Raw genomic sequence first — 129,431 nt, forward strand, 5'->3', positions numbered from 1 at the left:
CCTTGATTTAAATGATCGCGGCTTCATTTACATTTACATGGCTGCCGCGCTGAGCCGACAAACAGCTGATCAGCTGTTTGTCCGCTCAGTGCGCTAGTCTGGACGCTCCCCTGCCGACATCAAAGCCCTTTGTCGGCAGCCCCGGTAAACCTCATCCCACGAGGAATAACGGGGCTGCCGACAAAGGGCTTTGATGTCGGCAGGGGAGCGTCCAGACTAGCGCGCTGAGCGGACAAACAGCTGATCAGCTGTTTGTCGGCTCAGCGCGGCAGCCATGTAAATGTAAATGAAGCCGCGATCATTTAAATTGCGGCTTCATTTACCTTTGCCTATGTGTCTAATCTACATGCCTCTGACGACAGAGGCATGTAGTCTAGACACAGCCCCAGTGGTTTCTGTGACATAAAGGAGGCCTTTTCTACTGGAAACTGTCCAAGTCATGCTTGGCCAGCTGGGCATCTTTCAGGTGCTGCTGGGTGGCCAGGAATACCAGCTGGAACTGGTGGTTCCTTTCATTCTGTACTTGCAACTGATCCTTATTCAGATTATGGTATCTCCTCCCTGGCTTTGCTTGATACAAGAGTTCAAACTATATCCCTGTTCAGGCACCATCTGTGAAGAATGCAGACCTATCTGATAGTGCCCTTCTCTTATAGCTGAATCAACTTACTCCCAGAGGTAATTCTGCTTGAAGCTCTCTCACAGAGCCCAGAGGAGTAGATTCCAACAGGGATAGTTCTGTTTTTCAAACCTTCTTAACAAAAGAAAAAAAGATCTCACAGACTCCTCTCTCAAAGTCTGTGTAAAATACATAGTCCTTTTTGCCAAGTTCATACCTCATACCAGTAAGTTCAGCAACCCCAAAGTGTCCTCGCTCCTCCTCTAGAGCCTCAGTAATAAGGGGAATTCACCCTTATTCCCTGTGTTCCCCTGCAGTCCATTTAGTTTCTGGAACAAGTCTCCTTAGCTGTCACTCTAGTAACAATCCAATGGACTCACACACCTCTGACCCCCTCCTCATTCCAGAGAACATTAGTATTTACCCCCCTTTTTTTTCCCTGTTGCCCGCTTTTATGAGACTGAGCCAATTAATTTCCTGCTCATCTCTCTGGTGCAACAGGTGGGAGTAATCAGCCAGCTGCAGGCCTCTGACTCCAGAGGAATGGTATCATTTATACCTTCACAGTTGGCCAGGAAGAATCAATACATGTAAACCCTAAAGAGAGAGACTAGTGACTGTCCTGAGTTGCTTTCTTTCTGCACCTTCTCAGTAGGGTATATGACCCATTGAGTTAAAAAAGCTCTTAGTCCCTGATCATAATTTACATAAGCAGTTTACATATGTATTAATTGGTCCCTGCTCTTAGTAGCTGAGCTCTCAAACTTAGTTTTCAGAGGGGTAACACAGTTACTCTGTAATTTTAAAAACAGTGAGCAATCCTGTGATACCTTAGCGACTAACAAATATGTTTATCATGAAACTCATGATATATACTTGTTGGTCTCTGAGGTGATACAGGATTGCTCATTGTTAGTTAATTTATGTTCTTACCTCAGCCACTCAGCAAAAGGTTTAGTGGCTGAGGAAGTATAAAACATTTCTCTTGCATCCATATGAAAACAGTGTCTGTATCACTAACTAGAAGGGTATAGCTTCTGAGATAGAAAAAAGTTGCTGCCCTGATTCTAAACCAGATGAATAAAGAGTAAAGTTCTTATTCTACATTATATACATAAACAATAGCCTCTGAAATATAACAGGATGTTGTCCCCTAGGGGTCAGTGTAAACTAAAGAAAGGCAACATCTTCAAGAGCCAGCTATGTGGTGACAGCATTTAAATTGCAATTTTTTACCTTAGGTATTGCTTTTTTGTTTACATTCCAAAGTGTCAGTTCCAGCAATACACGAGGTTCGAAGGGATGCCGGAAAGAAAGAGACCACGACTGGGAGTTTAAAAAATAAAAACTGATTTTATTTTGATGATGACTCTGGCGCCTAATCACATGTGTGGTCGCCAGATAATCATCAGAATGAAAAACAAACAAATCACTAAACAATATAAAACAATTCCCTGAGGCTTTTCTAAATCATAATAATTCCCAATAACTACCCAGGGGTTAGAAACAGTCGAATTCACACTGGTGTTGTTCATAACTCTAACTATTTACACTATATTACACAAAGAACAGTTAAAAACCTTAACAACCACTATTAAAAGAACTAACACAATAACTCTTGAACTACTGTTACTTGATAGGCAATGGGGGTAACTCAAAAATTAATTGGGATAGGGATAATCGCGGGGGAGAGGGGTTATACCGATTCTGAAGACAGCAGGAACATGAGTACCAGCCACATGCTCACAAACTGTCTCCACTCAGATCGACCAACTCGAAGTACGCTCAAACAGACTCGAGAGCGGGGAGTGCAAGGCGACTGGGTGATCAGGCCAGGCGTTGACACGATGCGATCCTCAGTCAGGGGGAGTTTGCCTGCCTGTTTTATTGCCTGTGGACTTATCACCCCATAGGTTGGTTTTTGCCGCAGTGGGTGGAGTGAGCAGGCCTGACCACAAGTCAGCCCATTGGCTGATCTTTCACTGCAGTGGGTGGAGCGAGCAGGGGAAGATCAGTAATTTACATGCCCTTATATGGGAAGCGCTCCGCCTCACAGACAGAGCCCCCTATACCAGCCCTAGATGTATGACAGGCTATGGCTCTCCTGCGACGGGCAACCATTGTTGTAGTTCTGACTCGGACACTAAGTACATATTCCCTAGGATAAATGTGTGTTTCCAATATTTGTGCTTATTTCACTTATTTATTAAACTACTTTACGTGAACCTTGCTTGTCTGAAATTCATTTCCTTCTGCTTGCTCCTTTATTGAAGACTTAACCCAACATTTGTAGTGTTTCGGTAATGTCCATGACAAAACTATGATATGCAGGATTAAGCCTTCATAGTGGGAGGAGGAATGGATTATAAGAGACTAAAGCTCTCATTTCAGATAGAAATGTGCATCATGATTTCTTGTGTGCTCTAAAGTTAAAATAAGTTCAAATGTTGTGTTGCATGGGGAGTGCAGACCCCAAATGGCCACTTGCTCCACCATGTGGCAGCCTGGCTGAGCGGTGCAGAAGTCAGTCGAGAACCACGGTGGGAGGCAACAGCACCGCCCAGAGGGAACAGCCAGCGTTTCAGCGTTACAGAGTCACAGACATTGGGCTACTATATATATGATATGCCTGTTAGAAAAAATGGGGAAGAGAGGTAATGAACTAAATAAATTTCTCTGACTAAACATCTTTTGTTTTAAAAAATGTTCTTTTGAATATTTTCTAGATTTTATTGAAAGTACAGCAGAAATTTAAAGTTACAAACACTGGAGTTGCAAATTTACACTCCTCATTTGCCACCCGAAGTACACAATCAGGAAGCAGCAGAGACAAGATTAAAAAGTACAGGATTATACTGTGTTAAACTTAAGTTTTAAAAGAAAAAATTTGACAAGATAAGGAAACATTGTGTGCTTGTTTCATTTAAATTAAGACGGTTAAAAGCAGCATTTTTCATTTGCACAGTAAAGTATTAAAACAATGTTCAGTTACAAAACCTTTAAAGAACAACAATAACATTTTGATGAGAGTTACAAACAGCTACCATTCCCAAGCTGTTTGTAACTCTGAGGTTTTACTGCATATACAGTTCCTTGATGAACTGTTATTAAAGGCTGAATATTTAATAGTCATGACTTCCATGACAAACTATAACTTCATGGGCCCCAGTTACTTGATTGTGATTCATTCCATGTAGAAAACTCTGTTATTAAAAGCAATGTTAATTCATACCAGCAATTTTAGCTGAACCAAACCACTGGTTTTAGTTAGGGATGAAATATCAGTTAAAAAAATTAACTGTATAAATTATTAAAGTTATCATTCAACTGGTTAACCATATGTGAGGTTGTAGCTGGGTTCCCACTGTCCTGATGCAGTTGGGACCATTCTGTCATGGCCGCAGCTGGGGTTCAATCAGCCCAGATGTGCCAAAGGTCCTGCCAACCAGACATAGCTGATGTCTCTCTGGCTTGTTGGCTGGGGCTGGAGTCCCTCTTGGTGGCCAACATGGAGCACCCATGCACTTGGGTTTACAAGTAACGCGTACTGGTTAACCATTTAACTGTTTACATTTCTAGTTTTAATAATATTTTGCATTTATGCAGCAAAAATAAGGATGGTCTAGTGGATAGGGACATCATTTGTGACAGTTCCCATTTTGCTTTGCTATGGTTTAGTAATCCGAACCTGGGTATTTATACTAGTCATCCTTGGTGTAAATCCACTGACACCAGTGAAATTATAAACTTGACTTGTTATTTAATGTAACAGGAATGAACTTGACTTTTTATTTAATGTAACAGGAGTGATTTTTCAAGGGCATAGCTCCAGTTCTTGCTTTGAAAAGCCAATAAATAATAATCAGTACAATATCTACAACTGATAGAAACTGGTTTTGCAGTTTCTTATATTGGGCTTCCATATCACAAAAATGCCATTTTGTGGTAAGATAGATATTGCCCTCAAGAGGTTCTGAAAACATTTTAATAAAACATCATTTGAAATATATTTCCCAGTTTAACAATAGCATGAAGTGCTTCTCAACAGGCAAAATATCAGACTATTCTGCCATGATAAATCAAAACTGTGTAGCTTTTTCTTAGCATTGAAACCATTATGTTTTCATCTTGATGCTGTGAGATATTTGTTTCCTAACTTCTCCCTTTCTCCATGAAGGAGAATGAAGTTTAAGTAAAGGCAAAAATCTATCCCTTAGTATAAAAACTATAACTTCCTCATTCTCACTTTTGTGGGGGTTTGTGAGACACACACTACTCATGTGACACCCTGTACCTCAGGATCACCACTTTTATATGGTGATGGATGTATTTTGTACAAAGCGTAGCCAATGTACACTTTGTACAGTGTGCCCTTGTAGCCAAGAAGTCTAACGGCATATTAGGGTGCATTAGGAGGAGCACTGCTAGCAGATCTAGAGAAATGATCATTCCCCTTTATTCAGAACTGGTGAGGCCACATGTGGAATATTGCGTCCAATTCTGACACCCCTCCCCTCATTCCAGAAAGCATGTGGACCCACTGGAGAAAGTCCAGCAGAGGGCAACAAAAATGACTAGGGAGCTGGAGCACATGACTTATAAAGAAAGGCTGAGGGATTTGGGCTTGTTTAGTCTGCAGAAGAGAAGAGTGAGGGGGGTTGATGGCAGTCATTAACTATCTGAAGGGGGGTTCCAAAGAGGATGGAGAGAGGTTGATCTCAGTAGTGAGGGATGGCAGAACAAGGAGCAATGGTCTCAAGTTGCAGTGGAGAAGATCTAGGACTGGATATTAGGAAAAACTATTTCACTAGGATGGTGGTGAAGTACTGAAATGGGTTAGATAGGGAGGTGGTAGCATCTCCATCCCTAGAAGTTTTTAAGTCCTGGCTTATCAAAGCCCTAGCTGGGATGATTTAGCTGGGGTTGGTCTTGTTCTGGGTGGGTACTGCAGTCAGTACTGCAGAATATTTGTATAGAGAGAATTTCAAATTTAGACTTATATTTGCTCTGGCAATCTGATTTGATAAGTTACTCCCATCCAATCAGGTAACTGAAATGCATCAAAGATATTAAGTATCCAACTGTGCTTGCAGAGTATACTTTACAAGCAATCTGTACACGCTGATGAATGTTTGCATGATACATTCAGTTTTTAACAGAGAGCAAATTTGTGTAAATCAGAATGGAAAAAAGTGTTAAATAGGTCATTTCAAATTGTATCTCAGCACTGATGTTAAAAGGCTGCATGTGTGTGTGTGTGTGTTAGTGCAAATTGGCATAGCTTTATCGAAATCAGTGGAGCTATATGTGCCAGTTTATACCATCTTAGAATTGGGGAATTTGTATGCACTAGGCAAAATGTACTGTGAGATCAGTTATACCTTGTATAGAAATTAGCTCTTTATTTGACAAAAATACGCAGTTAAATGTCTCCTCTAAAAATAGACCAGGAAATTGGGTTATTTTTAGCTATGGATTAATAGGGCAGTTGCAAAGGAGACAGTTTAATACTAAATGGCCTTGCAGTTTTGTATCTAGCAATTAAGACCTAGGTTATATGCAAGCTACAGGGCCAGATGGTGCTTGAGTTAATCTGTTTTTGGGATAGGGGAAAACAGATCATTAAAACTAGGTTTTTACAGAAGACCTTGGAAATGCATTTATAAACACAAAACTGTTACACAGAGTCCAATATTTATAAATGGGTCATATCACGAGCTGGTGTAAGTCAGCGTAGATCTGTCTCAGTCAGTGGAGCTAAGCCAATTTACACCAACTGAGGTCTGGCCCCTGTTCATATACTTCATTTCATTTTTCAGAGGTCTTGAAAAAATATTTTGTAATCAACTGCTGTAGTTATGTTGAGTGAAGTGACATGGCACCATGGGTTAGTGTCCATTCTATTGTAATAGTGAAAGACGAAGTTCTCAATGGGTGAATTAGATTAAAGACTGGATAGTGAATATTTACATTCTTGGCACATTAACACTAAAAATTACATTTTACTTCGTTTTTCAATTCTAAAAGGGAACATATTTAAGTGATTTAACTTTATGTTTAACAATACTATCCAATATTCTCTTACATAGAATAATTAATTGGAGGATACCAAAGATTTTCATCGGCATTAAGGGGTCTAATTGTTACATTAAAACAGAACTAGTCATAGGGGGCAATGTGGAATTGAATTTCCTGTATCTTTAGGAAGGCAGAAGACGATAGGAACCAGGGATTTAAAATCCCGTTTAAAATGTTAACCAGTTAAACTATATGTTTAACAGGTTAACCAGCTCGCCACGTTGTGCCACAGGTGGCATGACACAGTGGGCCCAGGCAAGCTGTAGTAGCAATCTATCACAGTGTACTGCAGGTGGGAGGCTGTTTTCGCCGGGCAGGGACTGTCACACTGTGGGCAGGAGGCTTCTTCGACCCAGCCAAACTGGAGGGGACCCCCTTTTCCCTCTGTCCACAGCATGGTGGGTCTTGCCCGGCCTGGCCAGAGCAGTCCCTGTGGCATGCCACAGGCAAGGGGTTAGTCCAGCCAGGCTGGGCACTGGTTAACCAGTTACACCAGCAAACATGCCAGTAAGGCAATGCTTACTGGGTAAACAGTTACTCTTTTACATAGTGAATGGAAAGATGCCTTTTGTGCCACTTTTAAACTGCAGTTTGGTTCTTTGCAGGGCCTACTTTGCACAGCTTTAACAAGGCTAGCAGTAGCAATGGCATGAGCAGTCCTCAAGTAAAAGGGCTGTTGTTGTGCCAGGAAAGAGGCACTACTTCCTTGCAACCTCTCCCTACTGCAGATCAGTGCTGGGAACAATTGAGCCTTAGTTAAACTTTATAACTTGAGAAAACAAAACATTAACTCCCGACAGAACTTGGCTAACGTGTGAATGCAACTTCGATCTTTGTACCAAACACTCCTATGAAAGAAGAAAGTATTCCAGTTTTTCTAAAAAAGAGGAAAATACGCAAAACAAACCCAAATTTTCCCCAAAAAATCATGAGCTGTAGAGTGAAGTATAGAACTAGACTACTGCCTCAGACAAAATTGCCAAGAGAAATGTTTTAAAACTGTGTACTCAAGGGAAAAAAGCATGTCAAACCATTCAGCTTGCCGCATTTTCTCTCTTTGAGCCAAACATAATGGTTCATTGTCCTCGCTTGTAGTGGAACAAATTGTTCTTGTGAAATCTAATAATAATAGCGTCCTCCGGCAAACGGATCAATATATTCAAGGAAGAAACTTGGTGTTTATTTTCAGAATCTGTTATTTCCTTAAGGAATGATTGTACTTTGTATGTTGGAGATTTTGGGTCCAACATATTCAAGCATGGTTGCTTAAAATGAGGCACGTAAAAAGGTGGCCTGATTTTCAGGGTTGATGATAGACTCGTTGTTTCAATTGACTTCAGTAGAATTTGTTGATTATTTGGTACTCCAATAATTAGGTGACCTGTTTCTGTATATGCTATTAGCAGGGCTCGCCAAGCAGTGGCGAGCCCTGCTCACCAGCTGTGAGGTTCTGCACCAGCTGCGCATGTGCAGATTGCGCGGCGCCGGCTGTGCCAGCTTGTAATCTACTTGCAATGAGCAAGTAGATTACATGATTTGTCGAGCCCTGGTTATTAGATTCCCAATAGTTATTAATGGTTCACAATCATGCTGGCAGGGCATAACGAGTGGGGTTTTGCAGGAGTCTGTTTTGGGACCGGTTCTGTTCAGTATCTTCATCAACAATTTAGATATTGGCATAGAGAGGACGCTTATTAAGTTTGCAGATGATACGAAACTGGGAGGAGTTGCAAGTGCTTTGGAGGATAGGGTCATAATTCAAAATGATCTGGACAAACTGGAGAAAAGGTCTGAGGTAAATAGGATGAACTTTAATAAGAACAAATGCAAAGTACTCCACTTAGGAAGGAACAATCAGTTTCATACATACAGAATGGGAAGTAATGGTCTAGGAAGAAGTATTGCAGAAAGGGATCTAGGGGTCATAGTGGACCACAAGCTAAATGAGCCAATAGTGTGACACTGTTGCAAAAAAAAAAAAGCAAATATTATCCTAGGGTGCATTAACAGGAGTGTTGTGAGCAAAACATGACAAGTAATTCTTTCACTCTACTCTGCACTGATTAGGCCTCAGTTGGAAAACTGTGTCCAAGAAAGATGTGTAGAAATTGGAGAAGGTCTAGAGGAGAGCAACAAAAATGATTAAAGGTCTAGAAAACATGACGTACGAGTGAAAACTGAATGAATTGAGCTTGTTTAATTTAGAAAAGAAAAAACCGAGAGGGGACATAATAGCAGTTTTCAGGTATCTAAAAGGGTGTTACAAGGAGGAGGGAGAAAAATAGTTCTCCTTGGCCTCTGAGGATAGGACAAGAAGTAATGGGTTTAAATTGCAGCAAATAAGGTTTAGCTTGGACATTAGGAAAAACGTCCTAATTGTCAGGGTGGTTAAACACTGGAATAATTTGCCTAGGGAGGTTGTGGAATCTCCATCACTGGAGATATTTAAGAGCAGGTTGGATAGACATCTATCATAGCTGATCCAGATTGTGCTTGGTCCTGCCATGAGAGCAGGGGACTGGAGTTGATCTCTCGAAGTCCCTTCCAGTTCTAGTATTCTATGATTCTATATTTTGAAACTTTAGCCTACAGATACAGTTCTGACTTGATTTATGAAACTTGACTGGAATCAGTGGAGTTGTGTAAGCCAGAATTTTGCCCTTAAAGTTAGCTATCACGTAAGAGAGGAGCTTACCTAGCAGATTTCAAAGTTATACTGATTTGATACTAAGGAAGGGGGAAAAGGGATACACAAACATTCACTCTTCCATATCCCTTTTCATATCAATGGCTTAACAAGCTGACTTGAATAATGTTTTAGCACTGTTAAATTATTCCTAGTACTCTGCCCTGGGGTGACATAATTTATCCATATATTTTAGAAATGTTCACCTGTCTGTCTGTCTACCTATCCATCTGTGGGTCTGTTTGTTCATGTACTCCTCCTAAACAAAAAGAGCTAGGACCACCAAATTTGGTATGCAGCTTTCTCTTATCTTAACTTATAGCAAGGTTAGGATTTGGTTGTGCCAAGAAAATGGGAAGTGCTGAGTAGAGGACTGTTCTCTATAACATGGAAATAGAGAGGCACACAGAGGAGGGATTCGATACTGAGAGTGGCCACTTGAGGCAGGGAACGCAGGGGAGAGCTGACCACTAGGGGCAGCCACACCACCAAGAGACAGTGGCCAGCAGGGTGGGGCTCTACAATCTTGCCTGCCACCATGCCAGGTAAGTAACCCGTACCCCAAACCCTTCTCCCCCAGCCCTTGGTGACAGCATTGGGGGGGGGCAGAGAGATGGCACTTGGCAGCCAGAGGGGCTGCAGGGGAGACAGAAGGCCCCTCGTGTCCAGAGAAGCTGGGGCCCTAGCAGCTGGAGGAAGCTGGGGGGGGGGGAGGGGGCAGGGGAGGGAGAGAAGACCCCTGGCAGCTGCAGGCATTGGGAGGAGAGAAAACTACGGGAAGTTTACTTTGCTGAATTCAGAGTATTCCTTCAGTGGATTTTGTAGGCCCATCAAGTCAGTTCTGGACAACCTACATTCCCATGGCCTGGTCTACACAAAAGGGGAAAGCTGACTTCACATACACAATAGGGATGTTATTTTATGTGTAATCAGCTAATCGAGTAGTCAGCGTAATTTCCATCGACTACTCTATTAGTCGATAAGGGGGGAAACTGCAGAGCCACAATGGTACGGATAGGGAGCAAGCTAGGACAGCTGATTCCCAGCTTGTGCTCAGTCCCCTCAGCTGCACCTCTCATTTTAAATGCCTACCCAGATGCTGCTGGGGGGAACCGGCTTTTGAGCCCGCTCCCCTCCCCACATCCTTTGCTGCCTCTCCCTGATAGAGGCAGCAGGGGTGGGGGAATCAACTTGTTGAATTATTACTCAACTACCCCGATAAGCATATGCTTATCAGGTAGTCGACTAATCGCTTATATCCCTAATACGCAATTCTAGCTATGTTAATTACATAAATGGAGTCAAAGTATCTTAAATTGTGTTTTGGTGCCATCCACACAGCGGGAAGTTGACAGGAGCACATGCTCCCATGGGACAGGAGCACATGCTCCCGTGGACGTCCCTTACTCCTCATAAGGAGCAGGACTACCAGCACCAACAGGAGTGCCCTCTCAATTCAAATTAGCATGTCTTCACAAGACCTGCTAATTCAAATCCTGGAAGATTTACTGTGGCATCTTCAGTCTTCTCTCTAGTGCAGACAAGCCCCATGAAGAAACAAGTTAACTTTCTTCAGTTTCAAAAAGTAATTGTTTGAAAGTAATCCTTTTTTTCTCCACCCCATTAGTTGTAAGCTTTAATTTTGGACTTCATTCTTCATCTACTTATGTTTTTGTAACTTTGCCAAATGATGGGATCTGTCCTTGCAGCATTAATTGTGAACAGGGTCATTAGTCAAATGTCATATGATGATAATGAACACAGGCAAAACTTAAATAGGATGTCCTGGATTCAACTTGTGCCCTGTAGGCTAGTCTGTTATTCTCAAATCTCTCTCTCCATTTGAAAGCAACTGACAGGGTTATATAAATAGGCATTGCTATACAATAGCAGCCCCAGGGAGCACCTCATTTAGTATCCAGTGAGCAATAATAATCTATATCGTGTTTCATAGAAAGGAGAGATTCTCAACAGCATATTTAGATAGTAGTCCAATATAATGCTACAGGGAGAAATTTCTTTATAGTCATAGGTGGAGATCAGTTGATGATGTGTAAAGCATGAGGCTGGATCACCTTTGCAATGTATAAAAGGAGCTGAAAAGCCAAAGTCAGTCAGTGCTGGCTGGGCACCCAGGGAGTGAGAATTGTGCTCCTCAGAGGCTGAGAGAATTGTAAATGCCTTGGAGTGGAGGAGCAGGAGGGAACTTCTGGTTGGCTGTTAGGATTAAGCAGTTTAGTGTCCTTTGGTAAGGGTGAAAGAGGCTGTGGGGGAAATAGCCCAAGAAATCACAGCAGCATTGAAGGAAGTTGAAGAAGCACAAAGGAGGCTGGCTATTTACAGCTTTTAGAAACTTAGCAGTAGCAGAGGCAGATGTGTCAAATCATGTTTGGAAAGTTATCTTTGAAAACAAAAGGGACAGACCCAGGGGCTTCTTTGGGCTGGGGAGTTATGAAAGATTAGATCCTGCAGAAAGTGATGGCAGAGGATCAATAATATATTCTACTCATACTGAGCAAATGGTTGTATGGATTTAGATAGGAAAGGAATGGTGATTGAAGGAAGGTGAAAAAAATAGAGCATTTAGAAAAGAACTGAAGAAAGAATTAAACTGAAATGTGCAGATACATGAATGAAAATATCATGGGGTGCACTCACTCCTGGCATCTCCTGCTGGCTATCCTGGGAATTAGCTCTGCCAGGTATTGAGCTCCCCCTATAGCACTGTCCTCCCCTATGTGGTTTCTTCTTGCAACCCCTCTCACTCCCGAGACTGCAGTACGTTCCTCCTGGCATGTCACTAAGGTCCTTCCTCTTTGCGGAATTCAGAGTCCTTACAGATCAGCTAGGTGACATCTCCAATACCCTGTGCCACTCCCAAGAAGCTGGTAGGGCAGGCTAATTAACATGTGGCCTGCAGCCCATTTGTTTGCGGCCTGTGGTGTGATTACGCAGGGCTCAACACGTGACCCATGGGTTGGAGTCAAAAGAAAAAAATAGTCAATATAATGGTCTTCTGTTGCTATGAGTTTTAGTAGTTAAATTCATGAACTGCCCTTGCTCATTAAAAGTGCTGTCATATTAATGGGAATCAGGTAAATATTGCATTTTATTAATATCAGTAGAACTGACTTAAATGGGGCCCGTGTGTTGGGTAGTCTTGCCTTAATCTTTGTACAATAATTCCTCATTTAACACTGTAGATATGTTTCAGAAAATGATCGTGTTAAGTGAAAACGTGTTATGCGGGGTCAATTTTCCCATTGAAAATAATGGAAAAGGTGGCGGTTGGTTTCAAGCGGTGGTGTCTGTTGGGACAGGGACATAAGGTTGGGGGAGAAAAGGGACTGGGTTACAGCAGGGAGGGGAGGTATTTGGCTCTGGGGAAGGGAAAGGGAGGAGGGGGATTGAGGTGGGAGTATGCCCCTGTGATGGGTCTGCTGGGACCCACACTACGTCCGGCGAGGGGGGGGGTCACTGGGGAATGGCGCGGCGAGCAGCGAACCCTCCGCCACTTTGCAGGGAGGCGGGGGAAGCCCCGTGCAGCCACCGGCAACAGGCCGGCTGGGGAAATCCAGCCACCGGCCTGCAAATGGGGGCGGAGGAGAGGGGGCAAGGCGTCCAGCGAGGGGGAGTCAGCGGGGAACGGCACAGTGAGTGGCGAACCCTCCACCACTTTGCAGGGAGGAGGGGGAAGCCCCGTGCAAATGCCGGCAACGGGCCGGCTGGGGAAATCGTGTTATTCCGGGGATGGTCGTGTAATTCAAAAAATGTTTCCTAAAATAAAAATTGTGCTATCGTGAAAACATGTTAAGCGGGTATGTGTTAAATGAGGAATTACTGTATTCATGTGAAAGAAGCTATTTGCATATATATTTGCATGTATATGCAACCACATTTAAGTTGCGGCTCTCGACATGTGCTGTATCATTGTGGGCCTAGGGCTTCCAAAGTTGAATAGCCCTGTGGCATGGGAACACTGGCCTGCCCTCTACACTGGGTTCCAACCCAGGAACCCTAATACAAGTAGCCAAGGCCTCTGTACAGTCTCAGTCCTTGTTGCTGTTTCCCTGGGCTTCTTTCTATGTAACATGCAAAAAAACCGAGGGGAACTTGTGACACCTTAAAGACTAACACATTTTATTTGGGCATAAGCTTTCATGGACTGGAGCCCACTTTGTCAGATGCATGAAGTGGAAACTTCAGTTTGGCAAGGATATAGCCACACATACACTCCCATCTTTGCAACATTACGATGAGGAGGACTAATGTTAACGAGGCCAATTCAATCAGGGTGGATGTGGCCCACTCCCAACTGTTGATGAGAGTATCAAAAGGGAGACAATTCCTTCTTATAGTGCGCTAGCCACTCTCTCTTTATTCAGACCCCATCTGACAGTCGAGTTTCAGCGTTGCAGTTTCATGCTACAGTTTTGCTCAAGTATGGCTACTTTCAGGTTTGTTACTCAATGTCCAGGGAGGCTTACTGGTTTTTCAATGTTACTGTTTGCCTGCACATCTACTAATGAGATATGACCTCATGTGCAGGCCCACCGACCAGGTGGGGGGGGGCAAAGGGGTAGTTGCCCCAGGGGCCAGGCAATTCAAAGGGGCCCAGGGCTCTGACTGCCACTGCTGCTTCTGTGGCCGTGACTGTAGGTCGTTTAAATTGCTGCTGAAGCATGCTCTGTATGTGGCATGTTCTGTACGGCTCTGAAAATGGGGGGAGAAAAAAGAAGAGCACTGCACTCCAGGTGTCACTGACAGCTGGCTGCCCAAAACCTGTCTCTTCTGCCTGAGGCACCATCTTTTCCGGGAACACAGAGCTCAACCCCAACACCTTGTCCAGGGGTCCATGCAGGCTGTTATCTCCACTGATCATGTGCCATCAATGCCCCTCTGCCAAGCACATTGACCAAACCGGACTGTCTCTAGGGCTGTGTCTACTTTGGCATGATCTTGCACAAATACTCTTTAACGCAAGAGTTCTTGTGCTTTTGCACAAGAGCATCCGTGCCAGTGTAGACACACTCTTGCGCAAGAAAGCTCTGATGGCCATTTTAACCATAGGGCTTTCTTGCGCAAGAAATTCATGTTGCCTGTCTACACTGGCCTTTTGCGCAAGAACAGTTGTGCAAGAGGGCTTATTCCTGAGCGGGAGCACCATAGTTCTTGCGCAAGAAGCACTGATTTCACATCATAGAACATCAGTGCAAGAATTCGTGGCCAGTGTAGACAGGCAGCAAGTTTTTGCACAAAAGCAGCCGCTTTTGTGCAAGATCACGCCAATGTAGATACAGCCTAGGTCTCTAAGGTGCCACAGGATTCCTTGTTGTTTTTGCTAAAGCAGACTAACCCCACTGTACCGCTCAAAGATTCTAAATATGTACCTGAAGACACTGTGGTAATCAAACACCCCAGTTTAGGAATGCAAACCTGCGTACTGCACTCCTACAAGGGAAAAGGAGTCTGGACCACTGCAGACTCTAGGCTAACACCAATAACCATTACTGAGGCTTGGATTGTATCCAAGACCGGCGAACTTTTTGTTTTATTACAGGAAACTGAGGCAATGGCCCTGAACAGTGCTCCAGTGGGATGTATCCCTCCCAGCGCTGGTGTGGATCCGAGAAACCATCATGAACTTTTTGTATATATACCGCTTGCTGTTGCAGCGCTTGCAATCACTGTTGTTATAGACTGAACTATAGAAAAAGAAACCTAAGCTGAAGCAAGACATGGTACTCCAACTCGCCATGGTCTTCTTCCTCATCCCAACTGCTACTGCTGTACCAGAACACCTTACTTAACTCCTCTACTGGACTGGGAATCGAGTTTGTCCCTCCTCAGCCCAAACAACTAGTGGAACAAGAGCAACATCTTCCAATGGAGACTGGTGTGGTTCGATGACAGCGACCACCGCAATCCTCAAAATAACTTTAGGGGGAGGCAAGGGAAGTGGCAACAGACTGTATGGGGTAAGACATGCTGTAACTAAGAATGTAAATATCTCATGGCTAAATTGGTTAGCCCAAGAGCTAGAATTTTCCCTAACTCCTTTTTTACACTCTGTTATAACCACTGCTCTAACCACTGTAATTTTTGTAATCATTTTCTGCATAGCTCTATGTATTGTGCAATGCCTAGTTAAAGCAGCTATCTTTTCTGTGCACATTAGATATACAGCACTAGGAAAGGACCCTCGCCAATTCCTAAATCCTGAACCTTCTATTCCGGCCATCGGGCACTTTTAGATTCCCCCAAGGTGGGCAAGAGGTGCTGGTATCACCGCCATCTTGTATCCTGGGATGTGGTGTGTCGTATCAGGGGGTGGAATGTAGCCAGACAGGAACCCCCTTGTAACATCCATTTTTGCTTGCCTGGAGCATACAGGGCACACAGAGCAGAAGGCCCAGGCTGCTGTGACCGTGAATGGCTGTAAACAGATACTCCAATTGTTGACCAAGAGGCTGCCAAGGAGTGCCCTTGACTCAAACCCATATTGATACGAACACACATCCATCCGCGGGGGGAGGAATCTCTCGCCCAGTAAAAAAATGTCTAGTGCTCACAATTTAGTTATCTCTCTTGCAAGTGTAAATTAACTTGAAATTTGCTTGTAAGAACTGGCGCCACAAAACGGACCAGTACAATTCAGCATCTTAGATAAGAAAGAGGATACGGGCCCCCAGGGGTATATAGATGGGTCCAGCAGCACATTTTCTCTGAGTGTCAATCTACCATCTATCTGCTGGTCGGGTTTGGTGTTTGATCTCCCGAGGTTCCAAGGGGACGCCCACCTCGTATTCGTCTTTCCTAGGAATTGAGAGACCGGCCCTGGCCTGACACGCTGGAGTCGAGAGGCACAGAAAGGGGTAAAAATTGTACCTGGATGTGGTCCTTTGTTTAAGTATATATATACATAGTGTTAGAGCTCTTTAAAGATTAAGCTGTCACTTGGTACCATTATTTCTATTTTCTATCTTTACCTTTTTCCTGTGATCATTTTTAAGACCTATATATATATATATATTTGCTAGCATTTAAGAAATAGAGCAATAGCCATTGTAACCATATGCTTTTATAAGTCTTTTAATAAACCTGTAACTGTTTAAGCTTTAACCTGACTCCTCCAGTTGCTGTAACAGAACCAAGCACAATTTAAAAGAACTTCAGCCGGTCATAAAGAGACAGACATAGGGAGAGCTTGGGCGTTTGGATCTGTGTCACTGCCAGGTGACAAGATCCGTTGGGGCACCTTTTCAGCCTTTCCTAGGCTGCCCGCTGCGAAGGAACTTTGTGTTCTAGCAGCTAAAATCTAAGGTGTAATAAGCTCTTCCTATATAACGGGGCGTCTGTTGGCCTGCTGGCCACCCTCTGCGATGGGACCCCGGTCTTAGCAGTAAAGACACGGACGTTAAACCTTTTCTCGGAAGCATACACACACACACACTGCCCTGACCGTCGGCTGACACATGGCTACCCCTCTGAAATGTTTCTACATAACTGGGCTTCTCTTGCAATATGTTTAACTCAGGAACTGACTAAAGCCTGCCTTCTTGCAGCTTCTTTGCTGCTCTCTGATTTTGGTCTTTATACTGCCCCGACCTGTGTCTGTGTAGCTGAGCCTATGTCTAATCAGTGACATGCTCCCATGTGCATCCTCCTTCTCCAGATTTACCCAGTGAAGTTAATTGGCTTGCTTGTCCCCATCCCCCCAAACCCATCATACCTGTGTGAGACAGATGCCCCATCACACTAAATTATAAAGCGGTGGGTACTTGTCAAGGCAAGAATTTAGGTACTGTGGGCTGCTGAGGTGAAAAATGAAGCGGTAAAAGAAATGAAAGAAAGGTAAAATTAAAAGTTTATGTACACAGCTTGTATTGATATTGTGGAACCACATTATTCACATTGAAAAAATTATGGTTGCACTTAAATATAAGATTTGGGGGTATTTGATAGCATTCTTCCAAAGACACATACCTTTCAGTCCTCTCCAAACTGTGTTCTTTAAAACAAAATATTATAGCAGATTTTATAATTGATTTATAACTGTGAGATGTACTTCTATATTTGTATTCTTATTTAGTTTGAGTATTTGCTTGCCTTACAGATTATGGTAGTCAGTTAATAGAAGTTATATTTTCAGATGACTCTGGATGACATACACTAGAGAAGTGAACATTTTGATTCTCATTATTACACTAATGGCAAAACAGATAAATTATACCTATCTCTAAAAGTACATGTGCTATGGCTCAACCTTAAGGGACTAGGAATTGCCTTAAAGATGTCAACAACTAACTGTGCTATACCACTACCTGCAAAGTTTCTAAAGCTGCACACAGAAAAACTAAAAAGGTCACACCTTGAAACTCTCATACCTGAAGTGATCAAAAGAACTCCTCCCAGGGAGTGAATTATAGATTCTTTGTACTACTAAGCTGGCACATCAATGACCGTATACTTAGTAGTAGTTGCAACTCTTTTATAGGTTACCGGTATGTTTGATGTGGAGGGAAAACTGAAGTGAAAGAGTATATATAATGAACAGAGGAAAACAAAATGCAAACAGAAATATGTGTCTGATCTGCTCTGACTAGTCTCATTTCACTTAGTTTGTATTGTGGGTAGTAACAACTGCTATTTGCCCATGTTCCCTTCATGAGGATTTTGCACTTTGGGTTCCATGTTAAATTAAATCTCTTTTCTTCTTTCAAACTTTTCTTCTCTTACATGTATTAGTTACAGACTGAATCAAAGGGTATTCATGCATATGTATTCAAGTTATGCAAATAAGATATACTGTAATTCAAATAGCTAAGATCAAAGTCCTGTTTCTTGGAGATATGAAAGATTGGGTGATTAACACTTCAAGTGGCAAAATAATAATTGGTCAGAACATTTAAAACTTCTTTCTTTATATATTTCAACAGGAACCTTTTCAAAATCATGTAAAAATATATCTCATTAGAATCTTTGGTAACACATCTTCTGTGTTCTGAAAGTAGTCAGGCCTCTGCTGTAGGTATTGGACTGCACTATAATATGCTCAGAAAGTACAGCTGTTCTGGAAATGATTTTTTCCCCCATGCGGAATTTCAACAAGCTAATTTGTTGTTATTTTTTTTTCAGGTTTTTATCCACAGACTGCAAAACTGAAGATTTTTGAAAGTTTTCACATTTTCAGTTCAACAAAATTGGATTATTTTGCAAACAAAAAAAAGTCTGTTCCATGAAAACAGCATTTTCCATTGAAAAATTCTTTAGTGGAAAATTTTCAATAAGGCCTAAGAACCTTGTTAAAATATTTAGTATGTACCATACCTAGTTACAATCATAGTTCCCAGTAAAAGGCATAGGGGTGTGGCCGCACAGGAAGCAATTAAGATCCGCCCACCTCATTTGTTGAGCTGCACAGTGTGTTTGCACTAATTAGCTATCTCCTCTTAGATCCTGATCTTGTAGATAAGAGAAAGTGGAAACAGTAAGCTGGTGGGCATGGTGGGGGAAATAGAGGTGGTGGGAGTCAACAGGGGGCAAGGCAGGAAGCGGAGGGAAAGGTGACTCTAGAGTCCAACTCACCCAGGCAGGTCCAGCTATTGTCACTGACTATGCCTATAGAAGCGGCACCTTCTCCTCAACGAGACCTCGCTGCTGGGCTACCATCACTGTGCCCGCAAATAGAAATGGCACCTCTCCTCCACTTCTCTCCCAGGCAGTCCCATGTGCTGGGCTGCTTCTGAATAAAAGTGGCCATCTCCCTGTCCTCACTGTCCCTTTCCCTGCCCAGGCAGCCCTATGTGCAGGACTGTTTTGAGTAAAAGTGGTGGCATCTCTCCTCTCTGCACCTTCCCCCTCCCAGGCAGCGGTATCATCTCCCTGTCCCCTTCTCCTTCTCCCCCCCCCCCAGGCAGCTTTTGAGTAAAAGCAGCACCTCCTTGTCTCCTCTCCCCTTTCCAGATAGTTCCCACTTGCTTGACTGCTGTTCAGAATAAAAGGCAAGAATAGTCAGCAGGAGGCTGGACAAGAAAATCCTAGACAGCCCCAGCAAGTTGTCTGAAAAATTTGAGATGTGTAAACAGAACTGAAATACAAAAAAAAAATCCTATTTCCTAGCTAATCAGGAGCAATACGTGTACAAAAAGTGTCCAGAAGTCCATTAAATAACACTTAGCCAATAATTGAAAACAATTTAAAATCTCTATCTCAACAACCCAACCCAATCTCTGCCAGCTCAGGCCCCAGTGCTTTCAACTCAAACTTTCTTGGCAAAAACTACAAGGCTATGTCTACACTGGCGCGATCTTGCCAGAAATATGCAAATGAGGCTAAGCCTGGAATATTGCGGAGCCTCATTTGCATATCTAATGAGCCGCCATTTTTGCAGAAGAGGCTCTTGCACAAGAAGGAGCGTCTACACTGCCCCTTCTTGTGCAAGAAAAACCCTCTTGCACAATGCCGTTACGCTGATTATTTTCAGGAATAACAGCATTGCACAAGACGGTTTTTCTTGCACAAGAAGGGGCAGTGTAGACACTCCTTCTTGCACAAGAATCTCTTCTGCAAAATGGCGGCTCATTAGATATGCAAATGATGCTTGGCGATATTCCACGCTTAGCCTCATTTGCATATTTCTGGCACAAGATCGCGCCAGTGTAGACAAAGCCCAAGAGTGGACACCTTTTAAATAAGATACTAAATGGCTACTGAAAATTTTGTAGTTCTAATTTTCTTTGTTTGATTTTATATTAAATAAACATTTAAAGTCATGCACCTTGTAAATTATCCATTGTTTCAGTATTCTTTCTTCCATAACACTTTAAATATATCTAGGATTTGTTGTTAGCAACTGGCGGGCACCACAGTGGCACACACCCACAAAAATGCACATGACCTCAATATTGGTGCACATGACAAAACTCACTCTATTCATGGATAGAAAAAGTTAGAGGAAATACTGGTTACACAGCGCAAAGCAAAAACAAACCAACGAACCAACCAACCCCAAAAAAACAACCAAATTTTATTCAGCCAGTCTAGATTTCTTTATGAGGTCTTTGAATCATAGAACAAATATTTTTATTTTTCCACTGAATAACTAGTGAAATGCACTTTGTGCAATCCAAGGCATTATTTTTCTGATGATGGTCACAGCATGCAATAATGTTAACAGTAGGGATGATCAAACAATGGAAAAATATTAATGAATAATTTGTCAAAAATCCTAATATTGGCAGAACTGTTTACAAATAGTAATTTGACCAGCTGTAATGGACAGTCCCAATAGTTGCATCATCATCCTTCATTACAGCTCATGGGTTGTTTGTTTCTCTACTAAATTACATTTACAATTATGCAAGTACAAGAGCATCTGTTTCTCCTGCCAGAGTCAACAAATCAATAAAGAGATGAAACTAACATTGTAATAGATCAAATAGCTGGGTCTACACTGAGAATTATCAGCAAGTCTAGTATCAGTTCAGTTTCATGAGTGATAACAGTGCAGGTGCTAGTATAAATCCTGTACACATTTCTAATGCTGTTTTCAACACAGAGTCACCCATCCACGTGTTGACTCTGACTACTGCTGTTTCTCTTTAGCTGACAAATAAAGAGCAAAAATGGGATATCTGGAGGCTCTTCTTTTGCATATTTCATTTTGTCCTATTCTGTTTCTGACATGATACTCTATTTTATGAAAATATGCCATAACTGACATATACTTTATGCAAGATGGCTCTGGTAATATATGAGTAGAAAGGTTATAATTTACTGAATATAATAATCCAATTTGTATACTCGTCACTTCTGTATCTGAAGTTAAGAATATGGACCATTATCTGTTATTTTGGTTGATGCCACTTGTTAACACATAGGGTACAACAATGAAAAAGTCAGATAGGACTGATGGCCCAGCAGTGAAGACAATGCACTATGAAAAGGCTTGGCCTTCTTGTGTACCTTCCATGCTGCTATACTGACTCATGGAAGATATGATGCTACATAGGTGACCTGGTCTCTTAATACCCTGTATCTTGGACTTTACCACCATGAACTGTATGTGTGTGGGGCGGGGGAAGAGAATCAAACAAATGATTCCTGCTTTATGGAAATCCTATATAAGGTGATGGAAGAAAACAATCAGTGCAATCATTTTGCTTCTCCTTTGCCTTCTTACCCAAGGAGATACTTGAAAACAATTAGAAATAAAAGTACTTGAACTGGGAGGAGGAGGAAGTTATATATACCTTCCTCCACATTGAGAGAAGATGCAATTTTTACATACTTTTGGCTTTGTACTCTAAGGGCCCACGAATAGGAGCAGCTAATTGAGAATTTTTCTGGAAGAGTCTTCCAGATAAAAGAGGAGCGATTATGTGATCCTTAGGATAAACTGTTGTCTGTACTGTATGTTTCTTTTGTTTGGAGGACCCTATGCAGCCATGGACAGATGCTTTTCACTTAGCTCCAAACTGCTGCAGCAAGGGAGGGCTGGGGTAGTCAGCCTGCATACTGAACCCCTTCATCCCCAGGCCCATTCCAGAGCAATGATTTAAATGAAGAAAAAAATTGAGTTATTCAAGGCTGGTTAAATCCTCTACTCTCCTTATATACTTATATCACAAAACTGTTTAACAGAATGGATTGGAACTTTCACTCACATTTTCTTGACATTTTATTTCTAACAAGCATTTCTTACTTTGTGGATGTTCATAGCTTTGTCAAGTTGTAGCAGTGAAAACTACCCAGAACTTTATTTTTCACAAGTGCCTACAGCAGGACTACTCAAATTTGGAAGCCCCAAGGGCCACAATGATACTCACAGCACATGCTGAGGGTCGCAACTTAAGTGTGGTTGCATATACATGCAAATATATATGCAAATATATGCAAATAGCTTCTTTCACACTGACAGACATGAATACAAAGCACTTCCCACAATGCCCTGGTGCTCCCAGTACCTCCTCCCTGGGGGCTGATTAATCCCCTATTGTCCATTCCCAGCTTTTGGGCAAACAGAATCTAGGGACACCATCCCTCCCCATTTTGGCTAGTAGGCATTGATGGACCTATCTCCTCCAACTTTTTTTGTTCTTATTGGAACCCTGTTATATAGTTTAGGCTGTTCCACTAGCCCCTGTAAAGAGTTCCACAGACTGATCATGAAAAAAGAATTTCTCTTTGTTTTAAATAGGCTGCCTATAAATTTCATTGGACGAGTTTCTTGTGGTATGTTAGTCAAGGAATAAATAATATTTCCTTATTCTATTTACCACACCATTCATGATTTTCTAGATCTCTAACATATCATCCCACCCCTTAGTAATTTCTTTTTCTAGCAGAAAAGTTCCAGTCTTATTAATCTCTCCTCATATGGAAACTGTTTCTTTCCTCCAAATAATTTCTGACACCCTTTCTGTACCTTTTTCAAATTCAATATATCTTTTTAGATATGGTGACCAGATCTGTATCTAGTAATCAAGATGTGGATATACCATGACTTTATATAGAGGTAGTATGATATTTTCTGTGTATTCCTTTCCTAATGAGTCCCAATATTATTAGCTTTTAAGAGAGCCAATGAAGGAACTATCCACAATGATTCCAAGATCTCTTTCTTGAGTGGTAACAGCTATGTTAGATGCCATCATTTTTGTATTTATAGTTGGGATTATATTTTCCCATGTACATTACTTTGCATTTATCAACACTGAATTCCATCTGTCCTTGTGTTGCCCAATAACCCAGTTTTGTCAGATCCCTTTGTAACTCTTTGCATTCAGCTTTGGACTTAACTATTCAAGTAATTGTGTATCATCTGTAACTTTTGTCACTGTTTATCCACTTTTCAAGAATATTTATGAGAAATTTAACACCACCAGTGGGCCAACTGTAGATTTCCCTCCCGTCCCCCCATCTTTTAAGTGGAGTACCTGGCAATGTTTTCATGATGGTCTAAGGGTCTTTCAATAGAGTTACTAGCTTTTGTTATCTTATCTTACTGAGTCCCTCTGTTTGTAAACAAACTCCCTGTTCCAAAGGCAAAGCTGGAAGCAGCACAAACTCTGTTGCAGTTAAGAACTAGCTGTGGAGCAAAGGCATGCACTTTAAGCAGACTTCCAGTATGAAATCCAGGGCTTCAAACTATAAGGGGGGGGGGGTTACTGACCCCTCAAGCTCCCCATAAATGGGGCCCTTGTTGGTAGTATATCCCTACTGCTATTTTCTTATTTTTAGAGCATAGAGTTACTATCCAGAGAGATTCTATGGTGCAGTTTGGTTTCTTAAAGATTTTTACTTCATTTGATTCTATGCCTTCTTTCACATAAATTGCCACTTCCCCTCCAGCATGTCCTGTTCTGACCTTTCGATGTATTTTATACCCTGGTGTTCCTGTGTCCCATTGATGATCCTCATTCCTCCTGTTTGTGAGGCCTATAATATCCTATAATATCAATTTAACAAGAAACACTCAAGTTCACCCATCTTATTATTTATATTTCTAGGATTGGTCTATAAGTACTTCAAAACTATTACTTTTCAGCTCTCTGCCATTACATCACGAGTGCGCCTACACTGCAAATTGTGTAGATTATTTTGAGTTAATTTTGAAATAGCTTATTTCGAAATTTGACACTGTCTACACAGCACTTATTTTGAAATAAATCGCTTCGTGGAATGAGGGATGTTGCAATAACAAGCCTATTATATTTTGAAATAACAGGCGCGCTCAAAAGACACAAAATAGTGCTGCAGTATAGATGTAGCCTTAGTAATTGAATAAGATTACTTTTCATTTGACGGTTTCTGATGAAATCCCACCTGTGTTATATCATTTTTCCATTCTATCCTTTTTACTAGGACATAGAGAAGCTCCATTAATAGAACTTTCCCTTAGGGATGTCTGTCTGAACCACATGCTCTTCCACATCTGTGGGCTTTTTCTCACCCTTAATTTAAAAACGCTCTAGGACCGCTTTAATTTTAAGTGCCAGAAATCTGATTCCACTTTGGTTTAGGTGAAGTCCATCCTTCCTGTATAGGCTCCCCCCAGGGTTATCCCTACATAGATGTAGGGCTGGGGGCAACTCCCCCCCTCCCAGTGCTTCAGGTGTAGGGGCCCATGGCAACCCCCTCCACTACAAGCCTCATCTCCTGCTCTGCCCTCTTATCCAAAGTCCCCTTCCCAAAGCAACATGAGTCCTGGCAGCAGGGTTCAGCCCCCCCCCCCCCCCACACACACACACCACAGCAGTAGTACTGCCAGAGCAGTCTGGTAGTCTGCTCCCCTCCACCCTTTCCCAGCCTGCTGCTCCCCACTTCTCCATGGTGGCAGGAAGTGGAGTGACCTGCGGGAGGCACTCTGCTTCCTGCAGCTGTGGTGAAGCAGTATGCAGAAGGCTAAGAGAGGACGGTGCTGCAGGATGAAGCAGTGCAGGCTGCTGAGCCACTGCAGCTTTTGCTGCCCTCAGTGAGTGTGTGTGGGGCACTGACCTCTGCTGCTGCCATCAGACCCCCAGCTAATTTCCCAGACCACCCTGGGACCTGCCCATAGGATGAAGCAGCTGGACGGACCCCCAAAGCACAGTGCCTGGGGCAACCTCCCCAAACTGTCCTGTGGATGGACGCAGCGCTGGCTCCCCCTTTCCCAAAACTTTCCCCAGTTCCTAATAAATCTAATGCACCAGAGTCCAACTTTTTTCACTAATGCCAGATGCAGGGGCACTCGTGTTTAAGCGGCAAAACATGGATCCGGGTCTTTACGGTGCTTTTTCGTTTACCCCAGGCTCGGGATTTTGTGGCGCGTGGGTGAGTGTGGTAGCCCTGGCCAAAGGTATTCTCTCTTCGTGCCATGGAATTGGGGAGGGGGGCGGCGGCCAGGCCGAGTCAAGCGATCCGGGTTTTGTGTGTGGCGCTTATGCTCCGGGATGGCCGCAGATCCAGCTTTTTACTTAACGTCTCTGGTTTGGGTTCCCATTGCCACCTCGAGGCACAGGCGTTCAAAAAGTCCCGCAATCGCCCCCGCAGTCAATCCCGCCCCTAATCAGCCTGGGACTCCCTGGCCCATTTGGCGCCTGCATGACTCTATCCGAGGGGAAGGGAAAGCCACGGCTCGAGGGGCGGCCGGCGCTTGTGCTCTCAGTCGGGTAACCGGGGAAGGGGCGGAGACCGAATTCATTCTCCGGGAGCTACTGCAGCGCTTTGCCGGGGTCTCCAAAGGGGAGACAGCGAGAGAGACCGCGCATCCCCCGACTCCCTCCCGCCTTGGCGCTCGTTTCTCCAGCGGGTACAGGGTGAGCTGCTCCCTCGCAAGCCTGAGGCTGTGCCGGGCAAAGCAGGGCACCCCCCGATCGCCGCGGTGCGCCTCTGCTCCCTGCCTCACTGGTGAGTACAGGCGGGGGCTCCTGGCCGGGACAAGCCGAAGTTCCCCATTTTTTTAAGGTCTGGGGCGCGGTGTGTGTGTGTCCGATTTGCATCGAGGGCGCCCGGGACCCCTCTGTAATCACCTGGTGCGCTGTCACGGAGCCCTCCCCGCGCCCGAGCTGTGGGAGTCTGGCATTGCAAAAATACTTGGCGTCTTCCTAACCCGGCAGGCAGAGCGTGGAAAGCCTGCTCCGCCCTGACCTGCTCCGCCAGCGGGGGCTTTCCAGGCAATTTGTAGCTTCTCTGTCTCGCCAGGGGGTGCCCTGGCGGCTCCCGACTCAGGAGCGCTCCCCCCCCCCCCCCCCCCGTGGGGTTGGTTGCCGGGCAGGTTTGCTAAGCCGCTGAAGAAGAGTCCCCCTCCCGGGCGGGGAGAGCGCTAAGATCCAGCGCAGCTGTGGCTCCCCGGGCAGGACTGTCGGGCGGAGCAACTGGAGCAGGGCCCAGGGGCAGAGCCTCCCCCCCAGCCTGGAAGGTAAGTGCTGGGAAGGACCCCAGGGCGGGGCTGTGGCCGGAGCGTGTTTATGCTACAGGCTAACTGACGTCGGGGGAAAGGGCGACCTAGTTCCCCTGCTCTCCCCCAGCGCTGAGCAGATGTTTTCAGCGGCTTGGGAACGGCTGAGCGCACAGAGCAGGGCGCCCTTCTGCTTACAGCCAGCCACGTGTGCGCGCTCCGATTCCTTTCATTCGCAGCTGCAAAGCCCCCACGCTCTGCCAGGATTATCCCGGAGGCTAAATGGCATTTGCAGGGATTAGTCTTTTGACTCTAAACCGCACCCGCGGGCGGCTCCCTTCCCACGTTTAAATAACCTCCGGATTGTCACGAGGCTTGTGAGCTGAGAGTCCAATGCAACTTCCAGTTCCTACCGACCTTAGAGCGGAAAAACTGCACAACTGGTTGTAGTGCGAATCGTCTCCCCCTCTCCCCAACGTCCTTAGTAGATACATTCTGTGACAGTCTAAGTGCTTTAAGGATGTATAGTACCTACCTTTTGGTTACTATTAAAAATATCTGCATGGGTGCGGCTCTTGGGGCCAGAGCATACCCAGGAAATAAATACGTATAAGGAAATTGAGAGTACAGGGAATAATGGTTTCAAAGAATGTGTTAGTTTGCTAGAGGGAGGGGAATTCTACTTGCCTGCTCATGTGGAGTTGCAAAGTATTTTATTCACTTAATGGCTCAGACTCTCTACTATCTTTTCACTAAAAGGGGATTTTTCAGACAACCGATTGTTGCCTAAATCCTTCATTTCTCACAGATCAATGAATCGCAAGATTACAACAGTTATCATCATTTTGGTGTCATGCATGTATACTGGGTTCATGTAATAATTCTTTTGAAAGGAAAGGAGGCATGAAAAAAGTCACGCTTGAGGAGGTGGGGCAGCCTCTGTTGGTCTTAGAGCAGGGTTGATGGTCTTTGTGTTTAGGAGGCTAACAGAGATGCTGCAGATCTGGATTCAAGGCACCCTAAATTTTCTGGGTGAGTTTGAACAAGTTATTACTCTGTTTGTACTTCAGTACCTTATCAGTAAAGTAGGGATAGTGGCCTTTCCTGTCTGTGGCAGGCATGCTGTGTAGCTAATTAAAAATGTTGAGGTGCTCTGATATATTAATAAGGCTTAAATTCTTTTTCAATCAGATACAATGCAAAATTTCCCCATGTGAAAATAAAAAAAATGCTCTAAAGCTTTTATGTTCTAATCCTATACCAAATTTGTTTTTAAAGTTTGTCATTTTCAGTTATTGTTTACTTTCCCATCTATGTAAATATTATTTTTCTTCTTTATTTCAATGTTATTGTATTATATTCAATCAAAATAAATCTCTGTAAATTTGATCCTGGAAGTTCATGCCCATGGTGTTATGAACCGGGATGCATATAGATTCAATCGATATGCATTTTCATGCACATAGTACTGGAAAATAGGTTAAATATATCTGAAAATGTAATCTATCTCTGACTGAAAGTAATTGCTTTATATCTTGGTCTACCGACTAGGTAGAAAATGTTCAAATGTTTACATCATTTTCCTCTCCTTTCTAGTGGTAAAGAAGTAATTGCAGTAAGAGAACTTTCAATGGCTCAGCTGACTTTTTCCCTTCTCCAAATGTTTAAAAAACCTAACACCTGGGCTTCAGAACAGAAAGCAAGAGTATTTAGAAAAAGAAGGAATAATGAAAAGTCCATTGATTCTTTTGGTCACCACCGTGAAACTGATGTTCAAATGATCTATAATACAATGCAGTATCTACAGACATATCCAATTCTTGTAGAGTAATTTTAAAAACTAATTACCAAAATTACCACAGACTGTTATTTTTATTAAGTTTTAACTCTCACAGATAGGAATTTTTCATGAAGTATTTTTTGTCTGAAATGCTGATTTGCAGATTGCAACTTTTTGTGAATACAGTAATTCCTCATTTAACATGTGCCCGCTTAACACGTTTTCGTGATAGCATGATTTTTTTTTTTAGGGAATGTTTTTTGAATTACACAACCGTCCCCGGAATAACACAATTTCCTCAGCCGGCCCGTCGCTGGCGGCTGCGCAGGGTTTCCCCCACCTCCCTGCAAAGCGGCGCAGGGTTTGCCACTCGTCGCGCTGGCAACCCCCCCTCGCCGGACGCAGTGCGGGTCCCGGCAGACCCGTCACAGGGGCATACTCCCAATCCAATCCTCCTCCCCTCCCCTTCCCTTCCCTTCCCTTCCCTTCCCTTCCCTTCCCTTCCCCAGAGCCAAACACCTCCCCTCCCTGCTGTAACCCAGTTCCCTTTCTCCCTCAGCCTTATGTCTCAGTCCAAACAGACACCACCGCTTGAAACACAACCCCCACCTTTTCCATTATTTTCAATGGGAAAATTGACCCCACATAACACGTTTTCACTTAACACGATCATTTTCTGAAACATATCTACAGTGCTAAATGAGGAATTACTGTACATACTGTTCTGATTAGAAGGTTTCTCGGGGTACATCGACACAGCAGTGTTATTTTGGAATAACTGATGTTATTCCAAAATAACATAGTGTGTGTCTACACTACAAACCTTTATTTCGAAAAAATGTCAAACTGGAGGACTTCTTATTCTGACTCATGACATCCCTCATTTCAGAAGGAGTAAGGGAAGTTGAAGGAAGAGTGTTCTTCCTTCGACTTCCTGCTGTGTAGACAGCGCCAAAAGCCAAATTAAGCTATTTTGATTTAAGCTACGCAATTGACGTAGCTCAAGTTGTGTAGCTTAATTCGATTTTTCCTCTGCTGTGTAGATGTACCCTCAGGTCTAGAATGGATGTTCTGATTAAAAGCAGAGAGAACTCAGGCTCATGCTCACTTGGGAGATGCACATATGAGTCCTGTTCCAGCTGACTCAGAGTATGGAGTTGAACCTGGTTTTCCAACATAAGTGAAGTAATCATTGAGCTATGAACTATGTTGCTTTTGTGTGAGTGGTTGTTTTTGTGAAAAAATGTTGAAAGGTCTAGGTTTCATTCCATTGCAGAATGAAAACAGATGTTGAACTTCAAACTTTTCATGAAACAGAATTTTTATTTTCTGGCCATCCCTGCATAATCTATTTTCAGTCTGTAGACTATGGTAATTGTTCCAACAGTCTCAGTGGAGAATAAAATATGTAGTTCCTACACTGAAACTACAAAACCCAAAAGAAACATGAAGATATATGTATTGACTAGTTTATGTCTTCAAAGTCTTTAGCTGCTAACAAATGAAAAAATCTTGATGAAGTATTTGAGCAGATCAGAAATCCCAAAAGCAGAGATAAAATAAAGATCATTTCTTGTTTACTTCTGTTCATTGCTGATGCCTTGGGGATCAAGCTGATCCAGTTTTTTTATTTGAATTGCTAATATTCTTTTTGAAATGGTGAAATGATTCAGTAGTCTGTCTATATTCTGACGTTTAGGAAATGCTGCATCAAAGCTGATGAAAGTGCCTTAAAAATGAATTAAAATATCCCTAGAAAGATGCAAGTAATTTCCAAAAACTAATCTTTTTGTGCACCATAAGAATGACATTTTAATGTTCTGCTTTATATTCCAGTATATATGGAATAAGCATAGCAATCCAGTTTAACTAAGTTTAATCATATCACAGCAATTACAAGTTCATGTGCAATATGTTGATTTATTATAATGTTCTATAAAAGCAGGAATTATCTTTAAGAAGTCCAGGCAAACTTATAAAATGATATTGATGTAAACTGTAGAATCCAGAGATGGAAAAATCTGTTAGGTCATCTAGTTACATGTCTCAGTGCAAAATTGTTCCGTATTGTCCATGTATTTAGAGAACGAATAGAACTATCCTTTTCAAATAATATCTGAATCCTGTGTTTGGTTAATGAATCATTTATGAGCAAGTCTGATTTCCATAAATGTTTGTACTCCGGGATGAGTTAGAAAAAGCAATTGAATATGTATTCTTCTCATCTCTGCCCACAAGAGATGCCTCTCACAGTGGATGGCAGAGATGTTCAAAATATTATGCATGTTTTCTGGGCTCCTTGGGCATGTCTTGCCCTCTGTGGGACCTGAATACACCTGGGCTACGTCTACACTGGCCCCTTTTCCGTAAGGGGCATGTAAATTTCACCTATCGTCGTAGGGAAATCCGCGGGGGATTTAAATATCCCCCGCGGCATTTAAATAAAAATGGCCGCCGCTTTTTTCCGGCTTTTAAAAAAGCCGGAAAAGAGCGTCTAGACTGGCCCCGATCCTCCGGAAAAAGTGCCCTTTTCCGGAGGGTCTTATTCTTACTTCAAAGTAAGTACCTCAAAGTAAGAATAAGACCCTCCGGAAAAGGGCACTTTTTCCGGAGGATCGGGGCCAGTCTAGAAGCTCTTTTCCGGCTTTTTTAAAAGCCGGAAAAAAGCGGCGGCCATTTTTATTTAAATGCCGCGGGGGATATTTAAATCCCCCGCGGATTTCCCTACGACGATAGGTGAAATTTACATGCCCCTTACGGAAAAGGGGCCAGTGTAGACGTAGCCCTGGACACTCTGTGGAGCTCTCTGGGGTTGGCTTCTTCTTGATGGGGCTCTGGGCTTTGTTTGGCTCCTTAGGTATTGATCCCTCACCTCCTGAGGTCTCTTCCAACCCTATGATTCTATGGCAAAGAAGTGACAGTAATCTCCAAACTCTCTCACTCGTGACAAAATGGGCCATCACAGAGTAGATTGTGAAGAAATTCATAACTTGAACTTTCTCTTCCTCTCTCCCATTTTTTTAAACATGACTTGAGGAACAGCAAAATGATTAACAACGTTGAATTTAAAGTATTATTTTTGGGCAACTGAGCTTACCCCCATTGAAATGAACATGGCAGGTCACATCTCTGAAACCTATTGTTTCAATTTTTGCAAATGCGGGCAGACATCCCAGTGTCAGTGAGCCTCAGGCCATGGTTCTTAGGCTCTCTCAGCTGGATGCTTTCTTTTAAAAAAAAATCTTAAATTCATGAGAACAAGAATGCAGCATGAAAGAAATGCGGGCATTCTTGAATACCCGATACAAGCCCACTTTGGGCCCGGTGTGTGTTATACAAGAATACATATTTGTCCTAAATGATTTTCATCCTACAGAGTATTTATGAATTGTTTGCTTCCACTGCTTGGTATTTAACACTGATGTACTGTGACTGGTTATCTAAATCACGTGGTGATATTCTATTCCCTGTATGATTAAAAACCTTGAAACGGGAGACCAACCCCAGACACACCCAAATTCCTTACAGTGCATATAGTTGGATAAATGACCATTTATGCTAAAATTTGGGAAAATACTTGATGTGATTCTTTTTTCATGAGTATGTGTGGTTGTCCAAATACTTAACTGCTGACATCAAATGACCTTCCAAGGATCCTAGCAAACCAAACATTGCAGGTTTTCTGTGAGACTTTCATAAATCAATTTGCTTACTAAATACAGCTGGTCAAACAACGTTTTGTACAATCTAGCTTTAAACAAATGAAATCACTTATCTTGAAGACTACTCAATGAACTAATAGCTTTCTTTTAAAAATATGTCCTACTGTTTAAGCTTTCCTTTTGCCAATTTCATCCCATTGCTCCTAGTTATGCCACCTTTTCTGTTATGACTAACAAGATGGTTTATTAGATGATGAGCTTTCGTGGGCCAGACCCACTTCCTCAGATCAAGTAGTGGAAGAAAATAGTCACAACCATATATGCCAAAGGATACAATTAAAAAAATGAACACATATGAAAAGGACAAATCACATTTCAGAACAGGAGGGAGATGCGGGGGGGGGGGGGGGAGGAAGGAAGGTAAGTGTGAATTAATTATATTAGAGGTGGGGAGAGTTAGATGTCTGTGAGCTAATGGTATTAGAGGTGATAATTGGGGAAGCTATCTTGGTAATGGGTAACATAGTTTGAGTCTTTGTTCATTCCTTCTCGGAGAGTGTCCAATTTTAACATGAATGACAGTTCAGAGGATTCCCTTTCAAGTGCAGATGTAAAAGGTCTTTGTAGCAGAATGCATGTGGTTAAGTCATTGAGAGAGTGTCCTTTCTGGTTGAAATGGCAAGAAACTGTTTTTTCTTTGTGATCTTGTCTGATATCTGTTTTGTGGGCATTAATCCTTTGGCGAAGTGTCTAAGATGTTTGTCCAATGTACATAGCAGACGGACACTTTCGGCACATGATAGCATAAATTATATTTCTGGATGCTCAGGAATATGTGTTCTTGATCTTATAACTCACTTGGTTAGGTCCACTAATGGTATCAGCAGAATGAATATGTGGACAAAGCTGGCAACGGGGTTTGTTGCAAGGGAAGGTACCAGGGTTGGTATTAGTGTGGTATGTCCTGTGGTTGTTGGTAAGAATCATCTTGAGGTTAGGTGGTTGTCTATAGGAGACTATGGGTCTGTCTCCCAGAGCCTCTTGGCCATTACCAAGATAGCTTCCCCAATTATCACCTCTAATACCATTAGCTCACAGACATCTAACTCTCCCCACCTCTAATATAATTAATTCACAGACTCTTACCTTCCTTCCTTCCCCCCCCCCCCCCCTGCATCCCCCTCCTGTTCTGAAATGTGATTTGTCCTTTTCATATGTGTTCATTTTTTTTAATTGTATCCTTTGGTATATATGGTTGTGACTATTTTCTTCCACTACTTGATCTGAGGAAGTGGGTCTGGCCCACGAAAGCTCATCATCTAATAAACCATCTTGTTAGTCTTTAAAGTGCTACATAGTCCTGTATTTTGCTTCAGCTACACCAGACTAACACGGCTACATTTCTGTTACTTTTCTGTTATGCTCATCCCTCCCTTCCTTCAAATTCAGATTTGTTGAGTTTGGCCATGCCTCCCCTCTCTAGTAGTCATCTTTAAGAACATAGTATGCCAGACCAAAGATCCATCTAGACCAGTATCCAGTCTTCTGACAGTGGCCATTGCCAGGTGCCCTAGAGGGAAGGAACAGAACAGGTAATTATCACCTATTCCCAGGCTCTGACAAACAGACTAGGGACGCCATTCCTAGCTAATAAGTATTGATGGGCCTATCCTCCATGAATTTATCTAGATTTGTTTTTTTTTAACCCTGTTAAAGTCCAAGTCTTCACAGCATCCTCTAGCAAGGAGTCCCACAGATTGACTGTGTGTTGCATGAAAGAAAAACATCCTTTTGTTTGTTTTAAACTTCACACTCCACTTTACTAGAATATTAGCCAGATGAGATTCCCAGAAATGAACCTCATGCTTTAGGTGAAATTGTGTCACAAACTCCCAGCGGGAGCGCATTACTTGATTTGATACCTCTATGTATGGAGGCCATATTTGAACTAACTCTTTTTTTAAATATGGTGTTAACTGTGATCCCAAAGTCAACTGCTCAGTGTTATTTATGGGACCATAGCATTTCCCTGCATTTTGAATAGGAAATAACTGTGGTATCTTGTATGCCACTATATCATAACTGTAGATAAATGTTGACTTTTAAAAGATAACCCCTTTTATCTGGTCTCTACTGTCGTTTCTTTTATCATATTTGCCTTCTATACGTCCTACTCCAAGTCAATACTTGTGTTTGGGATTATTTTTTCGTCAGATGTATTAGCTTGGATTTTTGAAAGCTGAATTGTGTTTTGCAACACAGTTCCTGTGTTTGCAACTTTGCACAGTTGAGCACCTGTGAACTTCATTATAAATCAGCTTTCAACCTCTTCTGCATTATTAGAAAACAAAATCTAACACAGATTCCTACAGTAGACCACTATACCCTTAGAACACCACTTTGCTACATTCCCTTTTTCTATAGTTTGTTCTTTAGGGTCCTTCAGCCTGTTTCCAGCCTATTGGTCAGTGTTCTTATCCAAGGTGATTGGACTTAGAATAAAATTTTCATAAGACAGTATCAAGAGTCAAATGTTACATCTACCTCTTTAGCTTCACTTAGTAACGTAATTATATAAGGGAGGAAGACATCAAATTTGTCTGGTAGGATCTGTTCATTATCAAGCCTTGTTCGTCAGCGCTTATGGGTCTTGTCTCTTCTAGATGGCTGATGATTGTTGTCTTACTCAATATTTGTTTCATTATTGTGAGGATGATGAGATGATATTTATCATTTTCTCCCCTTCATTTTTTTCATTGACACTATACTTATTTTTCTCCCTTGCTTTTAGAAGATAAATCAATGGTAAATACAGTGAAACGTGGACTGAGGCACCAGAGCTGCAAGTGGCTCTTTTAATGTGTCTCCAGAGACTCATTTAATTATTAACCAATCAAGATACTTTTACTATGTTATTAAACGTCATATTAAACTATGTCTGCAATGCCCAAGAATATATTCCAATTCTGTCTCTGGCACATAACTCAATTTGCACCACTTGTTTCAGATAAGGAGTGCTGTGTATCTTACTGACAGCCAGTCATGCAGGGAAGGATCATCCTCTGAAATTCGGATAACACTCAGTTCTGAATAAGCATCATTTAAATAATATTAAGATTTCTGTGACAACAATTTTAGTTGATAAAATAATACTTGGTCGGTCATTTTGCTGTGAAAATAATATGTAAATAAAAACAAAGCATTTCCCCTGTCATACTGTTTTAATATGAGTATATAGTACATGAACTGTACTAAAGTGTAGTACTGTACTAAACTGTTCAGGATAGTCAAGCAGACTGTGAAGAACTTCAAAAAGAACTCACCAAACTGAGTGATTGGACAACAAAATGGCAAATGAAATTTCATGTAGATAGGTGTAAAGTAATGCACGTTGGAAAAAATAACCCCAACTATACATACAATATGATGGGAGATAATTTAGCTACAGCTAATCAGGCAAGAGATCTTGGAATTATCGTGGATAGTTCTCTGAAAACATCCACGCAGTGTGCAGCGGCAGTCAAAAAAGCAAATAGGATGCAAGGAATTATTAAAAAAGGGATAGAAAATAAGACGGAGAATATCTTACTGCTCCTGTAATAAAACTATAGTATGCCCACATCTTAAATACTGTGTACAGATGTGGTCTCCTCACCTCAAAAAAGATACTTTGGCATTAGAAAAGGTTTAGAAAAGAGCAACTAAAATGATTAGGGTTTGGAACGGGTCCCATATGAGGAGAGGCTAAAGAGACTGGGACTTTTCAGTTTGGAAAATAGGAGACTAAGGGTATGTCTACACTACTCTCCTAATTCGAACTAGGAGGGTAATGTAGGCATACCGCACTTGCAAATGAAGCCCGGGATTTGAATTTCCCGGGCTTCATTTGCATAAAGCCGGCCGGCGCCATTTTTAAATGCCGGCAGTTCGAACCCCGTGCCGCGCGGCTACACGCGGCACGGAGTAGCTAGTTCGGATTAGGCTTCCTAATCCGAACTAGCTGTACTCCTCATTCCATGAGGAGCCTAATCCGAACTAGCTACTCTGTGCCGCGTGTAGCCGCGTGGCACGGGGTTCGAACTGCCGGCATTTAAAAATGGCGCCGGCCGGCTTTATGCAAATGAAGCCCGGGAAATTCAAATCCCGGGCTTCATTTGCAAGTGCGGTATGCCTTCATTACCCTCCTAGTTCGAATTAGGAGAGTAGTGTAGACATACCCTAAGGGGGGATATGATAGAGGTATATAAAATCATGAGTGGTGTGGAGAAAGTGAATAAGGAAAAGTTATTTACTTGTTCCCATAATATAAGAACTAGGGGCCACCAAATGAAACTAATGGGCAGCAGGTTTAAAACAAATAAAAGGAAGTTCTTCTTCACACTGCGCTTAGTCAATGGAACTCCTTGCCTGAGGAGATTGTGAAGGCTAGGACTATAACAGAGTTTAAAAGAGAACTATATTCATTCATGGAGGTTAAGTCCATTAATGGCTATTAGCCAGTATGGGTAAGAAATGGTGTCCCTAGCCTCTGTCAGAGGGTGGAGATGGATGGCAGGAGAGAGATCGCGTGATCACTACCTGTTCGATTCACTCCCTCTGGGACACCTGGCATTGGCTACTGTTGGCAGACAGGTTACTGGGATGGATGGACCTTTGGTCTGACCCAGTATGGCCATTCTTATGTTCTTATGAAACAATACATTCACATTATTGTGGCACTTTGGGGTAAGGGTGATAGCTAATTTTGACTTCTGAACCACTGAAGGATGATTAGCACTGGTATAGTAAGTTCATTTGCTAATTTCTTTAATTCAGAAGAATATATATCATCTGAACGCATATTCTCTGTGTGTATAGAGTAAGTTATTATTCATTATATATATATAATAGAGCAGAGGCTAATTTTTTTTAAAAAAATATGAAACTGTGCTGACCTTATGCTTTTCTTAACCTGCATAAAATGGTTTACATATTAGCGTCTGTGTAGTTCAATAAATACTCAAAGTACAATCTGTGCTTCCACAATAATTAACCCTGGCCGTTTCTCCTTTTACATTAGTATTACACTAACAAGAGGAGACTCAGGCCTACTTGTTAAAACTTTTTGGGCCATGAGAAAAATATTCATACACAAACATTTATTCTGTTTCATGGCCAACATTTTTTCCTCCTTTTTTAACGAGTTGGCTCTCCAGACAGTTGTCAGCTCCACTAGTATTGCACAGATACTCTGACGTCCCTACCTACCAAAAGGTATCAAAGAATCAAGTCAGTGTTTTACAGACTAAAGCAGATATGTCTTCCTTTTAAATCAAGCATGGACCAAACTAAAATGGAACTCTGGCAGACTGATGCTAGCAAAGACATTTGAGTTCACCATCAGTCAGGGTTGTTCCAACTAGCTTGTCAAATATGATGAATGTTGAGCATACACAATGGAAATGGCTTTGGATATGGGAGCATAATATATATAGTACAGATCTTTCCTTGATGATCTCATGGACACTTGTAATTCAGTACCAGATGACACTGCAAAGACACAGCCTGCAATAGTGGGTGGCATGTTGCTGCATTGCCTTAGAAGAATTGCAGGAAAGAAATCATGGCTCAGGGATTCACAATTCACCCTCTGTTTCTCCTTTAATCCAGTGGGACAGTATTTGCAGCTCACCTATGCCAATAGCAAATCACTGCCTCTTGTGTATCCCATCTCTGCTGGCCAGCGTATTAGGGATGCAAAGCCAAGGTACCACTTCTCCTCATCTCCCTCCTTGCCCATCAGCTCCAGGAGTGAGGGGAGAGGAATAATGGGTGCATAGCATCTGGTTTTACTTATGCATTTAGATCCAAAACTGTACAAGGGTATGTCTACACTACAAAGTTAGTTCGAACTAACGGACGTTAGTTCGAACTAACTTTAATAGGCGCTACACTAGCGCTCCGCTAGTTCGAATTTAAATCGAACTAGCGGAGCGCTTAGTTCGAACTAGGAAAACCTCATTTTACGAGGATTAAGCCTAGTTTGAACTAGCTAGTTCAAATTAAGGGGTGTGTAGCCCCTTAATTCGAACTAGTGGGAGGCTAGCCCTCCCCAGGTTTCCCTGGTGGCCACTCTGGCCAACACCAGGGAAACTCGTCTACCCCCCTCCCGGCCCTGGACCCCTTAAAGGGGCACGGGCTGGCTACGGTGCCCATGCCAGGTGCAAGCCTGCCAGCACCCAGCCAGCAGACCCTGCACCTGGCACGGATCGAGCCACCCACCGGATGCCCCCCAGCCCTCCCCCTCTTCCCGGGACCAGGCTGGCGGCTCCCGGGAGCTTGCCCGGGACCGCAAGAGGCGGGCACCCGCCTGGGCTAGTGCGGACATCGTGGACCTCGTCCATGACCTCCGCACTAGGCACAGGAAAGTGGCCGGCTAGGGCAGGAGAGCTGCCAGCCTGGCCACCCAGGAGCAGGTGTGCATGAAAATCAAGGTGGTCCACTGAGACCCCCGACCCTGAGCCCTGAGCTTACAATGGCCGTCCTGGGTCAGACCAAAGGTCCATCTAGCCCAGTAGCCTGTCTGCCGACAGCGGCCAACCCTAGGGACTCTGGAGGGGATGGACCGAAGACAGTGACCAAGCCATTTGTCTCGTGCCATCCCTCTCCAGCCTTCCACAAACCTTGGACAGGGACACCACTCCTACCCCCTGGCTAATAGCACTCCATGGACCCAACCTCCATGACTTGATCTCACTTCCCTTTAAACTCTGTTCTAGTTGTAGCCTTCACAGCCTCCTGCAGCAAGGAGTTCCACAGGTTGACTCTTTGCTTTGTGAAGAACAACTTTCTGTTACTAGTTTGAAGCCTGCTACCCATTCCTTTCCTTTGGTGTCCTCTAGTCCTTCTTTATGGAAACTAATGAAGAACTTTTCTGTATGCACCCTCTCCACCCAACTCCTGCTTTTAGAGACCTCTATCCTGTCCCCCCTCCGTCTCCTCTTTTCTAAGCTGAAAAGTCCCAGTCTCTTTAGCCTCTCTTCATCTGGGACCTGTTCCCAACCCCTGATCATTTTAGTTGCCCTCCCCTCTCCCAGCCTCTCTCTTCCCCTCTCCCACCTCCTTTTCCCAGTCTCCCCCAGTTTTGTTCAATAAAGACAGATTCCATTTTTGAACACAATTGTCCTTTATTTTGTACATCAAGAAGGGGGGCTAGGGAAAGGTAAGTGGAAGGAGGTGAGGGAGGAATGGGGTACGCGCCCCCGATGGGGAGGACTGGGCTGGCTCTGCGGGCTTCTGGGGGTGGAAGCTCTCCTGCAGCCCCCCAATTGCCTCCTCTCCCCAGATGGCAGCCTGCGGCAAGTGAAGCCGGTCTGATGGCCGAGTGCTGTGATGTGCCCAGTGTGGGTACTCCGGGCAATCCAAGCCAGGACTGCTTTGCAAGCGGGACACCCCTGAGAACTGTCTGTCCGGGGTGGGGGTTGGGACCCTTTAAGCACAGCCCTCGGCTAGCCTGAGACAGCATCTCCACGCTCTAAGTCCTCCTCTGATGTCCTGCCGGCACTGCTTTCGGCCATCCTTAAGCCTGGTTCTGGGTCCACTTAATTCGAACTAGCATGTCCACATTAGCAAAACGCTAATTCGAACTAGTTTTTTAGTCTGGATCCGTTAGTTCGAATTAGCTTAGTTCAAATTAACTAATTCGAACTAAGTTAGTTCGAATTAATGTTGTAGTGTAGACGTACCCCAAGAGACATAAAGGGGGTTAATCTATGCCATGCATGTGTGTGGGCCAAGACACAATCTAGGCCTTTATGATTAATCCTGGCCACCAGGTTGCAGCTGTCAGCAAAGAGAGCAGTAGTTTGGATGGCTAGTGCAAAAAAGTAGGGATAAAATTTAAAAAAGTGACTTAGGCTCCTAAATACCATTGAAAGTAACTGGAAGCCTAAGTGACTTAGGCATTTATAAACATTATATCCTATGTTGATTGAGATAGTCTTGGAAGATTTGCAGCATTCCATTCCATTTGCCATTATTGAAACAAAAATAGGCCACATCCTGTCACTTCACCTGCATGTCACGCAGCTGTTATCACAAGGGAAGTGGTTACATCCATAGAAACAAATGTGCATATGAACATGAAAAAATACCAAGTCAGAACCAAATGACTATTTTATTATTCTTAAATTAGCAGATTAGATGAAAAATCTGCAATTTTAATGAAAGGGGAATAATGCTCTGCTAGAGTGCTGTATCATTTTACATTATTTGTGAAATCAAATCATTTAGCATTATTGATGTGATGAAACTTTAAGAACTGTGTACAAAAATGAAAATGTATATAACTGAAATTTAAAGAGGAAGTAAATCTTAGTTTGCATGCTGAGAACATAGGTTGTGGTTGTGGTGGAACACATGGATGTGACTGAGTTTGAAACAGGGATGTAAATATTGGCTATGACATAATGAACATTCAGAAAAGGAAACCACTTATGTTTGTTAGAAAGGGTTTGATTTGTAATATATGTGTATGTGAGTATATTTGTATATATTTGAGAGAATACCTGATGTGCTACTGAATGAACTTGTGTTGATGACCATATTGCTTGGGATAAAGCCATCACTGAGTTATGAAGCTGATACTAAATGAGTGCTAATGAAACCTTCATACTAAAGCATCATGAAATTCACCTCTCTGCGTATAACCAATTCACCATTTAATTCATACTGAAAGCCCTCTTTGCCATGATTACTATTCATGCCCTATGGTAGGGAAATAGGGCCTATGGATATTTAAGATTTTTTTCACAAAATCTCATGTCTGCTCAGACAGAATTACAGCTTTTAGCAGCTGAGGGTATGTCTACACTACCCCGCTAGTTCGAACTAGCGGGGTAATGTATGCATACCGCACTTGCTAATGAAGCCCGGGATTTGAATTTCCCGGGCTTCATTAGCATAAGCGGGGAGCCGCCATTTTTAAATCCCCGCTGCTTCGAACCCCGTGTAGCGCGGCTACACGGGGCTCGAACTAGGTAGTTCGGACTAGGGTGCCTATTCCGAACTACCGGTACACCTCGTTTCACGAGGAGTACCGGTAGTTCGGAATAGGACCCTAGTCCGAACTACCTAGTTCGAGCCCCGTGTAGCCGCGCTACACGGGGTTCGAAGCAGCGGGGATTTAAAAATGGCGGCTCCCCGCTTATGCTAATGAAGCCCGGGAAATTCAAATCCCGGGCTTCATTAGCAAGTGCGGTATGCATACATTACCCCGCTAGTTCGAACTAGCGGGGTAGTGTAGACATACCCTGAGATATTTCATCCTAATAAGTGTGTGTGTGTGTGTGTGGGGGGGGGGGGGGGGCTATATTAGTATATGACCCAAGAAAGGTTGACATGAAAATGAGCCAGTACTTTCAATCTTCATTCTTTGCAACAATCTTGCTTTGGTTCTTTGGCAATATGTGCTATTCCGTGCACTTGCCATAAGTAAGTTCAGGTAACAGGTCTGAATCTTACAGTCCTTACTGAGGCGGAAGGGGCGGGGCTAGGGTAGCCAGCCCTCAGCACTGCCCAAACCACAGTGCATCTCCCTCCCCAGCTTCCAGAGCCACCTGGGTGCATTGCATGGTGCTCCGGCAACAATTTAAAGGGCCCAGGGTTCTGGCCGATGCTGCTGCCACAATAGCATTGAATTGCCAGGCCCTGGGGCCGTTGCAGTCTTTTCACCCTCCCCCTCTTCCACTCCTCATCCCTATTAGCAGGCCTGTTTAGTTCCATAAGTATTTGGAGAACTTAAAATGTATGTTTTAATGGAAATGATTCCTACGTTCAGTGACCACTGGTACTACATTAGAGCTGAACAGGAAAGGCAGCAGGTGAAAGGGGGAAGAATATGTCTAGACATTGGGCTTTTGATTGAGCATGCAGCTCTGACAGTAGTGTTTGGAACTCAGCTGGGATTTCCGTAATGGTACACAGTAATGGATATTGCCAGGCAATGTTCTCAGGAGGTATTTGTTCCCTAGAGCTTAGCCAGTTGTGAAATAGCTTTGCACTGAGCTGGACTTGCAGCTGCCATGCAGGGAGAAGTGCCTTTGTTATCCCACCGCAAATGCTGTTGTGAGGAGAGAGAGAGAGCTGGGGACAGTCCTCTCCCCTCACAGTAGTTCCAGAGCACCCTTCCTTACCCAAATACCTCAACCCAGTTCCACCTGATAGCCTGCACCCACTTCTGAGGTATGCCATGTCCTGGTGACCTGCCTTAACCCTAAGTCCTTAAGTCAGTAGTTTTTACCATACATAAATGACTCCTTAAATGTTATCTGTACATACTTTTTGCAATGATTATGATAACCAGTGGTCTACTGGCTCTCCATAAAGACCTCAAGTGCCAAATTTTGGTAAAGAATTATGCATATATCTGACCCAGGGATCCCTCTAAAACCCTTGTGCCCTCTGCCAATTGGCACAAAGGGGTCTCTGGGTTACATTCACTTAGAAATTATATGAAATATGGATTGTTTGTATGATACCAATTTTGCATTTACTGTTCCTGCTGTCTCCAGGCCTTCACAATCTTACTCTGTAAACTCTAGCTTTTCTAAGATTAAGAGTGTTCCTGAAGGCAAGATGCAGTGTTAGGAAAATGTGAAGTTTTCCACTGAAGTGTTAGCACAATCAGATATTTTATATATGATGGTCAGAAATGAAAAGCTAATCCTATCACTTCCCAAATCATCAGGCATAGGCTATAATCTATTATCTAAGATTTAAAGAAGGAACTCCTACACAAGATTAGTGTGTTTTTAATATTTGACAAGAATTTTTTTCTACCTTGGGAAGAGCACGTTTTAAAAATTCAGTAGCAGCTGCTTTGGTGTTCTTTATTCTTAACACAGTCTTTAAATGACTTCTCGGGGGGGCTTGAGTATAGTGAAAGCTCCTGCTAAATGAAGTCTCCACAGAAAATGTGCCCTTCACTAACCTGCTATTAGAACTTAAGGCTACCCTCATGAGAGCAATTACTTCTATTGTGGATATGGACACACACTTATGTAAATATCAGGCAAAAGCTCTTCTCTGTACTGTGAAATTGCAGGAGTGCCCAGGGGCTTATAGGTAAGTAATTGAACATGTGTTCTCCACATGGTTTCACAAAGCATTTGCATTAATAAACGGGTGCTGCTTTCATCCATCCCCTCTTTTTTTCTTCTCCCTCTCATCATTAGCTTGAAACCTTGCAGGGTAAGGCTACACTACAAAATTAAGTAAACATACAACCACCATACTAATTACATTGCTTTTGCATATCTACACTGCAATCTTTCTGTCAGTGGTGAACATCCTCACTATGAGTGCTTGCACTGGTTTAACTATCAGGATGGGGCATTGTGGGACAACTCCTGGAGGGCAACTAATGTAAGTAATGTAGTGTCTCTGCGGATGCTGTGTCAGCCTAATTACATTGACCTAAGTGCCACACCTCTTGAAGAGGTGGAGCTAAGTCAGTGTAGCAGGCAAATTACACTGGTGGAAGCGACATTTTAGTGTTGATGCTGTGACGTAGTGGGGGTACTTGCTGGGCTGTGGTGACCCCTGCTGTCTGGAGCAAGACCCAGCAGGGAAAACCTCGCTAGGCAGAGGTAATGCCAAACTTGTTGAACCAGTGGCCAGACACCCCCCATGGAGAGGAACAAAGGAAGGTGGAATGCTGCCCTGACTGGGGGGCAGGGCGGCAAGGGAATTGAGTTAGTTACTGTGGGAGAGCATGGAGGAGAGCCTAGGAGAAGGGGCTGGAGTTTAGGGGCCCAGTCTCCCCCATCTCAAGGGGGCCTGAGGCATCCTAGCCCAGCTCTGTGACCAGACTACATCTGTGCTGTGCTGTATCCTGGAGAGGCAATAAACTTCCTCTATTCCACCGGCTGGTGAAGTCTGTTTGTGCCATTTCGGGGTGCAGGAGACGGGGAACCCCCAACGCGCCGTCACAGATGCGTACAGAGTTAAGTTGATATAGGCTGGTGTAAGACAGCTTACAACTCTGTAGTGGAAACTAGCCCTCATTCATGGCTGTTTGCGTTAAATGAGGATAGACTTTTTTTAAAAAATTGAAGGTGCAGCTTTGTTCTTTGTATGTTACAGGAATATTCATTTCTTTACCTTAGACTCGTCACTTGTGTGCTGGAAAAGCCAGAATTCTGAAAGAAAGTGAGTTTAATAAACACAAGAGCAACAACAATAACAATCCTGTTAACTACAGGAATTATATTGTTCTTATATTAATGTGGGCTGCAGGCTATTCATCTGAATGATGAAGAATCCATAACATTGGTGTTATGATGTACCCTGATTTTTTTATGGAAATATGTTTTTGAATATAACTGAAATGTGCATTATGCAAATTGGGGCATGTAACCTATCCTTGGAGAGCCAATAGTCCTCTGAAGGTGTATATTCTAGTTGTGTGCATGTATCATTCTTATATATATAGTTAGAATTATGACATAATAGCAGATGTACCTGACGTTGCTGGGGCCTTTAACTGAAGTAATTTTTTGGGGAGGAGGAAATAAATGAAAACTGTACACACTTTATTTCAGTTGTATTTTAAAAAAAATTAAAGACGATGAAGGCTGGAGGTGTGTTCGGGGGGTAAGGCGAGGAAGGGGGTGGGTGGCTTAGGGCAGGGGGGAAGAAGGTGAGGGTGTAGAAGTCAAGGCAGGGGGCTCAGAACAGGGGGCTGGGAGGGAGGGGAGAGGTTTACCGGGACTGCGTGTGGCAGTGAGGGTGGCACTAATCTGGCGGCAGCTCTTCCCAGGAGGCTGTGGCAGTGCTCCCTGGCCACAGACTCCTCCCGAGGGGCATGGGGTGACTCCTCCAAGGAGTAGGGGGGTGAGATCTGGGGCTGTATGCTTGTCAGGTGGGTGTTGGGGCTCAGCAAGCCGGCCCTGGCTTCCAGCTGCCCCCCACCATGCAGCTGCTCTAGGGGGAGCGGCATTTTGGGGGCTTATCCTGGCCTCCAGTGGCCCCCTCCATACTGCAGTCTGTTTTGGGGGTTTTCTGTGGGACTGGCCAGGTTCCAAGAGCTGCCCCAGCCTTCAGGGCCCCTCCCTCTGTGGCCTGCAAGCTTTGGGAGGGCCAGGCTCCAGGGGCTGTCCCCGGTCTCTAACAACTCGCCCCTCCTCCCCCCACCGTGGCCTGGAGGCTGTCAGAGGGGGGCAGCAAGCTCCAGGGATGGCCCTGCCCTCCAATGGCTCCTCTGTGGCCTGAAAGCTGTTTGGGAGGGGCCAGGCTCTGGGGTCTGTCCCCTCTCCAACTGCCTTCCTCTAGTGCGCCCCCGGCCCTCCCTCCCCCTTCCTGCAGGCTGTCTGGGGTAGGAGTTGTGGCTCTGGGTACTGCTCCCTCCTCCAGCAGGTGCCCCCCATGTCCTGCAAACTCTTGGGGGAGGAGTGAGATTCATAGTTGTACAGAATAACCTGTCCTTGACCACTTACAACCTTAAATCCTTGCTTCAGTTGCCAATGTGTACTTCATGTACTCATGCCAAGCACAGAGCGTTCCGACTAGGCCTCAATGGCCTATAGAGTATTTTAACAAATAGTATTATATATCCCAACAAAAGGGGTTTCCTTTTAGCATCTGATCTAAGACAAACTATTCATCCCTTTGAGTGGGAACATAGCTGTGCAAGTTCTTACAGAAATACATGAGATTTATTCAACTGACTTCTTGTATAGAGCACTGAGTATTCCCTCACTCATTTCTTGTTCATTCTGGCTTTAGCAAAAATACTCAGGTATGTGAAAAAACGTTGAGGAGTAGGCATGAGTTCTGCCTATTAAAGCATATGGGCTTCACCACGCGAACTCCAATAGACCAGATTGATGGGCTTAACATTCTAACCTGGCCTTCTTTTACTACAAGGATTCATTCAGCTGGTCATAAACAATGTTGTGCCTATAAACATTTAAAGGGAAATATTTGTTCCCACAAAACCGTGTGTTCCTCTTTATTGGCAGGTGCAAATCAGGTACTTGTATATGAAGACCTCTGACTTCCATAAGTCAATGCCAATTTGAATGTAAAAAGGGGGCAATTTGGTGGTGCATTTTTGCAAACACACTGATTTGGAGGCCATAGCTTAAAAAAAAGAAAAAAGGGTGTTTGATTACAGTAATTGTTAAGGACATTAAAGATAGAGGAAACACTATCAAATGTTAGTCAGCTGCTTGTATTGGTAAATGGCATCAAATAGATTATTACCAATAATATCAATGTAATCTCATTGACAGTATAAACACAACTACCAAAAAAAGTGAAGCAGCAAAATAGCCTTCCTGAGATTTTATACGTGAAGAGAAGATGCTGCAGTTCTGGAAGAGCTGAACTGCATTAATCAGACTGATTTTTAGATTGCTTAGAAAAGTGAACTGAAATAGATCAAGAAAAATGGCAGGTCAGAACAATAAATCAAGTGAAGTTATAAAACACCAAAGCAAGGAGGGAGTATATTTGCTTTGCACAGAATAATTTATTTATGTACCAAGATATGTTGCTTGGATAATGAACTTTTCCAAGAATTATGATTTTCCATTAGCACAAATTTAGCACAACTGAATTGAGGGCACATCACTTACTCTTTAAAAGAACAAATTCTGCCTCCCTTCAGAAATCTTTGTTTGCTATTCTACATTTTGTATTTTTGTAGCACAGTTAAAAGCCCAGTGTCTTATGTTTGTTTCTTGACAGACTGAGAACTATGCAGTAGATGGTTTGAAATATACTGATTAACATATGCTCTTATCACTAGTACTGTTTGTGAAGAAGGCCTATTTTGCTATTTGAGACTGAAAACATCTGTTTGGCTTCTTGTGGTGTTCATTTAAAAAAAAAAAGAAGCTTGAAAACAAACAGCTAAATTAGAAACCTGTACTAATTTGGCAACAGCTGCTGGGCTGCATTCCCTTTATTGTGGCATCATCGCGGATACATGAGAGACAGAGAAAAGCAGGATCCTGGAAAAACAAGGTGGGTATTCATAAGAAAACCAATTCCTGACTGCATGAATGGCAAAAGAATAACATTCCTTACCATGCATCTGACGAAGTGGGTCTTTGCCCACAAAAACTTATGCTCCAATAAATCTATTAGTCTATAAGTTACCACAGGACTTCTCATTGTTTATGCAGATTCAGACTAACACGGCTACCCCTTTGATTCTTTACCACCACTACCATCCCCACCACACCCAGTCTGTGCTAACTAGAACAAGTGTGCATGCTCCTGACAAAGTGAAAGCCCCTTTTGGGGCTGGAAGTATTTTGTTCACATATAAACGACAGGGCTGCATCTACATAGCCTTGTCGCTAAAAGGTGCGTAGTGTAGCCATACCCTTATAAGGCATGCATGGACAGTGCTGAATGGTGACCAAGTCATCCCAAAATGTATGATACAATGCACAGTAAATCCAGTGTTATGTGGAAAATTATGCTAAGGAAGAGGTTTACTGTGCAATTTTGGGTGTGTGCTATGCCCCACTTTCACTCTCTATACTTAAATCTGATCAACTCAGCATAACTTTGCTGTATGCCAAGAAAAGGAACCTGAATGACAAGACTGGAGTCAAAATGAGTTCTTGGGGAACCAAGTGTAAGAGGGAATGCCAAAGAAAAGCTGTAAGAATCTCTGACTAACTATCGGCCAGTTTGGACTTGGACTATGCACCCACACTGAGGAGTAAGGAGAAGAGAGAGAACTTCCTCACCCACTGTGTAAGCTACTTGAACCTTGGACCCAGTGCGCAGGAATAAGTATATACTGTATATCAGATATCCCCTCCCAGAACAGTGTACAGGGGATGCATGGAGCCTCAAATCCAGCCCCATCCCAGCCCTCAATATATCATCCAGTCAGTACAACTGAGCCAATACAAGTCAACTATAATTTGCTTCTGGAACAGGTCACTAGTAAAATTTATAATACCCTATCTCTGCCTCTCCCTACTTCCCGGGATAAGAAAAGGAATTGTGAGTCAATGTACAATGTCTTCTGGGGCTACCTTTGGCTGGCTGAGCTCACATAGCTCCCTTTTTCATTAGCTCTAAATGCCCGGGTTTGCCCTCCTTACTCCCTGTGATTACGACCTCCCTCTCCAAGTAATTCAGTTCAAATCAAGGTACTACACCGTTTGAGTAAAGTTAGCATGAGCTGCTATATTAGACATTTCTTTTAATTTTATCAGACTTTGTTAAATGATATGCTGATTTGTATACATCTCAATAGCTATTGTTGGCTGAAGGTCTGAGACAAGAGACAAATCCACGAGTCCCAGGGTCCATTATCATGAAGAATTGGTGGATGAGAATGGGAGGGGGAGAGAGATGATGACAATAACTAAATCTCATTTCTTGTAAGTTTCTGTGTTCAATTTTCAGTTTCCTTCTCCATTATTTGTGTTTGAACTCAATACTCATAGTTTTTGTTAAATATCCTGGAATCTTCTGTGATCATTTGAGACCTATGTACCAAGTGAAAATGGTATAAATGCTGACACTGAAAGATCTGAGAAACCAAATATGTTTAAATAATACATGACACCTTCCCTTGCCCTACCATATGCTTCACTTAACCAATTGCTCATCACTAGAATGTCCTCTAAAATCTTTTTCAAAGATATATGTTAGAGGCTCTTCACAGTAAATCCAAGCTACTGCCTCTCTGCTCTAGCATTAAAATACTGGTATTGTAACTGAGTGTATGCATGAGCAGAAAATAATTTTGTGATGCTGTGCCCCTGTATTTTTATGGAAATATCTTTTTTATTATGAATATGTATAACATGAATATGCTTTATGCAAAACAGGACAAGTAAATGATCATTCAAGACATGGGCAGTGGATGAACGCCCAGCTAGGGAAGGCAAGCTCCAGTCCCGCTCCTTCTGCCCAAAGCCCCACCCCTTCCGCAACTCCTTCCCTCCCTCCATAGAGCTATGCCAAGCTCCCACAGCAGTGGCTGGCCCCCACCCTAGGTTACTGCTCCTAACTCCTGAATATTCCCAGGCTCCACCCTTCCTGGCCAGCCAGAGCACTCTAACCCTCATGGGCAGCCATGCTGTGGCCTGAGCACTACTGGCTGGCCAGAGCATGAACAGTTTTGGGAAGGCAATACAGTCCTTTGCCTAGGTTACCCACCACCCTAGATTTAAGAGCCTGTAATTTCCCAAATGTGTAGATTCTATTTGTGTGCATGTATCATTCTTGTACATGAAGTTAGAAATATTAAGTGAAAACTTATGCTATTAATTGGAGATATAAGTGACTAGTTGACTATCCAATAAGTTTCTGTGTGTCGACACTAGTTGACTAGTCGCTTCCCCTCTCTCCCCCCCTTTGCTTTCTCTCTCAGAAAGAGGCAGCGAGGAGAGGATGCGGGAGGGAGCTGGCTTAAAAGCTGGTTCCCTCCAGTTCCGTGGGAGGGATCAGGGGTGCAGCGGCAGCATTCCACCTTTGAAATGTACCAGAGTCCCCCGCTGGCCCCAGGCTCCATGCAGTGTTTCATTCATCCTGCTGGGGCTCTTGGACATTTCAAAGGTGGAAGGCTGCATGGCACCTCTGCCTTTGAAATGTAGCAACAGCTGGGCAAGATCCTGCTACATTTCAAAGCGGAAGTGCCCTTATTGACTAATCAAATAGTAGATGGAAATTCCATCTACTATTCAATTAGTTGATTAATCTAATTTTAACATCCCTATTATTAATTCTAGGTCTTCTAGCAAAATGTAATGGTCTGGTGCTCAAGACAGTGATCTGTAAATGTTTTCCCTCTAAGCCAACACTGTGGTTGGCCATACAGAGACACGTCACCATGCCACCTAGTGCTGAGATCCATCTTGGTTTTGGTATTTTTCCATGAGGATGGGTAGAATTGAACAAAGGATTCTGCCCTGGGGAAATTCTATTTAAGGGAAGGGAGGAAAACAAGGATTGCCTTCAGTTGGCTTTTGCATCTGTCTCCCAACCCTAAAAAGATACACAAGAACATCTGTTTTATTTAAAAAAAAAAAAAAAAAGGAGAGAGAGAACTGTAACAAGAGGGGTGGAGGAGCACTGCTGAGTCCAGTTCACAGAAAAGTCATCAACTCTGGCTTGTGGAGAATTGCATCTGAGATAAGAACTAGGGTGAGAAATAAGATTTGTAACAACTTTTCTTAGTGTATTAGGGATAGCTGACATGTTTTGTTTTATTTCTGCTTTATAACTTTTTTGATCTATCTGTTTTCACTTGCAATCACTTAAATGCTACTTTTCATATTTAATAAAAAACTTTTGTTTATTATCAAACCCAGTGTAAATAATTGTTACCTGGGGCAGAGCAACAGCTGTGCACATATGTCTTTCATTGATAAAAGGAGTGCACCTCTTCATGATCTTGCTCTGTGTAAAATTTGTATACAGATTCAGACAGATTTTTGAGGGGTTTGCATCTGTGATACTTTGCTGAAGGGCTGTTACCCCAACTCTGTTCCTTTAATGGTGCAGACTTGAGCATCTGGCCAAGCAGAACAGAGTGGTGGGGTGCCCGAGTGCGCAAGTAAACAGTCTCAGTGATATCATTAGCACATTGGGTGACAGTATCCAGGGGGCCTCTGTGATCCCAATCCATCACAAACTTTTAATATTACTAATAACACTTTGAATAAGTTCCTAATCTTTGATTATTTTTTGAGAGTTTCTTTTGCCTTGCAGAAGGCAAACGGGGCATTCTGATAGTTGCCAATAGGCTGCATTGGAGTTGTTCCCACAGCTCTGGAAACGTGTGATTACAATTATGAACAATTATTGTCCTCAAAATACATTCATTTTGATGTCCAAAGTTCTTGTGATTAGACTGGAAAAATATCTGCAAGGGATTATTAGGATCTATTCTACACATTTTGGTTATGAAAAAGACCTTGCACATGGTTAAGTACAGACATTTCCCATTAGGCCTCTTCAAAGTGACATTAGCTCTTCCATTTCCTAATAGCAGCAGCGTTTGACGTCAGGTATCATGCACAAGCACATTGCAATGAATAGTCTTGGAAAGAAAGACAATACTGAAATCTTTTTCAAAGGCTATGTCATGAGCACAAATCACCCCTTCTCTCTCTTTATGACTGACACTAAGGAAGTACGAAATATTTTGTACTTATGCAGAACCTTGCTTCTTAGCGCACTTTCCTAGCAATGACCCTTGCTTTTATGAATGATTACAACCATTCCACAAATTGATAAAACTGAGGCAGAGAGGTCAAAGTCACATAGTGAGAGGTATAACCACAAACAAATTGTGAGCATTGATCCCACAAGATGCTGAGCACTCTGGTTAGTCCAAGCCATCAAAAGACATTGGCACCTGCTTAAATATATGCTTATTTGTTCACATGCTTTACTTTAGGCATGTACTTTAGTTTTTAGATGAATCCAGTTAGAATATGTAGCACATTGCAGGATGACTTTCCAAACCCCAGTTTCTTTGTCTTACCAGTAGAGACCATACCCTATACTTTATATATTGTAAAAATGTTGCATCAGCAGTTCTCAGAGGGGAGTGGGGTCAAAAGAATCCTTGCTGGTGGTCTGTGAAGAGTTAACCAGTCATATGGCACAGGCCTCTGTTTCTTGTTCCTTCTATTACAGGGCTGGGCAAAAGAATTTCTATGGGCTGGATCTGGCCTGTGGATGCTCTACTGTTCTCCTGCCCCCAGGCCAATCAGGGCCTGGGGATGGGGGAGCATGCAAAGTCTCGTCCCTTGCCAGGTGCGCGCAGCGCTTAGTCATCTGCCAAGGTGGTTGTCTCCAGGGGTACATCTAAACTACATGGCTCCGTCGACGGGGAGGTCGATAAAGGGCTTTCAGGTTGGCGCGGGAGCATCCACACTAGCGTGCTGAGCCGACCAACAGCTAATCAGCTGTTTGTCGGCTCAGCGAGACAGCCATTTAAATTTAAATGAAGCCGCGATTATTTATATCGCGGCTTCATTTCCCTTTGCCGATCAGCTTAATCTACATGGCTCCATCGATGGAGCCATGTAGTTTAGACATACCCCAAGTGCCATGCGCCCTTTGCGGGGGGGGGGGGGGGGGGCAGGAGCAGACTTCACCCATTCCCCCAGCAGGCAGTTCTCTCTGGGGAGGGTAGGGGCAAAGACTTCACATGCTCCCCCTACCCCCAGGCCAATCAGAGTCTGTGAACGGGGAAGCACAGAAGTGTCCTGGCCCTATCCCTTCTGGGGCAGCCTGGGGCCACTTCAGAAATTTCTGAAGTGGCCCCCAGTCAAAAATTATTGTTCAGCCTTTAGGAGTGATAGATATATAGGAGGAAATGAATAAACAGGAATCAGCCTGAAGGACTAGAGCCACCAACTTGATTGAAATTGCTAGCCACTAGCAGGAGAGGAACATACAGAGCAACAGAGGCTAAGGGAACTCAGTAGCAGAAAGGAAGAGAAGAAGCAGTAGGCGAAGAAGAGACCAGTCAGGCAAAGGGAAGTGGAGGAGCCTACCTGATAGAACAGACACAGGTTGGAAAATTAAATTAAGGAAAAAAAAGAGATGGTGTGATTAACTTTTTTCAAAAGACACTGAAGATTTATTGAATTATTCAGGATCATTAAAATACATACATTCTTTCACATATAAGCACCTATTGTAGTTGCTACCTAAAAATTGCATGACCATGATTGGGAGAGGAACTTTGCAACACCATCACAATGGGAATTGTCCGTGGGGCAAACTGTTTAAGAAGATTAGGTCCACACTATGAAATGGCTGAGAACTTCCAAGGCTACACTGTTATAGTCACTGTTTGCAATGATGATTTTAAAATTACTATAAATACAGCTTTCTGTAATGCTCTGGGCCAGATTTTACTCTGGTGAATGAACATGCTGACAGTCCCCTGATATGACTAACTTGTTTTTACTTCAGCGAGGTCCTGTTCTATCTGCTCTTCAATGTGTCCATAATTATTTGCATTCAAAGATAAGTCCATTTTGCTTCAGTTCTCCACCCTGTATAACAAACCCTGCTGTCAGGCATCATCCACAACCACAAGGATTGATGGCACAAAACAAGTGCTCAACCTGTCAAGTCAACGATGTGCTCCATTAAGATGTACTCCGCCCACTTACTGATTGCTTTCCTAGTATAATGTAATCTATAGAGGGGAAAAACTATTCATATGAAAATGCCACAACCCAAATTCCCTGGAGGAGATAGTCGTTTTAAAAAAAGTTTAATTTAGTTACCAATTGCAGCATGATCTGAAAAGCAATTTTAGTCATTTTTATCTCCTCCCTCTGTTTCGTGTTTCTCTAATTTGTAGAAAAGGAATCCATTTCCTCCAGAAAGCTGTGGCAACAGATATGGTGGTATTTTGTTCAGCTGCTTTGTTCACAGTTTAAACATTTAAATTAGATTCTCTGTGACTATATACTAAATGCTCACTGAAGTTAAATATTTTTTTCTAAATGCTATCATTTTAACTGTCATATTTTGTGGCAAACATGAAAAACTAACAACACAGTGTAGCCCTTCTATGTGGAACTATAAATCTAAAGCAGTTATAGGAAATTGTCCTGCTCAAATACAATCTTCTGCTGACATGTAATTTTTAAAAAATCATCACGTAACTGTATAGCTTTTCATTCTACAGCTTCCATTTGCAAGCAGTTACGGTGCTTGAGTTCATCTTGGCTGGGTCCTGAGGCTCCTGTGTTTTTTCCATAAGAACTGATTTCCAGGAGAGAATATTCAAAAATGTGTTCTTCGCGTACATAGAGCAGGGAGTGCAATCAAGTCATTTCAAGTAAAAAAATTGATTTTTTTTAAATGTCACAACAAAATGTTTTGACTTTTTAGGATTTTGGTTGTGTGTGTGTGTTTTAGAAAAAAAAATTGGGAAAACCAAGAGGAATCTGAGAAAAAACTGAGTTTCTCTGATACTTTACTTAAAAAAAAAAATTTCAGCAGAAAAATGTCACCCACCTCTATTCTAAGTAAAATCATGCACCCTTTTTGGAAGGTCATAGTCTACATATGTCTTATGAGTGTTAGCAACCACTGCATAGATATCAGACCTCACCACTCTTCAGATCGTATCAATCTTTTGCCTTTTACTAAAGATTTCCTAGTTTAATTCTAACCAGGGATACAGACCCTAGCAATATCCATGCCTCTCAGCTGTAGCTAGTTATAAGATACCGATAATCACCCTTTTTAGCCCCTGACCCACACAGACTGATATTTCCTCAACAGAAATGTAAAAAAGGTATTCAATTCAATGTTATCAGTCTTCCTCTGTTATCCGTAATGACTGTTAACACCTTTCTCCTCACCATTTTGGGAAGGACCAAATGATCCCACTGAGGGACTGGAATTAGCCATTTTTGTCTTCACTAAGGCAACAGTTACCACTGCCAATAGACTGAACTGCAGCAAAGTGTATTTGACATGGATAATAATTAACAAAAGTGAATCAGAATAAAACCTAATAATATGGAGATGGAGTCACAGTCTAACCAGCCAGGCTATATATTCTGGTTACATTCCATTGGTCAAGTAGGATTTAAAGCCTTAAGAACTTTGCATCATCTGCCTTTTCCTTTCCAATGACATGTTGGTAGAATAGGTTGCAGCATCTCTTTCCCGTGTTCAGTCTCTCTCTTCTAACAGGACAGACCTCCAATAAATACCCTTATATATTAAATACTGACACAAATTCTCCTAGTTACACTTTGGGATGTAACAAGCATATAAATATTTACTCATATCAAAGAGCTCTTTAGCCCCTATGAATTGCCACTGTTACCTTGTGCCTGACCAACATCTCCTTTTGGGGAAGAGTTTAGTGGCAAAGGCCATTTATGTCTCACCTCAGGTGGTCTCCTTGTTTTCTCAGCCTAAATTTCAAAACTCTGACTTTTTATGTGCACGGTTAAGCAACTGTCTATCATTTATATATCAAATCATCAGGTCCACCAGTATTCTACTATATATTTGAGAGAGTTTGTCCCTCTGAGTCAGTCTGTTTGTTCAAGAGCTCCTCCTAAATATTAAGGGCTAGGACTACCAAGTTTGGCATGTTTCTCTTATCATAACATAAAGCACGGTCAGGGTTTGATGGGATATACCTGGAATGGGATTATTTCTCATAAAACCATACAGAAAAGAGATAGAATGGGGCATGCCTCAACCCCCATCTGGAACTGCTATAGCGCTGAGCCTCTACCCTCCCCCAGTGCCCATTAGGAAGGTTGAAGGGGGCTGAAGCTCCCCCACCCCAATTTGTGTAGCAACATTCCCCTTCAGAAGAGAGGGAGGGAAAGGTGCACAGTGTGCTGCATTCCTCACTCTGGCTGAGGAATACAGGAGGCATATGAACCAAGTCCTGCCCCAGATGGGGGACATGCTCCCTTCCCCTGGCTGTGCCTGCTGGAGCTGCAGCATCTCTGGAAAGGCGTTTCTCACCTGGTCCCAACCTGCTGCAGTGAGAGAGGGCTGGAGTATCCTCTTTTCCTGGGGTAGCCTGCATACTGAACCCCTGATTCCCCAACCCCACCCCAGAGCAATGATTTAAACCAAGAAAAGCAAAAATCGATTGAGTTGGACCTGAGAAACGCCAGGTAAGTCTTGTAATATTATATAAATTATTGACAACAGAAATAATTGACTGATATAACAGATCATACATGCTAGAGAAAAGTATCAATATAAGTTACACCCTCTATGGTAATCCTTTTTTCACTATGTCATTCTTAGGGCATGTCTAGACTATGTTTTACATTCGAAAGAAGATATGCAAATTCGGCAGGAATTTACATATCTTCTTCTGTTCGCTTTTTCAAAAGATTGTTTTTTCAAAAAAGCAAGCAGTCTAGACGTTCTTTTGAAAAAAAACCCTTTTTTCGAAAGAACCTTCTTCCTCAAAAAATTAGATTTACGAGGTTCTTTTGAAAAAAGGATTTTTTTTTTAAAGAACTGCATCTAGACTGCTTGCATTATCGAAAAAACGTTCAAAAAAGTGAAATGTAGTCTAGACATGCCCTTAGAGTCTTGGAGAGTTAGGAGTTACAAAAACTAGATTTCTTCTTTTCCACCCACACCAGTAGACAGGGCTCGACAAACCGCTGAGTCTACTCGCCCGTGGTGAGTAGATTTCAGCTGGTCGCTCTGAGCGTCCCATTCACCAGCGCTTCGCGCACGCGCAATGCTGGTCTGGCGCATACTCAGTGCGGAGCTGGCGAGTGGCTCTCGACGGGGTTTGTCAAGCCCTGCCAGTAGAAATCCATATAGTTGGGTTAGACATGAGCTAGAAATTGAACTTTTAAAACAATCTTTCATAAATATTGATGTTTAAGATAAAAAGAAACCTAAATTTAAAAAGCAGGGTTTTCAAAACCAAAATCTAAATGGATACATTTTTGTAAATGCTCATTTTCTCTTCTGGAACAATAAATAAAAGATCACCGCATTAAGCATTTTAAATAGTCTCCTTAAGATTTTTTTGTATAAGCTTCATTTTTTTCTTATTCAAATCCCTCTAGTGAAGAATCCTCAAATTCTGAGGTATTGACTAACTTTTAGATTTTATCACAACTTAAGGTATGGGCTATTTTAAATTCACTGAGGTATCAACCAAATTATGTAACAGATAACAACTTAAAAAAGGATGTGTCAGTCCATTTGAACTTTCAAAATACATGGCGGAACAAATCAGTGCAGTTTTCTTTAATCATCTTTAAAAGTTTTGGTTCACCAGTTGCCATTTTTTTAAATTATGTGGACCAACTCATGTCCTTTTGTGCCATTTTAGTTCTGGCCTAAAATCACAAGGATAATTACTCCCATTATTCATTCTTCCACTGTATACCTGAATATGTTTTCAGGATAGCAGCTAGATGGTTAGTATGTTGTTGTCCACTAAAAACTGTGATTTAGGGTGTTTGTGGTGACTTGTTCAGTATTTACAAGATAAACTTGAAGAAATGAATATAGTTTTATTTATTACAATACATATTACATATTTATATATTATTCTATCTTAAAACTAGAATAAATTCCACTGGCATGTTAATGGAACATTCTTTCAAAAAGAGACTAATAGAATGTTACATGAACCTGCTGTTCAAATATATGGCTTAGTTGGAAAAGGAGTAACCCTTTTTAGGAAACGTAATTCAGAATGCAAGCAAGACACTAACCAGGGCAGAAATAAGATAAAAAAACAGTATGAGAAAAAAGGCCTATGTTATAGCATTACGGTGTAGGACTTCGGTAGATACTAGAAGCCTCACTTATAAAAGGTATGTAGATTGGACAGTGCTTTTTAGAGATTAAAGGAAAGGAGGAGGATGAGAAGATAGAGTTTTCCTTGCTGAGATAGATCTCAGTAAGGGGACTGGTATGAGAGATGATGAGTTGAGAAGCCGGGAGAAGGCTCAATAGTCTTGAGGTGAGGAACTTTACTTTCCAAAGCTCTAAAGCAGGGGTTCCCAAACTTTTCAGCATCATGCCCCCTTTTTGATTTTTGAGAAATCCTCATTCTTCCCCGCCTCCCCCCCCCCCCTCTTCCAGCAGTAAAACTTGTTGAGCAAAAAAAAAAAAAGGAACTGACTGGGGCTGAAAAACAAAAATAGCAGCAAAACTTAGAGGGGGGATTAAAAAGGGGGTCTGGGTCACCTTGCGCCCCCCCTGGAATTTCTTCATGCCCCCCCTAGGTGGGCATGCCCCCCAGTTTGGGAACCCATGCTCTAAAAAGTCACTCTCTACTTTGTAAGAAAGACTCTGTCCTATTTTTAGCATATCTGATGAGATGAGGATAGCTTTTCCCTTTGAAGTCTACACTAAGACAAATACATTTTGCTTTTCTTTAAGGGTAATTGGAACAGGCTGCATACTCTCTTCCCCTGAGGACAACCACTAGTAGACATCCTACAGAAGCACCCTGCTTGACTTCTGACCTTAACAGAGCAGGAGCAAAGTTACAGTTTGGCCAATTGATCAAAGGTCAGGACATTGTGAGGAAGCTGACATAGCATGAGCCTGAGCAGAACTGAAAGATCAGAGGCAAGGGGCATGGTCACAGGTGCTCTTTGGGAGATATATTCCCTATGCTGTCCTACCTGCTCTCACAAACCTGTTTCAACACCCATTGAAGTCAATAGGAGTCTTTTATTGATATCACTGGGCTTTGAAACAGGCCTCCGAAGCACAAGTCAGGTCAAAATATGATTTCGAGAGCTGCAATAGCTAATCTCAATGGGGTAAGACATGAATAGAATTCTCAGCCTTTCAGGTCTTTAAACAAAACCATGAAAATCTCTCTCTCTCTCTCTTTCTCGCGTGCGCGTGTGCGCGCGCAGTAAGAGAAAGCCAATCACACACAGAGCATGTGTGTGTAACAAATACATCTGTGTCTAAAAAACAGGAAAGCAAGATCATTGCTTCAGATGTTAAAAGGATCATGTAACACCTTTCTGCTCTGTACTGATGATTCAGATGATTCACAGATGATTCAGCTGAGCGAGGAAGTATACAGAGGCCATTATTCAGCTAAGAACATAATTCATACATTATACTCATCGTGCTCTAATCTAGCTAATGCTGACTGACCTCATTGCTTTACTTATCTTTTCTCGTTTAAAGTAATTTGTTAAATAAATAAATAAAGATGGTGAGACTGTAGCTGTAGAAAAGGAGACTTCCCTGACCAGCTGCAATTAAAAGTTTACCATTTGGTTCCTGCACTAGCTTAGATCAGTACTTTTTACATAGAGCCCTGCACAGATACAAAATTTGTATCTGTATCCACATCCATATCTACAAAAACAAGCTGCAGATATCCATAAATTTGCAGGATTCTAGGTACAAAAATTTGTATCTGCATCTGTATCAGCAAAAATGAGCTATAGGTATCTGCATTAACACCTGCAGAAGTGGATACCTGTGGATAAAAAAAAAGATATCCGTGGATTTGCAGGGCTCTATTTATATGATAAATAGGGACAGACTTTATATATACAGAGATGCTGATCGCTCACATCCTCCACTTAAGGTATAGAGCTCAGCAGTTCTGGGGGAGGACAAATTAAGTCATTAATAGGTATGAATTGTATAGAACAAAGTGTAAACTGTCCTTTATACAAGACAGAGCAAAAAAGTTAGCTACTTCTAATTAAGCCCTTTTAGTCCTGGTCTACACTAGGGGATAAATTGGAATAAAGATACGCATCTCATGCTACATTAATTGTGTAGCTTAAATCGAAGTATCTTAACTTGAATATTGGCACTGTCCACACTGCAGGACATCGAAGGGAGCACACTCTCCCTTCGACTTCCTTTACTCCTCGTGGAAGCAGGACTACCGCCATTGGTGGGAATGTCCTCTCAGGTCAAATTAACATGTCTTCACTAGGCCCGCTAAGTTGAACCCAGGAAGATCGACTGGAGCTGCTTCAATCTTATCTGTAGTATAGACACGGCCTTAGAGAGAGTGTCACAAGATGCGCCAATCACTGCCAGACTGGTGCCTTTTCCTGGTGTTCTGAGGATTAGCTCAAGGCTAACACTTCTGGTTCATGGTTGGCATACTGTCACTCCATCCACCTGCAGCTACTCCCACAGCCTCAGGAACCATAGTATCTTCTTCATGGCTTAGCCCCCCCAGCTGCATCGCTGTCATGTCTCCCCATACATGGGAAGGTTTAGCGCCTCAATAATTGTAGGAAATCTTCCTGCTCACTGCCTCTGTACCATTCACCCAGTGGTTTGTAAGGAAGCCTGGGGCCACCCTCATCTCCAGATTCCAGCCCAAGGACCCTCAGCTCAGAAATATGGGCCTTCTTTCTCTAGCCTCATTGTTCTATCTCTGGGCTTCTTCCTACTTCTCTTCCTAAGCCTATCAGTTCCCAAAAGCCTCCTCTCTCGTAGGGTATGTCTACACTAGAAAGTTAGTTCGAACTAACGGACGTTAGTTCGAACTAACTTTCCTATGCGCTACACTAGCGCTCCGCTAGTTCGAATTTGAATCGAACTAGCGGAGCGCTTAGTTCGAACTAGGTAAACCTCATTTTACGAGGACTAACGCCTAGTTCGAACTAGCCAGTTCGAACTAAGGGCTGTGTAGCCCTTTAGTTCGAACTAGTGGGAGGCTAGCCCTCCCCAGGTTTCCCTGGTGGCCACTCTGGCCAACACCAGGGAAACTCTATGCCCCCCTCCCGGCCCCGGACCCCTTAAAGGGGCACGGGCTGGCTACGGTGCCCGTGCCAGGTGCAAGCCTGCCAGCACCCAGCTAGCAGACCCTGCACCTGGCACGGCACAGAGCCACCCACCCGATGCCCCCCAGCCCACCCCCTCTTGCCGGGACCAGGCTGGCGGCTCCCGGGAGCTTGCCCTGGACCGCAACAGGCGGGCACCTTCCTGGGCTAGTGCGGACATCGTGGACCTCGTCCACGATCTCCGCACTAGGCACAGGAAAGTGGCCGTCTAGGGCAGGAGAGCTGCCAGCCTGGCCACCCAGGACCAGGTGTGCATGAAAATCAAGGGGGTCCACTGAGACCCCCGACACTGAGCCCTGAGCTTACAATGGCCGTACTGGGTCAGACCAAAGGTCCATCTAGCCCAGTAGCCTGTCTGCCAACAGCGGCCAACCCTAGGGACCCTGGAGGGGATGGACCGAAGACAATGACCAAGCCATTTGTCTCGTGCCATCCCTCTCCAGCCTTCCACAAACTTTGGGCAGGGATACCACTCCTACCCTCTGGCTAATAGGACTCCATGGACCCAACCTCCATCACTTTATCTCACTTCCCTTTCAACTCTGTTCTAGTTCTAGCCTTCACAGCCTCCTGCAGCAAGGAGTTCCACAGGTTAACTATTTGCTTTGTCAACAACAACAACTTTCTCTTACTAGTTTCAAGCCTGCTACCCATTCCTTTCCTTTGGTGTCCTCTAGTCCTTCTTTATGGGAACTCAGGAAGAACTTTTCTGAATGCACCCTCTCCACCCAACCCCTGCTTTTAGAGACCTCTATCCTGTCCCCCCTCCGTCTCCTCTTTTCTAAGCTGAACAGTCCCAGTCTCTGTAGCCTCTCTTCATCTGGGACCTGTTCCCAACCCCTGATCATGTTAGTTGCCCTCCCCTCTCCCAGCCTTTCTCTTCCCCTCTCCCACCTCCTTTTCCCAGTCTCCCCCAGTTTTGTTCAATAAAGACAGAGTCAATGTTGGAAGAAACGTTATCTTTATTTTGTACATCAATAAGAAGGGGGGCTAGGGAAGGGCAAGTGGAAGGAGGTGAGGGAGGAATGGGGTACGAGCCCCCGATGGGGAGGACTGGGCTGGCTCTGCGGGCTTCTGGGGGTGGAAGCTCTCCTGCAGCCCCCCAATTACTCCCTCTCCCCAGATGGCAGCCTGCGGCAAGTGCAGCCGGGCTGATGGCCGAGTGGTGTGATGTGCCCAGTGTGGGCACTCAGGGCACTCCAAGCCAGAACTTCTTTGCAAGCGGGGCACCCCTTAGAACTGTGTGTCCGGGGTGGGGGTCGGGACCCTTTAAGCGCAGCCCTCGGCTAGCCTGAGACAGCATCTCCATGCTCTAAGTCCTCCTTTTATGCCCTGCCGGCACTGCTTCCGGCCATCATTAAGCCCTGTTCAGAGTCCACTCAATGTGGACTTACTAGTTCGAACTAGCAAAACGCTAGTTCGAACTAGTTTTTAGTTCTAGATGCGTTAGTTCGAACTAGCTTAGTTCGAATTAACTAATTCGAACTAAGTTAGTTCGAACTAGCGCTGTAGTGTAGACGTACCCGTAGGGAGTAACTAACATCTGCAGTCTTCACTCATTCCTCTTTCTCCTGAAAAATGTTTGCCTTTTTCTAACTGACCCCCTTCTCTTTTCAGCTTCTGGGCTTTACAGGTCCCTCCTTTTCCTGCCCAGCTGAGCTTCCTTAATCAGTCACCTTGAGTTAATTGGCACATCTGTCCTGCATTCAACCCTACAGGGTCAGTGTGAGGTTGTCATAGAGCATATTCAATTAAATGTTTTATTTTGTATTGATCCAATTGTGCCAGATTGGGTCACAGACATCCCCTTGAGTCTGCCTACCTGCGCTCTGGGGCACCCCATCACCCTGTCCTGCTAAGGCAGAGCTTCTGGTCTTCCCCAGCAGAGGCACAGAGTTGGGGTTACAACCCACAGCAGAGCAACATGGACACTGAAAACAGCTCAGCTCTGGGAATACTTGTTTTACTGGAACTTCAGTCAGAATCCTAATGCACAGCACCAGTGCAATCAAAACCCCGAATAAATCCATCTTACTCTGTATGAAAGTTTTACACAGGGCAAGTTGATAAAGTTCACTCCCTTTATCCATGAAAAAGCTGTACATCTCTCTGTTGTTCCCCCACCAGGTAACAATTATTTGCACTGGCTTTGATAAATAAACAAAAGTGATCTTATTAAGTGTAAAAGTAAAATTTAAGTTATTTCAAGTGATGACAGACAGATCAGAGCAAGTTACTAAGCAAAATACAACAAAACATGCCAACCTTAATACACTTAGGCTATGTCTACACTGCACACTTATATTTCGAAATAACAGAGTGTGCGTCACACAGCAAGCCCGTTACATCAAAATAATTTTGATATAACGGGCTTCCTACTGTGATTTCTGTAACCCTCATTTCACAAGGAGTAAGGGAAGTTGGAGGAAGAATGTTCTTCCTTCGACTTCCTTCTGTGTAGACTGTGCCAAAAGCCGAGTTAAGCTATTTTGACTTCAGCTACACAATTAACTTAGCCGAAGTTAAGCATATCTTAACTTGACTTTAGCCTGCAGTGTAGACGTACTCTAAGAGAAGTTATGACAAATCACAATTTCTCATATTTCTTATTTCAGGCAAAGTCTGTCTCAGGCCTTAGCAGATCTTTTTTCTGATCTGATCAAGGTTAAAAAAATTAAGTATTTCTTCTATTTTTAATTGCGTATATATATATATATATATATCAACACAGAGAGAGAGAGTGTATAGTAAGCTTCCATCACTGTTTCCAATGCTATTCCCATACCATATGTGGAAGGACTTTGTTCCAGCAATGTACATCTATCAAGTTTCATGATAATCATATTAATTTATCTTAGACCTGAAGAAGTGGGCTGTGCCCACGAAAGCTCATGATACCATCTACATGTTTTGTTCATTTTTAAGGTGCTTCTAGACTATTTGTTGTTTTTTAAGTTTTTCCTTAGACCTTAGTCCAGGGGTGGGCAAAAGCCACTCAGTGGGCTGGATTCGGCCTGCCTTGGGCTTGGTTCTGGTCTGCAAGGCAATTACAGGCCCTGCCCCCTAATTACAGGACTCGCTGGAGGGAAGGGGGAGAGAAAGAGCTCAGTGCTGTCGCTGGAGAGGTGGCAGCGTTAGGCTTAGGCTCCTCAACAGGGCTGGCCCGGAGACACCACTACAGCAGCCAGGTGGCCTGGGATTGGCCCAGGAGGCGCCGCTTCCGCTGCCATGCAGTCTGGGGCTGGCCCCAGAGGCTGGAGGCGCCACTGCCACAGTGCCTCCGGGGCAGGCCCTGGACCGCCTGGCCACAGTAGCAGCACTTCTGGGGCTGGTCCCTGGCTTCCTGGTTGCGGGAGCAGTATCTCTGGGGCTGGCCTCAGGCTGCGGTGCCTTCGGATTGGCCCAGGGCTTTGTGACTACAGTGCCTCCTGGGCAGCCTCTGGCCACGGTGTCTCCAGGGCCGTGGTGCCCGCTCCAAGCTGCGTAGCCACAGCAGTGACACCTCCGGGACCAGCCCCAGGCCGTGGCGCTTCCAAAGTGTCCTGTGGCCATGGTGCCTTGGGTCTGGCTGCGTGGCTGTGGCAGCGGCACCTCTGGCCTCGGGGTGGCTTGTGGCCGCAGTGCCTCGGGGCCAGGCCTAGATTGCGTGGTGGCAGCAGCGGTATCTCTGGTCTCCGGGACTGCAGAAGCAGTGCCTCTCTCCTTGGTGGCCGGGACAACATGGCTGCAGCCATTGCTGCAAGGGAGCACAAAACCAGGTAGGGTCTCCCTTGTGCCCAGACCTCCCCACCCGCATCTGAATCCCGTCACTTCCCTCCCCCGCAAGACCCAGCACCCCCACCTTGCTCTGACACCCTCCCTTGTTCTTGTATCCTCTCTCCTGGCCGCACCCCGGCTATCTCCCAGATCCTGCACCCTATCCCTATCCTACTTGCTGGCAGCCCTGTCTTGTGCACTGTACCCCTCATTTTTGTCCCTATCCCAGAGCCTAAGGAGGAGGAGGTCCGTAAAATCCATAACTCCAGAACCCCAGAAAAGTAAATCTGGGGTTTATGGGAAGCCCTGAACCTCAGTTTCCCCCTTCCCTGCCCTTCACCTTGTGAGGCTGTGGCACTGGAGGAGTGAGTTGTCTCAGTTGGGGGGTTTTGGAGGAGTTTTTTTGCTTCTCACTTGTGTAGTACCAACTGATTTTTTTTTGAGGGTCAGTGACCCCGTTCCCCACCCCTCCCATAAATAGGGAAAACATTGAAACCTTTTGTGCTGGACATAATATTTTACTTTATTTAAAATGAAGTTTGATAAACTAACACGAGAAAGTTAAAACGTTTCATCTATTTCATAATTTAAATTAAACTCTTCTTACTAGCTGCAGGTGGTTCAGAAAATAAGGTCACTGTACCCAGCAGGGTAGTTCTCAACCCTGCACCTTCTGGGTTGGCCCGCGGCCACTTCCGAAATTTGTGAAGTGGCCCCCCTTCCAAAATTATTGCCCACCCCTGCCTTAGTCCAGCTGGTGCTTCTCAGCACATTGGGCTACCCACATCCTCCAAGCTTGCTTATCAGCTTCCATGTGACTTAAGTCTTCCCATTTCAGATGAAATTTTTCTGTGTCATTGATAATCGTATGCACCCAAGTCATCCTAGGTCTGTCCTTATCTAAAAGCTTTGTAAACCAATAATCTCCTATCATGTGGATTCAGTACATATCTCGCTGAAAAGAAAAGAAGAAAATATTCATTAGGCTTTCTTAGGTTTGTCTTCACAAATGATGGAGTGCATAGACAGCCACCTGTTTTAGTTAGCATAAACATGGCTTATCTTCTGCTCTGAGATGTGCGGATTCTTTTGTTCTCTCTAGAGAATTATGAAGGATGACATGTCATCAATCAAAATCTGCTAGATTAAAAGGAATGTAGCAAAATGTATTTTGACTGGGGTTTAGAGAACCTGAATGACTGGAGTGAATTACTTGCACTAAATAATACAGAAGGTTTTTGTGCAGAGGTGCTTGAGGAGCAATGCTGAAATAATAGGAAAGGTCTGAAAATGAACAGGGGAATCTCAAAAGTCTCTCGAGCATGGAAACTGGTGGCACATTTGGTAACATAGCAGGAAGTGCATGGGCTATGAACTGCGATTGTAAAACACCTGAGTGACTTCTCATAAGGCTTATCATATCCTGTCCATCCTTTCATGTACTGATACAATTACACATATGGATGGAGCTGATTTTTTTGTTCGTATGGAAGTACAAATTGGGGGCTCTCCTGAAGAGATGGTGCAGAATTGCTTTTCTCCCATGGACATCCTAGGAGAGATTGCTCCTGAGGGAAGCAGAATGCCTTCCAGAGGTTCTCTGAGTGAATGGGTAGCCTGCCCACTGTTCACACTGTTTTCGTGGTTCAGCTGATTGGTGCAGAACATTTAGAGTCAAGGCCCTGACTTCTCTGTTGTCTATTCTGTTCCCTTTGGGGTTGCTGGCACCTCAGGGGATCCTAACAAGGAGCAGCCCGGATGCTTGGGAGAGCCCTGGGACTGCATTAGTGTCCGGCCTTTGTGTTGGAAAAACAAGGGAGTCAAGGACTTGGTGCACTGCATCTTGGTACTGGCTGTTGAGTGGCTCCACCACTGAAGGAACAGGCAGCAGCCCATGCCAGCAGCCTATTTCAGCTGAACTCTTATAGCACCAAACAGCTGCATGCACAGGTGCGTATAGATGTAATGTGCTTTTCATGTCATGTTTTTTCCATTCATTCTCTTAAAAGGGAGGGTAGATACTGGAACTGTCAACTTCAGCTCTGGCACATACACTGATTGCTTTATTTATGGCCAGTTTAAGACATAAGTTATCATCCTCTCCTGACTGTCCAGTGTCAGTAACGACTACAAAGGCAGGGAAGCGAGGGGTGTTTCTTTAGGTGGTTGCCTTCTAAGCTCCCTCAGCCAGCTTACAGACTGACTGCTGGCATTGCTGTGCATTGGAAAAACCACCTGCAACATTATAAGACTGTTGCTGTTAGCAGTGAGTCACAAGGCATTTACTGACTGCTGCTTCTCTGGTGGGGTACCATGTAGCGAAATCTTCATTTCACCTTAGTAGCTGAGTTCAACATAATGAGTACTGGGCCCACGTTATTTCAACAGGAACGTGTCCTTTTTCATTCCTCTTCCTGGTGAAGCTTTTTTTCAACCATTCTAACCCCATTTCATGCTCTAATGCTGCTTTTTGGTCAGGAACTGAACAATTTACAAGGTCCTGTCTAACTATCATTTGAAAATGGTGTCATTTTATTTGTGGGATGGTGATTAACTAGAAGTCCCCTATCTTTCCATTAAAATGTCCCCTTTTCCCTACCTCAAACACCTTGGGTACATATGATTTCTGTTGGCCATATAAGGATGTTTTTCTGCTACATGGGGGATTCCAGCAGGAGCTGGGCATGCTGTGAAAGAAGCACATACAGCCTTTGGGGAAGGGAGCATGTGTGGTACTCCATCTTTTAGAAGGCCAGTTCTTTCTTCACAGACAGCTCAGCCGGGGGAGAAGAGAATCCAAACCTGAACATTCCTCCCCCCGCACAGATACCCCCCCAAGACAAGGTGTGTTACTCCTCATGCAGTGAAACATCTATACAAAGCAATGGCACAGGGCTATAGTCAGCAGTTGTTGACACATATTAGACTTTTTTCCTGGTATATGGTGGTAGCTCAGTGTGCTTTGAATTAACACAGCAGGGACATTAATTCAATTTTCACTTAGTATTTAAGTCCCAGGATAGGTTTGTCATTGGCATCCATAAACTGTTAAGGATTAGCATCCGACAGCCATCTTTGTTAGCACAACCTAGCACCTTCTGCATTGGGAGCAGCAGTGATTTATTATGTATTGATTTGGGGGGTTGGAAATGCTTAGTGTGGTAGATCATGAATGCAATGGAGTGCAAAGAATATGTCTGTGCAGGTGTGGGGATTTGCAGAGTGTTCATTTTTGACAGAGGTCCCAGGCAAAGGAAAATGCAAGGACACCTGAAGTAAAGGCAACAGAATCGCTAATATTCTCACTGCTGAAGTATCATTTGGTGTGAGCTAGGGTGCACTGGATTGTGAGTAGTGGCTCAGTCACTCTTCATAAGGTATAAATGTGGATATGATAGGAGTCTAAGAGGTGTTGAATGTAATACCCATAATAAACAATGAAAAGTCAACTAATCAGTTCCACTGGAATTTTTAATCGGAGATTATTCAAAGATTTATACAGCACTTTACAGGATACAGAAAGTATATGTTACTGCCACCTTGTAACAGTGAAGAGATGACAACTTGTTCACTTCCTCTGTTCCTGGGAAAACAGAGGCAGGGAAGTGAGCAAACTGCAAACTTCCCACAACTTTCCTTTTACAGGAAGTGAGACAAAGAAATTTCTTTGTGCAGAAGAAAAATTTACTTTCTTACAGTTGATCCCACATCTTCTGTTTTCTCAATATACTTCTTTATTTATGGACTTTATTTTGCTATCTCAGTTTGCATGACTGACAAAATCAAGAGTTTTCTAATCCAATTATTATCAGTTATTATTATTAACAAGTTAAAAACATCTTTCTGTGGATCATTACTTTATAAATCATAGAAAACATCTGCAATAACAAGGAGCTCTTATCACAGAACATCTTTAGACATGAACTCCTTATCGATGACCACTCTTGTTTATTATAACATACTTCTGTAGTAATAGACATCCAGAATTATTTTCCAGAAGTTCCTTCCTGGGCACCTGGACTAGATTAAGGGAATTAAATAGGTCAGGGTATGTCTACACTACCCCGCTAGTTCGAACTAGCAGGAGTAATGTACTCATCCGCAATTGCAAATGAAGCCCGGGATTTGAATTTCCCGGCCTTCATTTGCATGAAGCCGGCCGGCACCATTTTTAAATGCCGGCTAGTTCAAACCCCGTGCCGCGTGGCTACACGTGGCACGGAGTAGCTAGTTTGGATTAGGCTTCACGAGGAGTACAGCTAGTTCGGATTAGAAGCCTAATCCAAACTAGCTACTCCGTGCCGCGTGTAGCCACGCGGCACGGGGTTCGAACTAGCCGGCATTTAAAAATGGTGCCGGCCGGCTTCATGCAAATGAAGCCCGGGAAATTCAAATCCCGGGCTTCATTTGCAATTGCGGATGACTACATTACCCCCGCTAGTTCGAACTAGCGGGGTAGTGTAGACATACCCTCATATACTAGCTCAGTTTAAAACAAAGCATGTTAGTCAGATAGAGACAGAACATTAGATTTTATATATACACGGTCACTTTGGTTTATACACACGGGCTGTGTCTACACTGGGCCACTTATTCCGGAAAATCAGCCGCTTTTCCGGAATAAGCGGCGAGCTGTCGACACTGGCCCTTGAATTTCTGGAAAAGCAACGATGCTCTACTGTACAAAATCAGCCGCTATTCCGGAAAAACTATTCTGCTCCCGCTCGGGCATAAGTCCTTATTCCGGAACACTGTTCCGGAAAAGGGCCAGTGTAGACAGCCCAGTAGTCTTTTCCGGAAAAAAGCCCCAATTGTGAAAATGGCGATCGGGGCTCTTTTCCGGAAAAGCGCGTCTATATTGGCCACAGACGTTTTTCCGGAAAAAGGGCTTTTCCGGAAAAGCAGTCTGCCAATGTAGACGCTCCTTTTCCGGAAAAATTGAAAACGGAATAGTATTCCGTTTTAAGCTGTTCCGGAAATTCATGCCAGTGTAGACGTAGCCAGGCTGTGTCTACATTGGCATGATTTTGCGCAAAAGCAACTGCTTTTGTGCAAAAACATGCTGCCTGTCTACACTGGTGGGGAGTTCTTGCGCAAGAACACTGACGTTTTAATGTAGGAAATCAGTGCTTCTTGTGCAAGAAGTATGATGCTCCCGCTCAGGGATAAGCCCTCTTGCGCAACTGTTCTTTCACAAGAGGCCAGTGTGAACAGGCAACATTAATTTCTTGCGCAAGAAAGCGCGATGGCTAAAATGGCCATCGGAGCTTTCTTGCGCAAGAGAGCGTCTACTCTGGCACGTATGCTTTCGCGCAAAAGCACATCTCTTGCGCAAAGGCACATGCCAGTTTAGATGCTCTCTTGCGCAAATACTTTAACACAAAAACTCTTGCATTAAAAGTATTTGCGCAAAATCATGCTAGTGTAGACGTAGCCACAGGGTATTGGTTAACAGTAGGGTTGCCAGGTGTCCAGACAGTCTGGTATTTATGGCCTCTGCCCGGTACAAAAAACCCCCAGAAAATACATGTATGGTATTTCCTATTTTTCTCGGATGGAAAGCTGGTGAGGACCTTTTCTTCCCCTGCTGTTTTTGCTCAACAAGTTTGGTCCCCTATTTTTATTTATTTATTTTTTGCTCAACCAATTTTTTTTCCCCCCATGTTCGGTATTTTTTGTGAAAGTATCTGGCAACCCTAGTTAACAGATAAAAGAATTGTAGGGGTTTTAATATCTGCTAACATGAGTGAGGATCAAGAGTTTGATCCAAAGCCCACAGAAGTCAGTGAAAAGACATCTGTTGATTTGCAGTGAGTTTTGGTCAGGTCCTAAAGAAAAACTCAGAGCAGGACAGTTAAAGCATGATCTCTCTATCCTAGCAAAGAATTGCACATGTGATAATCAGAAGAAATAAAAAGTATTGGCCAAAATGCTCAAGTCTGGATACTGTAAAATTAGGCATGTAGCTAAGTGTTCTGATTTTCAGAGGTGCTGAGCATTCAAAGCTCTCGGTCCTCTCTATGGTTAACTAAACATGGACTTAGGGCCAAGACTTTTAAGGAGCTCTTACCTAAGACTCCTTAACAGAGCCTGATTGTTTCAGAAGTTGGGTGATCAATACTTCCCAGAAACCAACTGTCTCCAACTGAGCACCTAAAAACGAAAATGCCCCAAATTACTAGTCATTTCTGAAAATCTTTGCTGAGATGGCTAATACTAGGCTTCCAAGATTTTTAAATGTTGTCTATAATTTATCTGAAAATGAAGTGCTAGTGATAGAGATTAAAAAGAGAAAAACGCATTGCTTCTCTCTGGCAAAATCTTCTTTTATGTGGGACAATTTCTAGAAATAAAAGCACAAAGCAATTTCTTGCATGTCTCACTGAGCTTTATCTTTCCTGTAAAATTATTGGGAAAGGAAAGAACTGCACAGGGGGCCTGCAAGTTTTATTTAACTAGTCTATGCATAAGCTTGACCTGCCAATCAGATCTACAGCCCCTAACTTTAACTCGCTAAAAGCATTACTCTACATAGGAAATATCGTTTTTCTGTTTATTGTGCTGAAGATAACGTGCATGATAGAATTTGTGGTGTTTTTTTATTTTTTGCATGACATGGGTTGAGAAAATTTGGTCTTTATCCGGTTTGATGTACAGCACATATCTTTGTACAGTTCTGGAAATGGTAAAAGTGTGCAAATTGGTAAGTTCCATCCACAGGGTAGATAAGAACCTCAAAGTGGGTTTGCAATACAGAAAAGCTGCAGGCTGTCCAATATCCTTCGGATTTAAAATTGACTGTCTGAGGGAGGATTAAAGGGTGATGCTTCATCTGAAAGGTCATACTTGCCTTACTACAGGCAGAATTCTTCACTCCATAAATTTCCTCTGAGGGCCCTATCCAGCCCTACTGAAGCCAGTGGAAGCCAAATCAGGTCCTTAATGCATGTTGAAGCAACTTTCTTTTTATACAGAATCTTTGCCGGGGTGAAAGTAACTTAAATTTCTTATTGGTACTGTCGTATCGCAGTCCCCTTAGACGAAGTGAAAACTGAAGGGGAACATTTTGTTTGCAGTGACTGTAAAATATATGTAATTAGAGCAATAATTCTGATTTATTTTTTTTGGTTAGTAGTACAGTTTCATTCCATTAGCCTTTTTCTAAAAGTGATCTTGTGGTATAGCAAATGAAGTCCGTGATGCACAAGTTCAGGACAGGGAGTTGGAGTATTGAGGATGTGGGAGGGCTCAGGGCATGACGTTGGGGTGAGGGGGAAGCATGAGGATTCAGGGTAGGAGGTTGTATATAAGTGGGAGTGCTGGGGGGGGGAAGGGAAGGGTTCAGGACTCAGGTAATCCTGGTTGCAGTCAGTGACCCTGCCCCTTCCCCCCCACACACATACTGCTCTTGTTTCTAGTCAAATAGGAGCTGCGGGGGAGGTGCCTACAGGATGGGAAATGGTTAGGAATGGGCAGGGAGTGAGCAGAAATTACGTCACTCCACCCCAATGAAAGTGGGAACTAGGAACCAGATTGTGACTTTGAGGCACAGCTTGAATCCTGGTCTGTGCCTAGGGCTGCGTGCTTACATGATATAAGGTTGCACACTCGCCAACCATAGGAACACCCCCCACCCCATGAGTGGTGAGTGAAAATAGGGCTGGGGAAGGCAAGCTCCCAGCCCTGCCCCTTCTACCCAGGCTCTGCTCCCGCCCCCCCCCCCCTCCTAGCATCGCGGGAAGGTGGGACTGCACGTGGCCCTACCCTCCCTGGCGCACAGGGAGGGTGGGTGCTCAGTGACAGCAACACTCGGCTCCAGTACACCTACAGCAAGCGTTCTGGAAGCAGAGTCTGGGTGGAGTCAGGCTGGAGTTTTGGGAAGACTATACATTCCCCGCCTCGCATACCCACCAACCATGGGACCCCTTTGTGGCAGGGTGCTATGCAGCAAGGAGTCCACAAATTTGGTGCTTCCAGCAAGAAGTCTGCCTCTTGCTGGGACTCCTGTGGCTTGGCCTTCTGGCCAAGTCACAAAGTTCAGTCCCCTTCTGTGGTAATAATGCCCAGCTGAAAGGAACATACAACTCTTTTTTTATCTTTCCCAAAATCAATCCTCTGCACTGTCTCAACCCATGCCCAGGCTCTGCAGAATTCCTCCTCACTCTATGACAGACCTCCTCCCTGTATCCCTGTTTCTTCCCAAGCTGCTGACACTCAGGGGCTTCTTCTCTGGAACCTCTCTTTCACTAGGCCTGCTTTAGGAATCTCCTCCTCTCCAACTGTCTCTTCAGGAACAGTTCCGGGGTATGAGTTCCTTCTTGCAAACCTCTCTATTCCTTTCCCATTTATCTGAGCCTTCTTCTATAGTCCAGCAGTCCTAGCTTCCCCTCTTTCAGGGCTTAGCTCTGTTTTCAAAGCCCTTACCCAGTCCTGTCTTATTTTCTGGGCCCACTGCCCAGAATGTTCCTTTTCCCTGAAGTCTAGCTTTTCTGCTCAGCCTTCTCCTAGTCTGGCTAGGATTCCAGTGCTTTTTCTCTTCTCCTGGGTTTCCTCCTCATTCCCCCGTATTCCCAAAAGGTAATACAGACTTTCTCCCTGCAACCCTGTTTTGTTCTTTTTGTTTATTTTTTGGGGGTGTGGGGGAAGAAGTGGGAGGTGTGACATAACAGACTCATCATATGAGGCTCTGACTACTATTCTCTTCATTCATTTTAGCCCAGTGTTGTTGTTTGGTTTTTATATGTATCCATTCACTCTAGTATTCTTAAGGAAGTGCAGTCAGGCTTTTTTTTTTTTTTTCTCATGATTGCTTTTTTTTCCCCCCTGATGTTCTCACTAGCCTCTTTAGGGAAAAATCAGATTCCAAAGTGCCTCTGTTTTTCCTACAGAAACCGCCTTACCATAGAATATTGCCCATAGTGCCATAGGATATGATCAGTAGTTTCATTTGTTTTGTGTAGCACACACCTTCTGGGTGTGGTGTACTGTCCCAACTAGTGGCATTGAGACCACTTACAGAGAAAATAATGTCTGCTCTTTAGCTGTAGCTAATAGTTGGCTTTATAGCTCATGTACTAGAGGCTCATGCACTAAGCTCTTGTGGTCCCAGGTTCAATTCTTCCTGTCAGCTATTACATCTGCGCACATTGCACAGCCCATCCTTGTGTCTTTTTGATGCACAATGACCTTTTGATACTCTAAAAATGACTACTTCACTTTTTCTGTCATGTCTGTGGAGTACAGTATTATCTTTGATTTTTGCACATACAGCCTAAAATCTTTGTCCTTGTGTTTCCTTAGTCCGTAGCTCTTGCCTTTCCTTTGCAAGCTCCTCCATGACTGCACTTTTAAATTCTTGTTGTAAACATATCTTTAATACGCACCTCTTCATTTTTTTAAAGCTTGTTTTACTGGTTTGTCAGCAGCTCAGTTTCCAGAGAATAACTCTGATATGCACTGGAATCAATGCTATTGTTACACAGATGCATGTTGGCATTATTTCTGTAGAAGAAAAAATTATTAACCCCTTTTTCTGCTACAAATTTCTTCCTTATATAGTTATCAGGCTGGTCCTGCCTAGCTGGGTTTCATACTTAATTAAACATGGTTACAGCCTGGTATGTTAATTGACCTCTCAAGCTAACATTAGCTCATTCAAGGCCTGCATGAAGTACACATCCCATGCCAGTATTATGTCAGTAACTTTTTTTTTAATTTAATTGTAGAGCTTGTCTATACTGCATGCTAAATAGGTACCACTGCAATCGATTCAGTAGCATCAATTTAGCAGGTCTGGTGAGGACCTGAGGAGTTGATAGCAGAGTGCTCTCCCATCAACTTCAGCACTCTACCTTCCTGAGAAGCATGAGGAAAATCAGCCCGACTTCACTAGACCTGCTAATTTGAACCCTGGAAGATCAACTGCAGCAGCTTTGATAGCTTTGTGGATAGTTCTCTGAAAACATCCACTCAAAGTGCATCAGTAGTCAAAAAAGTAAACAGTATGTTAGGAATCATAAAAAAGGTATAAAAAAAATGAGAGAGAGAATATCTTATTGCCTCTATATAAAACCATAGCATGCCTACATCTTGAATATTATGTACAGATGTGGTAGTCTCTTCTCAAAAATGATATATTGGCATTGGAAAAGATTCAGAAAAGGGCAACAAAAATTATTAAACGTTGTTAAGGGGTCCCATATGAAGAGAGATTAAAAAGCCTGGGACTTCTCATCTTAGAAAAGAGAAGAATAAGGTGGGGGAGAAGGTGAGGGGGGATAAGATAGAAGTCTATAAAATCACGACTGGTGTGGAAAAGTGAATAAGGAAAAGTTATTTGCTTATTCCCATAATGTAAGAACTAGGGGTCACCAGATGAAATTAATAGGTAACAGGTTTAAAAAAAAGGAAGTTTTTCTTCACACAGCACACAGTCAACCTGTGGAACTCCTTGCCTGAGGAGATTGTGAAGGCTAGGACTATAACAAGTTTAAAAGAGAACTATATAAATTCATGGAGGTTAAGTCCATTAATGGCTATTAGCCAGTATGGGTAAGAAATGGTGTCCCTAGCCTCTGTCAGAGGGTGGAGATGGATGATAGAAGAAGGATCATGTGATGATATCCTATTTTTTTCATTCCCTCTGGGGTATCTGGCATTGGCCACTGTTGGAAGATAGGATACTGGGCCAGATGGGTCGTTCTTATGGCCGTTCTTATGTTTAGTGTTTTCTGAAGTGTAGACATGGCCCAGGAGAGCACCTCCCACAAACATAGGAGATGTTAGGTTGATGCAAGCTACATTGCTAAAGGGAGTGATTTTTTTTCTCCCCTTGAGTGATGCAGCTTATATTGATTGAAGTGTCAAGGCTTAGGAATGGCTAGCAAAGACAAGCCTACCCTAGTTAGAGAGAGAGAAAAGTCTGAAAAATGTATTGATATTTGTTTTGGCAATTCTCCATAATACATAAATTAGACTCCTTGGTTCTGAAGGCTGTGCAAAAGATTATTTCTGTATTTTGACAGAGTTCACCAACAGGCACATTAAAAATCACTGTAAGTTTTATTTTACTTGGATTAAACCAAAACTATTTCAATATATACCAGAAAAATCCAGGTTTGAAAAAATAAACCATATGCAAGTGAGTTCTCTGCAGTGTTAAGCCCTTAGAAATGCACTTGTCACCTTAATGGCCCCAGTAAGATTTGGCTCATTTTGTTTATTTTATCTGTTGTTACACCTGTGCAACACCATTAACATCTTCACAACCCCTTAGAATAAGAAATACAGGGTAGGTGAGGTTAAGCTGTCCACATCCTCTCCTCATTGGAGTTGTGAGGTCTTGGTTGAATGAGAATTTATAATTAATTATATGGATTGGTCTTGAAATTGGAAAGTGAATAGCATGTTTACTTCATCACTTCTTCTTCTTTAATTTACTGTACTATTAGAAGTGTCTGCTAACTAATACATTATGTAAGAATCCTTTACTGATACACAAATTGGAGATGTGTGTTGAATTTCTGAGGTGTTACCGATCTATCATGTCTTCTGCCAGATGGATCCCCTTTAAGAATGCGTTACCCAGTTTGCCTTAATTCACTTTTGAGTCTATGCACTCATATGAGTTTAAGTTCTCTCACTTTGCAGCAGCAGTAGGTTGAGTATGTCCCACTCTTCCTTCATGCTTTAGAGAATTCTTGATGTTTCTGTGTGCTTGTTTTAAACTAGGAAAAAAAAACAAAGCAGCTGCAACATCACGTGTGACAGTTCCAAGAAAAATCTGCCAGAGAATCCAAGCTTTATCTCTAGTTTCGTCAATCTATACAGTATGAGACAGAAAAATCTCATATCTGGGCATTAGCACTAAGATAGAACCCAGGAAGTGAAATCCTTAGCTGCTATTTGAATCCAGAAGAGAAGCCCACAGGGCCGCTTTTCATTCTGTCGGTTAATTCTCTTGGTTCATCTACACTGCACGCTTATTTCGAAATAAGCTATTTCAAAAGAAAAACTCCTAAATAGCTTATTTCGAAATAGCACCTCTGTACTGCAAATGCCCATTGAAATAGTGCTGAGCTATTTCAAAATAGAGTGTCCACACTCATTGGTGCCTCAATTGTATTTAAAGACCCCCCGGAAGCACTTCAGGCAGGGCTTCAGGACAGCGGGCTCTTTCCCGCAGGGTGTAATGAGCCTGGGACAGCAACATGGCCACCCGCTGACCCAGAAGAGGAAGTGCCCTCTATGACCCCTCCACAGGGAGAAGCAGGCATGGGAAAGTTCTGGCCCAGCCAGGAGGCTGCTGGCAGGAGAGGAGTGATGGGGCGGCTCAACTTCCCTCCATGCTACACACACACACCAGGTCCAGAGTGGCAGTGTCCCACAGGGAGAGGACTTGTACCCCTGCCTGCTGGAGGAGAGGGGGGGAAGGGCATTGAGGGTACGTGCTGCTGGGGTCCCCTCCAATTTTTTTCCCTTTCCCTCTCCTGTAGGCTCCCCTGGCTGGAGACCGGTGTCCTCCACCTCACTACACTTGCCTGAGAGTGCATGCTGCCCCTGGAGTGTAGGCATGCCCATGTGCTGTGTGCGGCACTGCTGTGTGTGCGTCTGTGACCCCATCCTCCATAGTGGTGGCTTGTGGTGAGAAGGTGTCCCACCGCTGGGTTGGGAGTAAGGCAGACCTCTCCAGAACTCCTGCGAGCAGGAGCGCAAGGTTCCTGAGCAGCTGTCTCAATGGGGATCTTTTTTCTGGACTGGTACACCGTGTGCAGCCATATGCACAAGCTGCTGTGCGATCCACAGACCAAGAAGGCCGGGCAAGGAATACACAGCCCCTCCCTCTACCCCTGTGTGTGTCCAGGGAAAGTAATGCAACTCTGAGCTCTGGGGGACATCCTGGGAGGGGGGTACTGGCTCCAGGGACAGAGTGAGTTCCTGGCTAGTGGGCATGGTGTGTGTGCTAGCCACCTCCTCCTAATCATCATCCTCTTCCACAGCCTGCAGAAGGCTGATGACAGGTGTCTCCGGGCCAGAGTCAATGACAAAGGGAGGGGAGGCGACCTGCCCCCCTCCCAGGATGCCATCCAGCTGGGTGAAGAAGTGGCAGGTCTGGGGTGCCAATCCCGACAGGAAATTCCTTTCCCTGGCCTTGGAATATGCCTGGCAGAGGTCCTTCCTCTTCAGTCTCACCTGGTCCAGAGTGCAGCTGTGCCCACTCTGGACCAGGTTGTTGACCATACGGCCATACACAGCGGCATTTCACCATCTGACACGGAGATCCTGGATGTTGGACTGTTCCCTCCAGATCTCAATGAGATCCAGGATCTCCACATCAGCCCATGAAGGTGCCCTTCTCTTTCAGCCACAGGCAAGGAATTGGGAGCTGGGTGCAGCTGGGCTGGCAGCCGGGGAGGCCTCAGATGGTGTGCTGTGGTCTGCCATGGCAGAAGTAGGGGAGAGCAGGGCGCTGCTGTGTGGCACAGGAATGGCAAGGCCGGCTCTGTGCCACAAGCTCTTTCTCCTGTGGCTGCAGCTTTAAGGGGAACAATAGAGTTCTGATGGGTGTGGACAAAGTGGCCAGCAGGACACCTGTGAGAAGCCCCAGAGACCACTTGTTTTGATATAACCCCAGCTGCACTGTCTACACAGACCCTGTTTTGAAATTACTATTTCAAAATAGGCATTTCTCCTTGTAAAATTAGGGTTCCAGAAGTCGGAATAAGAAGCCTGTTATTTCAATATGTAGATGCTCACTTTGTTATAATGCAAGTTATTTCAAATTAATGCTGCTGTGTAGACGTGCCCTTAGATATAATCAGGCTTAATTCTGCCCTCATGCTGTTTTACATCAATAGACTTCAATGGAATTACTATAATTTTACAGCTGTGTGAGAAAGGAATTGACCTTAGAATCTCTTTTCCTGTTTTGTTGTGTAAGTAAATCACTAGTCATCTATTTATTACAGTGATTTTCACTTCACTGGTTGCTGCTGAATAACATACGGACACAGTTTAGTGATTCCATAAATCGTGTTCATAGAAATTCAAATTGTCATGTATAATTGCCCACATTTTTGTGGACAGTGACCTAAAAATAAAGTGTTGGGCAGCTTACACTGCATTACAAGACTGCTGTGTTAACAAAGGTTCTGTGAAGGTGGAATTATAAATGCAGCTGTATGAAATGAAGGGTTCATAGTCCTATTGTCAGCGAAATTTATAATGACCTATGACAGAAGATAAACAGATACATTGATCAGATTTCTGACCTCCACTGTTTTCACATTGACCCTAAATATAAGAACTAGCATGAAAAACAAATGGATCTTCAATCTGACATTATAATATGAACTTCTGTTCATTGATTTTGTTTGCATTCCCTTTTCAGTGTTTGCTTAGAAGATCTTTCAGACTACACTGGACCATGTGATTAATTAGACATTCACCACTAAACTCTTTCAAGGCAGTAACTCTCTTTATTTGTGTGCATTTCACAACACTGAGTACATGTTGTCCCATAACAATTCAGGAGGGTCTTGTTTATTTGTATTACTCTTTTAAGTGGCACGAAAGAGCTGGAGACCAGATTATCCTTCATCCCTTATAGTCATCCTACCTGATTTATACCTCCCCATGCAGCCTTTTCTCCAACTTCTAAAACTGACAAGAAATATACAAGGTTCATAATTACAAATTTAAGGGCTGGGTACTGATATCCATAAAAGGGAATGAGGCCTCTCATGAAGGAAAGTGCTATTTACTATGAGTAAAATATCAGAATCAAGCCCTCAGATTTTAAAATTCCATTTCCTAAGCCACATCTTCACTCCATGGGAAGATGGACACTGCTGTGATTGATCTTCTGGAGTTTGATTTAGTGAGTCTGGTTAAGACTTGCTAAATAGAACTCAGAGGGCATCCCCGCCAGCATCCGGTTCTCCTGCTCTTGCTGGGAATAAGAGAAATTGATGGGTGCATTTGCTCCCATCAGCCTCCTGCTGTGGGAAAACCACCAAGCTCAGCTTAAGGTAAGACAGCTCCTGCTATGTAGCTGGAGTTGTGTAACTTAAGCCAAACGGCTGGATCTAGTGTAGATCTGGCCCTATTCAGGGAATTAATTTCCAATAATCTAATAATTTGTTATTTTGACTAATGAATGTATTAAGAATATTGTGTTTATTATTTTATCTCACTTCCTATGTGCCACCAGACCAATATACTATTTACTACAGAACTATATCTAGATATAGAACATTCGTAAACAGTATGATGGAATGAAGGTAATTTTCATAGTCTAAAAAATAACATATTTAAATGCCAACTTTTAACTCTTCCTAATGCATATACTGAAGTTGATCCCACCCTATTAAAGTTAATGGGACTTTTGTGCCTAAAAGCGGGCCCCTAAAGTGCATATCATAATTTATTGTAAAGCTAGAGGGAAACTGATGATAATATTCTGACATATTTGCATGTTGTTTTTACTCCCATTCAGTGAAACCTTGGATATCTGTATTGCATGGTAATGCCTTGAATGCTTTAGTGCTCTCTAATTATAGTTGTTTACAGTAGACTTTCTGTCCTTAGAATACAAGTGTTCACATACAATTATCTCATCTTTCTGTAGTTTCAAAGCACCATATAGTTTATATTAACTATTTACATTCAGCTAATTTCAGTAATCTGAGGGATGTTTCTCAGCAGTCTACAGCTTTATAGGATACAGCTTTACAGTTGTGATCACAGTTTTTCTAAACAAACCATTACTCAACTTTGAAAGCTCTTGGGGCATACTTATAGGGTGTAAAAAAGTGCACATATGCCAGAATATTACCCCATTCCCTTCCTACTTCCCACTGTTTCCCGATAATGTCTATGTCCTGTTTCCAGTAGCCATTTATCATGCTGGAAGACTTGCCAAACAGATCTCTTATTAGCACAGGAATGTGGCTCTCTGCATCCAGCTGATCCTAAATAACTGACTGTAGGGAATGACTTTGTGCATGTTTGGTCATTTTCCTGTTGTGTAACTGTAACACTTTCTCAGCACTCCGCCAAAGTTTTCTGAGCACTCCCCAAAGTTACCAGGTTTGCTCTCCTCAAGAGAACAGGATAAGAAACAGTTTAATTGATATAGCTCGGTATCAGGACTTCTGTAACATCATCGGCTGGAGATGTGTTATAATGAACTTTTAAAAGTTTATAAGAACTTTTAAAACAGTTATAAGTTTATTATCAAAGACTAAGTTTTAAGTGATAGCTAATAAACGTAATAGGAATAGAAATGTTTACATAGATAAAAGGTATAACACACTTCTTAGAATCTAAACTTGAACAAATTAAAATCCTTGTGTAAAACAATTTCTCCCTAATGCAAACTCTCAGTGCAACTAACCAATGAGGCTAGGATTCAATTTTAATTAATGTAAAAAGCACTGTCTTTTTTGCTTCCTCGGGAAAGGATAATATTGTGGCCTTTTTGCCTTCTATATATCTCTCTGAAGTCCTGCAGACCAGAGACAGTTCAGCCCCCTGAGGTTTAATCTGTGGTGTCATTCCATTCCTCCATTTATTCCTTATGTAGGTCTGACTTACAATGCATAATTCACATTTAAGCAAGAAACAAAAGACAGGACTATATAGCACTTTAAAGATTAGCAAGATGGTTTATTAGGTGATGATCTTTCGTGGACCAGACCCACTTCCTCAGATCAAACTGTGGAAGAAAATTGGCATGACCATATAATATATATATAGTAGCCCAATGTCTGTGACTCTGTAATGCTGAAATGTTGGCTGTTCCCTCTGGGCAGCACCGTTGCCCCCCTGGCTGTTCCCTCTGGGCGGCGCTGTTGCCTGAGTCATGTCCTTCGCCTCCCGCTGTGGCCCTCAGCTGACTTCTGCGCCGCTCATCCGGGCCACCATGGGGGAGCCCAAATGGCCGCTTGCGCCACTTGCTCCCCCGTGGTGGCCTGGCTGAGTGGCGCAGAAGTCAGCCGAGCGCCACGGCGGGAGGCAAAGTGGGGTGGGGCAGTGACATGTGTTGTGACAGCGGCTCCAGGTCCCGCCCCATACCTCGTGAAATGAGATTTACTGGAGCGGTCAACAAAGGCTTCCGTTGTCGACCGCGGCGCATCCAGGCTGCCCCGCTGTGCCGCCAATCAGCTGATTGGCACAGCGCAGCGGCCATTTTGATGTAAATGAAGTGGCGATTATTTAAATTGCCACTTTATTTTCCTTCAACGGAGCCATGTAGTCTAGACATACCCCTGTAGACAACCACCTAACCTCAAGATGATTCTTACCAATAACCACAGGACGTACCACACTAATACCAACCCTGGAACTTTCCATTGCAACAAAACCCGTTGCCAGATTTGTCCACATATTTACTCTGCTGACACCGCCATTGGACCTAACCACGTCAGTTACAAGATCAAGAACACATATTCCTGTTCATCCAGAAGTATAATTTATGCAATCATGTGCCAACAGTGTCTGTCTCCTATGTATATTGGACAAACTTCTCAGACACTTTGCCAAAGAATCAATGCACACAAAACAGACATCAGACAGTTTCACAAAGAAAAAACAGGTTCTTGCCATTTCAATCAGACTGAGCATTGTCTCAATGACCTCACTACATGCATCCTGCTTCAAAGAGACTTTAACACCAGACTACAGAGGGAAGCCTCACAACTGTCATTCATGCTTAAATTTGACACTTTACGAATGGGCCTTAAGAAAGATGCTAATTATCTTACCCACTACAAAGATAGTTTCCCCAATTATCACCCCTAATATCATTATCTCATAGACACTACCTCACCCCCTGTCTGTTCTAAAATCTGCTTTGTCAATTTTATATGTGTTCACTTTTTTTGATTGTATCCCTTTGGTATATATGGTCATGCCAATTTTCTTCCACAATTTGATCTGAGGAAGTGGGTCTGGCCCATGAAAGCTCATCACCTAATAAACCATCTTGTTCGTCTTTAAAGTGCTGCATCGTCCTGTCTTGTTTCAGCAAGACCAGACTAACACGGCTACATCTCTATTACTATTTGAGCAAGAGATACATCTTACCTTCTGAGTGAGTGAGTCCTCTCCGGAGCCCTTATTTATACAGCCCTCAGTAGGGCCCTAATTGGCTGCTCTGTGCTGCTGTTCCTCAGCCCCAACCCTCTCCCAGGGCTGGATTTAATTGTCTGTCTGTGTGAGGCAGACACCCTATCACAGGCCTATATTTCATTTGAGTAACCAACAAGAGAGAGATGGAGTGGATAATAATGAAGATGGAACCAGGCTTGAAGGGAAATAATTATTTTTAAAGGAAACCTAAGTCTTTTAAACAGCATTATTTGGAACAATAAACAGGACAATAATTTGGGAAAGAATAAAATAGAAAATACCCAGCCCAGCCCATGAAGAAAATTTTGGTGGGTAGCTTTAGTCTGTATGTAGGTCAGAGTAGATTGTTTTCACTCACCTTTGTTGTCAGTCCTAGCTAAGAACAAAAGGGAGACGAGGCTTTTGGCAACCACATATAGGAAAGAAACAGGAACAACTGGAAAAGAACTGAAGGCTGCTATGGAAATGAACTGGGTCATGAAGAGTAGAGCGAGATGTCAGCAAATTTCTAGGATGTCCCGAGCACGGTATCAGATTGGATGCTTCTAGTGCAACAGTCGACTGCTTCTGAGGACAAAGAGCATTTGGAGGAAAGACTCCTTTTCAGAGCTAAATGCAAACTTCATGTTATTTCAGGAGCTCAAGGATCCTGTGTTGGAAGCCATATTTAGATTTTATCCTTAAAAAGTGTGAGTGGACATTTCAGCAGACAAAATGCTGAACAATTATAGCACAGAAAATAAGATGCATCATTTACAAACTAGCTATTCACTGCAACCATCACTCTTTTACTCTTCACACAGCCACTTTTCACTTTTTCAGTTGATAAAGAGTGAATAGGGGTAGTGGGGAAAGGATCTAAAATCAGAAATTATTTGTGGAGAACATGAATTTTTAAAAATTTTCCATTTTCACAATAAGGAAACATTTTCTTTGTAATATAAAATCATGTATTTTGTAGTGAAGACATGATAGTAGATATATACATTTGAAGAATCCTGTGAATGTGTTTCTTTAAAAAGATGTTTTTAAGCCAGATAGGTGTCAGGTGTGCAGTGCCAGGTAATTTAGGGGTTGCCATGGTGACTACTCTTTTTAGATAGAATGACAGAGTATACTTAAGAAAAATCCTTTATACAGTATACTGTAATAAGCTTGCTCAAGCAGGCTGTCTTTTCCCTCTACTCTTTCAGGCTACATATGTGTATCCTGAAATGTTCCCACATTTCAGATTGTGGCTTGTATTTGGAGTATTTTTCCCTCATTTTCCTTCATTGATGGATCCACCCCTAATTCCAATCCCCAAAGGCCAGATTTTGGTTTTAGTTACTTCCAATTTACACCAATGTAACTCAGTTCACACCAGTGTATACCTGAGTTCAGAGTCTGGCTAAAGATTTATACCATGAAGGTATCTGTTTATAAACATGTGTGTGACTATTTCTTTAAAATATTTTTGTGAAGAATCAGCTATAAAATATAAAAGGAACATTGTCAAGTTAAAAATTATAGCTGAAAGAAGTCTGTCCCTGTTAATGATGGCATCTCTGTTTATTAAAATTAAATTACTTATAATCTAATTTATTTTCACATAGCTACATGCCTCCTTTTCTCATTTCAGAGGTTTTTTTAGGCCCTGATGCTTCAATTGCTTATGTACTTGCTTAACTTTACTAACATGACTGTTCCTACTCACAGCAGTAAAATTAAGCATGTATGTATGCATATGCAGGATCAGAGCATAGATTTCTAAGGAGAGCAGGACCGTTGTGATGTTGTTAGGCCAACTGCCTGTCAAGGCCATAATTCACCTGGTCATTCCTGCATCCTGGTCAATAACTTCTGGTTGTACTAAGAAATTGCTTTTTAAAAGTCACCTAGTCTATATTTAAGATGTCAAGAGAGGAAGAATATACCACATCACTTAGTTATCTGTTCCAGCAATTAATTACACTCCCTGAGACAGAGGATGGGAAAAAGAAAAGTCATCATGAAGAGCTGGGCCGGAGAGTGGTGAACACAATGTTTACAATGAATGACTTTTTGAATAAAGGTGGGTCTGAAAGGTGTTGAGGAGCTTCTTGTTTATTCTGGTGAATTTTAGCTAATGTTTCCTTATCTTTAAATATTTAAAAAAAAAACACCGTGAAGATTCCCAGAGTGTGCACAGAACTCTGGGGGCTCACTAGTTCACTTGAAATTTTATCCATGGTATTTAAAAAGCTGCTTCTACCAACTGTTATTTGGGCAATTTAAATAGTGTGACTAATTTCACTTTTGTGTTCTAGTCAGTTTCACTTTTCTTGTTCAAGACTATGATCAGGACTTGCAAGAATGAACTTACTTGTTCATGAACTTACAACAAGAGACTGTAAAGTTCCACTGGAATTTAATAAATTGGTGGAAACATTACTTTTGATTTTAGATTTGACAGACACTTGCACTTACAAAATCCTTTCCCACAAAGTGCTAAGAACCCTTAATTCCCATTCAATAGGAGTGAAAAGTGCAGATTTAGGGCTGCAAAAATTCAGGCCAGTTATGTCCCAGTATGTCTTAAGCCTTAATTAGATATTAATTTGGTAAGCTGGATAAATATAACAATTATTAAAAGATATTGGCTCCAATTGATCAGAGCACTTAAGTATGTGTTAAACTTTAAGCAAATGAGTATTCCAAATAAAGTCAAATTAAAGGTAAGCACATGGTCAAATGCTCTGCTCCATTGGAATCATGCAATGTTGTGCTCTGATAGTGAAGTAATTCTTCTCAGAAACTGGAAATGAAATATGTATTGCACTGCAGTGTAGTTAATCAGTTTAGTCTTTTAAGTCTGCATCATTGTAAACTGAGTTGCCTTCAATCTAACAAGGAAGTTCCATTTCATTAAGTTATTGGCAGATAGTCAATCTCCAAAGGAAATGGTGGATGTAACTACTATCTGCCTCCTGAAATGCTTACAAAATAGATGAGCTTCACATGAAAATAATGGAGCTGCATGAATAAACACCGTGTATCTCATTTACTGAAGAGTTTTTCTACAGTCCCTTAGTAACTCACTTGTCCTGCTGACTCTCTTAATTAAATCTAAGAATCTGAGAGCTCAGTGAGCTGTGAGTAACATTTCCAAATGCAAAATGGAAACTCTTTAAACAGTAGTGAGTATGTAAATAGAAGTGAGTAGATTGTAAATAAAATAACAAAAATAAATAAGGAGCCCAAGAAAGAAGACAACTTTGTATGGTAAAACTCAGAATTCCACAACCAATACTGGAGAGGGATTGACAAATGAGAACATAGTAAACAAAAACATGTATCCTCTTAGAGATGATCTTGATAAGCAAAGAAACAGCGAGCACACTGACTATTTTCCACCTGGGTTTTATAGGAACATAGAATTGTAAATCTAACCCATCAACAGGAAAGAGAATTCAAATACTGGGCATTTCCACAAGCCCCACTTCCCCTGTATAAACAGTGATAAATCTTTGTTTGTAATTGACTATATTATTTCATTTATTCTCTGTGTTTCTGCTCCTCATTGTTCCTAACTCTCAGGATATCTGTGTATGAGGAAAGGCTCTCTCTCCTTCCAGTTCAGTTTCTCAGAGCAGTACAAACATGTAATAACAGTCATCAACTGGACACTGAATGCAGATTCAGTTTCACTCAGGACAAACGAACTTGTATTTAGTTCAGTCATCTGCTTTTTGGGTAGCCATGTGTTCTAGGGTCCATAAACCAAACCTTGATGGGTTCCTTGGCCGTGTCCAGGTTGCCAAAATCTTGAAGTTCCTTACTGGGCCCACTGACTCTAACAGTTGATGGGTTCTCAGCCACTTGCACACATGTTTTATAGATTTTTTTTTTTAGATATCTTTTGGATCAGCCGGTGTTAGCTAACTTGGGTTGAAATAGCACTGAAGACACAGCAGTTCTGCTTTTAACTTCCCTACAGGTTTGCACTCCCAGGCTTCTAACCTAAGTTAGCTAACCAGAATTAGCTTCAGAGGAGTAGCCAAGTGAACTGCCAATGAACTGCATATCTGTATGGAGAGATGAAGTGGAGAGTAGGGGCAGGGTGAAGAGGACTGTAGGGACTAGGGATGTTAAAATTAGATTAATCAACTAATCGAATAGGTGATGGAATTTCCATTGACTATTTGATTAGTTGATAAGAGTGCTTTAGCTTTGAAATATAGCTAGAGCCCACCCAGCTGTAGCTACATTTCAAAGGTGGAAGTGTTGCGGGGCATTCTGCCTTTGAAATGTACCCCAGTGTGGACTCTTGTGCATTTCAAAGATGCAATGCCACCGTTGCGCTCCTGCCCCATCCCACGGAGCTGGATCTGGGGGAACTGGCTTTTAAGCTGGCTTCCCCTAGCAGCTGCTCCACATCTTCCCCCCCTCCTTGCTGCCTCTTTCTGATAGAGGCAACAAGGGGGAGGGAGCGACTAGTCAACTAGTGTGTCGACTATCCGATAAGCTTTGGCTTATTGGATAATTGACTAGTTAATTAGTTGCTTACGTTCCGAGTAGGGACACTGGAATCGAAGCAAAGAATTGGTGTGGGAGTAAGCAATGGGCTGAATTGAATGACAAATGTTTGTTTGTTTGTTTTTGTTTTTAAAAGCATGAAAACCATAGCACATGTCCCAAGGTGTAGTGTGTGCTGCTGCTTTCTAGTGCATCCACTGCATGTTTAGTGCTTTCCCCGTGTCATCCTACCCATGCTGCCCGAATTCATCTCAGGCACATTTCCATAGACTTCATGTGATTTACACCAAGACTGAATCTGGCTCACTATATAAAGAGCAAGAGATGGGGGAAATATGCAGAATAAAGTTCAGCGGGTCTCAGATATGATGGACTGGCCAGAAGAGTATTTATTATGTGCCACTTTGTGGGTGAGCTTTTGATCAGAACTAGGCACTTGTTGGGAAAGTGCCGTGAAGGCTTTCCCACACAGCCTGATGATGCACACAGTGTGTTGCTGTACCGCTTCTATTCTTCTCTAAGCCAAGATTGCTGTGATGAGCTATTTGGTGGTTTTGTGATGCCCCACAATTTCCATTAAACTGAAAACCAAATTTTCACTAGAGTCTCACTTAGCCAGGAATTGGAGCCAGCTCTTCAGAGCTTTTGTTTCCATTCATTGTGCTTTAATCTCCCTCAGTTATGCCATTCTGTTGCCCACCACATGTCTGTTAACCTAGGAACTCTCAAAATAGTAGCCACTAATGAAAATATAGAGACAATTAGGAACATAGAACAGTAGGGGCATTTGGCTGAACTTAACTGATCCAGTGGGCTGACTTTGACTGAGATCAAGTATATTCAAACCGAAGGAAGGTACATTTAAAGTGCAAATATCTTAGAAATATCATGAAATAAAGCCAGGGAATCAACCAAAACCAGATGTGTGGTGTTTATATTGAAAGTCAGGTGGAAAGAAAACACTGGGTTCCTCCACGGAACAAAACAATTGCTTAGTCACTGGCAAGGCAAATCTACATGACTTAATGTAGCATCTGTTGAAATCAGTGTAATGGAGACCAATGTGCTTCCCTCCAGATCTTAAGACCAGAATTCAGAGACTACTGAAGCCAATGAGAGTCCTTCCATTGACTTCGCTAGGCTTAGAATAGGGCCCAGAGGAGGCACCTCTTAGGCCTTGTCTACACTTACCAGAGACTGACATTACTAGACCCGCTAAATCGACCACTGGTAGATCAAGCTCTGCAAAGATCCACTAAATAGACTGCTGATTGCTCGCCTGACTCCAGTACTCCACTGGGAAGAAAATACCCAATAAATAAGAAAAAGTATCATTTCAGATCAGCTACAATTAAATCTCTAGAACCCTAAACAGGTCTTCGGAGGAAACTAGGATAATACTATAATATGCATCAGGTTACTGTTATGACATTCAAACAAGGTTACTCTAATGACATCCATTTATCTGTATATTAATAAACAACATAATGAAACAAACAACTACTTGGCTGATTTACAGGAGTAGATTCAATTCTAATTTGTGTTATTTGGCCACTCTCATATTGCTGCAACGAGTGACAGCTCTTACCAAAGGAATTTATTTAGAAGCACCTTGTTGCTGGTGAAGTGACCTCTGAGATGTAAGAAAAACCAGGTTCCAGGTGAAACTGTGTGTTGTGACAGGATCCGTGGGGTGCAGCATGGAATTGTGGGATGGCTATGTTCCCTTATCTCTCCAGCCTCAGCTGTCTGGCACGATGCTTTGCTGGTGACCCGCAGCAAGCCCCTTCAGGTGATGTGATCACTCAGCACAACTGGTGAAGTGACCTCTGAGATGTAAGAAAAACCAGATTCCAGGTGAAACTGTGTGTTGTGAACAACTTCATGAACTGGGCTTGTTTAGTTTGGAAAAAAGAAGATTAAGGGGGGACATGATAGCGGTTTTCAAATATCTAAAAGGGTGTCACAAGGAGGAAGGAGAAAATTTGTTCCTCTTGGTTTCTGAGGACAGGACAAGGAGTAATGGGCTTAAAGTGCAGCAGGGGAGGTTTAGATTGGACATTAGGAAAAAATTCCTAACTGTCAGGGTGGTCAAATATTGGAATAAATTGCCAAGGGAGGTGGTGGAATCTCCCTCTCTGGAGATATTTAAGAACAGGTTAGATAGACATCTGTCAGGGATGGTGTAGACGGAGCTTGGTCCTGCCTTGAGGGCAGGGGGCTGGACTCGATGACCTCTCGAGGTCCCTTCCAGTCCTATGATTCTATGATTCTATGTGGTCACTTGTCTTTTGATCAAACATACTTCTGTGTGGTAGACACTTGATGAGTATCCCAGTCTAAAACTATGGGTCAAATTCTGCTGCCATTTACACAGTAGTGGAGTCATTCCAGAATCATAAGCTGAGGAAAAGTGAAGAAGGAAACCTCTGCTAACATCTTTTCACAAGTTCTCTCGGTTAGCGTATTAAGGGTAAAGGGGAGGGATTTGCTTCTGCCTGAGAAGCTGTCAGGCCTCCCCCAAACTTGCTGGATTCTGAGGGATCTAGGTGGCTCCTCAGGCCATGTATCTCAACCCTTGATGACTGATCCAGTGATGTGTGGTTTTGATGGAGCTGCACTACCACTGATTTTACCTTGTTGGGACTGTCTTTTGGAACCCTGTGGTATTGGAGGGGAGGCCTCCACAGGCACAGTTAATACAGCCTTGGTCTCTATTAACTGGTCTGCTGAAAATCTACAGAGCCATCGAATCAACAATGTGCAGCCTACCTGGCCCTGCCTCAGCTAATACAGTTTCTGGATCTGTAGAGTAACTTCCAGCAAGGGAAGATTTGGTGCCACTTAAGGTGACTGAACCTTATGTAGAAGCGGGGAGATTTGTGCAGAGTCCCCTCAAGTGTCCAAATCTAGAGCCGAAAATAGAATCAGATCATCTGCACTGTAAGACTTTTTTTAAACTTCAGCCTTTATTGTGTCCCAGTCAAGTTTTCCTGACGGTTGAGTATCCCATGCACAGATATAATGTATTCCTGTATTCCAGCTGAGAGGTGATGAAGATGTGAATAATAGGCTAGGTCATAGTCCACCAGGATAAGATGGGGTCTGTTAACTATCTGGTGATGGTAGAAAGTGTTATTTATGGATGCTTCTGTGTGAGAGGGTATGGTCAGAGAGGAATCCAAGACTGTTCCTAAACTCTGAATTCATTTGACCAATTGTAGGGGTGTACCATAAATCAAAGGAGACGGGAGAATGTGCAGCCACAGCACAACGTAGCTCAAAGCACCAACAGAATCTCTGTCTTGCTCAGGTGCAGCTTCAACCTGCTGTTTCTCACACATGATCTGTTCCTATTATCTGAGCAATGAACCCTCTTGATAGGGGAGGGCTTGTAGGGTGAAAGATAAGCAGAACCATGTGTTGTCTGCATATTGCTGGTACTTAAGCTCATGTGGTATGACAAGTCCAACTAGCTCCTGCATATAGAATCTGAATAGGAATGGAGAGAGAATTGACCCTGGAGAGAGGGTTACCTAGGGAGGTGGTGGAATCTCCATTCATAGAGGTTTTCAAGTCTCGACAAAGCCCTGGCTGGGATGATTTAGTTGGGATTGGTCCTGCTTTGGGCAGGGGGCAGGACTTGATGACCTCCTGAGGTCTCTTCCAGCCCTATGATTCTATGATTCTGTGACCATTCTGGGAACCTAGGCCACGAGTCTTGCAGTGGAGATGCAATTTCCCATTGCTACTCTCTTTGGTTAGATCTTCAGGGACCGGAATCTTGTATGGCAACAAACTTTAGGTCCAACTTCAGCAAAGCACTTGAGCATGTAACCATAAATACGTGCTTAAATCCCATTAAATCAGTATGGTTTAGAGATGGAGATAACCACATGATTAAATGCTCTGCTGAAATATATCCTCTGGGAAAATCTTGTAAGACCCCCGAACTATGTTCCACAAACCTCTGGCAATTCATAGCCTGAAACTTTTTGAACCTCAAGATTTAGTTGATTGGGATATTGGAGGGTAAATCATTTAGGAAAAGTATGTCTGTCTGGTTACTGACGATTGAAAGAATGAAAACAAACACTGAAGAACCACTCAGTAGGCAATCTAAGTAAAAACACTTGCTGAGACCTTCTTTGCTTGCTCCTTGGACCACATAAAGGAAAACACCTTGGCTATGCCTACACTTGCAGCTTCTTGCGCGATAAATATGCAAATGAGGCTAAGCGTGGAATATTGCCGAGCCTCATTTGCATACCTAATGGGCCGCCATTTTTGCAGAAGAGGCTCTTGAACCAGAAGGAGCTGTCTACACTGCCCCTTCTTGCGCAAGAAATACCCTCTTGTGCAATGGCACTACACTGATTATTTTCAGGAATAACGGCATTGCACAAGAGGGTTTTTCTTGCACAAGAAGGGGCAGTGTAGACAGCTCCTTCTGGTGCAAGAGCCTCTTCTGCAAAATGGCGGCTCATTAGGTATGCAAATGAGGCTCGGCAATATTCCACGCTTAGCCTCATTTGCATATTTCTCACACAAGAAGCCACGAGTGTAGGCATAGCCCTTGAGTCTTGTAAGCCAAAGCAAACACTTGTGTAACCCAGACTATAACAAGCAGCCCATGACTAAACAATAGAAAATCAAGTAAAAAATGTAAAGCAAAAGAAACCAGAGAGATCAATACATTTGGCTGCCAAATATACTCTGTATGACAGATACAAAATTAATTTCATTTTCAGTGTTACGGGAGAAAACTCAATTGCTTTTTTGCTGTTTTTTCCCCTCCCCTTTAAGCCTCAATGGTCCATGTAAATGGGGGAAAAAAGCAAAATAAAAGTTCTGTGCCTGATTGTGTTCTAGCTAAAAATAGGGTAAAGAGCCTGGCTTTTTATAAATGACTTGAATCATGTTCAGTGAGTGCTTTTTCTTTCTCCTCTTTCATCTTTCAAATGGCGCTATTTGTACTACTTGGCTTGGCAGTCTGCTTAGCACACTGGATATTTTTTTTTCTCAATCTCCATTTAGAATACTTAGGTATTTTGATACTAGGATACATTTACCAAAGGATCATTTATCAAAAGGGAAAAGGCTTTTAGAAAGTCATCTGCATTAATTAAAACTCAATTGAATTAAGTTAATTTCATATTACATTAATTTAAAGATATGCAGATTGTATGACTGGTAGTCCTACAAGCCAATAGAATGACTGCTTCTATGAATTGATGTTTGGACTAGAGATGGCCATACTGTTTAGATTTAGGGTTTATTAGTGCTGGGCCTTGTTTGGACAATAATTTTCGCTCCTTTAAGAAGCCTAAGAATCCTTTAAAATAATTTCCTAAATATTTGTTACTCAAGATTTTTATTGAAGACTCTTTCATGAATGTATTCTATAAGGGTGCATATACACAGCTCCCTAAACTCAAAATAAGATATGCAATTTGCACTACGCAAATCCGTATCTTATTTAGAATCTATTTCTAAATAGCTTATTTTGAAATTTGGCGTGTCCACACAGTGCCAGATTTTGAAATAACGTGCTATTTCGAGCCATTCCTTATCCCTTGTGTAACAAGGTTTACTGGGATGGTGAAATAGCTTGCCCATAATTTCAAAAGCCTTTTGTAGATGTGGGGTAGCTATTTCAGGATACCTCTGGTATCCCAAAATAGCTGTGCAGTATAGATATACCCTAAGGGAAGCTCTTTCTGATAGGAAGGTTAGGATTTGATCTGTAATGGCCTGGCAAAGGGCCGGCAGAGAGTAATCAAGACAATTCAGAACTTCTTAAAATGAAAATATGGTAAAAAGATAATGAAATTAAACCAAATTAGTTCTCAGGGTAATACCACTGCTTCAGATTTATAACTGGGATGAATTTTGGCCCATTAGGTCTATTGCTCTTGGAAAAGAGACTGTGATATTATAAAAATGAAGGAGGTTTAGGAAGAAGAGATTTTGGAGGTAAAGCATGTCATATACAAATGGGATGGCAGGAACAATTAGGGCATTAAAGATACCCTTTATTACATAAAAGGTAAAAACGATATCGCATCAGTTACATGGAGGAGGCCTTTAGTATGTGTCATGGTTAGGAGCACTACACATGTATCAACTCCGGAATGAGACAGAAGTGGAGGACAAGAAAGTATGAAAATTGAGATGGAGAAAGGGGTTTAAAAAAAGTTACAAAGGGAAGTGATTTAACTAAAAGGAAAACAGAAACCTTGGGAGACACGGAAATTAAATTAATTGTTACCAAATGCTGGTATTTGGTATACATGCCAAGAGATATGACTGTGTTAAAATTTTGGTTTAAATGGGGGATAAGCAGAGGAAGCCAGTAGTGTGACATGTAGTGGAAGGGACAGCCCACATGGGTTTTATGTCATGAATTCTACTATTATTGGTGGTTTTGTTGCATTTTTTAAATATTTGAATGGAACCAGAATTGCTTTTGACAAATTACAGTTGAATACTAAACTAATTTATTTTTGATTCTCCTTCTTCTCCCCCCCCCCCCCCCCCCAATCCCTTTTCACTAAAAAAAAGTTCTTCTGAAAAGCAGGAAATTGCATCAGGTGTTTGCAGAGGGACCCATGTGCTTGTTTTTATTTTGTTACATTGGTAGAGTTTCCACACTACTTGTTTCTAAGTGCCATAATTTCTAAGACAGGGGCCAGGAAGTATCAGATTCTTCCCTTATCTCAATGCATGGTATATATACATACAGTTTTACTTGTTTGTGGACTTGCTTAGGGACTGGAAATACTATCTTTTGTCCACACTGTCTGTCACTACATACTGATGCAACCTCTACATCCTCGTGTAATTTGGGACACATTAAGGATCTAGGGGTCATAGTGGACCACAAGCTAAATATGAGTCATCTGTGTGACGCTGTTGCAAAAAAAGCAAACATGATTCTGGGACGCATTAACAGGAGTGTTTTGAGCAAGACACTACGAGTCATTCTTATGCTCTACTCTGAGCTGATTAGGCCTCAGTTGGAGTATTGTGTCCAGTTCTGGACACCACATTTCAAGAAAGATGTGGAAAAATTGGAGAAGGTCCAGAAAAGAGCAATAAGAATGATTAAAGGTCTAGAGAACATGACCTATGAAGGAAGACTGAAAGAACTGGGCTTGTTTAGTTTGGAAAAGAGAAGACTGAGAGGGGATGTGACAGCAGTTTTCAGGTATCTAAAAGAGTGTCTCAGGGAGTAGAGAGGCAAATGGTTCTCCTTGGCCTCTGAGGATAGGACAAGAAGCAATGGGCTTAAACGGCAGCAAGGGAGGTTTAGGTTGGACATTAGGAAAAACTTCCTAACTGTCAGGGTGGTTAAACACTGGAATAAGTTGCCTAGGGAGGTTGCGGAATCTCCATCTCTCAAGATATTTAAGAGCAGGTTAGACAGACATCTATCAGGGATGGTCACTCTATGGTACTCGGTCCTGCCATCGATTGGACTTGATGACCTCTCAAGGTCCCTTCCAGTTCTAGTGTTCTGTGATTCTATAAGATAACCACTTATAACACTGAACTTAGCTTGATATTTAAGCTTTCTTTAGCCATTGATACTCCCAGTATTGTTTACATTCTTATAAGTCTCTCTTCACTATAATATCTGACACCAGTATTATAAATGATTCCATATTGTAAACGAATCACTCCTGACAGTACTCATAGTCTACAGTTTTACTCATGGGGACATCTTTCAAAAATTTCAAAGGGTTTGAAATTGCACATATTCTCCTACCTGTAAGTAAAACTGTCCAAAAATATGATATAAAGACCTGTGAGTCAATGATAACTGATGCTGTTTAATTCAAATTATGAGGCTTTGTAGAGACTTTCTGATTAGGCTATTCTGAATAACAATAAAATCTCAAATCAAATTTCATGAGTTAGTCAACTTTGTCTGAGACAGATTTTTCTAGGACTCATTTCATTAAAATAATTGAAGCGGGAGATTCTGAAGATTAAATGAATATGATTTAGAAGATGTGTAATGAGTGCAATTGTATTAGGCAGACTACACATGCTGTATTCAGGAAAACAAATGAATTTATAAATTAGTATTCATTTGATAGTTAGCAATAGCTGGGTTTGAGATACATAAAATTTGTTAAAATATAACTAAAATATAAATGCGATCTATAGAGCGGGGCTGAGGAAAAAAAGTTTGAAAGCTGATTTCAGAACCAAAACCAAACCAAAAGGCTAAGAACAGGAGCTGCTGAAGCATAGTCTGCAGCAATTGCAATAAGAATGCAGCCTGAACCAGCCTTATGTTCCTGCTTAGTCATCATCTACATGAATGTCAAAGTCTCTGAGCTATCATCCTCAGTGTCTCTAATATCATGGCCTTAAGAAACATCACCACCTTGACCAGGGACTTTCTAGTGTACTGAAGTGATTGGCACTCATAATAGTCCCATTTTGCCTTTATTACAGGGCTCATATTCCAAATGGACCTGTTCTATTGAGGCTGGTTTGCACACAGACTTCCTATGCTTCAGGTAAGATGTACCAGCACAATAACTCCCTGTTGGTTCATGTTTCCGTGAGTTCCTGCAAGGAACCAACTACACCAAAATGATCCAGCAGAATTTTCTTCCTGGAGCTCAATTCTACATGCAAAGGCAAGGGTCTTCATCAGCTTTAAGGGATGGTCAGCCTTTTATTAACCACTGAATTAGCACTGTACAATATGAATCAAGTATTAGGATCACCATCTAATGACCTGTCTTCCTAACAGCAGCAAAATGAAAGGTCTTTTGGGGGGTTCTGAAGACATGAATGGAACAAGCAGAGAAACTGGGACGTGAAGTCTATGTCACTGGTGGAGCAGAAGGGCTGGCGTTCATAAGAGTCAAGAACAGCTAGAGATGGAGAGAATTTTGTAGGGGCCTCACAGCGAGGACAAGAGTCTGAAACTTGATGCCATGGAGAAAAGGGAGGCAGAGGGGCGATTTAGATATGGGTGAAGAGATTGGAGTAATGCACAAGAAAAGGCCATGACTTGGTGATGAAGTGGTTTAGATTTAAAAACTAACTTATGCAACGGGATGGATGTAAGCAGATTGCTGCCGTAAAAAAATAAAGTCATCCATATGCTTATGTTTTTGGACTGTAAAGACCAGAAATAGTTTGGCTTGCCAGTCCTTCACAAGTTCTCCTTAGAACTGGGTGAGTAATTGATAATGAACAGTATATTTGATAATTGCTCTTCAAACTATCTGAGAACAGCTTGTGACTCTCTCAGTCAAATTCTCTTCTCTTCTTGTCTCAGATGTGTTTATTATTCAGAATTATTTTCTAACTGCTGTAAATAATTCTTGATTTGCAGATAGGGATTAAGAACTTTGAACCAAAACTACTGCTCACCCTCTAGCAGAATTGGTACTTGATTCATATCATCTAGTTACACCCATAGCCATCTAATGGGCTTGATGTACTTAGTCTGGAGATTAAAACAGCAACGGGTTCATGGGTTTATTGCTTTAAAACAAAAATCAATCTGGAGGATTGATGGCACAGTAACGAGATAAGGAGGCTTTCACACCTAGGTTACTAGTTCAGACCTAGTTAGGCTCTGATCACCTCAGATGAACCTCAGTTTACCCACTGCTTTGTATTGCTATATACTGAGTATAAATGGCTTAACTTCTCCCATGGGAGAGAGCAGTCAGACATGGCTATAAGTCATGTGTTTTATTTGGGGTAAAACCAGATACTTTTACATGAACTGGCTTGAATCAACACATGAATGAAGGGCAGGGAGGAAACAATGGGAGAACCAAGGACTGGGGACATAAATGCTTACTAACTGGGTCACCAAAGCAAACTGAACTTGTGATCACAGTATAGCTGAATAAAGGAACAAGGTGTCACGAGGCTGTTAAGAAATGGGCTCACAGAGACAAAGATAGGGAGCTAGGATGGTTCTGAGGTAGCACTGTCTGGCCATTTCTTCTCCTAATATTGCACTTGCAGTTGAACTAGACTTTTCAAGATTAATCTAAGAATTTTCAAATGCTATACTCCTTTTGGCTAATAATGCTGTATTGTTTTGAAAAGACTGGTGTCACTGCATATGCTTAGGAGGGTTATATTGCTCCCAAAGAAGCTAAAACCTCTTTCAGCAATCTAATCTCAGTTGGAGTCACTAGTGAGAGCCACAGAGTGAGAAGAAACAATTCCAAGGTTCAAAGGCACAGTCTGAGATGTCACCCTTGTATTTGGAGTGTACTGGCATGCTAACAGGGATACTGGGAGGCGGTTGAAAGCCTGTGGGCATAACACAGCCCCTGTAAATCCATGATACATATGTAGGGGCACATTATATATTTATGCTACCTATTCAGTAGGGAGCAGAAATAATGTAAAGCTGGATGGCCACATTGGAGACAGCATTTGGCTCAGTTTGCTGCTGAGTTTAATTTCTTGTTCTATACTGAGAATGTTAAGTAGCGTATAATTCACTAATCGAATAGTCGATGCATTTTTGCATTCACTATTCGATTAGTTGATAGGGCAGCACCGCGCGGAGCCCAAGGTCAGCTGGGGACTCCAGGGTCAGCTGGGGACAGCCTGGGCTCCCTGCAGTGCTGCTGCTTTGAGGTACCCCCATCTTCGCCCCCCCTTGCTGCCTCTATTTGATAGAGGCAGTGGAGGGAGGAGGGCGGGGGGGAGGACGACTAGTCGACTATCCTGTCAACTGTCCAATAAGCATTTGCTTATTTGACAGTCTAACATCCTTATTCTATACCAGGTATGGGTGTAATTGATTTCTTTTAGTCGTGTGCCCATACAATAGGCGTTATCTGTTTTTTTGGTTTTCTCTATAGTTGCATTACCTCACTTGTGGATTTGACTAAGGCTCTTATCTGTCACAGCTCCTACTCTTTGAAACTCATTTACAATGCGATAGCTTTCTTGGCTAGTATTGACTTTATTCAGCAAATGTCACTGTATTTCGCCTACATTTTACATACTAACAATTTTTTGTGGAAAGCATTATACCCCTTCTCCTCCCGTTTTTTCTTTTTTTGGTGGAAAAGCTGGACAGTTACTAATATTATTTGATTTTATAAAGTAAATTTAATTTGTATCAGTGCTGTACAAACCAAATATCAAATCCACAGCCCATACTGAACCTGTTCTATGTGGTTTTTTTATACCATGCTTATCACTGTAGTATCTATGCACCTCCCAGTAGTGTATTTAGCAACTTGACCACACCTCTTTCATGCATCTGTTCAGGGAAGGGGGTGTAACCCACACACCTAGTGTGTTTCACTGTCCCATGTAGTGGCACTTAGACCACTTACAGTGAGAGATAAGAATAAAGGGAGCTCTACAACCTAAACTGAGTGCCAGCTGGCTTTATAGTTCAAACTGTAGAGCCTCCTACACTAAGCTATAAAGATCCCAGGTTCAAATCTGCCTGGTGGTAGTTACATGTGCAGAGGAGTGGGGTGTTTTGGATTTTTTTATCTCTCTCTCTCTCCCTCTCTGTGCTGTGTGTATTTGTTAGAGAAGACCATGTCAGAGGAATATGCTTTGTACACTTAGAGCAGAGGGTGGGATGAGGCTTGTGATGGTCCTTACTTCCCAAAGGAATTTGTTCCACAGTCTTAGACCAGCCTGCAAGAAGCAGTCTCTCACACCCTCAAGCTTTACCTTTATGTTAAAGAGTTCCACTGTGCCAGAGGTGTGAAAGTTGTTGACCACAGTCTTCATCCCAGAACTTAGTTTAGATAGCCTCTGGCCAGACCAAACAGCTCCTGGAAGATAAGGACTGAGAGCTGAACTTGATTGGCAGGTCTATGGGAAGCTAGTGTAGAGAGCAGAAAGCAGACCTGATGTGTTCACAGTAGCCAGTGCTGCTGAGATGTGTTTCAGAGTGCTGTACTTGCTGCAGTTTTCTAAGTGCTGAAGTCCTCAGGTAAATTGCATTGCTGTAATCCATCTGAGAGGACTAGACAACTATCAACAATCACACGTTTTAAATGTGATCTTAAAAATACTAGGAGAATCATATGGAAATGAATTCCATCAGCTTGGAGCAGATCCAAAAGAAGCCCACAGTGCATAAATGTCATAACAAGTAAGTGTCAAAATGTAAGACCCAAGTAGGAACACAAACATGTCAAGCTTCAGAAAACAGAGAGAGCCAAAGGAATACAAAATGTTTTGATGATAAATAACAAAGGTTAAGTATTATCCCCAGGCTCATCTGTATCCAATATAACCACAAGAGACCAAGAATATGGCAAAAGTTGTGGAAAAACTCCTACATGCTGCTTCATTCTAAATGAATGGCAAAGGATGATGTGTGGATGTAAGTTAGTCTCACTGTGTTGAATGGCACTTGTGCATTCTCTTTTCTGAGTCATGGATTGCAAAGGCCCATGTGGTCAGTGCTCAGGATGTGGAGAAAAGCAATTTACCATGTCAGAGGAACCAGCTCTTCCTTTGATTAACATCATTCAGTAAGAATCTAAAGGGATGGGGAGGGGAAAAACCAAGCTGAGGATTTGATTTCCTTTTCTGCTTTAATCTTTCTGTGGTTTGAGTCACTTTTGCATGTTAGTTATTGGGAAGGGTTTTGTTTAGTGGTTTGCACAGGGAAGTTGGTTAATGACTCTGTGCGTGGTATGTTCCAGTCATTTCCATTTGTTTCTGCTTCCCTTTTACCTTTCTGCAAAATAGTCACAATACTCTCCTTTCCAGTATGTTATGAGTTGTATTTATGTTTGAAAAATCATATGACAGGGGTTACCAAGTATCTATCTGTCTCAGTTCCTGTTAGGTGCCCATCACCATAGTTGGTTGACTGTCTCTCCCAAATGAACTAATGAGTGCCCATATGTTGGCTCTTGGTTCAGTCTCTCCCTCCTCCATAGGAAGATGCTGGAAAGTAATTTCCTCTCTTCTTTCAATGTTTTCCTTTTTTGTGGGAAGATTAGGATAAAGAAATAAGTTTTCCATTGATTTCTTAGGCATGTGAGGTCTGTGCTCATTCTCCCTTCCTCCTGAAAGGAATTTGAGTCTTTGGCCCATTCCTCTGCTCTTGTGAGTTTCATCCATGAACTTGAAAGTGTCATTGATACTGTGGAATATCACTACTGAAGGAGGCCACTGACCCTTTGTTGAGAGCACACATTGAGTCCATTGCCATATAGGGTCTGAAAGAAGAGAGCCAAGATGTTGATTTTCTGGGGTGGACTTTCTGTGGAGAGAAGAGGACTGGGTTGGTAAGCTCTTCAAAGCTGGTGTTGCCTAGGAGCCAGCCTGCTGCCTTTTGGATCAGAGTATTTGTAAGGTCAGAACATTCACTGCCAAGAACAGAGAGGGGCATGGAACCAGCCTGAAAATTGCAATGGCTAAGACTGGGCAGGCCACCATCTGCAGCTGCCTTGCTGTGGTAAGGAGAAAACAAGAGATTTGGCAGCCATAACTTATTTGGTGTCTAGAAACAGTGAAGAATTGAAAGAAACCGTCAGGATTCCGTCTAACTAGAATATTTGTTGACAGGTCCCTTGTATCATAGGAGACGTAATGATGGTGCCAAGCTCTTCAAAAAGTTTCCTTCTTCCCTTGAGCAGTAATATTATCACTTATTATGAGGGAACCCTAAGTATAGAAGACATTCTTAAGAATAAGTAGTAATGCCATCATTACAGCCTATCTGTAACATAAGAGGTTATGAAAACACAGGAATTGCATAGCTAAGAAGATACGGTTTTCCTCTCATTTGCACTTAGGCAGTATATCATTTAACAGAGGTCTAGGCTGCTGTCACATGAAAACCCTTTTATAGCTAAAGATCTCTGAAAAAAACACTAAGCACAAAGTATTACTAAAAACAATGGAATGCTTTTCATGAATAAAATATGACTTAAGCAATGTTGGCCATGCATTGAGAGTCCATCAAGATACAGAATAAATCTTAATGTGCCTCTGGTCCATTAACTGTTAGGTCTTATGTATCATCTTTTCCAGATGCTCCTGAACGTAGTTCTCTGATATAGGAAAGCTTAAATATAGACCCTCAAAAGTTTATAAAGTTAACAGATGTAATTCTCTTTAATAGTGGGCAGAAAGTATATTTTCCTAAGAAACAGGTATGAAGATTTAAGACAGATATGTCTAAGGATGCCAAGTGGGGATTCCCCCCAACTCCCATCTTTGTGTTTTTTATGGGAACTAGTGGCCCAATACCAATTTCAGGAACTATGACATTTCCTGAGGATAAGTCTGTCCTTTCAAGCAGAATAACCAGAGTAATGTATTTGAGAGTAAGCTGTGCATTGAGGACAAAGACTGGGTGAAAAGGGGCTTCAAAAATACTTGTATCAGTGATTTGTCTGCTTATGATAGAGGGAAAGAGAGCAAGACATGGCTGGCAATGAATATGCGTCAGGGCACCTATTACTCCCATTCACCATGAAACACTTTATTCTTGATCCTGAGTATGACTGTGATGTTGACTTTCAAGAAACTAATTTGTTCTCTTCCTTTGGCATTTGCTTTTAATAAACCAATGTCAGCTTCTATGAAATTTTCTCTCTGCAGACTGGCATGTGGATATGCCACTGACAAAGACCTACATCTAAGTAACAATAAACCAGCCATCTCACATTTAAAAAATTACATTAGTTGTTTGCCTATCAATATTTTGTCCAAGTATCCAGCCTAATCTAATTTGTACAGGAATGACATTTTACATGCATTATGGGCAAATCACATTGTAGTTGACTATTTCCTCTCCCCTCACATACACTGAAACTGAGACAGTATAGTACCACAAACCTTTTCAGACACTGGGTTACAATAGATGTTGACTGAGGCTACGTCTAGATTGCAGGATCTGGTGGATGTCTGCGTAGTAGGGGCAGGTGTGGGGTCCTTCCCCGGAGTGCAAGTTATGCTATCTGGACCTCATGTATCCCTGGCGGAGCTCTTTCATTTTACTCGGGATCTGTTCCAAGGTCCAGGGTGGGTTTCGGCGCTCCACCAGGGACTCAGCCATCCAGTCATAAATGTCTGCGTTCCAGTGCTTGGAGTGCAGATCCTGTTGTGTTGTCTCCTTGCCCCACAGCTAGAGGTGGGACAGGATCTTCGCTCCAGACCATGAGGGTGCCCATCTCTTGGTACCCCTTGGTGGGTCTTGGGAGCTCTCCTCATACTCCCTGTGAGGGACAGGCGGCACTGGGGGTCTAGGGGACTTGTGGCTGTGCCATCGGTGTGCAGGCCTGTGGCAGGGAGAGTCGCCTGTTCAGGGTGCTGCTCCAAGGCTGGCTTCCTGCCACAAGGCTTGTCCACAGTGCCTGCAGCTTTAAGAAGTGCCAGGAGACAGGAACTATAAAATTGTGATTACTTTGGATAGAGTGGCCACCAGGGCACCTGGAGGCCTCGTCTTTCTAAAGAAAACCCTCTTCCCCATCCACACACAGCTTTTTCTGAAAGACCTCTTTTGGAAAAAGGCATCTTCCTCATAGAAAGAAGCCTGTCGGAAAAACCCCTCAGTTCTTTTGATTTTCTTTAGAAAGAAAGCAATTGCAGTGTTGACATAATTCAATTAAAAAAAACCCTGCTGTTTTTCTGAAAAAAACTCTGTAGTGTAGACATAGCCATAGTAGCTCTCAGCTCTGCCTAGACAGGCCAGAACAATATGGGAGGTTCAAGGGAACCACAGAAGGGGAGGATATTGGGCACAGAACGCGTTGTAGTAAAAGAGAAGAAAATAAATCTGACCATATGAAAAATGAGCATTTTTATCCAATACAAGGCCTTGTTGCTCTGAATAGAGTCGTCCTTGCATGCCTATTGATCTCCAGATGGAGTCATGGAGTTGATTTTGCCTACAAAGTTTAGGGTCTGCCTACTTGGAACCTCTCTTCTCGTGCCATCTAGTTACAGTTAGAGAAGGAGTCTGAACTGGAGCACTCTTGGTTTAAAAGAGAAGAGGCTGTAGACAGGATGTTTTGGGTGGCCCTACACTTTTGGTCTTATTCCTCCTTTTGATCTGAAATATCCTAAATCTACTGACCTTTCAGCAGTGTTGGAAGAAGGGGAGGGAATGAAGCGAGTGGTGGTATTTGTGGGTAGCATGGGATATTTTTGATTAATTTTTGGCAGGTTCAACTTCAGTAGCAGCCACAAAACCAGGCCTCTGGACTGGTTGACACCGAGGGGCTGAATTTTCAGTTTTTGTCAAGAGTGCCTAGAGCAACAGCCAGGTACATTTTGAACTTCTAAATCTAAATCTAAATACAGTAAAATTAGATGCAAACTGTATTGCAAAATGCTTTCCAGAGTTACAGAATATAACTACAGTTAGATAAATTGTATCGGGGAGAAAAAAGCTGGAGTGATGAGGAAAAGAGGTTTTCTGATGAAGTATGAAATGAGATGAAGGGCAGATAAAAGGAGACTATATCATACAGGAAGCTTGTTTCAGATGGTAGGAGCTGTAGATGGGAGGTTTCTATGCACAAATTATATAGAGGAATGGAGGTGCCAGTGCTACAGAGAAAAGAGTAGAGAGACCAGGCACATGAGGCCATTTGGAAGACCTCCATGTTGGCTTTAAAAAATAGAGGTAATATTTTTATTGGACCAACTTCTGTTGGTGAAAGAGACAAGCTTTTGAGGAACACAGCTTGAAAATTGTTTAGAAACCAGAAACTAGTCCAATAAAAGATATTCCTTCACCCACCTTGCCCCCGTAATATCCAGGGCTAAAATAGTTACAACAACATGGCTTATCTTTAAAAAGCAGTAGACAAAGAGGAACAATACTGCACTGGCTAGATCCACCATAATACCTTACTGCAGGGGTGTGGAACGTGAGGCCGGGGGACTGGATGTGTTCCCAACTTGCCTGGATCCAGCCCCCAAAGCTTGGGACTCCCCCATAGTATTGGGGAGCCTGTGATGGTGCTTCAGCCCCCTGAGGGTCTGGAACACAAAAAATCTACTTGCCTGGGCTCCCTAGGCTCTAGGGTGCAAGGGAAAATGTAGGGAGTACATTTCTGCTTCTTAGTCGGGGGCCACATCAGTGAGGGTTTTTTTTTTTTGCTTCTCACTAGTGTGCGGCCCCCGACTGATTTTTCTGTGGGTCGGTGGCCCCGGAGCTAAGAAAGTTTCTCCGCCCTGCCTTACTGGCTGGATCAAAAGAGGAAGGAGCTGCCATGACAGAGGGTGGGGCACCAGGAACAAATAACAAAAGTTTTAATGTAAGAGCTAAGGAAGACACCGGTCACAGTCTTGCTCTTTTCTATTTTGAAATCTAATTTACAGCCTATTTCCTTGCTGTCATGAGGAGCCTGAGCACATGAGCAATAACTGCAGGACTCCTCTACTAAGGAAGTAAAAACAGACAAATATTTATGATGAATAACATTAAATACAATGCATAATCTCTTTTAGCATTTCTTGTCAGGGCAGCAGAGTAGATGGATAATTATATTAGTTTATATTTTATTTAGATGAGATTGGTCAGGATTTGAAACTCTATTTGCTGTCAAGGCAGGAAAGTTCAACTAGCCCACTAAGCCTGCACTTACCGTTGCCACACTTATTTAAATACAGTGGTTTATGTACACATTCATGGCCTGAGAAACCGTTTGCTGAAGCCTGTCAGTATTGGCAGGAGGATTTCCCATTAATTTTAAAAGTATATTTAGCTCCTGACAAATGCAAAGATGAATTTAGAATATTTATGCTTGAAACTGGATCTAAACAACTGTAAGTACTTTGTAAGAAAGGAGGAAGAAGCATCCTGGTGTGGGTGAAGCACAGGAGTAGGACTCGGGTGAGATGGGTTCTGTTTTTGATTCTGCCACAGCCACCTTATGCAAATCATGTTTACTCTCCACCTGTCTCAGTTTCCCCATACAGAAAATGTAAATACTAATTCTGACTTATCACACGGGTATTATGCAATATATAGTATAGACTCTATAACTTGTATGTTTCTCAAGTGAAAAATACTATATAAATGAAACATATTATGAGCAGAAGCCTAGACTGGAGAAACAGAGTGGAAACATGATTTATGTTGTCTTTTAAAAAAAAATCTCTTCTAAATAGGGACAGCTGCTATGTAGAATTTCAGACTCACAGTAAGAACCTCAGAATCCCTCATCTTCTATTCAGATCATTCCTCCTCTCCCCTTCCCATTGAAAGTACTGAACGTATTGATAAAAAAGACACTCCAGTTCCCTGAAAGGAAGTAAATATGATTTTAAATGGAACAATTAGTATTTGATTGACAGAAATTACTTTCACTGCTACCAGAAATGATTTGTGTCATAAAATCATTTTGTTGCTGTTAATTTCAGTTAATTGTATTTGTAATTGTTATACTTTATACTTTGCAACACTACTCCCTGCTTCACTCTGTCCCACCCCTTTTAGGGCAGACACTCTAACCTCAACTGGTTTCCTAGTGCAAACACTTTTGCATGCAAATAACTTTTCTCAGTTCCCTAAGGCCAGATCCAAAGCTCACTGCAGTCAATGGGAGTCTGTCCACTGATTTCAGTGGGCACTGAAGCAGATTTCTAGTGCATAGGGCAATACTGTTTCTACCTAATTACACAAGGACATTATTTGCAAGAGACAATATGTGTTATTTAAACCTAACGAAAAGTATTTCTGTGGGGACAGAGCAAAAGTAAAAAGCACCTGTACTTGCAGGAGGAAGGACTTTTGTGGAATTGTGAGCATGTTTAGACTTTTGTGGAATATGTGAGTATGTCAGATATGAAGCACAGAGTCCTTTCTGTATGCCGCACTCCAATTGTGGAAGGATTTTGTTTCAGCCTAAATAAGGACAATAACAATAATAATAAAACCTGCTGACTGTTCCTCCGAGACAACATAGCAAGGCAGAATTTCAATTCCCTTCCAAGTGAATGTCTGGTAAAACCACATAAAGAGAGAAAAAAGAAAAGGGATTGGGGGATTAGGTCACAAAAACAAACAAACCCCAAACAAAAAACAATACAAAAGCACAAAACCCCTGTACAAGAGGCTCTTCTATTTATACATCCCTTGTTTACACTGAGCGCTATCCATTATGCTTGTCTGTGTTTGTGCTGCTAAAGAACAAATGGAAACAGAAGGAAATGAACAATGAAATATTTTCTCAGAGCATAGATAAACTTATGGCAGCAGGGTATTGAAGTATGTGACATTTATTAAGAAAACATTAGTTGATCTCTTCTCACAAACCATTGGCATTTGATTGTTCAGAAACTGACTACCTTCCATTGTTAAGAAACAGAATTGGTGCATGTTTCATGACAGACGGCTTTTCTTCTGGTGTGTGTTCTACCTGCAGATGTTGCTATGAAGAAAGAAGTCAGAAATGACTGATGTAGAGCCTGTGGTCACAGATTTTGCAGCATCGGGAAGAGCAGGTCGACGAAATGCCTTACCAGATATTCTGGGTTCTCCTGCGGGTGCTGGCGCAGGGACTTCAGACTTACCACATAAACTAGCTGAACTTTCCGTGTCAAAAGGTAATGCCTATAAATTGGTGAGAACGAAAAGTTTCATGCAGTTACCTTCCATTTTCTCCCAAAGCTTTCACAGCTTCTCTCAATTCTGATGTCAAGAACAATGATAACATTTCTTCTGCAGTTAGAACTAAGTCTGCACCTGTTTTCCAAAGCAGTCATTAGTTGTGCCCATTAATTGGGAAAGGTTAATTTTACATCAGACTTCAGATAAACTTGCCATATCCCTTATTCTGGGATTATGAGATGAATTCCAAACCCATGCTGCAACAACTAAAACCAGTACCGCAACATCGTTGTTCCACTGATCATATTAAACTTAAAAAACAATAAATGGTCTTTTAGCACTTTATAGACTAACAAAACATGTAGATGGTATCATGAGCTTTCATGGGCACAGCCCACTGAAGAAGTGGGCGGTGCCCACGAAAGCTCATGATACCATCTACATGTTTTGTTAGTCTATAAAGTGCTACCAGACCATTTGTTGTTTTTTAAGTTTATCCTGTACAGACTAACTCGGCTACCCCCTGAAGCTACTGATCATATTGTTAGTCAGTGACTCACCTTATCCATCAGATTCTCTTCTGCATTGGGGTCTCCTCAGCACAGAAGGGCAAGAGGTGTTGCAAAGCCACTTATAGCACCTCCGTTCCCAAATCACTGCAACATTCTCCCCAACTCAAGTATAAGTCAGAACCATCTAAAGATGCCTCCAACTTGCTATCACCCCAAGGGACCAACTGCCAGCTGTGAATTTGTGCAGAAGTATTTATGTTGTTCAGTGAATAAGATTTCATTTTATCAGTAATAAATGTACTCTGAGCTCAAGGCTGGGGAAAGAAGTGCTGCAGTAGTGTAATCAGGATAAATGCAGGTATGAGATGGCTAACTTCTCATATGGGGAAAATAGAAGGTAGTTTAGGTTCATTTACCCACTTTTTTTTTTTACCAGTATACCACTAGTAGCTGCCATTTTCATTACTGAATGGGATGTAGCTGAGAGTAATGAGGATTGGGGTTGTTATTCACAGCTGGGGCTGTGGAGGTGGAAACACTGCATTAGCCAAGCCCAATGAAATATTCATTGGTTTAAAAAAATCTTATTAAGCATTTCATAGTTCAGCACAATCACCCTTAAGAGACACACACACACAACTAACATGAATAGAAAAGAGTAAACAAAACAACTGGAGATCAAATAAGATTCCACCCATTTGTTTCATTTTAGCCTCTGGAAAGCTTAGTTGTTGTAAAAAAATGTGCTTCTTGCAGCATAGAACCTCTCCCCTTATTCTTATATCACATAAAAGTGAACATGAAAGAGTGAAAGCATTGTTAAAAGAAATACAAAACCATTACACAAAATTACAAAAGGATTTAGCCTTCCAGATAGCATAATCATCTACTCCTGATGCCCATCCAATCTATTATTAAGAACAAATAAAAAAGAGATACAGTAGCTCCAGGAAAATGTGCTGCTGCTTTCACATGAATACAGGGATGTAATCTGCTGCAAAGATGTGATGAACAACGAATTATCAATTGCTCTTGATGCTGTTGTATAGATGAACCAATGCTAATACTGAAAAGGGTGGTTTTTAAATCCTCCATGACTAATATCAGTAAGTTGCAATGGTGAAAATGAGGCAACAAGTTTGCACGGGGTCAATTTGAGTTAAACTTTATGGATAGCTCAGTAGTGCTGTATGAATAGAGCGTTCTTAAAGGGTTTCCCTGATGGTAGCTGTAAAATGGTTTTGTATCATTCTAATAAACTAGCCAATTAGCCCGTCATAAGATGGGATTTTCAGGTCTCTCCTCCACATCGGTCTTCTCTCCTGAGCCTCCTGTCTCTCACTCCGTCTCTCTCTCTCTCTCCTCCTACTGCCTCCCCTCCCCCCCCCAGCTCTCCTCCGCCTCCTGCCTCTCTATCTCTCTCTTTCTCTTCTCCTCCCCCCACCTCTCACTTGGGGGACCGCGGAGCCCAAGCGGCCGTTTGGGCGCCACTCGCCCCATGCTGCATGGGGAGCACAGAGCCCAAATGGTCGCTTGCGCCACTTGCTCCCACCCAGCAGCCTGGCTGAGCGGCGCAGAAGTCAGCTGAGCGCCACGGCAAGAGGCAAAGCGGGGCGGGGCAGTGACGTTCACGGCCAGGGGGCGGGGCCTGGAGCCACTGTCACGCCGCATGTCACTGCCCCGCCCCCCTTCCCCTCCCGCCGCGGCACTCGGCTGACTTCTGCGCCGCTCAGCCAGGCTGCCGGGTGGGAGCAAGCGGCCGTTTGGGCTCCGCACTCCTCATGCAGCACGGGCCACTCAGAGGGAACAGCCAACATTTTAGCGTTGCAGACTCACAGACATTGGGCTACTTTCTAATAAATGACACATAAACCCATTGAGAATTCTTGTGGTATCAAAATGTATGCAATAGATTGTTTTACATTGTCTCTAGGATGCTGTCAACTGCTGTAATACTGGTAAAAAGCCAAGAATGGGATCTGCAGATGCCCTTCTACATGGAACAAAGGATGAGGGTTGAATACATTGGTCTGTGCTGTAGCCCTGTGTGCTGTAATTATCACATCAAGTAAACTCCCAGATTCCTCTTGCAGAAGAACCAGTGAGTGGTCAGCTCAGTCGAGTTCTGATGGCCTCAGTATGGTTTCTTTTCAGCCAGTTAGCATAGGCTATGTAAGGAATAAGAGCAGAGAATAAATTAGTTGCCACTGGTCACCCTAGAGAGAACTCATTGCAGCTGGATGTGAGCATCAGTCAGGATGTTAATGTAACCCATACACATACTGAGTGTGGTTCACTGTCCCATGTAGTGGCACTTAGACCACTTACAGAGAAAGGACAAATGAGTGTGCTCTCTCCGGTCTGAGGTGAGAGCCAGCTGGCTTTTAGTTTTAGTAGAGGCTCGTGCACTGCACTCCAGAGGTCCTAGGTTCAGTTCCATCTGTTGGTGTTATACTGTTACTCGTAAAGGTGCTGTTCTCAACTTCCACTGATTTCTCTGGAGTTAAAGGGGCTCAGCACCTCCAGCAGATGATCAGAACTCTGTAGAATGGAGCTTGTGACGCTAGTGAGTGCTGGCTCTGGAATGTTGCTTAGGTGCCTATGTTCACTCAGGTGATATAAGATACAGGGTTTTTTGCTAATGGTAGTCTTATGGCAGGTTTCCAAAGCTGCTTGCTGAACATTTATCCCTTTGGTTCTGACAAACTATATAAGACTCAGAGAGCTCCATGACCAAGTACTGTATGTTTAAATCCAAGCTACCTGGTCTGAACAGATCCCTAAAAGCCATAATCTAGCCTAGATTTGGGTATGCAAATCCTATTGACATCAGTGGTTGTTGCCACAGGGGGCCTAAGGGCAGTATAGAAAGGATAAAAATGGTTTTAGAAAGGGCAGCTAAGCAATAAAACAAAACAACAAAACAGAGGGCAGTTAACATTTACGTGTATATTTAATCAACAGTAAAAAAAAATTATCAGTATGTACTGTGGAATTCTATTTTAATTGATCTTTTCAGGCTGCTCTCGTTTTGTTCTATTCAAACGTTCACTCTAACCCAGTCCATAAAGAGTGAACTTTCTAAATAAGAAAAGAAAATTTTCATCCTGCAATGGCAGAGTGAATTCTATTAGGGTTTTTCAATGCTGAGAACAGTCAGTCTCTATCTGCAGCCAAGCAACACTCCGAGATGCTAAATTCGTTCCGATCTTTGGAAACGACAAGAAAAAAATCAAAGAAATTATCTCCAATTTGAGTCTTACAACCAAATACCCATTGATCATAAGCACAGGGCAAGCACCTCAGCATCAATAGGGAATTGCTGTTAGAAAACAAGATGCAAGTCATATATGTCTAAGCTATCTATTCTTTCTGTCTAGTGGTTTTGCTAAAACATCTGTCACTCTGGTAGATAAGAGGTAATCGATACTAGCAGTGATTAAAAAATATTTGTCTTTGATTACATAGCTAATCCCTGGCATGTGCTGGTGTTTTATCATATACATATATCTCTTCAGATGACGAAGCAGAGGGTGGAGAAATATCATCTGAAGCCATGATGGAAAATCCAGAGACAGAAGGAAAAAACAGTGATGCCTAATCTCAACAGATTGCTGGATTTACAATGTCCATCAACAGACTTTACAAATGTTCTGCTTCTGGCAGGTTCCAAACCCTAGTAGAAACTATAGTGGTCTGGGCAGTACTATGCAACATAGTTGTATCTGGATGATATTAACTTGCAGCTACTGATTGGGGGTTTTGTGCTGATTTTCTACTGTAGTCCATCAAAAAGCAAGTAATTTTCAAATCACAAACAGGAAAAAGATAAAGAATGTGATTTTTTTTATTGTTGTCGGTTACACTGTATTGATACTAATCCAACCAAACCCTTTTTGACAGTTTCAATGATTATGGTAAACAGTTGCACAAAACATAATAATCATGCTAAATATAACTCATTAATTTTCCAAATTATTATTCTCAGTGGCACCAAGTCTTGTTTCCTATAGAAAATAAGATTATGTCAAGCATTTTGGGATACAGAGGGAAAGGGGAAGTTTCTTGTCTTTAAAGACAGAAGAACCCCATAGATCCATGATGTACAAACTTTGGGAATCTTCTGTGTCTTTTGTTCCCTCTGGGAAAAGAAATGGGGTGAAAAAGTCTGAAACACGTTTTCTCCTTCTCTTTTCCAAAAAGTTCCATATGCTTCTTAAAACACCAATAGCTTTTTTTAAGAGCTCTTCAGTTTATTCAGGCGTATCCATGGGCAGATAATCTCTGGGTTATTCCGTTCCCCACAATGATACTACTACTTTCTGTACACAGCCTCAATACTCTATTTGTTCATATGTATCTAAAATAAAATAGCACCAAGTGGTTTAAATTGTTTAATCTCAACATGTCTATTAAATAGATTACCATCTCTTTTGTCTTCTTGAATCCTTGATGTTTCTCCTGTATGGCAAGGAATGAATCGTAAGTACAATAATACACAATGCTTGTGTTTCATTTGTGGGTTTTGGTTTGTCTGTTTACAACAGAGCTATTCCAGGCATTGTGGCTGGACATAGATATGAAACCTATTTAAACAGAGACTCTCTGCTTGCACTAAAAGATCATCCATGTTTTATTATAAAGATTGTATCCCTGAAGATACTGTGTGTATATATCCTTTTATTATTCAGGATAAAATTCACATAAATTCATGCACCTGTTTTGGAATATGAGTCAATAGTCATCTGAAATTCTTACAAAGACATAGAGTGCAGCTAATTTAAAAAAATCAGGCACGTGTATTTGCATCCTGCATCTCTACTGGAGTGTAACTTACAGTTACACCAATCAGTAGATTGGGATATACCAGTAGATCTTGGAGCCTCTGATAGGTGATCCTGACTGTTTTGGCCAGGAAGCTATCAAGTGCTGGCACTTCGGTTGCCCCTTCACTCACTGTCATGCTGCTCCTGCCCTCTGCCTTGGTGTCTCCTGCTTGCTGTGTTGGAGGGAGAATCAGTGGGGCACTGATGTCAAGTTGTCCCTCCTCACCCCACTTCTGTACCCTATTGCCACACAGAGAAAAGGGGGTGGAGAGAGCTTGTCAATGTCACTCTCACACATTGCATGTATGTCATTCTCACAAACATGCACTATCTTTCACTCTCATCTCCCAACCCAACACACACATGTGTGTGTGTGGGGAGATGGGGTTGTTACTTCTGTTACTGCTTGCAAAGTGGGTTATTTTTGGGTTTTGACTGTTCTGTGCATTTCATAATTTTCATTTCTCTCTTACATTTACATTTAATTATTTGATTAATGAGTTCTAAAATGCCTAACCTGTTGTGGCTGGAGTAATTATCCCTGTGGTTATTGCTGCTCTTGGAAGTGATTGGCATGTCCCTGCAGCCCCTGAGAAAGGCAGAGCAAGAGGTCTCCACATGCTGTCCTTGCCTGCAGACACCACTCCTGCAACTCCCATTGATCAGTAACTGGGAACTGTGGCTAATAGAAGCTGTGGGCTCAGTGCCTGTAGATGAGGGACACCACATGGTGCCATGGAACCATTGCTGTACATTCCAGCTGCTTTCAGAGTGGTGCAGGACCATGGCAGGAGTCAGCCTGCCTTAACTCCACTGCTCCACCACCAGAAAACTGTTTCAATTAAAAGGTGCCCAGCCAGAGTCTGCTTCCTGAATCCCTGTCCCCAGCCCTGAACCTCCTCCTGCACCCAACCTCCTGCCCCAGACGTGAGTCCCCCTGCACCCAAACTCCTTCCCAGAGCTTGCATCCTGAAACCCCTCCAGGACCTCAATCCCCTCCCCCAGGATAAGCCTGGAGCCCCTCCCACATGCCAAACCCCTTGGCCCAAGACCAGAGCCTGCACCCCAACCCCGTATCCCAGCTGGTGAAAGTGAGTGAGCAAAGGGGATGGAGTGAGCAGGGGCAGGGCCTCAAAGAAGGGGCAGGAAGGAAGTGGAGCAAGGGTATTTGGGTTAGAGGTAGATCTTACATTGCACTTAAATAAAAAAATTGATCTTGTGCTTAAAAAGGTTGGAGACCACTGACTTACAGGGAGAGATATTAATGATACATGGATATTTGCAATATTCATAGGCTGATGATCATAAATCCCACATACAGCTAGAATAATGAGGCTTGATGCTAGTCCCTTTTCCTTATAACAGGTGCCTATCTAACCTCTTAAATACCTCCAGTGATAGATACCACAACCTCCCTGTAAGATGGCTAAGTGATCTTTTCTCTGCCTAATTCAGAGGAGGGTTTTGAATCCACATCTACTATCTCATAGATGAATGCCTTGATCACCTAGTTACAGAATTATTCTCATACTCTCCCTCTTTTTTGGGGTGGCAGGGTTGAAGGTATACTTAAGTATTTCCACAAAGTGGAACTACTACAATAGGAGAAACTGAGAACAGCTCACCTGCTAATAGCCTATAGCAGAGTCTTCAAACTGGTGTGCTCCCCAGGGAGCATGGAGGAACATCTGTGGAGGCATGGTGGGGATAGTGCCACCCAGCCCCTCTCCCAGCTCTGCTCCATACCCTCAGCCATGGCCTCGGCCCTTGGTACTGCATCTGGCCCTATCCCCACCTTGGTCTGGCTATGTTCCTGGCCCTGGCCCGACCCCCAACTCAGTCTTGACCCCTTGGTGCTCCCAGCCCCAGACTCACCTCCAGCGTTGGCCCCGTATTCCTGTCCATGTTCTCGGCCTTCCAAGATGTGGACCTGCTCCTAGATCCTGATCTGGGGGAGATGTGAGGGGATGCAGAGTGGAACAAAGGGGGCAGAGCCCTCAAAAGTTTGGGGCCCACTGGCCTATAGCCTACTGGTTAGGGAGAATTCTGAGTTCAAATCTCAAGTTCCCACACAACTTTCCTAGCTACAGATCTACAAGTTATAAAGTGGGAACACACTCTATTTGCTAGCCTTGAAAATCTCTTCCCTTGCCAAAATGGGCACATGGAATTGGCTTCCAGCCAAACAAAAACTGATTTTTTTTTTAGCAGATGAATTATTTCCTCCAAAACTGTGCCTGGTTCTTATAGTATATGCTGTGTACCTATGCAAACCCTATGCAAGCATCACTGTCCATTGGACTATGTAAGTGCAGATTCAGTTGCTATTTCTATATCCCAGTTACTATAGTCCCTCCACATCAGCACACTCCTGGCTGGCACAGAGTACATTTCCCTGATGCACCCTGTGTCTTCACATCCCTTTCTCCCAAGCCCAGGCGTATCTTGTGTAGGCCTTTCATCAAAGGAGGAGTTCCCCTGAAGTGAGTGGGTGTTGAGCTCCGCCACCTCTTCCTGACCTACTTCCAATAGGAACACAGTCCTAGAGCTTTGCACAAGTTATAAGAACACTGTTCCATTAACACATGGTAAACACACTGCCAAATGCTGAAAGAACAAAGGAAATGGCATCAGAAAAGCAAAGCAGAAGAGCTGGGCAAGAGGAATTCAAAGTTATATTTCACTTGCAATGTCTGGTTGTATGTGTGTTCCAGTCCCCATTTCAGGCCTATTCTGCAGCATAATGGTCCTGCTCAAGCAAGGGACTTAATCATGTGCCTCACTTTGAACACCTGAGTATTACCAAGACAATGAAGCAGCGAGGTACCATTGCAGAGGTGTCTCACATGCTTACAGTGAACAGGGGCTTTGCTAGGTGGTAGCCTACATGAGTTCCCCTCCTTTTTCTTCACATTCAGAGCACTGGCTGTTTTGAAAACTGCATCTTACAGTACATTGAAAATGAAGCTCGGGTTACGTACATTGATGAGAAGGAAATGCTTATATTAACCAAAGGTGTTTTGCAGGCATTTTCTAATACAATGCTTATGAATGTTCTTAACTTTACATGGCAATGGTCCCGTACTTGCTCACACATGTAAAGTTAAGCATGTGCGTAACTGTTTGTAGGATCATGGCTTTTGTGTTCAGCAACTCACACAAGGCACTAAGCACCTTGCAGGGTTGGGCCCTAATTTCTGTGGGATGTGTAAGAAGTTGCTGTGATAAAATCAACCTCGGGGCAGACTGTTAAAAAAAAAAATCTAGGGCCCCAACCCCAAATTGGTCATGAGTTCTAAACTAAGATTTCACCAACCAACTCCACTAAGTGCAAGCAAGCACCTCAGACACGTAATCTTACATGGAGTCAAGAAACAGGCCTGCTGACGAGGGAAAGGGGGGCGGGAAAGAGTGGTACTGAAGGGTTGGGGCAGAGAGGCTAGATCTCATCCCATCTGTTCTACCTGAGGTTCCATCCCTTCTGGGAGCATGGATCCAACTGCCCCCCCCCAGCTTGCCCAGGGGGCCCAACAATTCTGCTGGGCTCCCCTGCACAGACAGTCCCCTTAGATACTCCATTCTGTCTTGTTGCCAATGTGATCATATCTCTGTTATAAATGGCCCTTAAAAATTATATATATCTATATATCAACATTCAGGTTATTCCTAGTCATTTACTCCAGGCCAACTGCAGTGTACCTCATACACCAAGGAGTAGGTCTGTAGCCAGCCCTATAATAAACGTCACAAAAATTTATTAAATAGGAAAAGGAAATTAGAGTGTTATTTACAAGATCAAAGCAAGTGACTATAGACACATGAATAAGTTAGAGTCTTAGTTTTTAAAGGTAACAAAGATTCCGTAATCTGCCACCTCTGTTCTTGCAGATATGCAGCTGGGGCTCTCTGGAATGTGCCTCGGTCTGGAAATGCCCTGATCCCTCCCACACACAGGCTATGTCTATACTGCAGCCTTCTTCCGCAAAAGCTTATGCAAATAAAGCATGGAGTAGAATATCTCCACGCTTCATTTGCATAATGAATTAGCAGGCATTTTTGCACAAGAGGAGGTTTTTGCGCAAAAAGGAGCTGTGTAGATGGCTCCTTTTTATGCAAAAATCCCCTCTTGCGCAAGAACCGTTCTTCCTGAAAAAATGTGTCTGCACAACTTCTTTTTGTGTGAAAGCCTCTTGCGCAAAAACGGCTGCTAATTAATTATGCACTGAAGAGCAGCGATATTCTACTCCACACTTCATTTGCATAAGCTTTTGCGGAAGAAGGCTGCAGTAAAGACGTAGCCACAGAGTTCCAACTCCAGAGAGGTCCTTAGGTCCTTTGTAATTTTTACTCCCATTCCAGCCAAGTGCTCCCAGCTGCTAATTCCACTGGTGGAAGGAGTTCACTCGTGTGGGAGGAGATCAGCAAAACAATAAAAGTCTTTTGGCCATTTGTTGACTGTTCCTCAAACCAGAAGTAGTGAATTTCTAGTTGTAAGAGCCAGCCAGCCACTTGGGGCTCTTCTTTTAGGAGTAGGTGTAACAATTTTATAGAAGAGACGCTTAATGCAATTAATGTCCCTCTCCTGTACAGAGATTCATAGAGTCACAGAAGCTCACACTACACCCACTCAAATATTCCATTATAATATGGAATACAGATATTACAACTAAGATGAATACAGGCCACAACAACTCACAAGTATTCAGCAGAGTCCAAAGACTAAACACTTACCTATCACGCTAATACTTATTTTGTCACTATTAAACCATAAGTGAGCCAGACAAATTTCAGCTATGTAGCTGTCAGTCTTCAGTTGAGACGTGGACCTTGGCGTAAGTTGGCCTTTGGTCTACCACAGTACAACTGGCACTGATAAAATGTAATATAGAAATAAACAAGGGAAAAGAGCAATTCTAAAATAGAAAACTGATTACGTTCATCTAAGGAGAAGATAAAAAAAATGGCAACAAAACAGGAATTTGTTTTAACATGACTAAATTCTACAGGGTCAACATATTTAGTCTATCCGGAAAGCATCTGGTGCCAGCTTGATATACAGTGAGCAACACTGTTAAAAATAAGCAATGGCAGTAACCACTTTAAGGCACTGAATCAGCCAGGGTCCTGAGCATGTGCCGAACTTTAAGCATGAGATTAATCTCACTGAAATCAATAAGACTACTCACATGCTTAATTTTAAGTACCTGCTTAAGTACCTTGCTAAATCAAAGCCTAAAACCTTTATTATGGGGAGTCTGACACATGTTGTGAAGCCCTGAATCCTATTTCCACTCCAGCCAATTTGGTACAAGTACTGTATATTAGTGTAAGCTTCCATATTGCCAGTATAAATTATGCATGACATTCTATGGATATATGGAGCAAAGAGATAAATTCTGTTACAAAGCAGTAAAAATATCTATTCTGATGTGGATTTTTTAGTTTAATGAAGCAATTATTCATTTTCAACTATTCACTAAGAAGAAAGCATTTGTTCATTATGCTGTAGATATATTTAAATATATTTTGGGTGCTTACAGAGTCAACCTTGAATGCTTACCTATTTCATTGGAAAACTAATGTTACTTGGCTATGATCTGTGACTTTGCTGTCAGAAGATACATATGCTATACAGGCACACATACCAGACTGGATCTTGGTCTATATTGAATCTGGATCCTGGCATAAATAGATGTATTTCCATTTATCTCCTATATGGCAGTAAATGGGAAATTATACTTTGGGAGAGATTTATCAGAATTTTCTCAAATTAGAAAGAGCAACTCGATGAGTAGAATTCATGCATTTCTAAAAAGCAATTAAACACATTTGATATATCTATTATATTCCTTAGATGGACTTGTGCCATATGTTTTGTATTGGTATAATATTGTATCCACCATGCTTAGGAAAATGTGATTGATGGAATGGACAAAGAATACAAGGTTTGTATGGCAGTATATTTCAAGAGAGACTCCAGAACAGCTCACATTATAGCTAACTAAAGACCACATTCAGCTCCTGGGGAGTGAAGTCAAAGGAAGTCTTGCCCATCAACTACAATAAGAGTTGACTCAGCTGTAATAGAAGCTACTATTTATGGATCATAACTCAGATATAGTGATAGAGATAGCTTAAACGGTATAGGCCTTCTAAACAAATAAAAATGACTCCTAGCATACACAGTATAAAGAAGGCTGATGTGGCTAAGAAGTTCTAAACATCACTTATGTCTACGGTTATATTAGACTACGGTTATATTGCGCAGGCAGACATGCCAGTGTGCTGTGTGCAGCAATCCTCAGTCTGCGTGGGGTTGTGCATGTGCGCTTGTGCCCAGCCTGCTTCCAGCGGTGGCTGACAGTGGGAGGGCATTGCCCTCAGGGGTCAGACGTGTGTGTGGCCTCCCCTGAGCCTGTGATCAGGAGCCCAGGGATGTTCTGAGGCTGCCTCCCGAGGCCACGTGGCACAGACTGGCACTGAATGTGCTTCCATGTGCACCAACTGCAGCATGATGTCCAAGCCGAGAAGGCCAAGTGATGATCACACCCCATCCCCTCTGTACCCACCTCCCCCGCTCTGTGTGTGTGACAAACTGAGAGCACTCATCTGCCATCAGAGGATGCCTGCAACATGTCTAGGCCCTGGGGTACCAGCTTGAGGGCCAGAGTGACGGTTCTGGCCGTCTCTTCTCCTCCTCGGCAGGGAGCTCCGGGCAGGCGACAAAGGGTTCGTGATAAGACTGCCACCTGGAGATCTTTTAAAGTGTGATTAGGTAAACTGAAGTGCTCGCCAACAGGTTTTTGTATGTTCCCTTATTAGTCTGTTCGGAGCGGCCACCAGGGCACCTGTGATTTTTCCTGGAGGCCTCTTCTTTCAAAAGAACTCCTTCTTCTGCATCCACACATGCCTTTTTCCAAAAAAAGTTTTTGCAGAAAAAGGCTTCTTCCTCATAGAATGAGGTTTACCACCGTCGGAAAAACCCCTCAATAGCAGCATGGACGCAAGTATTGTTTTTCAGAAAAACGCTGCAGTATAGACTCACCCTTAAAAAAGTGATGCTTATAGTCAAACAGTTACAAAATGACAAAGTACCTTGTCATGATATTTCATCAGAACTGCTAATGAGAAGACGCCTTGTTCTTTGCCTTCACAGAGTTGTCTCAAAAATCTGAGAAAAGTGATCAGCTTGCTCTCATTAAAGCAGTATAACCATGCTGGTAGACCCTGAGAAGCTGTTTATGATCATACTCTTGAGCTGCCTGAAATACTGTCTCAAACAAAAATGAGAGAGAATCAGTATGGTTTCCATACAGGTTTTTCTACAATCCATACTACATATGTTCTGAAGAATGTTATTGAAAAACAGCCAGAACAACAACAACAACAGGAAGTTAACATTGTTTTTATAGACTTTGCAGCTCCTTTGGACTCTATTGCATCTGTCAGCACTGTAGATATGGCTGAAGTAGCGTAGGGTGCCAGAGGACTCAATGTACTGTGACAGGGTCAGTCCCACTCCTGGGTCTCAGACCCATGTTCAGTCCACAATCTCCAGTCTAAGTATTGCAGCACAGGTTTTGCTTATCCCTTTCAGCGTTTTGTGGAGGGCTGTCCCTTGGCAAAATGGCTGTCAGGACAGATGCTTTTGGTCAACTTGAACTGGGTTGCCAGTCCTCCCCAGTGACCAGCTGGACTCTCTGGTCGCTTGGGGAAGGGAGACCAAACACTCCCTGTTGGAGTTCCTCACCTTCCCCCTCTCTTGGCAATACCGTTGTTCTCTTTGTCAGCAACCTTCTCAGTAGTAACTCCTCTCCACCTCCTTCCAGGCTCCTCTTCCACTCTCCTCCCTGCCCTGCCCCACAGGGAAGCCTTTTAAAGAGGTCCTCTGTCTCCCTGAAATCAGCTCAGCTGGCCCTTTTTGCTTTAGAGCTGCCCTGTCACAGCTGCCCCTAATTAACCAGGGCAGTTGCTATTTCAGAGCTGCCTTTCTCCCCATTCTGATCAAGCCATCTCACCTGCTCTGTCACAGTACTTAGTGGAGGTCTGTACAGAAGTCCATTTAGCTACGTGATGGTCAATAGTTGTATTGCAGACTGGTTTTCTGTTAAGTCAGAAGTATTCCTGGGATGCGTTCCCTCACCTACATTACTTAATGTTCTAATAGACTATCTGATGACAAAACTGACGGAAGTGTATGAGTAGGACATGTAATGATTCATCGTTAGAGGATAGTGCATATACGGATGATACTGCCTTACTTGGGAGATGCTCACCAACTACAGCTCATTAATCCTGGAAGAGCTATGAAAATCTAAAGATTCCATGGGACTTAAGATCAATGATGATAAAATCAAAGCTGTGCATGGCCCCTCTAAAACAGAAACAAATGGCTTGCTGACACTGTACATCAAAGTCAATAGCTGAATGGGTGAATAGTTTTATCTAACTGAGAAATTGGTTGATAGCAAGAGGTTCTAAATAAAAAGAAGTCATATCAGGTTGATTTTGTGTCAGTGGCATTTCAACATAGTTGAAGGCCTCTTTAGGCACATTGGCATGTCTGTGTGAAAACTAAGATACAAGTGTCCGATGTGGTGACAACCCTGTTATATGGAACAGAAACATGGTCATTAAAAACAGCTGAAGTGAGGAAATAAAACAGTTTTCAGTGTTGAATGAAGTTATGGTGTATTCTTAACATCAATTTGTTTGATTTTGTCACAAAGGAAGAGATACTTAGATGAAACTGGCAAATTCCAGTCTTGCGTCAGTTGAGAACAAGATGACTGTAATGATAGGATTCACGTCCAAAGTGTAGAAGGCAGCACCCTTTTACAAAAGCTTTATAGGACTGAATTCGAAGTAGGGCATAAGGCCAACCACAAATGAGATTGAAAGATGCAATTTTGAGGAATTCAGGAAACCCAAATCCTCCCATACTAATTGTTTTTCAAGAAAAAATACATGCAAGGGCCTATTCAAGATGGTAGTCCTTTTTAAGTGCCACCACAGCCCCTTTATAGCCATGTGCACCTAATGCATTTGTTGCTGTCTGTTTATGTGTCTCTGTGTACACCTATGGATATCCGTATGTGTATTGTCATGGCTCTGCTCTTGCAATATAATAATGAGCAACTACAGTAGAGTCTCAATTATCCGACCTTCCTTTATCCGACACTCCGTGTTATCCGACCTGCCTGTGGCTGCCCAAGGCAATTGTGCGGGTGGCGGAGCTAGCAGAGTGGATCGCGGAAGGGAAGGCGCCGGACAGTGCAGAGACAAAGGCAGTGAAAGAAGAGAGAGGAGAGAGCAGGGCCATGTGGCAGGATGCCGGAGAGCATCCGCCCCTGCCCCCTGAAGCTTGCGGGGCGCCCTGATCTCCCCCATTCCCTCCGGCCAGCCGTGCTGCCCCCAACCTCCCCTATCCCTCCTGGCCAGTTGGGCTGCCCCCGACGACCCCTATCTGTCCCAGCCAGTCGTGCTGCTACCGACCTCCTTGATCTCCCCCTGCCAGTCGTGCTGCCCCCACCCTCCCCTATATCCTCTGGCCAGTTGCGCTGCCCCTGACCTCCCCTATCTCTCCCAGCCAGTTGCGCTGCCCCTGACCTCCTTGATCTCCCCCTGCCAGTCACGCTGCCCCGAATCTCCCTTATCTCTCCCAGCCAGTCGTGCTGCCCCTGACCTCCTTGATCTCTCCCAGCCAGTCACACTTCCCCCGACCTCCCCTATCTCCCCTGGCCAGGGCAGGGAGGTCAGGGGCAGCGTGGCTGGCCAGGGGAGATCATGGAGGTCAGTGGCAGCATGGCTCCCCATGAAGCAGTCGAGCATCTGCACAGCGGCAGCTGACAGAGAAAATATCTTGGATTCTGCAACGTATTTTCCATAATATCCGACATTTCGATTGTCCGACCATCCTTCGGTCCCGTTTAGATCGGATAATCGAGACTCTACTGTACCATAAACCAGAGCAAACAAGCAAGCAAAAATACGGTAGTGAAACACCCTTCTCCCGTATTTTTCTTCTACAGCTCATTACTGTCTGATAGACAGATATGATTATGCCCTTTCTGAAAGGAAAGTATCACATTTACATTATAATCAGGAATGTTCTAATGATGAAGCTGTATTTGGTTTGAAGAACCAGCACTTAGTGCACCAGGAAACTGCATGATTTCCAACACTCCAGGCATCTGAAGAAGTGGGTTGTGCCCACAAAAACTCATGATACCATCTACATGTTTTGTTAGTCTTTAAGGTGCTACTAGATTATTTGTTGTTTTTTAAGATTTTCATAAAACACTAGGTGGCACTCCAAGCATATTTCAACCAGAAGGATGGCTACACCACAAACCACAGAGGTCTGCTATTCACATGGTTTTTTTTTATATCCAGACAGATACTATTCCAGTGTCTGAGCTGATTTATCGAGAGAAAATTTGTTTGAAGATATGCAGTGTTGTGGCCATGTTTATCCCAAAATATTAAGGAGACAAGCTGCATGAGGTAATTTACTTTACTAGATCGAGGTATGTTGGTTTGAGAGAAGAGGTTTCTAGTTTATATAGAGCTCTTCTTCAGGCTTGAAAGTTTGTTTTTCTCACCAACAGAAGCTGGTCCAGTAAAATATATTACCTCACCAATCATGTCTCTCTAATTTGTTTGAAACACCTTTTGTATGAGTTTAAAGCCAAGAAAGAAAGAACTCACAGGTAGCAGAGTACAAATGAAAGAAATCAGATAGATTCTTTTCTTTTCTTTTATTCTGGCTAGGCGCTTAAAACGAGAAACACAATACACATGTCTGCAGAGGGCACTCTAACATATCTTACATGTGCCTGTAGTACATATGAAGGAGACTTCAATTATTGACTTCACAGTTGCAATAGTATTTTTTTCACATAAAGCAAGATTTAAAATCCCTCAATTTCACAGTTCAGGGATTTAATTTGATCTCTAAATTTACTACAATTTCTGTTCCAAAGACAATTTAATTTTCTATTATTTTTTCATAAAATAATGATTAAGTTTGCAATAAAAAACAATGTCTGATCAGTCAGATTCGAAATGTGTCCATGACAAAGAATTTAATTTTCTTCCTTTTCTCCCTGTAACTTACCAACAGTAACACAGCCTCAAGCCTTCATCCAGATATGACCATCACATCTCTAGCACTGGCCACAATAGAGATTTTAAAATTGAATGGAAAAAAGTTATTCAATATTTTCATCACAACTATAGTTGGTTGGAGGAATTTTAAGATAACTACCTCAAAATATGTGAGTCTATAGAAATCAAAATGCTCTTCAAAATTGTGTCAATGTAACTGGAATTTGTTTAGGACAAAACAATTGGAAAAAATGTGTTGTGTTGTAGTGTTGAAATTTGAAATTACATCATTTCCAAGTTTTTACATTTTTATATTATATCATACACAATCTTCAAAAATCTAAAGTAAAACAAAATGTTTCACTTAATGCAAAATGAAAATGCTTAGAATTCAAAAATTTTCTGTTTTTGCTCTGATTTTGAATGAAGCCAGATTTTGAAGTCTCAAAATATTTTGTGAAACAAAAAACTTCCATCCTCTGTGTATCTCTAATCATAACCCTTTCCATTACACCAGGAAAGCCAGCCAGATATACCCATATCCACCATTCTTCAGACATGCTTCTCATCCAGTCTGCTCTAAAAATATTAAGGACTAGTCGACTAGTTGATTCCCCCCACTTCCTGCCTCTATCAGACAGATATATCAAAGGGGGTTGAGAAAGAGGAAGTACTTCAAAGCGGCAGCGCCGCACAGCTGATCCCAGGCTCAGCTGTGCGACACTTCCCCTTTGAAACTCCACCTCAGCATTTCAAGGCGGTAGCCCCGCGCAGCATTTCCATGGAACCCAGGATCAGCTGGGGAGTTTCCTGCAGTGTTGGAACCAGTGCCAAATGCAGAAACAATACACCTCCCTCCCTATTCCTACTTGAGAATGTGGTACTGTGACCAAAAGGCTAATGTGATCAGACATATACACAGACTCCTGAGATCATTTTCAGTTGGTTATTCACGATGCCCCCCAAGTTTTGAATCATTCCACCCCATGTTAGACTAGCTCATCTGATAAGGTTAACCTACTGGCTAACATTCTTTGTTCTTAGACATAAGACCTTACATTTGGTTATACTACAATGCATACATTTAGCTTGGGCCCAGCTTTCCAACTGATTCATGTCACTCTGTATTAGTGTCTTCTGCTCTTCATTATTTACCAGTCCTCAATTTTTGTTATCTACAAACTTTATGAATAATGACTATATGTTTTCTTCCAGACTACTGATAAAAACTCTAAATAGAGTAGGGCCAAGAACCAATCTCAGTGTTATCCACTAGAAACACACCAATTTGATGATGATTGCCTATTTACAATTAAATTTGGAGACATATCCATTAACCACTTTTTAATCCATTTAATGTGTGCCATTTTGATTTTTATATTGCTCTAGTTTCTTAATCAAAATGTCATGTGGGCTCAAGCCAAATGCCTCATAGGAGTCTGAATACATCACACCAACACTATTACCAAAGCAATTTGTAATTTCATTATAAAAAGATACAGAGTTATTTTGACATGATTTATTTTCCATAAATCCATGTTGTTTTGCATTAGTTATATTGGTCTCTTTTAATTTTCCATATAGTAAATCCTAGCTATTCCATTACTTTACCTGGGGTCAAGGACAAGAGTACAATTACCTGTTTAATCCCATTTACCCATTTTAAACATTGGCACAATATTTCTTCCTGTCCTCTGGAACTTTGCCAGTGTTCCAAGACTTAATAAAAAAATCAATATCCATTGTCCGGCCTTTTTTTTTAAACTCCTCCTGGATACAGGTGCTCTGGACCTGCTGATTTAAAAATATCTGATTTTAGTAGCTGCAGATTAACATCTTCCTCAGTTACTGGTGGCATAGAAATATTTAATAATAATTTGGCTTTATTTGAAAATACAGAGCAGATATAGTTATTGAACACTTCTGCCTTCTCTGCATTATTGACAATTCTAACATTTCCATCTAGTAATAGCCCATTGTTATGTTCCTTTTGTTCCTGATATATTTAAAAGAATGCCTTTTTATTTTCCTTAATTGTGCTGTCCATGTATTTCCTTAGTGTCCTTCTGCTTTCCTTATCAATCTTCTTCCAATTTATAACCGGTTACCAATTTTTCCCTTTCTCCATTTGTTACATTTAAAAAAAAAAAAAAAAAACCTGTATAATGCTTTCACTTTTAAACAGGAAAAGCAAAGCAAAACAAAGCATTAAAATATCTGGAATTCAAAGGTTAAATGATCATTTATTCTGGGAAAGTTCCTCTTTCTTTCATAAAATAGGAAGAGGATGAAGGTGACACATGGTGGAAGGGGTGGGCAGGAAGCTTATATAATATATCCCCAAAGCTTCCTAAGATTCAGCCAACCTAATAGTGATGGTGGTAATAGTGTCATCTAGTTCTCTCCTCATTTGGTCTGGTCAGAGCATTTTTAGGTTAAGTCAAAAAGCAGCCCATTGCTGTGATGGAAAAAATAGCTGGGTCTCAGAAAGGTAAGTCAGGAAGGTGATGCTGGCTAATTGTTGGATGAAACGACCTCCAGGACTTTAAGATCCCAAAGATATTAAAATCCCCTTATAGTTCCTTCTTTAAAATATCCAGAAGATGCATAGTCAACCCTTTACTGTCCCATTAGTTTCACCAAGCAAAACTAATGTCAGGCTATTTCTTTCCTTTTCAGGGTATGTCTACACTAGCTCGTTAATTCGAGTTAGGTAGGCAAATGAGGCAACCGGAGTTGCAAATGAAGCCCGGGATTTAAATATCCCGGGCTTTATTTTCATGTTCCCATCCGGTCGCCATTTTGAAATTTCACTAGCCTGAACTCACTGCCATGCAGCTACACGCAGCAGTGAAACGTTAATTCGAACTAGGAGTAACAGTTAATTCGAACTAAGAACTTAGTTCGAATTAATGTTTCACTGCTGTGTGTAGCCGCATGGCAGTGAGTTCGGGCTAGTGAAATTTCAAAATGGCGACCGGACGGGAACATGCAAATCAAGCACGAGATATTTAAATCCCGGGCTTCGTTTGCAACTCCAGTCACCTCATTTGCCTACCTAGCTCGAATTAACGAGCTAGTGTAGACATACCCTCAGAGAATTCCTAGTTCCATAAGAATGCTTAGAGGTCATATCAAGACCCAGAATTATAATGCAAAAGGTAAGTACCAGTCTGTCCTACTCCCAGTCAATCTCTCCCAGTGAATCACTCTGGTGGCATGTCTATGGTGGATAAGAGATAGTTCCTCTTCTCTCTTGCAAAGTTTCTGAGCTGTTACTCTGCTCTGTCAGGGTTCAGCAAAGCAAGTATCTCTCGCTTCTACTGCCTTTCCAAATGCATTTTCTTCAACATCTTTGGCCTCTATCTGGTCCTCTTTCTACCACACTCTGTGACTGGCATTTGTACAACACAAAAATGGATTTAAGTAGCAGTTTTATAAACAGGAACATTATATGATCACTCATGCAGCTGCATAATTGCAGAGCACATGGGACCTGGTCCATAAGTAACTTTTGCATTTAAATTTTGGATTTCAAAAGAACAGCACACCAATAAGCTAAACCTAGTTATTTTCTATGATTCAGCAGCAGCAATGAAATAATTCATCTTTATTAATGGAATCAGCTAATCACGTAGGGTACGTCTACACTAGCCCCCTAGATCGATCCAGGAAGGCTAATGAGGGCGACCGAAATTGCAAATCAAGCCCGGGATTTAAATATTCCATGCTTGATTTGCATGTTCCCGGGCGGTTGTGATTTTAGAAACTGACTAGCCCGAAGTAACTGCCCGCGTCTACACGCAGCGGTGAAACGGGATTCCGATTGAAAGCCCCAACTCGAATTAGCTGGTATTCCTCCTGCAATGAGGTTTACCAGCTAATTCGAATTAGGGACTTTAAATTGGAATCCCATTTCACTGCCGCGTGTAGACGCGGAAAGTTACTTCGGGCTAGTCAATTTCTAAAATGGCGACCATCCGGGAACATGCAAATCAAGCACGAGATATTTAAATCCTGGGTTTGATTTGCAATTCCGGTCACCCTCATTAGCCTCCCTAGATTGACTAGGGGGCTAGCGTAGACGTACCCTTATGTAAGGGGTCTGTTACCCCTTACTAAAACTCTGTGGGAGTTTTTTGGTTTATCAGCTTCAGAAGGGGAAGGGTTCATGAGACTGACAGACCCCAGAGACAATGGAAAGCAGTCAACACTCCAGCTCAGCCTGACTGACAGGTTGTAAGTGGGGATTGTTCTGGCTCTGTCTCTGAACAAACAAGCTGTGTGCAGAAGAGGTCCTGCAAAGACAGAGAGCTGAAAGAGGAGTACAAGAAGAAGTCCTGCAGCGACAGAACCAGACACAGACAGGCCAAGCAGTGCAGACCCTGTGTTGAGCAGCAGACTGGCAGTGCTCAGAAAGCCAAAAGGAACAGAGGAACAACACAAGGAGCTGGAACTGGCCAAGCAGCACAGCCTGCAGCTGGATGTGGTGAGCTACTGGGACCTGCAAAGTGTGGGGAAAGGCTCTGGACTGGGAGAGGGGTCTGGCCACTTAGAGACTGAGGCTGTGTGGTCACTGCCAGTGCAAGCGTGTCCAGCCTGCAGCCCCTTGCAGCACATCCAGGGCTTCTAAGGAAGAGACTGTGAACTGTCCTTACACTCTGCAGACTGCTGTGTTGATGTCCCTGTGCTATAGAGCAGGGCTGTGTGTTCTCATTTAACCATTCTCATTGTTTCTTATTCTATTCTCTTTAATCAGTTGATGTTTAATAAATTGTATTTGCTTTGAACCTTATGAAGTGGTCACTGGGCCAAGAAGGCCTGCAGTGTAAAGAGAGCACCTCGGAGTGGGGACACCCTAACTCCAGCCCCTAGTGACTACAAGGTCAGGGATTAAGCCCCAGGAAACCTGGGCCCAGCCTTGTTGGGGTTTCAAGGGCTCTGCTACTCAGGAGAGTGGAGGGGGAGCCCTCAGGATCAGGGAGCCGTGGGGTAAAGGAAGTGGGAGCGGGGACTCAGATCCTTTCGCTGGTTCATTTCACCGGGGTGTATAGAAGCCAGGAAAGTTCCCCACAAGAGCGGGACCATTCCCCCGCTTACACTTAGGCAACTGGAAGGTACTTGAGATAATTTCAGCTGAGGACACTTTTGTTGCCTTGTTTTTTTCATAAGACTGTCTGACACAAAGGTGATAAGCAGAACATGAGATGAAATCAGACTCAACACTCAGGTAACACAGTTCTGTCCTCCTACAGAGTGGGTGTATTCTCTAAAACTACTGATAATACCAGTTCATGTTCATCCTTCACTCACTATACTGAGCTTCACAACTGATTCAAACCAGCCTTGAAGATACTGAAAATTACCTGAGCCTCTGAAAACAGAGACAAATAAAGATATGAACTCTATCATGTATTCAGCCATGCAAAATACTTTTCTACACTTTAATTCAAAAGAAAACTCTCTATGTGTTTCTACATGCAAATCAGAGCATTAAGGAATCTGATGATGGCTGGATCATTTTCAAAAGGACAAAAGGTAACATTTTTAGATGTGCTTAAGTCACATAGGTTCCTAAATCCTATTCACTTTCCAAGGGAAATAGATACCTAATGATCAATGAGTCTTAAGTCTATTTTAAAAATTTTCCATTCAGCCAGACTCCTATGCACATATAAATTGCAGGATACACAGAGAATCTCACAGCCAAGGCATAGCTCTATGAGTCTACAGCTCCCATCTTAGTCTATCCCTTTTTTCTGCGTCTGTGTTACTGAGGTAGGTATCAGTGAGGCTCTGAGCCTAACTGGGCTCTTTATGAGCTACTTTGATATTAAATTAATAATAATCTAAAAATACGGTATCCTCTTTTCAACTGAGAATTTGAAAAAACTGTGAGCTAAAAATGCTGTAGAGTGGGAGTCTGGCAGCATGCCCAAGACAAAAGGGAATAAAAAATGTGTGTCATTCTCCTGAATGCATCAAATTTTAATCTGAATTGAAAGCAGATTTCTTTGTCCCAGGATGTCTCACTCTTTCATTTTAGGCAGGCTTTACTATGCTCTAAATAACATTTCCATAGCAGGATTTAAACAGGAAAAATGGGGTACATTTTTTTATATAATGGATGTGCTTAGATGATGCAGCCATCACTGTCTTCTCAAGGTATCTTACAACATGTAAAGATACCCACATAATTAAAAAATACCATTCACAAAGGACATTCTAGTGAAATGATTCTGTTTTATTAGGGCTATTGTCTTGCTGAGGAGGCACAGAAGATTACCAGGAATTTCACTGCATTCAAGTCAGCTTCAGCTAGAATTTCCCTGCAATCTTCAGTCTAGAGACTCTAGGGACAGCCTGTACAGAAGGGTGAGTAGAAGCCTCATCTCAGGGACTGTTCCAATCTAAATATTTCCAGCAACCTGAATATTAAGCAACTGGTATCAGGTTTCCAACAAAATAATTAACCAGGAGCTGAAGGCAGTGGGCCTTTTGTCAACCCTCCTGACTATGTGAACCTGGCAATCATATTGAGCTGCTCAATACTGTGCCCCTCTCCTACACCACTGTCTCACTACCTGAAATGTTGTTGCAAGAGCTGTCATATGAATGAGGGATTGGAGTCTATCTCCCCAAACTGAGGGCCTGATTATCAGTCACTCTGGGTATGTCTACACTTGCACCCTAGTTTGCACTAGAGATGCAAATGCAGTCATTCGAAATAGTCAATGAATCAGGGATTTAAATATCCCCCACTTCATTAGCATGATCTCATCGGCGTGCTAGTTCGAATCACAGCTGATTCAAACCAGGAAGTGTGCACCGGGATGCGTTAGTTCGAACCAAAAAATGAGGAGTAATGTTAGTTCGAACCAAGGGGTTTGGTTCGAACTAATGCACCACGGTGCGCACTTCCTGGTTCGAATCAGCTGTGATTCAAACTAGCGTGCCGGCAAGATCATGCTAATGAAGCATGGGATATTTAAATCCCCGCTTCACTGACTATTTCAAATACCTGCATTTG

General features: G+C 42.7%; 1 protein-coding gene across 1 annotated transcript; it reads left to right on the top strand.

Annotated features, from left to right (window-relative positions):
• The first annotated feature begins 25,463 nt into the window (after window positions 1-25,463).
• On the top strand, window positions 25,464-110,897 carry PKIB (cAMP-dependent protein kinase inhibitor beta). The gene is made up of 5 exons (XM_075924070.1): window positions 25,464-25,775; window positions 26,070-26,286; window positions 94,863-94,927; window positions 105,770-105,950; window positions 109,985-110,897. Exons 4-5 carry the CDS (start codon window positions 105,797-105,799, stop codon window positions 110,065-110,067), a joined length of 237 nt encoding a protein of 78 aa, XP_075780185.1. The 5' UTR covers window positions 25,464-25,775; window positions 26,070-26,286; window positions 94,863-94,927; window positions 105,770-105,796; the 3' UTR covers window positions 110,068-110,897.
• Window positions 110,898-129,431: the final 18,534 nt, after the last annotated feature.

Source organism: Pelodiscus sinensis, chromosome 3, assembly GCF_049634645.1.
Source record: "Pelodiscus sinensis isolate JC-2024 chromosome 3, ASM4963464v1, whole genome shotgun sequence".
Taxonomy (NCBI): Eukaryota; Metazoa; Chordata; order Testudines; family Trionychidae; genus Pelodiscus; species Pelodiscus sinensis.

Bases quoted from the DNA above. Each gene is read 5' to 3' on its own strand.
- PKIB (XM_075924070.1), top strand. From the start codon at position 105,797: ATGACTGATGTAGAGCCTGTGGTCACAGATTTTGCAGCATCGGGAAGA. The intron at 105,951-109,984 runs GTAATGCCTATA...ATATCTCTTCAG, and splicing joins TGAACTTTCCGTGTCAAAAG to ATGACGAAGCAGAGGGTGGA.